Raw genomic sequence first — 144179 nt, 5'->3', positions numbered from 1 at the left:
CATTACATCATATTTTGAATTTTTTCACCGCTTATCATAGTAAAATTTCGCTATTAAAATTGGTTCAGGTGGTCCAGTAAGACAAAATCATCATACATATGCGTGATTTACAGAAATCAGTAATATTGTTTGTTAAAATCTAAGTGAACAGAAATACGTAGATATTTCCCTGAACTGAGGAGAATAATGGATGGGGAATGAATGGAAAAATCTTCAGAGTATAGGAGGACATGAGGACAAATATTGGAGTCAGATGAAGAAAGGTTCGGGGAGGAAGAGCTTCAAAGAGGTTGAAAAACTGGCAATTGAAGAGATAGGGAGAAATGATGACCTGCAGTGGGTATAACAAACTTAGGATTGAAATACTATGCAGGGAAATATGCATTCTTAATCATGAGAAGTCGCATTGAAAAAGTATGCATTCCATACATCACATCAACGTGAGAATATGTTTCAGAAAACGCCCCTAATTTTACCTTATTTCTCCGTGACATTTGCATCAATGCTATTCAATTACGCGGGTGGACACTTCTGTAAACCCACTTAAATGATCCCCAGGTAGCACATCCAGAGAAAATGCGGATAATCCCTTGTTGCATTATTGGTGCACTTTTTTCGAACGCGAATTACTGAATAAAGAATATCAACATAGAAAAACTAATTGAAAACTTGTTTGTTACAGTGAAGGTAACTTTTTAACGATTTCATGGTTGATACTTTCAAAACAAAATTATTTCAGTCTTCGGTATGTTTGTAACATGACTGACGCACTGATATGTGGTCTCTTTTGTTTATATTAGTGAACCTAACATTGGTAATATTTAAGACGCATACGGTCGATAGAAATTATTATTTGTTGAATTGAATTGAGTAGATGCAATTGCAATCAAAGAAAGTGTTTTTTTTAGGATAGAAGAATAATATTTATGCAAAGGAATTAAAGATATCAAAATTAATTAGTTGCCTCCATCACAGTTGTAGGCCTATAAATCGCTCTTTGAAAGAAAGATAAAGAAAACAACATTTATAATCCCTTTAGAGACTTTAGATGTTCAATAATTGGTGAAATTTTTGGCATGCATTGCATTGTTAATGCATTGAAATAAACTATGGAATGCACTCTGTATACATTTATTTTTAACGTCATCGGTAGGCTTCGTGAAGTTACGTCTCGCAATCATACTTATTTTCCTTGGACAAAATATATACAAATCACAGCGGTTACGTCTTACAAACATATCAGCTGAAAATAGAATTTTAAGAGAGAAAAATAGTTATTTCGCTGCGACTTTAATGGTATTTTATGTTATTCCAGCCGATGGCTAACTAACAATTACCGTGCAAACGTATACCTCCAAAGATTTCCCTACCATCAAATTGGCTAACAGGACACGAAGCTTATACATAAATACAAGTATCGCGGATACGTAAGGATGGGAAAACTGCGATGACAACCATCGGCTAAATATTAGTGATTATGGAAGCATTTTTCACTAAAAACTTCATAGCCCAGAGCTGCTTATGGGAGAATTTAAATTTCAAGATTTTTCATTCTGAAAAGATGAAAACTTTGCACTCAATCATAATTATCGAGGTAGATAAGTATTTCGTCAACAAAATATGCACCAAAATAATATGCAGTTTTGATATTTCCTAAATAGAGCTCAAATTTTATGCGTTTTTGATGTTGATTTGAACATTGGGTCATAATGGGGTAATGTAGTTAATTTTTCAGAGAAAAACTTAGCCACTTCAAAATATCTGTCGGAGACTGAGTCCCAAATTGTCATACTAATTTGGTGGAACTCTGACGACGTTAAAAACTAAGAAACAGCGTCTCCAGATACATAGAATCTCCTTGCTCATTGCAAACAGTGTCAATAGTTATGGAAGGTCGGCCATTTTGTGCAGTGCTATCAAGTCTGTTGGATCTCATTCCACCCCCGTATTGCGCGAATTTCCTCCAGGATAGCATAACCCCACAGTGGGTCACACTGTCAACATGCGTCTCATGCAATATAGGTCAGATTGAATAAGGGATGTATGTGGAAAATCAATTGGTAAATCCAGAATCACACGATCAATTCATAAGTCAAAAATGATGGATTGCTTAAGCGATAGATTTTCAGGGACGAAAAGAATGATCACTCATTGAGCCATCATTTTATAAATCACACAATTATTCCTACCGTTCTTCAATCAACCGATTACTCCGTCAATTTCGGTATTCACCACTTTCACTCAATTAAAACCCTGGAGTGACAATACAATCGCTCATAGAGGCCTAGGGTTCTCCCTGGATAAAATAGGATACAAGAGATCAGGGACGCAGCTAGGAATTAAGGCTGGGGGGGTGGTTTAAGTGCAACTAATACCGGGGTGTGTGAGGGGATATGGAATACCCACCAGGATAAGCGGTAGGTGCGAGATTAATAAACTTCGGAATTTTAAGGTAAATGGTTCAAAATGGTGAGCTTTACGGCTTTCTGAGGGATAATTTATTAAATCTTACACTATTCTATTAGCAATATCAATCCAGTTAAGTAAACTGGATTAAACTTAAACATTTCTCTAAGCTCTGGGGGGGAGGGGAAATTTATCCCTCAAAAACCACCCCTCGCTGCGCCACTGCAAGAGATGTTTGCAGCAAGAGAGATAAATGGACGGGGAGGAAGTATAACCTAGATTAAGGCTATCCTTATCGGAACTCATCTGCAGATTATATTAAAATGTTCAGCAGGAGAAAAAACTCAATGAATTTTCAGAGCCCATGTCCGATTCATACTCGAGATAAGCAGCCTTGAATGTCCGCTTTTAGCTTCGACCACGCCAAGCCCACGAAACGTATTGCCATTGGCCGACGCCGCGCGACTTGTGAACCTCGTGACAGTGAAATGCTAACAGAATCAGAACACGTATTCATCCCGTGGAATAAGTAGCCAAACGTTTCTCATAACGGCGGAAATGGGCATTAATTATTTGAGGGTTTATGCCCTAAATCTTCGACCTAATCAATTTAGATGCTCTATATATTTTTTACCTCGGAGCAAATTATATCGCTCCGCTGAAAGTCGAGGGAAATGTTTGCAAGGAAGTGTATAAGTATTAGCACTGTGAAAAGGTTGTTACTGTGGATGAATAATACGATTGATGAATAATAAATTTCCGCCAAAAAACGACTCGCTCCTCCGCGACCCGAGTTATCAGGGGAGCGTCTGGAGCAAGGCGGGAAACGGGTGAGTTAAGTTTTCCGTGACATCACACCTTTAACTGTAGCGCTCCATAGCGTATAACGAACCGCCTGGGAGCTCGTCTGTGGCGCTACGAAGCATTAGTAGCGCTCAACGGAGCGCAACCCAAGAATGCAAATGCAACAAAGCAAGAAAAGGTACCAGGTACTAATATGATGGATTTTTACTTACTTCAGCCCAATTTCTCCTCGCAAAATCTTTCAATCGTAATCCATACCAAAAACTTGATACAACGCAGAAAAAATCCTTCGTTAAATATTAATAAGGGAACTATTCTATTCTCATAATTAATAGCATATAAAGAAGTTCAATGTCAGGGGCATTAATGTATCGCAAAATTCGCTTAGTATCGAAATTATACTCACAGTGAAATTGGACCTCGAAAATAAAAAAGGCAGGCTTATTCAGAAGTGGTCTTCTTGCTTGCTGTCTGCAAGGAGCTTCTTAAAAGCGTCTTCTTCGGTCTGAAAGAAAGAGCAGGATTATATCAAACTCATTCTGAATACCTCGTATCATCTGCTATTTAACTTTAGGTACTCGAAGTGCGGGCGATCGCCGATAGCATAAGATTGACACGTTATCAGAATGGCACGAGACGAGAAATTCGCTGTTGGCGTCTTTTTGGGCGGTGGCTCAAATGTCCACAATTGCCTAACCGAAGGCATTTATCTTGGAAGAGGTGTTGCCTCAGAAAGCACAGAAAACACTGGACGGCAAAAAATTACTGTTTTTCGAGCCCTGATTCCATTACTGCTGATTATTATGTAAAATGACCTCCTGAATCCGAATATGACATCCGTTTTTCTCCATCGGCCACCATTTTCGGGAGGAAGCCCCCCTCTACTTTTCATCTCTTTCGCAATAATTTGGAGGAATGAAAAGGATTAGATTAGTATTTATACTTCTTATTTGGTTTTTGAGAGGTTAAATGTTCTAAAAATGATAATTAATGGAAAGAATGTATATTTGTGGGGGATAAGCTTCCGTTAATGATTTAAAAAAAAACATTGAAAATTATCAACCTTTCCTTTTTTCGCAATTTTTTCACTTATTTTCTTCGTATTTCAGCTGCCATTTCATCCTCAAAAACCCGAAATATCCCAGGTTGATGGAAAATTATATCAACAGCCGTCCAGTGTAATTGGCGAATGGAATCATATTTAGCACTGTCATTGGATTAAAAGCGTGTCCTGGCATTACGATCTCTCCTGGAGGCCGTGGGTTATCATAGGCAGAGAGTTGGTGCTACCCTTAGCGAAAAAACTGCTAAAATTTTTAACAGTCAATTGGCACCACTGTTGAATTAAACACTAAATTGGGGTCAGTGTTAAAATTAAACAGTAACTGTTAAAACTAACAATAACTTTTTACTCTAATAGTAACTGATAAATCCAACAGTTATTGATGAATTCAGCAGTTGCTGTTGGATTCAACAGTGGTCCCAACTAACTTTAGTAAATTTCAACACTTTTTTCGCTGAGGGTAGCCACGAATTCAGCGAGAGAAAAATAGAAAAGTCTTCGGGTTAATAAAAAGGGAATTTCTGTATATTTTAAAGCGGGACGAATTATATCGCTGCGATAAATGTCGAGGAAAAAATATGCAAGAAAGAGCATAGCCAATAGTGCTGTGAACAAGTTGTTATGGTGGATGATTGATGCGAATATTAAATGCTCAATTCGTCCACTTTCAGATAATACCGGGGAAGTTATGGGAAATGTTGGATAAGCTAAATCTCAAAAGAAAGGTTGTTGTTGGGTTGAGATGATCCCGGATTTTCATGAGCGGAAATCAGGATATACATGAGAGCATGCATGTATAACGTATTTGTACAATGCATATATAGGCTATCCTTAACTCTAAATTATCTGCAGAATAAATTGTAATACTCCATAGGAGAAAGTACTAAAAATTCTAAATTCGTTTTAAATAGTTCAAACATAAAAGGTATGAATGAAACCAGTTAGAGGTAAATATTAAGAGCTCATATCCGATTTTTACTCGAGATAAGCAGCCAGAAATGTGCGATATGAGCTTCGGCCACACGCAGACCACGAGCCGTATCTCTATTGGCTGACGCCGCGTGACGTGTGAACATATTAATTGCCTCGTGACTAAAGCTTAGAGATTCTGGGCACGCGTTCATCCCGTGGAATGAGTTGGCAAATGTTTCTCAAAATGGCGGAACCATGCAATCATTTTGTTACGGTTGATTCTAAAAGCCTTCGGGTTAATAAATAGGGAATTTCTATATATTTTTAACTCGGATTAAATAATATCGCTCCGCTAAAAATCGAGGAAAAATAAGCAAGAGCATAGTTATGAGTACTGTGAGCAAGTTGTTATGGTGGATGAATAATGCGAATAATAAATGCTCAATTCGTCCACTTGCATATAATGCAGGGAAAGTTATGGGAAATGTTGGATAAGCTACATCTCAAAGAAAGGAGAAAGATTGTTGCTTGGTTGAGATGATCCCGGATTTTCATGAGCGGAAATCGTGATATACATAACGTATGCATAAACGACAAAAGAAAATTTTTTTCCTACGATTGCATTGAATGCATAATACGTTTGGATCTTGCTAACTTTCTTGTGAACTGCTTTGTGGGAATATTTATGGTTGTCCCCATTTAAAAATTCATATTTAATCGATATAGTGATAAAATTGCATTTGAATCAACATATTTCATCCATTATGTCTAAAGGATGATGCAAAGGCATTCCTTCAAATTCCTTACTAAGCTTCGAAGATGATTCCTGGATCCTGCTTGGACATTCGCAGTGTTACTGGAAGATAGGTCGTCATTCCATGGTTGGAAGCACTACATTCGCGGGCAAGACTTAATTCACCAGGAAGGCAAATGCAACGAAGCAAGAAAATATTCAAGGGGACAAATGAGAGGGATTAATCGGTATCTTCTTTTCAAAATAGAAAGATATTGGGATCTAGGAGAAACAGATCACGACTCACTACAGCCCAATTCATCCTCTCCAATGTCATTCAATATTTGTACATAAAACTTTTAAAACTCAGAGGGTCTCCTTCTTTAAATTTTAATAAGGGAACTTTTCTATTCTCCTAATTAATGGCATATAGTAATCACAGAGGCAGGAATATTAGAGTATCACAGAGTTCACATAGTATCGGTATTATACTCACAGTTAAAATTGGATCTAGCAAATGAAAAGCAAGGCTTATTCAGAAGTTGTCTTCTAGCTCACTGTCCCCAAGATGCGTCTTCAAGGTACGTCTTAATGGCGTCGTCTTCGGTCAGAAAGTAAGCGCAGGATTATCTCACACGCGTTCCCAAAACTGCGTTTTATCTGCTGTTTATCTAAAGGTACTCGAAATAACGGCAATCGAAGATAGCATGATATTCACACGTTATCAGCATGGCGTCAGACGATAAATTCGTTTTCGGCGACTCTAGTGGCAGTGTGTCTAATGTCCACAATTTTCAAAGCGAAGGAATTTTCCTTGGAAGAGGTTTGGACGAAGCAAACACAGATAATTGACATGTTATCTCGGAAGGATTTATAGGAGCAAAAAATGGGAGCAGTGTTGAGAATGGATTCGATGAAATGCAAGCTTGAGGTGACTGCGAGACATATAGGGTGGTTTCCTTTTATTTTTTAATTGCCTAAATCGAATGATTATTACTCCGGGAGTAGGTACGCATTTCGCGCTTTTACATTTTTAAAATACGATATCTATTTTTCACGCTTAAATGAAAATTGAAAATTTTCAAGCGCGCGAAAACGCGACGGGTATGTATGAACGCCGGGAAAACTCCGTGTGACGTCGTTCTGGTTCCCGCTGCCCCAAAAAAGGTGACCTTGGGGCGATTCTCTGAGCGCTACTACGACGCAAGATGCTAGTAGGTAGCAGATTACTATGCTAGCTGTTAGCGCTTGGCTTAAATAAAGATTGTTAATACCTTATCAAGCGAAGAAAACTTTCCGACCATAGCCAGTTTTAATGGGTGATTATTAAGACATGTTTCCCTGAGCTCTGTGCCTCATGAATGAATTGGTAATCTCAGATGATGTAAAACTTCTATCTACTGGTATAGAATTTAGGTACCTGTGACATCACGTGGATTGACATCGCATGTGCGCCAATCTGACCTTTTTCAAATGAGGATAAAATTGACCCTTGCCATTCTTCTAAACCGGTATTTCTAAAACCAAATAATTTGTAAATTATGAATACACTACTGGTCGATAACAATTCGCAATCGATGCCTTTCGTTTTCTTTGATGAAGGAAACTACCCTATTGTCGGTTTGAGCCATAAAAAATGACTGCTATTAATGATAGTCCAGAACAATATTCTTGCGTATATCTTTTAATAAAGATCAATTTTTGGCACGAGGTGAACCTAAGGGTCTTAGATAGGGCACGATAGCTGCTAATTGACGGATGTGAATAAAGGAAGATATGTTTTTATCTTTTTTTCCAATTCAATGACGTTCTCTCTTCTTGCTTATCAAGAGGTGCAGATGGTCATACGAAGTACTTATTTATTTATCTATCATGTTTTATGTTCGCCCAACTAATATATAATTGTAGGGTGAACAATCCAAAAATGTAACTACAGAAAAAAATTGAAAATAATTTGGTCACAGCCGCAAAAATAGTAACAATCATAATAAAAAATGCTGAAAAATATTAACTAAACACTATCACACTCGTAAAACATATTTTTAACATCTTTAAAAAAGCAGTCTTTCTTTTGATACAAGTCTGGATTGTTGAAATTTTTGTAATATGCTACACAAATCCTACGTATTGGCGTATTGGAATAATAATTTGTTTTAACCTTTGATATGTAAAATGTTCTCTTCAACCGGCTATTAGCATTTGAAACTATAATTCTTATTTCCTCCAGTAACTAGTAACATAGGCCCTTATTGATGACATCATTGAAACAGCGGATCCTTTATGATTCTTCTATTTTGCAGGGTTTGGAGAGCAAACACTTTTAACACATCGCTATAACAAACTTTATTTTCGAAAAGCGGAAATACATGATATAATAAAAAATATCGAAATCTAAAAAATATCTTTGAACCTGCTCTAGCATTACAATATGTTTCTATTAGTATTAGTCTAAGTATTCATAGTTTGAAACTATCGCTAGCTCAGCGTCATACATTTCCATGGAATACAATTCTCTTTCTTTCTTGTAAGAAAGAGTATTTCTCATTAATTCTCAAAAAAGATCATATTTTTCAATAGGGAACAATTTATTATTAACTTCTAACCGCCATGCAACGCAGTAGCCTTAGATAGCTTCTTAGTTACATCTAGCGCCCGGCATCAAGTAGTGAAACTAAAAACAACGAAAGCGCAAGGAAGTTGGATGTCTTTACTCATGCGGCAATGATCACTGATCCTCTCATCAGATTTGGTTCTTCATACGGCCGCGGAGGGCGCATATGTACGCGGAGGTTTGTAAAGAAATGACGAGCGATGGCAGTATTTAGTGTGCTCCATGCTGCTTGAATGGCGTTGAACCATTCCTCTGTTTATTCAATGTTCTTTTTCAATATATTATACCTTATAGGAAAAAAGACAGTGTGTATTTTATGCCCGGAATAAGAGTTTTCATGTCGAGAATGTTTTCAATTTAATATAATGGGGGCCTAATAAATGAGTTCAACAGTTCCAGGCTTCAAATGGTGGAGGTTAGACATTTAAATAAATCAAAAAATGTAGCACTTTTCCATGAAATTATGTGGAAAGTGCTTCAATCTTTTATTAATTTAAATATACTAATGAATTTATATCTTCGTTAAGTTGCAAAATAAAACCATTAATTCTAACGTGGTAATAGGGAAATTACATAATTTGATAGACATTATGATGATATACTACAGTGAATACTCAGTACCGCAATATACTTTTTTCCGCTTAAAAATTTTAAATTTAGTTTATGCACTAGAAAATGACTCCCAAATTTCTCCCGAATTTCGCGGGCTAAAAAATACCGCCCCCACTAATCTTATGCCGTGACGTCATCATTTAGTAGGAGTCCAAGATCCAAGCCCAGATACATCGAGGCTGCAGGTTTGGAAGATCCACGTTGCGTTTAAAGGAGAACCCGACTGAAATAAGGAAATATTACAAGTGGTGCATTGTTTCTCTGTGCAATAACACCCCAGAAAATATTTTCGTCTGCATTCCCACGGAGGAAATTAGAAGAAAAGCCTCGATGCATGCCATCTGTAGGAATGTGCGGTACGGAAAAATATGAGTATAATAAACGGAATGATAAACTCGTGTGCCATGTGAGCGAAGATAACTTTAATAAAATAATATTTCCATATTTCATCTACTGAAAAACTTGAGGCTGAGATTTTTCTATAATGCGGCCGCCGTAGAACAAAAACTCAACTTTTCGCCAAACAACGAGGTACTTGTTTCTCGATGGGTACGATGGACTCGAATTATTTATGGCACTTGTTCAATTTCAGTTACGGAAGGACATAGAAAATCCCATTATGTTTCAAATCAAGGGAGGAAATATGAAAATACAGAGCAACGTTGATCCTCATGCATTCGAGTGCCAGCCAAGAAGACAGCGTTTTCTTCTACTGTCGGCGTCAAAATGATGTTCCGCTGTACTTTGCAAATTTATATCCCGGCTTCACTGAAAGCTATAATAATGAATTATGCGTCATTTAAAGGAAATTTTATTCTAAATTCTAATTTATTTAATTACAAAAAATTCAAAAATGAAGCCACACCAGTGGAATAAACGACTGCGCGCTCTTCCAATTTAGCCGTTTTGTCAACTTGATGAACTCAACCTAGGGAAAACTACTTCCTCTACAGCATTCATCTCCCACAATAATTTACACTCATCAGTGCCGATTAATAAAATGACTTTTGGGTATTTTTAGAACTTATCTTTTGTTATAAATTAATGAAAATATTTAAATATTATCTTGTCCTATAGTTTACCACGAAAGAAAAAATAAAACCGTTAGAAACACTTTCAATTATTTGTAAATTTTCTATGATCCACTATCTAAAAATGTTGATATTTGTAAATGTTAATCAACTCTTTAATGCTATGTTGCCAATCGTGGCCGCGCCGGGTAAACAAGCAGCTGCTGTGAGGATGTATAGGAGACGCATTAAAAAGGAAGTTGTAGATGGAAAAAGAATGGAATCCAGAGGTGGTCACAAAAAATGAATCGCAGCATTCTTAGATTTTATTCTACGCCGTTTCTTGCTTTTCAAAAAAAAAGTTGAGTAACAAGAGGAATGTTTCGCGGACCTTGACTTGGAAACTGTAGAGATAAGAAAAAGACATGTGTGGATCAGCAATTTCCATTTAGTTGGTTGTCAGGATAAACAGAGGATCCATTTAAAGGTTGTCAGGCCATCGTATAAAGATAGGACTGATGTGAGCCACAGGGAAAATGGGGTGTTTGAGGGAAAGTCAAACACAAAGTTGCCCAAAGAGTGAGCAGTTCTTACATATGTTGCTCTTTCCCCAGTTAAAACCAAATAGACTTTGGATTGGGATGATATTTTCACCACGGATTCCAATGATAGTGAGAGTGCATGTGATAACGGTCATCGTCGAAGGTCATCCCTCTAGGATTGTCGATACGAAATTTTTAAGTAACAACCAATTGCAATGACGATGAGCTCGTCTTTAGAGTAGGTTTCAGACATGGTATCATGAGAAAAGCTCCCAAAATGTATTAAAGACTCTGTTTGAAAAATATTAACATTTTAATGTTACCCTGGGAAGGCCTTAATTACAAAAGTAACTTATTAACACCGGAAGACGTTGTGTTTATTGCATTGATCGAAGTGCGATTGACTGATTCTTTCTGCAGAATAGGAAGTGGCTTCGGGGTTTCTGAGTCACAAGATGGTAGATTATGTTGAAAATTCGTGCATATTATCGCTACTAAATTGAAACAATTTATAGTCTGCCTTCCTCAGATTCCAGTCTTAAACAGCTTCCTGTCGCCTTCCAGGCAAGGTATTTTTGAGTTTAAAGTATCATTGACAGCTTCGAAGTGGAAAATAGTTCACCATAAGACTCTCTAACGGACTGCCAAAAGAATGCACATTTCACATGAGTGTACACTTTCGCCAATATTAGATGCAAGTCTCACATTGTTATGAACTATAAAACATTTAAGATGCACATCAGCTACCTTAGCATTTCTCGGCATCGACTTTCGGCGCCGACGAAGTCTACAGTTTCACTAAAATACCCTGGTATCATGATGGAATCAGTAACAGGAAGCTTGCCAGGATCAGCCTAAGAATAACCATACTCCTTCATCTTTACGCAATCTATCGCTTTCAATGAAGGAAAAATAGATCAAATAATAGCCCATAAGTCACAATGGACAACTGCGATACGCCTACACCTCAAGAAATGAATCATAACCACGCCGTCCCTTGTATTCAAGTATGCAATCTGTACTATGGCCGTGCCGCCGTGCCTCCTCGTACTGAAAAATGACGTCACTTTTCTATCAGCCAATCATCGTTTTCGATTCTCACTTCGATTTGAAAATTCTCGTGAACTTTGATGAATTAAACATCGCAAACCACGTTAATAAATAATTTTTAAAAAATTTTAACCGTGCTATGCAACATATATTTTTTATATAATTTTGGAGCTCTTGATTATATTTGAAATATATGCAAGTTCCCTATTGTTTTACTGATGGCGTAAGTTTGATAAAAAAATTAGCTTCTACGCGTTCTTTTTGTAATGTTTACGGAATTCTATGTAAAATCGCAATCACTAAGCAACAAAAGCCCTGGGCTTCTCCAAATACACTGTGACACATATTAAATTGCTCACGATGAATCGGCTGCTGATTTTCCAATACTATTCTCCCTACCACCACAGTGGGATTAGCTGGAGGTGATTAGCGAACGAAGAGGAGTAGTCAAAATCTCATGACGAATACATGGAAGTGGCTCCTTGATCACTTCTCTTGTGCTGCGCTATGTGCGATAAACGTACGATCATCGTTTGCTTTTAACTTTGTCCACTGTTTGCCTCCTTCGTGCTTCTCCCTGTCTGTCCACAATCCGCTTTATCGCCGTTTTTAACGATTCCCGGGTATTCTTCGTGTACTCTCTTATCAGGAGGAGTCGCTTATCGTTCGCGAAAAAAAGACATTTTCAATCAATCTATTCTGAAGTCTTCCTCTCTTACTCAGTTTTTAAGCTCTGATCTACAGCAAAACTTAAGGCATCCCTAAGATATGGTACATTTGGACGAAAAATAAACTGCTCATTAATTTACTAAATCTTTTTCTTCTAGTTTGCCATTTACCATCTACGAGTGATTCACATACTGGTTTTCTTAAGACATCAGTAACGCTAACAGAAGTATTAAAACTGGTTTTCACGTACCTGGTTTATCTTTTCTGTACAAGCCGTATTTAAATTCCTAACAATAAGCGAAGTTTTTAGTGACATTGTGGCGCAGAATACCGCTTGGAGAATGGAATGAGCGCTCACACCTAGCTGCTAAGTAGCGGTCGATTACAAGCGTTATATCACTAAGCAGCTTTTGGGATGTAGGGCTTAGAGTGCTTCTAATCATCATCACAATCATAAGTCAACAATCCTAAGATTGGTGTGACGCAGCTCTCCATATCTCTACCATCCGCTAACTTTTATAAGTGACGTATTTCTTCTCTTTTACCACCTTCATTACTTATACTATTCGGGGCCGTCCCTTGCCCTTTTTCCCTTCCACCTGTCCATCTACGATAGTCTTCATAAGGCCTTCGTGCATCAAAATGTGGCCAACTAAGTTGTCCCGTCTTCAGCTAAGGGCATTTTAGCAGGCTTCTCATTTCTCCCACTCTCCTTAGCACTTCCTCGTTGCTCACACGGTCAGTCCATTTTATCTTCATCATTCTTCGGTAATTATTTATTGAATTGAATTGTTTCCTTACCTCTATACTTGTATTCTCAGCTGTAAGTAAATTCTTCTTTTTGTAGAAAGCCCTCTTAGCCTGCGCTTCTATTCTACTGACCATTTCTTTCTTGCTTCGTCCATCGGTGGTAATTTGGCTTCCCAGATAAGAAAACTCTTTCACATTTTCAAGCTTATACTTTCCTAGGTTAATCTTCGTCTTAATCCTCCTCTCTTTTCCTGCAAACTAATATCTTAGTCTTCTTTTTGTTGATTTTCAGATGATTTCTAGTCGTTGTTCGTTCCATATTTACCAAAGTCTTCGTCAAGTCCTTTTCTGACTCGGCTATGACACTTCTTTGTCGTCAGAGTACTATTTTTTTCTCCGTGGATATTGACACCCTAAGCTTTCTCCTTGATTTCATCGGTGGCTCTCTCTATGCAAGCGTTGAAAATAAAAAAACATTTAGAACTTACTTCCCGTGAATGCAACTAATGTCCTTCACTCCATGACTATTTATCCAGCACCCTCTACTCATCTCTGACTTAATCTATTTACCACGCCACTATCTCTAGCCTCCTTTACACCCATCCATCATTGTAATACACATCCTAAATTTTACCCCTTATTGCGGTAATTACAAAATTGCCCCGTCTAAATAGGCATAAGAAGCAAACAGATAAACCCAACGTGAACACATGATTAACCAAATAAGTCCATACATTATGAAACCTTCTTTCAAGCAATACTCACTCAAATCTAATGTTTGGAATGAAGGAGACGAGATGAGTTAAAAGTAAGATCCAATATGGATTCGCCTGGTACCCTTGAGAACAGTATCAAAACACCAAAAAGTCTCTATATTCTATCAACCAACAGTGAAACTTCGATAAAAGAGAGTTCGATCGACTGACATTACATATGTTGGATGCAGTGATGAAACTAGTCGACTTCTGCTAATGCCTTAAAAAATCATTCTTTAACGCGGACTTCTACTAAATTGCAAAATTGAACTAAAATTTCATTCCTGATTACGTTTTCTTTTGTTTTATTATTTTGTGACTCTTTTACGTAAATAATAGCGAGCTCGAGTACAACACTTTGCTCCGACAAACGTCGCTCCATCTGCCTTAAATCACTGAAAACATTGTGGAGAACGAAGTGTCCCCCTCCGAGATTTATGGGCCCCCATTGTGTGTATTGGGTTGTGAGTACGTTTCTGGATATATCGGATAAAGAAAAAACTCAAGGGTGGGCGCAAAAGATAATGTGATCAATCTTCACTTTTATCGTATGGGAAAATAATGAAGTCGCGTGGAAAATTTAAGATACTTTTATTTAACCATCAAATGGATTCACAAATTTAGTTACGTCGTTTGATTTTGGTTGTGTTTTAAGATGAAGAAAAATTTTTAAGATAAAAAAAGATTTTTATTTTAAAAGGTTTTAAGATAAGGAAAATTAAATAACATGATCATAAATGGATAATAGCATTTCATACGAAACATAAATGCTTTGACATTAACATTGAGAGTGCAGTCCCCGACGAGGAAATACTGAGCCCGCCGTAAATCCAACGACGTAACTTTTTTCATTAGAGGCCAGTAAAACGTAAACTATCAGCACTATGCAAACAAAAATTTTTATGTAGACGAAGATAGCCGAAAAAATCGACAAATGAAAATATCTGAAGGATCCATTGGAATGTATAAATGTTTACACCACTTTTAAAACCACGAGGTGCTGACGCAGGGAATCCATATAAGGATTAAACTGATTACGTAGAAGACAATGCTATCTTATGACGTTGAGAGTTCACATTCGTGGTTCCGCAATGTTCTGCAATGCAGACAGCCACACAAGGGGGAGGGGTGCCTCCTGTGCCCCCCCCCCCCAAATGTATCCGCCACTGGTTATGGAGGTTACCGTCAAAACGGGCGCTCCAGGGAAATTTTGTAATGATTGGGCTGACCGGTGTCTGGGGCCAACAGTTAACTCATCCCTCTGTCTGGAATTTGAAGCCAGCAAAGCCCAGAGTCCTCTGGGTGGCAGTTATCTAAACTAATCCTTCATGCGGTCAACAATGTAGTGTACTTTCGACAATCCAGAGGACTCTGGCCAACTCTTCCCCTAAACTACCTTCCCCTTCCTTGCTGGTGTGATTTCCCCTCCATCCGACGCTGCAGGTTAGCCTATGTGCAAGGAGCCCGCTTCTCTTGAATTGCCTATATCATCAGAGTAACATCGTAATCTTCGGAGTTAAAGGAAACACGTGTTTTTAATGAAATTCAAGTATGCTCACCCATTTTGCGACTTCTACACGTAAGGTGACTATCTTTTTTTTCTATTTACATCGGAGTATTGGAATTAAATGATGAAGTAGCGGTGCTAAATGACCAAGATGTCGACGCAGCCTAAGTAGAATTGCTAAAATTACTACTGTAATCACTCGTGCTTTCATCAGGGGGGGATACAGAAAAAACTCAAGGGGGGGGCGCAAAGGATATCTTGAGCTACCTTTACTTTTATCGTAATAAAAAATTAATCAAGCCACGTGCGAAGTTGAATAAAGTTTTATTTAATCTCATTATACACGTACATAAGTCAATATCTTACGATACAAAAAAGTTACAACTGTGATTCTACAATGTTCGGCAATGTGAGGGGTCCCGCAAAGGGGGGGGGGGCACGCGCCCCCTGCGCCCCCCATCTGTATCCGCCTCTGGCTTTCATAGAAATATTTAGGACGCCTTTTAGTCCTACCACACGCCGTTCAACTTAGTTTCTTTTATGTTTCAGGTTCGTTTTGGGAAATAGTAGTTGCTATTTGTTAATACTAAAATACTTACGCTTTAAATACTAGTTTAATGAGTTTTCTATGTACATTTGATATGATATTTCTGTCGTTCGTTATGTTTATGTCTTTGTGGAGTTTTTCCCTTGCTAAATCCGCGGTTAATGAAAAGATTTACTTGTGTGAGAGCTAACGTAAAAGACTGGGAAATATTTTGACAACGTGGCGCCAACGTCTTTGAGATGGGCGTGGGATGAGTTTCAAACCGAATCAAAACTGGGGAGGGATGATGTTTAAATCAGTGATGCTGGCGGATGATCAGACGTTGATTAGCGAGACAGCGACGAGATGCTAAAGGGGATGCGTTGGACAATCGTTGCGAGGAATATTGAATAGAGGATCAAACAGAAGACGAACATGGTATTGCATAGCATCAAGAGCTATGAATATCTACGGTTAAGGTAATAGTATGTGGGGAAAATATGAACAGGTATTGCAAGTCAACTATTTGGGCAGCACGTTAGAGTAGCACGGATACAGTATTAAGGAATTCAAGAAGATAATTGCGTTACAAAATGAGGCGTACATGAACAGGAAGGAGTAGTGTGAGAGGATCGTTGTGTGAGAGTTTAAAGATAAGTATGGTGAAGATAAGAAGGAGAGGAGGAGGAACGACAATTAAGTGCTTGGCATGGTGGGTGAGGAGAAGCAGATTCTTGATGAGATTTGATAAAGACAGAAGGCATGAAAGGAAGGATTACTGATCGGGAAGGGAATGTTGAAAAAAGTGTTGAAGGGAATGATGTTTGGGAAATGAGGGAGATGAATGAATAGAAAAGGAAACAGTAGTAATTTAATAGTAATCGTACGCTGTTCCATTTGAAAAATTGATTGAAACCAAAAAAATTAACATATATGATAAAAAATTAACAATAAACTCCCATTTCATTATCAATAATACGAAAAAGTCAATTAAAAAAACGGGAATCAAATGATATATAGGAGTAAAAAATAATTTCTATTTCCAGCCACGTTTAAAAAAGTAGAAAATTATATCCAACGGCTGTTTACATTATTTACATAAATTGAAGTAGAAAAGAAAACATTGCAGTTTAAATAACTGTTAAAAGAACATTTAAAGTATCAAAAACGAAAAATGTGATAAATGTATGATTGTATTGCTTTTTCTAAAAGACAAGTCTGACACATGTTGATCTGCAAACATTAGTATTATTATGTTATAAAAATTGCATTATCCTTAAATATTATTTCGCCCTTTATTTGCTTTGATAGAGTGGAATTCCTCAAGTGAATATCTCAATTATTCCATCATCAGTACCGGACTTTTAATTTTCAGCGATAATCTTTATTGTAAACTCCAAGCATGATAAGAGTTTTCTTATCTATTTTAAACGAAATGCCAGAGCCTACTTGGTTAGCAAAAGAATCGTGTTTTAATATTAAAAACCCTTCAAATGAAGTAGAATAGTTGTTATTGTCTATTTATTTTCACGCACTTCATTTGTTTTATAAAGTGAAATAACATTATAGTTTCCAATTTACATGAAAATGAAGCGATTTCCATTCACTTTGATTCTCAAATTATCTGATGGCTAATTTTTAAAGTTTTTATATTACTTTAAATCGAAATGAGAAATGAAGATCTAATGCAACAGTAACATTGAAAGCCGTCGTGAGTTACTTAAAAGATTTTCTGGAAAATGCCATCACGCACATTCTTTCTTATGTTCAAAGTAATTGGAACTTATTGATCCCGAATAATAAAATATGTCACTACCCAGACAGCACAGAATCCTCCGTATCTAATTCGTATGCAGATAGTATCCATTGACGAAAAGCGACGGAGCGGTAGTCAATGGATACAATCTGCATACGAATTAGATACGGAGGATTCTGTGCCGTCTGGGTATACATTCTATTCATAGTATTCATCTCGCCAACCTACCTTCTCTTGATGTCCTCAAATTGATGTCTTAACACAATGAAGTCTTATGCAGTTCGTCTCATTCCATCTTCACTCTCCTTCATTTCACATTCTTCGCATGCCTTCCATTTCTTTATTTTATTTCTTTCTTCACTCTAAAATTAAAAGCATCTTTCTAAATTTTCATTATTTTAAATAGGTTTGAGATCTCAGTAACTAAATCAATAATTTCATTTAGAGCCGTGAAGAAGACAAATATTTTTCAGAAGATTTACCCGAGTGCAATATTCTGATAAAATATCCAAATAAAAGTGTTCACCCTGTCAACCTACCTCGCCCCGATCCGATGTCCCGAAATCGGAAAAAGCCGGACAAAAGTCCAAAATGGCCTTTTTTGAGATAGGGACCTGAAACTTGGCACAAATACTCACAAATGATGGTTAATTATGGATTTGTATGCCATTTTTAATAATTTTGATCCGTTGTAGAGATACAGCAGCTCAAACATGACCAATTTTCAAAAACTCGCGTGAACTCGCTTTTCTCCGAAAATCTTTGAACTTAAGCAGGTGGTGTTGCAGTTGTATGATTTTTATGGAATAAAAAACACAATATTCCTTTGAGAAGATGCTTTGGCCATATTGTTCATGATTTTTGAAGATTTTGGTTCACATTTACATAGTTTTACAACACAAAATGGCGTACCCATGTTTCGCGTGAAATTTCAAATAAAGTAGACATTATCTTTCGTTTACGAAATATGGTAATCGGGAAACTTACATCACGGTGTGGAGTAGACATTTATAAAGAATACTGCGAAGAAATCTTGGAAAAAGGTTTGCGACCACGGAAATGAGAGCGATTTTTCGATCGCGCATCAAGTCTGAGCTACGCCACGCGGGACTCGGAGGCTTGGTAATGTCGGGTCGTGGTAATCAAGTTTTTTTTCAGAATTGCTTTTTAAAAATCGCCATTTGATGCATGGCACATAGTCGGTATTGACCTTAAACACTATTACTAAGATAATGGATCGAGAATGGATTTTTTATGAGATTTTACATTGTCTTTTTTTATTAACGGTAATTCAACTTTCAATCCCCGAATAAACTGTCGTCACTGATGTCTGAGTCCTCTTCTTCAACATCATCCAAAATCTAGCAGATCTCTTAAATCTTTAGCTAGGTCAGCCACTTTAGCTTGAGATACGGTATCTTCTAAGCTCAATGCCTTCTCTCCGTCTCCTCCTTGTTTGTCGTCACCTTGAGCTCCAAGTAAATATCTGTGTGAGGGGTTAATTTTATGTTTTAAACGCATGATATTTGTTTACGGGTAAGTGAAATGCAGTGAAATAGTGTGGAATTGGATTTCCGGGAGAGGCGACGTTGTGGTTCTCTCCCGGAAGGTATTTGCAAACCCGCCTCCAAATGGCGTAAAAGAGGGCGTTATTGTGTGAATCGGAGGTGTTTAAGCCCGTATGACACTTGCCAATTTATTGGCCAATAAATTGCCCCAATATTGGTTAAAATATTGGGCTTTACGCATCGTATGACACGTACCAATATTTACACCAATATTGGCCGTTATAGTGTTCTAATATCCCGCTAGAGAACGCCACATAACACAAAATGACAAAAGAGCATCTCAAAACGCAGATTAATTGCTATGTTAGTTGCCAATGAGCTACAGAATGGGAGGTGGCATAATAATTGTAAATTTAATAACTAATTCGAGGGGCTGCAAAGATATTCTCGAATTGCTTGAAATATCATTCGGGTGAGTTCCTTGAATGATGAGAGATAGGCAATATTGTGATCTCATAGGTGAGCCAAGATAACGTAGCGGCTCGTTTTGGCTGGAATATGTTCATCGAATAAACAGAGATTGTGTCATCAATTGGGACTTTCAACCGAAACTTTAGCGCTCAAATCATGAAAAATAGTTTAATAATTGTAAAATAAACAAAATATAGACGCTATCGAGGAGAAACACGACGTTTTTATTCATTAAATATCCGAAATGTTATTTCCGAATTACCCACTTTAGACAGTTGATGTTTGTGAATTTATATTCTCTCAAAGTACATATTAATTATTTGAGCTATTTCATGGGTTGCTATGCTTCTAAAGTTTTTATATATGATATTAAAATTCCGAGGTGAAATGTTTTGCAAAGAGCTTCTAGATTTGGCCACTAGGAGTCGACAAGACTGAGTTCTGATTGGAGATTGGCCTCGAGAAAATAGAACCCGTTCTAAAATCTAGATTGGCCAAGAAATTGTGCCCAATATTGTGAAACGGAGATTGGGCTAGAAATTGGTGTGTGTCAGTGGGTCCACAATCCAATATCCAATGGATTGGCCAATAAATTGGCAAGTGTCATACGGGCTTTATGGGTAAAGGGAGAGGGGATAAAAGGCAGAGACGCGAGGTCCCTCTCTCTCCTACGCTCTGTCACGGAGCAAGTCGAATCGCGAGTGCAGTGACAAGCAGTGGTAGCACGATTTCGGCAGTTGGATCGAGTTGCACGCACGGGGACAGGTGGCGAGGGGTGGCGTGGACATCAAACAAGGACGTAGGCTTGGAATTCCCAACGCCCTAAAAGTCCTTTGCAATGTACTCCCTTATCACGAGGAGTCGCTTGTCGTTCGCGAAAAAAAGACGTTTTCAATCAATATATTCTGAAGTCTTCCTCTCTTACTCAATTATTATAATCTTATCTACAGCAACACTTAAGGCATCCCTAAGATATGGTACATTTCGTCGAAAATAAACTGATCATTAATTTACTAAATGTTTTTCCTCTTATTTGCAATTTACCCTCTAAGAGTGATTCACATCCTTGTTTTCTTAAGACATCAGTAACGCCAACAGAAGTATTAAAACTGGTTTTCACGTGCCTCGCTCCTCTTTTCTGTGCAAGCCGTATTTAAATTCCTAACAATAAGCGAAGAGTGTTTAGTGAAATTGTGACGCAGAATACCGCTTGGAGAATGGAAGGAGCGCTCACACTTAGCTGCTAAGTAGCTGTCGATTTCAAGCGTTATATCACTTAGCAGCTTTTGGGATGTAGCGCTTAGAGTGCTTCTAATCATCATCACAATCATAAGTCAACAATCCTAAGATTGGTTTGACGCAGCTCTCCATATCTCTACCATCCGCTAACTTTTTCGAAGTGACGTATTTCTAAAAGCCCTTAGCAATCCAGATTGTTCACCCCTCAGAAAGTCCCTAGTTATCTCTCCATTAAAGGCCCTAGTGAATTCGCTGTTGACTGGTCTTTAGTAACGGCCCTGCAAGACTTGAGTGCTCGCGTTGAGAAGATTGAGCGATAATTATGAATCTAAGTAGTTACTTGGCGCATCATTGAGCCCTGATTTGAGACGGGTGGCCATTTGAACTGACTTATTTATGTTTTCATAATTGCCTTGAACGTCACTTTTGTGAGTTTTACTTCACACTATTCACATTGTTCATGGACCAAGGCGCGTTAATGTATTTGCTATTGGAAGAGATCATTGTCTTTGGATAATATTCATTGGTGAAGTGATATTGGTATTTGAAGGAGAAGACGTGTGGTTAAATTTCATGTTGGAGGTGACGCCGTTGTATTATAGAAGAAGACTTATCATTTGTGATTGGGGTATATTTTGGTTTATATGTGAATCTTTGGATCAATGTCATTTAATTTATTAAAATCAGTTGTGAAAAGGATTTTATGGAATTTGCTATTATTTGCCATTGCCACAAGTGCCTTCAATCTTTTTGTAAGTGAGTGTGCGTGTGGGCGCGTTCAATTGGGGGACTTGATTTGGGGCCCTGCAGGGTTATTCCACTAATCGTATGGCCAAGTCGAAATCGGCCATAACTACGGCCTCGAGACGTACGCATGGCTTCGAGCGATTCTACTCCGAGCAAGAGGCCATAAGTCGGGCGGTAATAATATGGCCTAAAGCAATAGATCTTTCATATAGGAAGCCATAGATCTGTATAAAGGATCTATGGCCTAAAGGCCGTAATACTATGGCCTGCCTAGGAGGCGGTCATAACTCGGGCCATACGAAATAACATTGCTCGCCTACGGAGTTATAGAAGAAATTTAGGGAGTGTCGTCGATTATATAGCGATTGTTTCAAGATATATATGAATATTGCGGGGGAGCACATATACGAATTCAACGGGCATTGGCTAGATATATAAAATAAAGACGCCGAATTCATCTGGAAAGGAGTATACGGGATACGTGCAATCCGTTCGCATACGATGATGGATATTTTCATTAAACTTTTCCGCGCGTCAAAAGAAGGTGTTACTTAATTCGTAATTAGATATAGTGGATGAACTAAAAGTTCGCTTGTAGTTAAAAAGTAAGAAATAATTTTTTAATGGATGCTCTGTTAAAGTGAACGGAGGAACGGGCTTTTATGTGCTTTCTATGCTACATTTGCTAGCAGATTTCTGACTTGTTTCGAAAAGCTGTAGGTAGCTTGAAGTATCCGCTATTAAATGTTTTATATTTTAAGATTCTCGTAGCATTACGGTTCATGAGGGAGGATATCCAAGAAACATAGGGCAACGCATTTTTTTGGTAGTAAGGCAATCTTCAGTAAGTCGATGCGTAAAGGACAAATGTCGCCCATAAATCAAGGAAAGAATGATAGTCTCATATTGATGTTTTAATTTTATACAGCTACCTAAACATAAGCCTCTGATAATAAAATTAATGAAACTTAAAGTTTCAATTTCATCCTTACATTTCGTGCATTGGCTGGATTTCTACGCCTTTTGAGGGCAAATTATAGCGGCCATGAGACAGTAGTTACACCATTGGAAGGAGAGAAAGAGGGTTAGAACTACAATAGGATGTCATGTTCTAACTCTATCCATTACATATACAATTCACGAATATTTTAATACTGTCGGGCACAAATCGTCTACAAATTTCTTCTGCTTCTTCTCGTCCGTGATTTGCGTTCTTTACCTTTTTTTAAAGATCTCCAGCGTCTGCCGCCAGAAAGGAGTTTAAAGAAAATCCAAATTTATCCTTTAATAAGAGTCCATTTCAGTTAAGGAACATTGAATTAATTTTGTATCTACGTTGGAACAAACTTTCTTCTCAAAAAATGACTGGTGTTAAAAAACAGTGAAACCAACTTATAGTACCAATTATAATTCTCATACTCGCCTAAAGGAAGTCTTTTGGCCCGGCCATACGATATGGCCCCTCGGGAGTGAAATCGGTATAGGCCGTAATTTCGGGTCAGGCCATAAAAAACTTACGGCCGGCCATACGTATGGCCCCGTTTAGTGGAATAGCCCTGCTGAAAAGGTAAGTCTGAGTAGGGGCAATTTTATATTTTGGGGAAGTGGAGAATTTATTATCACATGATCGAACGGGCGGCTCTCGCGGTTCGAACCGTTAAGCCTGAATCACACGATCATTTTTTTCGCCGCGAAAGTGATTGCTATCGCGATCGCTGCGCAAAATGAGAGTCGGCGGCAATTGCTTTTCGCGATCGCGATGAGGATTCCCATCGCTATTTTTCATCACTCGTTCGGTCGCTTTTTCCGTCGCTAAAACCGTCCCTAAAACCCCATATCAGCCAATCGGAATGCATGACCGTATGGTGTGATTGCAGCGCAGCGTTTGTCAATTGTGGGAACGACATAAATAAACAAACACGCTATATATTTTCGTTATGTGGGTCCTATGGCAACGAGCTGTGATATTGGAAATGATGCGAAAAGCGACGGCGGGAGTGAACGTGTGATTCAGAAAAATGATCACGGCGGGTTTAGCGATCGCTTTTCGCGACGGAAAAAAATGATCGTGTGATTCAGGCTTTACAATACATGGTACGAAATTTTCAGCAATAAATGTTTCACTCTTATTTTTTTTCTTACACACCTTTAAGATGCTGTAATTTTTACGTCAATAATTAGTTGTGGACATGTTGTGAATCCATATGAGAGCATACGTGAGAGTAAAGAAGAAAAAATGTAATCAAACTATCCGAATCTTTTTAAGTGACTGTTGAATCAAAAGAGATCACTTCTCTAGAATCATAGTACAAATATTGCAATAGCGTTCGCTTTCTGTAATTATTGTAAAGGTAATAAATATATGCTCACAAATGCATGCATATTTTTTTATTCACATGCATATAATGGCTTAAAAGACAGTAAAGCCTTTCATATCCAAAAGACATGAAAAAATGGTACCCATCACTAAAACCTCTCTATAGTGAACCTCCATATATCAAATAGGGAAATTGCATACTTTTTATAAACAGTATGCTGATATACTACAGTAAACACTTAGCACCGCAATATACTTTTTTCCGCTTAAAATTCAGTAGTTACCCTAGAAAATGACTCCCAAAAGTCTCCCGAGTTTCGCGGGCTAAAAAATACCGCCCCCACTAATCTTTGGCCGTGACGTCATAGTTCAGTAGGAGTCCAATATCCAAGCCCAGTAACTGCAGGGCTGCAGGTTTGGAAGAGCCACGTTGCGTTTAAAGGAGAACATGGCTGAAATAAGGAAAAATTACAAGTGGTGCATTGTTCCTCTGTGCAATAACACCCAGAAAAAATTTTCGTCTGCATTCCCACGGAGGAAATTAGAAGAAAAGCCTCGATGTATGCCGTCTGTCAGGACGAGCGTTACGGAAAAATAAGAGTATAATAAACGGAATGATAAACCCGTGTGCTATGTGAGCGAAGATAACTTTAATATAAATAATATATCCATATTTCATTGACTGAATAACTTGAAACTGAGATTTTTCGATAATTCGGCCGCCGTAGAATAAAAACTCAACTTCACAACAAAAATCGAGATAGGTGTTTCTCGATGGTTATGATGGACTCAAATTATTTATGGCACTTGTTCAATTTCATTTACGGAAGGACATAGAAAATTCCATGATGTTTAAAATCAAGGGAGGAAATATGAAAGTACAGAGCAACGTTGATCCTCATGCATTCGAGTGCCAGCCAAGAAGACAGCGTTTTCTTCTACTGTCGGCGTCAAAATGATATGCCGCAGTACTTTGCAAATTTATATCCTGGCTTCACTGCATGCTATAATAATGAACTATATGTCATTTTAAAGGAAATTTTATCCTAAATTCTGATTTATTTTATTAGAAAAAAATTGAAAAATGTAGACACGGCCAGTGCAATATAAATGACTCCGCGCACCGAAAAATTAGCCGTTTTGTCAACTTCATGAACTTTGCAACTCAACCTAAGGAAAACTACTACGTCTACAGCATTCATCTTCCACATTAATTTACACTCGTAAGTGCGGATTAATAAAATGGCTTTTGGGTATTTTTAGAACTTATATTTTGTTATAAATTAATGAAAATATTTAAACATTATCTTGTCCCAAAGATAAAGGAAATTGTAGATGGAAAAAGAATGGATAGTTGGTTGTCAGGATAAACCAAGGATCCATTTAAAGGTTGTCAGGCCATCGTATAAAGATAGGACTGATGTGCACCACAGGGGAAATGGGATGTTCGAAGGGAAAGTCAAACCCAAGGTTGCCCAAAGAATGTGCAGTTCTGTTGCTTTTTCCCAGTTAAAACCAAATAGAAATTGGATTGGGATGATATTTTCACCACGGGTTCCAGTGATAGTGAGAGTGCAGGTGATCATGGTCATCGTCGAAGGTCATCCCTCTAGGATTTCCGATACGGAATTTTTAAGTGACAACCGATCGCAATGACGATGAGCTCGCCTTTAAAGTAGGTTTCAGATATATCGTGAGAAAAGCTCCCAAAATGTATTAAAGACTCTGTTTGGAAAATATTCAAATTTTAATGTTACTTTAGGAAGGCCTTCTAATTACAAAAGTAACTTATTAACACCTGAAGACGTTGTATTTATTATATTAATTGAAATGCATCGTCATAAAATCATCATAAAATCATAGAAACGTCATAAAATAATAAAAAACTTTCACCGAGGTAATCAAACATATATTTTTATATAATTTTGGGGCTATTGATTATATCTGAAATGTTTGCAAGTTCCCTATTGCCCAAATTTTGGTCCCTTTCATTACAATAGGGTAGTTTCCTTCATCAAAGAAAACGAAATGCATTGCTTGCAAATCGTTACCCACCATTAGTGTATTCAAAATAAACTAATTATTTGGTTTTAGAAATACCGGTTTAGACGAATGGCAATGGTCAATTTTATCCTCATTTGAAAAACACCATATTGGCGCCCATGCGATGCCACTCCACGTGACGTCACAGGGACCTAGTTTCTATACGAGAATATAGGAGTTATGCATCTTCTGAGGTTACCAATGCATGCATGAGGAACAGAGCTCAGGGAAACATGTCTTAATAATCACCTATTAAAACTGGCTAATGTCACAAAGTTTCCTTCGTTTAATAAGGTATTAATACTTCTTATATAAGCCAAGATCTACCAGCAAGCATGGTACTCTGCTACCTGCTAGCATCCTTCGTCGTATCAGCACTCAGAGCCTCGCCCCAAGGTCACCTCACTTGCGGCAGCGGGAACCAGAATGACGTCACATGTGAGTTTTACCGGCATTCATACTTACCCGTCGAGTTTTCACACGCTTAAAAATTTCACTTTCCATCTAATCGCGAAAAATAGATATAGTGAAAGATCTTCACAGGCAAGAACAATTCTTTAGAGGAGAAATAGCTATAAAAGGTCAGCAAATGAGCCAAAGAGGAAAATTCGTATACCCTTCCATAACACCGTTACCCTGAAACCTTGTTTGAAGGATTACATTACGTCACTAGGGAAGGATATTGAGCCTCTTGATTATTATTGACAGATTTTTGATGAGCGACTTTTACAATTGAATACGATAAAAAAATAAAAGGGCCAAATGATTTTGCGTCAACCTAAGGACGCATTTTACGGATGTCGGCGAACATAAGACTGTAATATCCAATGTCCCAGAAGTATGTAAGTGTATAAGGCTGTTTGCTTACTTACCTTTACGCACTACAGGATGAGTGAATCCGGGAATACAGTGGTAATTGCATTTTACAACGCAACTAAATGTGGCGGAGATACTTGTATACTTGTTGATAATTGTGAGGCGGAGACAAAGTGTACTGCAGATACACATCCGGGAGGTTGCAAATGGATGCATTTTTCAGAATATTAAATATTTCCTTTGTCATCTCTTTTGTGCTTCAGCAGTGAGAGAAAGATAAGAGAGATATGACAAGATTTAATTGTATTTAATCAATGGTGGAGATCTCCTTAGACTCCATATGGGAAGGAGAATGCGTCAAATATGTAAGACTCCCGAGATGGGTGGAATAAATTATTGCGTAAATTCTCCCTCTATCGCAGGAAGAGGCCGAAGAAGTGGAGAGGTTGGAGATGCGGACAATATATGTGGACTTTTCACGCCGTACAAAAACACAGAAAACCTCTTTCTTACTTTTCCAATGCAAAAATACTGTGTGTGATTTGTGAATAATTGTCATTTCAATCGCCTGCATAATGCATCAAGAAAAGGAATAGGCGGGATGAATTTCACGGCTACTTACTACTTAGCCTTCCAACTTAAAAATTTAAGGCCAATTATTTTCAAATATGGCAAAATATGAATGATACAGAAACCAACTCAATAATAATAATAATAGAATAAAAACTTAAGCGTTTTTGGTATCAGTTTTTTGATCATGCTTCAAATAACAATTTTTACTGAAAAATTGGTCCGTATTAGGAATGTATAAATATTTAATACAAGTTTTAAAATAGTTAAGCGCTTTAAAAAATGAAACTAAGCAATAAAAATGGCATTGCAACTTCTTATGAATTTTTGTTTCAGAGTGTTTTTTTTCCAGACCGCACGTCACTGGTAGTGTAACAAGAATTGCACGTCACTGGTCAAGGGTTAATCAAGCCATCACTTCCCTTACCATCCCTTCCTTCCGAAATTTTTCCATTTCCTCACAGTCTTTTCCAACAGGACCCCTGTGCTCTCTTACTTTAACGCCGCAGTTTATTATTTATTAGTTGATTTGATTATTGCGGTCTCCCAGACCGCACGTAACTGGTAGTGTAGCAAGAATTGCACGTCACAGGTCATGGGTTAAAGACACCAAATTATTCGTTTTGCTTCTTGTGTAGTCTCACGCAAAATAAGGTACGTTCAAGTATTTAGTATCACAAAATTTGTATTTTAAGGATCTAGAGGCAAAGCAAATCTCTTGGTGTCCTCGTAAGAACTATATAGGTATAGTTCTGGTAAATACATGTTTTTGTCATGATGTCCAAATTTACAATAATAAAGGCAATCCTGAATTCATGCCAAAACTAAAATTTATTTTCACCAACAAGAAAGACACAGTTCATCATGTTACGGCTACTGATACAATTATGTTTTTTTTAACAACTCTGTCATCACTTCTAGTAACCAACCAAACGCAAAAAATATATATTACACATATAAAAGAGTCCATAAAGTAATATAACAGCCCATCCGTGTGTAGGGATGATTTGATAATAGTATATCTTTCCAACCGATTACATAATATATCACCATTTTTCCCATCCACCAACTTAATTATAACAATTATTATGAGGCAGTGAACTCAAATAAATATACATGTATTACCCCCGGGACTATTCCATTTCAACAAGTGCTCACTTTATACTTACCAAGGGGAGACCACGAAACTTGCTCCGCCTTTTTCAATGCCGTATTTTTTATGGCCTTCCGAATGGTGAACACATCCCTGAACTAGTAGTGGTTCCGTTGAATGAGCCTTAGTTTGGCTGTATTTAATTAATTTTCATGCGGTACTTTTCACAAGCCGCCTATAGTCCCATGATATCGCAGTACTCAACAATCGGATAGGGTGGGGTAGTGGTTAGCGCTTATGGCTACCACCCAGAGGGACCAGGGTTCAAGACTTCATGATGGTTGATTATTTTGTTGTCTTCATTGTGATCATACAGCGTCAATTTTTTCATTAGTTTTAATTGCGACAAGCATAGACATGAGACTATTTTTTTATCATCATAACGTCATTAAAGTATTTAAGAAGCGTCATTTCCAACCCGGAGAAGTGAAGGCTCCACTTTCTACTCTCCTCAAAAACATACCGAAAGATTAGCGGAGGGGGGGCTAAAACAGTGGCCTTTTTTTTTAAGAAATGACATTTTTTGGTGCATATCTTATTATTATATTGGAAGGTCTACGGAATATTTTGGGAAGCGGTGAGCACAAGACTTATTTGGTGTAATTGTTGCTTTTAACCCTCTAGCAGGCATGACTGTTATTTCTTCACAACCGGGCGAATGGCGTACTGTGCCCATGTTATGGGCATATATGATAATACTCGATTTTTGTTAAAATTAATCATTATGTTTAGAAATAAGTAAAATCTTGTACATTTATAGGTGATACAGATATAAAGGTACACAGGTGGTACACGGCCAGTCGCGCGGCGTAATTTATATGCCACGTGTGACGGATTTCTCTTGCTGTTCTAAAAAAATTAGCTACAATACCTCGAACTTTGAAAACTCGCAACATAGGCAGTCAAAGTACATTGTAGGAATACACGAGACCATTCTAGCCCAGAATGTACGTACGATGTTGAAATCCTTGGTTTTCGAAGATAGACGTACTTTATACGCCAGCGTGCCCGATCCATGGTCATCAACTTTTATTTCATCCTATTTGTTGGTGGAAATTATATTTCGGAATGGTTCTTTTAGCACATAGGTACTGTGTAAGTAAACTCCCTTTGGAGTAATGTGAATTGCAAGTGTTCGAGAAATATGGCATTTTATAATCGTTTTATGTTCTTATTAATTATGTCTGTACGCATGTTGTTGGTCGCCGCGAGCCTTTAATGGTATCTGCTCTTGCAAGAGTGGTTTTCATTTTTAATGTGGAAGTTGATCAGTATAAGCAATGAAAAATTAACATTTTGGCACACACCAACCCTTGCCAGTGCAGTCGTCGTATCTCCGAGTTTGAAATGACACTGCTTAAATACCTAAACGCCATTTTGATGATAAAAAAAATAGTCTCATGTATATGCTTGTCGCAATTAAAACTAATGAAACAGCTGATGCCGTATAATCACAATGAAGACCGCAAAATATACAGCAATCACGAAGTCTTGAACCCTGGTCCCCCGGGTGGTAGCCGTAAACGCTAACCACTACCCCACCCGATCCACCTGCTGAGTGCTGCGACATCATGAAACTATACGCGGCTTGTGAAAAGTGCCGCATGAAAATTAATTAATTCAGCCAAACTAAGGCCCATTCAACGGAACCGCCACTAGTTCAGGGATGTGTTCACCGTTTCAAAGGCCATAAAAAATACGGTGTTGAAAAAGGCAGAGCAAGTTTCGTGGTCTCCCCTTGTCAGTAACAAATCTGATGGGTCAAATCCTAGTGAAAACTTACAAGAAAGCATAGTTTCTAAATAGTTTTGGAGTTGTAATCATTCCATCAAAACTTTGAACACCGTCTAAATATTCACTCACTGTTACAATCGCCATTTAAAAATGTATGAATACAACTCTAATGACAACAAATTAGTCCTTTGAGCAAAATTTGAGTTAGCAAAATATTTCTCAGAGCGATCTTTAATTATGGACACTTATGCATATCTTTTGAATAAAAAAGAATCGGCAAATACACCAAAATCAACCTCTAAGAAAGAGTGAATAATCCACAAATGAAAGAATTCATAAAGTTATGTCACAGGCAATCCTTTATGGTGATGTATTTGAATAATAATAACTATTTTAGCCAATAATATTAATTAGCACCATTTCAAGTACCACATCTAGGGTGCACAAATGCTTACCACACGGTCTAAAAAAAAACGTTACAAATGGTAGTGATAGGGTGATTCATCAGACAATTTAAATATATATCACCAAGGATATTCGCAGCACTTATGTTATGTCACAGGCCATCCGTGCGTTGTGATGATTTGATAATAATATATCGCTCTAACCTATTACAGTAAACTCTAGATTTTACGAAGTCAGTGGGACCGGAAAATTGGCACTTCATAAAATCGAGTTTCGTAATTTCAAACCTTTTTCATAAGTCACGAAAAGATGTTCGCTTTTGTTTTTTGCCTTTAGTGGTCTCATTTAAATTCTTTCGGTGGTTATTCTCGGTATTATCCACAGAAAAGGCTATTTGTTATCGATTTATGCTGTGAAAGATCGTTAAATAATTATACCACCATAAAATTCCCATTTCTCGTTCATACTTCAACATAAATGATCGCTTAAGAAATTCCCGACCAGTTTAGAAAACGTAATCAAATAATGAATTGCAAAGTTTATTATAATATATTTAATATAATATAATTTAATGTAATAAATTTGTGGTAAGGAGCGAATAACAACTATTAAGTACGCGTTAGATAGATATTTGATTCCAGCACCCACGGAATTTTAGCGGCAGCCGGCCTAACCGCCATTTATGTCGCCCTCTATCGCTCAGTGACGAGAAAAAAAAAACGAGGGCCTCCACCCGTTTCCAAAATAACCTTCGTAAGTTAATATTTCGAGTTACTCTGTATATTCAGTTGAATGTGCTATCTTTTCCATTGGTTATTTTTGTTGAGATTCAGTTACGAATATAAATTACCTAGGATATATATCTTCTGGCAAATATTTGAAGTAAATTCTGTTTGAGTTCTCCGTCCGGATACTGTGCTCCATCATCTTTGCAGATGTTGCTACGAAAGACTTTATTCTTCATCCGGAACATATTCCTCATACCATATAGTATTTCTCTCTTCTTTTATGCCGACAGGAGCAAGGTTCCAACCGGAAAACGACAGGAGAAACGTCTTCCATTATTGGAGAAATAAAGAGAGAAACGTTATTATCCTCATTGATTGTTTTTCTACAAGAGATGTTTCATCATTTCTCAACGTGTGTGAAGTATTGGTTCACTGCGTGAATTCCCAAAAAATGACACGCAAAAACCTGTACATTCACCTCATTTACTTTTCGTGCCCCTTTCTCCTCTGTATTGAAAGTTATGCAAAGAATCATTGACGAAGAGAAAAGATTTTCTTAGCTTTAGCACTAAAAATAGTCGCGCAATAATCGTAAATAAATATAGTGAGGAAAGAGCAAAGAAAATAATTTCAATTGAAAAATCAGCAGAGAAGAAGAGACAATTATAAGCGCGGCACCATTTTCCCGATAGTGGAAGATACTTCTTCCGCCTCTCTCCGGTTAATAACTTCCCCCCGTTGCAGGTAAAGATGAACCATGCCATTCTCCACAATCGGGGAACGTTCCCAGTGGGTGGGGTGAATAAGAGTGGGATGGGGATTGCCTGAGGGAAGACGTGTGGTCAGCACAAGGACTGGTGAAGGGGGCAGGACAAAGAAGGGTGGGGAAAGGGCCTTCAGCTCTGCCTCAGTCTACGTTTGGGGGGCGTATTTTTTTACGACGCACTCAAGCTCAGTCACCTTAGGGAGCGAGTGAATGGGAAATGCTGGGGAGGGAGGGGTTTGGGATGCGTAAGGTGGGTGTCAGCAAGATCGGCAGAAGGCGGCAAGAGGAAGGAACCATAGCCGTGATTTTATAGCAGCAGATTTACTAGTAGACTAGTTGTATCAATTAAAAACCTTGAGAACATCCTCATGATGCACTATCAAAGGGAATCCGGCCGATTTCCAGTAATTTGCGATTGTAGTGGAGGAAATAAAGTACGTCTTTGAACCGTGTTTCCGCGATGAAAAATGACAATTCTATTTACTTGGCCATTTTAGCAAAGCTAACAAAATCGTTATTTCTCATCGCAGAAACACAGCTCAGAGACGTACTTGATTGCCTGATTGGCAGGAGTGCGATGCAAACAATTATTATTTGATGATGGCATTGATTGATAGATTTTCAAAATGCAGTCAGAGCGGTCACTTTTGGGGAGAAAGGCTCGGAGGGTCGAAGTGAGGGGCCAGCGAGGGTGAGCTCGTCGAGGAAAGGGCCCCGGATTAGGGACCCTTCAAAGTGCTTCGGCGAAAAGTAGTCGAGTGGTCTTCGAAGTACGTTCACAGCAGCCTACCTTACGAACGTACCAGGTACGTTCACAGCAGTGCAAAGGGTTCATTAGGAGCGAACAAAATACCCCGCGCGACCTTCCTGACATGTTAAACTACCAAGTATTGTCGATGCGATGTTTACGAATAGGCACGTAAAAAGGGGCATTATGTCAGTCCCGATATTCTGCTTAACTCATACTTCCCCTTAATTCCCACCGTGAGGTTTTAGACGAACCCTTTCTCTCCAAAGTTGCACTATCATTTACGATTTCACACTTTTGATGAACCACAGTTGGAAGCGCTGATTTTTTTAGCTACTTATGCCGGCGTACCTAGTTTTGTTAACAAATATATTGCCATAGTTCGCATAAACGAATGCCTTTCGCTCCTGGGGACCGATCCGAGGTTCGTAAATTCAAAACATTTCGTACAATCAAAACTTCATACAATAGAATAGCAACATTTATTTACCATAGGCTTTTCGCCGGGACTGCACTATCACTTCGTATAATCGAAAACTTCGTAAAATCCTGCTTCGTATAATCGAGAGTTTACTGTATATAATATATCACCACATTTCCCATCCACCAACTTAATCACAATAAATATGAGGCAGTCAATTCAAGTAAATATATTACCCACGGGACACTTCCATTTCAACAAATGCTCACTTTATACATGAGTTACAAATCTGATGGTCAAATCCTAGAGAAAACTTAAATGAACGCATCGTTTTCAAATAGTTTTGGAGTTGTACTAATTCCATGAAAACTTTGAGCACCTTCTTAGAGTCACGCATTGCTACAATCACCATTTAAAAATGTATGAATAAACCCGAATGACAAAAATTAGTCGTTATAGCAAAATTTGCGTTGACAAAATATTTTTCAGAGCGTTCTTAAATTATGGATACTTAAACATATCTTTTGAATAAAAAAATTAAGATCAATCACCAATTATGTATATCTATATTAAGATGTGGATGTACACGTACTTCTTCCAAATAAACGTCCCACCCTGGTTTTTCCCGCTTAAATGAATAAATGATGGTGGCTAAAGTTTGCCAAAGTGCATGACTTCCTAAATGCGTGGCTCATTTATCGAAAAATAACTGAACAGAAAAAAGTCACTTTTGAAACATCGAAGATCACTTGCCTTGATTATGCTAAAAATGTTTGAAAATCATCAATCCAAGGAAATCAAAATTTATGTTCCCATTAATTCTGTTAGATTTCATAGCCTAAAACTATGGCCACAATTTAATGTTATCCAAAGACGAAGAGTAGACTGAAAAGGAAAGCAAAATCATTTTGTAATAAATGCAACATTGGCCTTCATCCAAAAATTTTCTACGAATATCATGTAAAAAGGTCAAAATGTATAACGTTTCTAGTTTACATGCTCTTTCTGTATCGTCTTTTAACATCTAATCACCGTCATGATTATTGTACTCATTTATTAAATAAATTTAGCAAAACTTCTATAGGAATGCACAACTGCCCCCTGTGCATGGTGTCCGATACATTGGACGGGCTGTATTATTTTAACACGTTCCCTGCCACGCACCGCCATAGGGCGTCTCACATAACTTCAAATCCGAGTTAGTGAGCCGCCATATGGCGTCTCGCATTGCTGCTGGACGCAACTAGTGAGACGCCAATGGGCGTCAAAGTAGCGTTTTCGTTGAATCATCAAGCGATGTATAGAACTTGAAATTTAAGCTACATTTCCTTATGCACTGACGAGACAATGTTATCTTCTGTGAAGGGAGGGTATTGGTAACACATTTCAGCTCGAATTTCATTTTTTTTTCGCCTTCGGTTTCTCATGTTTTTTTCGAGAGTGCCATTTTTCAATGGCTATATCATTCTATGTTTCAAGCGGAAGCTTGAGGTATTATATCTCCACACAATGTTTCAAATTACATTTGAAGAGCTTTTTTTCGTTTCTTTCCTTCCCTTAGATGCCGCTTATGCCTAACCGAGTGAGGAGCGCATCAGTATACCAAATTTATTCTCTGTGTCTGTGCCTTCGATACGGAAGTGATAATCAGTTTAGTGAATATATCATGTGTACTCTGTCACACATTATTGGGGGAAAGAAACGTTTTAACGAAGAAGAAATCGAGCATATGTTTTATTCTGACAATTCGGCTTCCACCAACGACCTTGAAGGATTTTCTGATGGAGACACCGCTAATTCACGGTGTCTGAGGAGTCGTATGAATCCTCAGAGACAGGTAATCTTTCTTCTTCTAATACAGGTATGATTCCTTATTCCATTTTTTTATTCACATTCTAATAACTCCCTCTCAGTGGCACCGACTCCACTGGGCCTGAGGGGGCCCGAGCCCCCCCAAAAATTCTTTACAATTGTGAGAAAAAATGTGTCATACTTGTCAATTTTCCCCGGAGTGTCCAGATATCTAGATTCCAGTGATCAGGGTTCTAACGTCGATCATATGACTCTTCTAAAATGCTTAAAAAACCTAAAATTCACTACTTATAAAATGTACAGAGACAAGGTCCCCGGTTTGGGCCCCCCCAATATTTTTTGTGAATCGGCACCCCTGCTCCTGCTGTAATATTTAGATACTTCTAGTGAGGTGATTCATCCCACGCTCATGGAAAGAAATCTTGGGAGATAAGTCTCATTTTGTGGGAACCATTAGGAAAAATAGGAAAGGGCTGTTAAGAGAAATAACGATTGCTAAATTAAAGAAAGGGATTTCAGTGCTATGAAAAACTTGCGAAGCAACGGTAAAGAAATGGAAAGATCAGCGCGACGTATTCATGATCTCCACCACCATCAGATAGGAGATAATCCCAATGGGGAAAGAAATCGAAGAGGGGAAGTGGTTACTAAGCCGAAGATGGTGATTGAGTAAAATAAAATAAAGGGAGTAATTGACATTGCCGACATCCTTTCGTTGTATCACTGCACTCATCGAAAAACAGGAAGGTGGTACCACAAGGTGGCCGATGATGCTCTTTTTGGGACTTGCATTGTTAATGCTTTTACACTGTGGAATGAAACACGGAATCCAGGTGCCCACATGATCTCTCTCCTGCAGTTAAGACGATAAATTATAGAAGAATGGATGCATATTCTACGGGATTCCGTTGATAGGGTCTAAAAAAATCGACACACTGCCTGGTAAATTGAAATAACACTGAAGGAAGTCTTCGAAGTCTGGTAATTTAGAGGATAAAATTATCATAACATAAAATCAAGAATTAGTATTTTTCGCACTATTAGATATAAGCGCTGTTTCTTCATTTTAGAAAAGCCCGTGTTGGCTGTCGCGGATGTTACAAAGAATTCTTGCAGACAATGAGCCGCAAAGTTGCCCTCACTAAAGCCAAACGTGTTTCTACAAAATTTATGATCTGTCCGGATCAGCCGTACCTAAGTCTCCCAAATTTAAATCATTGCACTAATCATCTCCGGATACGGTAGCAAATATTATTAAAAGCATAATCAAGAATTAAAATTTGTTTTAATATTATTTTCAATCATAGCTTTTCAGTGTGCGCTAAAAATTTGGAACGCAGATCCAACTGCCTGAGCCGCCAAATGGCGTCTTATCAAATTTTAGGCATTGTCAAAAGTGGGGAGACGCCCTATGGCGTCGCACGTCATTATAGTTACAAGCGATAGCGCATCACGTAATGAGTGTAAATATACCGAGAAATATTAGTAAAACCCGGAGATAGGCTCAATATCGTTATTGCCGTTTCGTAATAGGTTCGAAAATATTCGCCTGGCACACGCGGAATGACAGTAGAATTCGGGCCCGGCAGCGAACGTGTTAACTACTGATTGCAAAAATTTAAAATTGCATAAATTAGTTAAAATGAACCTTAATAGCCAGAATAATAACATTTTAAATAAATATTTGACAAAAATAACTTTATGCACTAAGGGGTTAAGTAAAACTCCTTTGTAACTAAATACAAAAGCATAAATAAAGCAATGCTCCTCTGGCTCTTAATGTAACACAGTTTTTTACATAGTGCCAACAACGGGGGGGATGCCAACAATAGGGCATTCTATCCTATATGTTTATGAAGATGTGGATGTGCACGTACTTCTTCCAAATAAACGTCCCACCGCTGTTTTTCCCGCTTTCAGATCCTTCCAGAGTTCCGATCTGATCGGGAAGGGGTCATGGTCTATACATCGCGATGCCTCTTCGAACACTCTCTCATTGAGCTTGAGAAGAAGTGGCAAGATGATAAAGTTGAGGATCAATATGGTCGCCGTGATGATCCATCGGCAGTCTGCCAACGGATGATCGCCGTCCAAGAGAAATGGCCAACACAGGGCCAAAACAAAGGTTTCAAAGTTGTAGAGGATGTCGTCATATACACTCACTCTCCAAATTCTCATCGGGTACGGCGTGATGAAGACACGGTACACCATCCACAGTGTGCTGGTAGTTTTTGTCATTACCCGCCTATTGGGAGAAAAGAGACATGAATTCATATGAAAAACACATGACTTGTGCAACAATGCATACAAGGCTCAGCTGAAAATAGACAAGTACTCATTTGCGCCCTGCAAAACACCCATGAAAAAAACTGAAGTCATTATTAAGAATGCTGAGGGGAAATAGTAAATATTACCCTCACCGGAAAATCACAAGTATCCAATGTGTGTAGTCCATGAGCCAAGATTCAGAGGTCTTGAGGCCTGGTTACATGGTACATTAGAATGTACAAGATTCTGTACGTTTTTTCTGAATGGTTTTCTGAACAGATTCTTGTACATTCTCATGGACAAGATCCACGAATAGGTGATTACACGGTACATTTTTTCGGACATTTTTCCGTACATTTTTAAATGTGCAACAAATTATTTCAACGTCAAATACAAACCAATGGGGAACATGCAAACTTATTTAAAGTACTAGAATAATAGGATAGTTACCTCAAATGTACTTGCCGAAAATTTCACGGATGAATAATGTTTTAAAGCAGAGATATGAGTCATTAAAAAAAATCTTCATCGACTGTTTGAAAACACGTGACGGAGCGTGGGCGTGTTACATCACGGCACGGTATCCACTGATGACAGGCCTAGGAAGTGGATAGAAAAACTGTCTATGTGGGGACTCAAATGCATATTTGGCGAATATAATTGCTGCTTTAACTTCAAACTTGGGATTGGGAATATTTTGGGTTGCCAAGGTGTTGCTGAAATAAATAAAGACGATTGTTTGGGGAGCTTTGGGAAGATTAAATTTAAATAAGTTGATTGCAGATTGTGGTCTATGTTACACACCTACATCATTTGCTTAATGCAGTAAGTGTATGGCAGCATGGACCTTCAATAGAAAAACGTGTGAAAAACATATAAATCGTGTATCCCATAAAATCGTATAAAGTGCCCCGTCGTCTAGTACCTCTATTTACTTGCCGGAGAAGGTTTTTGCTTGTATTCGAAAGGACGACAATAAGAGGAATAAGTGGTTAATGATCCACAGAATGGAGTCAAATACATTATCTATATTGCCAACGGGATATCCTCAACATAAGTATATGTACTCTTAAATCATAGTTACCGAAGGTTTTATCAAGTTACTTATTTCACTTTGTAAACAACTCTATAAATGTATCTATCATTCTACCCATTGTAGGATCAAATTATAAGGAAAGTGGCTGTTTACGAGAGTAAATACAGATTACGATTAAACCACGGAGAAAAATAAGGAATGTAAAGGGCAGCCGGACTAGCAAGGAGTCTATCAAAATAATTATCGGAGCCATGCGTAAACAAAGAAGTCGCCAATACAAGCCAGATAAACTAAATAATTTGTCACCTATTTCTTCCGTATCTGTAAAAGTAATTGAAAATTTTACCTTCCATCACATAATATAAGTTATTTCTCCTTAGGTAAATATACTTCATGGTCTAGTTATCATTAGTCATAATAATAACATATATTAAAGATGGACACATGCACGTCTCACATTTCAGAATATTTAAATCGATATTTTAAATTAAGATAACAGTAGTACGCACAAGTAATAGTTTTCAAAATAAAAGTATAATAACCATAACAACAGTTACATTAGCGCCTTTTTAAGCGCCTATTTCACTCTTCACTTGTGTTCTTCTTAGATTCCTATTGGTCGCAACGATCTACGTCACCAACATCAGTGACATCTATGGCTAGGCCATTAGGGAGACGGATTCACGGACTTTCACCTAACCGCCCGGTCACCAGAATACGATGGCAAAGTGACTGACGTTAGCTGTAAACCCTTCGCGCTTTAAGTAGCTCACGTCTACCCGAGTTCTGGAATAAGTGTGCTGGCCTAGGTGCATCAGCAGCTCAGTTACTAATGAGTCGAAGGCTAATGTCCAAATTGCCTTTTAGTACCAAATTGTTTAAGCCACTGATTCAGAAAGATGTATGCAATAAACTGAGGTCAAATGCAAGCAATATTATGACAGAGGTGCTGTCACCACGCAAGACATTTACCCAGGTGATAAAGTTGTAATAAAAATAAGTGTCTGGTTACTTGGTGTAGTAGTGGTCAAAGATAGAACACCAAGGTTATACATAGTAAAAATCTTGAGGGTTGGATGTTGCGAAGGAATTCATTCCATTTGAGACATTCTATAACCCTTATAAATGATAATAATGTAATTGATAGTGATTACAAAACTAGATCAGGCAGGATTGTGAGAAAACAAAAGAGGTACTGTGATTGATTGTATTTTGAATATTATTTCAATTTTTATTTTGTATTTGATTATTAACAATAATGTAAATTAGGTGATGTTAAAGTACATTAATTTCTTTAAATTTAAACATTTGTAAATTGTAATGGTAAGGTCTGACAAGTTTGCTACAATTAAATGATTATTATTATTTTATAAAGTATGATGCTAACGTTGGAATGGTTATTTTCGTTTGGGTTGAATTTTTTAAATTGAAAGGAATATGTCATGATATTTTCTCTTTTGTTTTTCAATTGTTTTAAGTGCTGTCTACTTCCCTTTATACCTCTTCTCGCATTTTGGTTATAAAATATAATTTCTTACGTAATTTAAAAGAACTTAAAAATATGGCTTGCCTTAATGAGAGTTTTCATAGCATCTTACGATCAATATTAGCTCATTTCCAGTTTCAGGACCACACAACGTGATGAAAGAAGCGATAATTGTTTCATGGTCTAAGAGACAAGAGGCTTTATTTCATTCGTTGGTTTAATCCATTTTGATGGAAATGTAGTACCTGCTCAATCCTGTTGAGCCACATCGACTTTGATACCAATGTGTGGACACAAAATAGTTTGCCTAGATTATTGAAGGTACAAAAATCACAGTGGGAAAGGATAGGTGTTCATTCTATCAAGATTTGATTCAAAAAGTTGAATTAAATTTTTTACATCTAATACTAATCTTAAATTTACTATTCATGCCAGTAAAGGAAGGATTGACCGTAGAACAAGAAATACAAACTATAATGTGTCTGACTTATACATATTATGATTTGAATTTGCAAAACATTACTGTACCTGTAATCATCTCGGTCGGATCTGTATTTGTAGAGACAAAGAGAGAGGAATACCATGTAGAAAACAGCAGCCACAGAGAACGACGCTGGATAGAGGGCCATGACCATCGAGAGTGCGATGAACCTGCAACCTATGGATACGGAGGAAAACCACAGGTAAATGCAGGAAGAGAAAGTGAAAATTCTGAATAATTGATATTATGACACATTTATTGCTCAACAATATAATTACTCTTGTTTGCCATAAGAAAAAAGTGAAGGGTGAATGTTTATCCTAGCACAAGGTCCGACCGACGACAACACATGCGGATTGCTACGAAATAACCCAGCCAGAGCACATTGCGAGGTAACCTTGTTCCCGGGCGGAAACGCGCGACGATTAAAAACATAATGCCGTTTCCGCATGTCGCTCAATAAAGAAATGCGTAATTGATATTTGATGCAACACAACCAACCACTTCCAACACATGTTTGATCTTTATATGTTGCTACCGTACTACACTTGCGCAACGACTCAAACGCAATTCGACCCCTTTTTGGGGAAATTGGCAATTTTATTGGTGATTAGATGACCCAGTGAACTTACCTTCTTATCTTTCTATCTGCAATTATTTAAGATAAGTTAAAGTATTTCTGATACGAACACAGAAGTCGATTTTAAGAGATACCAATATGGTGTAATACCTAGTGAGTGGACATGGAATGCTGCTCCCTTCTTAGATTAACCCATTAACGGCCAAGGCCAATACTCGGTAGAAATATTTGAATTTATCATCATATTTAGTCTTAATAGATAATAGAAAAGAAATTTTGAAAAATTTGAGGCTCTAAAAAATGTATTTATACGAAAAAAATAATGGTGCGTTTTCGAACCTTTGGCGGAATGTGGGTACTTCGGTTAACATACCGTGAAAAACTAAAATCTTTTTCTCTTCCACCTTTTTAATTTATAAACACATAGAAACGCATAAATTAGTATTTAAAATCATTAAGTAACCGTTAATACTATAAAAATCCTTTTTATTAATTAAAATTATTTGAATATAAGGGCTCATTACATTTTACCCAAAAGTATACATTGTGCCTATTACATTACCGACACATTTCCTTGTTACCTTTTTCTCGATAATATGACCTGCATAATCTTCTTTGGTGTCTGCTAGTAAAGAATTACGAGAAGGTTTGTTTTTTTTCGGATTTGATGGTCCTTCTGCATGTATTTCTTAGTGATTTCCATAAATGAAATGGTCACCTTTGATTGACGTTAACGCGTCATATGATCTTTGAGAAATCAATTGGAGACATTTTGAGCCAACTGGCCCTCCTATAGATTTTCAATGAATTAGTTAACACACTTTCCAGTAAATTGGTAAACAATGTCCACCACCGCCTAACGAATGCGTATAGACCTATGAGACTATCTTCTTGATGCTTTCTTCTAGAATTGGAAGGTGAGATCCATTAATGCGTACATAGCAGTGATCCATTTCTGAACGACCAGCGCTGTTTGAGAAACTTACACACGGTTAAAAATCGATAGGTCTCGAGGCGTGGAATCGAGATGCTCATTAGTACGCAATGACTAAATGAAGCCACATTTTAGAAAACGACAGCTGTGGGACCAATAAGATAAAAAAATATATTTTATGGTTTTTTAAAACCCAACAATAATATAATTGATTCACCGAATAATTACAGGGTGGCATACAATATTAGTGACTGAGGTTTGCTAGATTTGTCTCTCGGTACGGTACCCCAGTCCTAATCTGCCATACCCCCAAACGCCAAAGGTGCGAAAACGCACCATTATATACAAGTGTCAAAATTATACATCTCTAAATATATTATTTGATTAAAAAAATCAGAGTAATTAAGAAATAATAGTACATTTATAATACTAGTATTAGAATTCATAAATATTCTTAGTACACTCGTAAAAAAATATTAAGTTGATAGACCTCGAAGAGCATGAAATGTAGTAAACTTGAAACTTTATAATTAAATAATCGCGTCAAAATTTTTAAAGAAAACGGTTTAAAAAATAAGGTTCTCATCTAATGAATAATTTACCAAGGGAAAACTATTGAATAACCGAGTAGATATTTTTTTACGAACTAATTAAAAAATGGTGCGTTTTCGCACCTTTGGCCGTAAATGGGTTAAAGACCGCTACTCTCTTCATGCTCATAATTTTTCCCACATTCCCAGCGGCAGTGACATTCTTATGGAAACAATTGCTGCTGTGTCCCCTTACACGTCCATCCCCCACGAGGAAGGCATTCGACTTACTCGCGTCATGAGATCTAGGTTCCCATTATCACCAATAACCATACCAGTTAGAACCAGAAATACAAATAGATGTGAATGGGAAATGGTGCAAGAGACAAAGTTAGATGCAGGGATTGTGTAATAAGAAACCTCATAGGAAAGAAAAGGAATACGACTTCGGTAATGTAACGGCATGGGGTACTTGTTTAGTACACTTGACAGTTCTCTCTCATGATTTTAGAAATCTTTGTTTCAACTCCACCCCATTTGTTTAGATTAATTACTTCGAATTTTATATTATATAATTTTCATATTACATAGTTTATGGATTTTAAATGGAACTTAGAATTATGCCTGACCACGAGAACTTCAGGACGTTTTTAATTACAAAGTAAAGAAATTTTGTATTGTGCAAATAAAAACTACTATGAATGAAAAAAGGGCATGGCTCACTCGAGAGAGATTATTAAAATCCACGGAGATTTATGCATAAGAAAAATTATATGACGAAATATAATGGCGATTTCATCATCACTGATCAAACTAGGTGCTCATATAGAGTAGACATGAAGAGAGCGCTAGTCTCAAAAGGGCAAAATTCTGTGCAGATGGTAGTTTGGAGTATTAAAAAACTCACCCAATCCTACACGATGCAGTATGCGATAACTGCGTCCAGGAAAATACTGCCAAAAGTGTTTTTGTGCATTAGAGAGCCTGCAAGTAAATTTCGTCTGGTGATATGCTCTAAATCTGGAAAACTCACACCTCAATTGAGTTTGCTTAAGGCCGCTGTACAAGGAAAGATATGAGTGCACATAGGTGGATCTAGGGGGCCATGGGGGCACGTGCCCCCCTCCAGACTTTAAAAATATGCAAGATTTTTTATACTTTCCCAATATCATTGCGTTCGATTTGTATTACAAGGTATCCTCATGCCCCCAGAACAAAATCCTGGATACGACCTTGCTTGTGCCCCCCCCCCCCCCTGAAAGAAATCCTGGTTCCGTCCCTGTGAATGCAACTGTTTTGAAAAAATTCTCCCCACATATACTTAAGGGTTCTTAGGGGAGTTTTAATCACTCAATCAAAATACGAGAGTTAAATAAAACACTGAATTCAATGCAATTTGCACTCAGAGCTCAGGGAAACATGTCTTAATAATCACCCTTTAAAATTGCGCAAGGTGGGAAAGTTTCCTTCGTTTGATAGGGTATTGATAATCCTTACTTAAGCCAAGCGCTACCTGCTAGCTGGGTGCTCTGCTACCTGCTAGCAGCCTGCATCGTATCGGCACTCATAGTCTCATGGCCAGTGCCGGTTACCGGGACGCAAAGTTTTGTGCGTAAGTCGTGGCAACGCATCATTAGTTTGCTCCGGCGTGAGTTTTTAATGCCCATGTATATTTTATACTGCGTATAAATCATGTATTTTCGTATCATAGGAAAATAACGATTTGGTTAACTTTGCTAAAATGGCCATTTTTCCGGTTGTCCGTCCGCAGCCACGTTTCTAGAAAAGTTAACAAAATCGTTATTTTTCATTGTAGAAACACGGTTCAAAGACGTGCTTGATTGGCAGGAGTGCGTTGAAAACAATCATTTTTCGATGATCGGATTGAGTGATTGATTTTCAACTTGCAGTCGGAGCGGTCACTTTTCGGGAGGTAGGCCCTAGGAACTAGGCATCGTATCGGCACTCATAGTTTCATGGCCAGTGCCGGTTACCGGGAAGCAAAGTTTAGTGCGCAAGTCGTGGCAACGGAGCACTAGTTTGCTCCGGCGTGAGTTTTTAATACCCATATATATTCTATACTGCGTATAAATCATGTATTTTCGTATCATAGGAAAATAACGACCCGCAGATTGGGTCGAGGAGATGGTCCTGCGTGGATGAGCTCGTCGAGGATAGGGCCGCGGATTAGCGACCCTTCGTAATGTGTGTACCACACCCATCCTGAAAGCACCTGCTCCATGGGCCCGCGAAATGCATTTTAACATTTTTTCTGTATGTGAGGAGAAGGTTTTCGGAAATTGAACAACAGCGAAAGGGTTAAGTATTACCTTTATTTTTTCCGTGAACTAATAAGCAAGCAAACGGGAAAAATGTTGGATAAATACGTATTCCATGAACACTGGTATTTAGGGCGGTACGTATCATTTTGACGTCGACGGTAGGGTGACAGCTATGACAATAAGGGTTGTTAGATCGAGTCCCGTCACGGCAAACTCAAAAGATAACATTTTTTCAGCACGATCCCTCGTTTTGTATTTATTTAAGGTTTATGATAATTTTAAATGAAGCCAATGAAAACAAAATTAAGTGAGGAAAACTAAATTTCCTCGATAATTACAAAGTGGCAACGAAAAACTTTGCCCTAAAACCTTCGTAACAGTGCAAAAAGTTTTCACTCGTACAGAGTATCCTTATGGGTATGCATCACGCAATGAGCACGTGTCTTTGCTGGTTGCATCTGCCCCTTACGCAAGGACATTGTTAATGAGATCCGTGGTTCCCAAAGTGGGCGCTGCTGTAGTCTATGGGGGCGAAAAGTGCCAAGGGGTCGGCAGGGGGGGGGGGGGGGGGGGGGGGTCCTGACAATGTAAAGGCCGCTATACACGGCGAATCATCTCGCGAATGATCATGCGAATGAAATCATTCGCCGTGACGTAAATTTATGGGGTTATACACGGAGCATGATGACGTGCACGAGATTCGCGAATGATCTGCACCCAGAGGATGCGCAATGGTACGCCTTAGTAACGATAGAGCTGTTTTGTTTACCTTTGCGGCTTGTGTGGTGGTGTAAACATGAATAACAGGCAAAGAAGAATAGCAGTTGCTTCGGCCGTAGCCGTTATTGCTGCCGCGGCCGTGCTATTAATGCAGCGAAACCGAAGAAGAAGAAGGAGGAGGAGGAGCATGTGGACGAGGCCGTGGATAGAGAGGAGAGATAGTGACTGAGGGACGCTGAACATTAGTCCTTTATTAGTTTTTTCCTTTTTTAATTCCTCACCGAGAGATTGTTTTTTGCACAAATTCGTCAAATTCCCGGTCCATTAATAAGCAAACAATAAGAAAATCACTGGCGGTATATGAACAGAAAATTAACGTATGCGACAAACAGCCGTGAATGTTAATGCCGCCATGAAAAGTAATATCTGTTACGATGTGATCCATCGTTTGCAAAATTCAGGGCCGACTAAAGGACCAGCCCAACCGCGCTCTTGCCCGGACGCCGAATACCCTTCGGACCTTCTTCCGTCCGGACAACGGAAGTCCTTTTTTAATTCCTCGCCGAGAGATTGTTTTTTGCACACATTGTTATTACTGCACAGTAACCAAATTTACCTTACCCAAGCTAAAGTCTTCGTAATATGATCCCTGCGCGAGCTAAAACCTTTTTTTTTATTTCGGAGAAGAGGAAAGCTTCAGGGGGAGGCTAGTTCTGAGTGGAGGGGGATAGAGAATCTTGGGAAATACTCTAATGTAACTATCCCACGGCACTCCGCTTCTCCCTATAGTAATTCAATCTCCTAGGGGTGTCTGTCGTTATTAGCCACAAACAACACCCTGTGAACAGTTTGTCTCATTTTCGTCAAACGATGGATGCGGGAAAATTATACGACGAGACCACGATCCTCAAACGATTAATGCGGGAAAACGATACTTCGGAGAACGACAGATGCGGGAAAAAATTACACTGCCTTTATGGAACTTCATTTGGGACCAGGAACGGAGAACGATGAATGCGTGAACGATAGATCAGGGTTCCACCGTATAATGCACTTGGTTTTAAATATATATAGACAAAATAAATAGCTGCAGAAACACATCATTTTCACTTTTACCATATTATTCACATAAATTAAAACGAGGTGAGCTTAGTCTATTGAGAGCTATTGCCATAAATTGAAAGCCTATTTGCCGTAGAAATGTTTCCTTCAGTAAAATTCCAATGGCAAACTCATATTTTGAAGCATATGCCATGTGCCCTAATTTTGTGTGGGAACCAAACTTTGAGTTACAAATCAGATAATTTTCGTAAATGGTTCATCGTGGGTCCATTAGAAATGCAAATTATTTCATTCGTCCTTTTTCGAATACAAGTCCATCCCAAGCTATCACTGAAATAGGATAGTTTCCTTCATCAAAGAAAACGAAAGGCATTGATTGCGATTCGTTAACCACCATTAGTGTATTCATATTATACAAATTATTTGTTTTTAGAAATAGCGGTTTAGACGAATGGCATTGGTCAATTTTTATCCTCATTTGAAAAACGCCAGATTGGTGCCCATGTGATGCCACTCCACGTGAGGTCACAAGGACCTAGTTGCTATACGAGTAGATAGGAGTTTTACATCGTCTGAGGTTACCAATTCATGCATGAGGCACAGAGCTCAGGGAAACGTCTCTTAATAATCACCTATTAAAACTGGCTAAGGTTGGAAAGTTTTCCTTGTTTAATACAGGTATTAATAATACGTATTTAAGCCAAGCGCTACCAGCTAGCATGGTACTCTGCTACCTGCTAGCATCTTGCGTCGTATCAGCGCTCAGAGCCTCGTCCCAAGGTCACCTCACTTGCGGCAGTGGGAACCAGAACGACATCACACGGGAGTTTTTCCGGCATTCATACTTACCCATCGCGTTTTCGCGTGCTTGAAAATTTTCACTTTTCATTTAATCGCGAAAAATAGATATCGTCACATAAAAATCTAAAAGCATGAAATACGTACTCCAGGAGTAATAATCTTTCGATTAAGGCAATAAAAAAATAGTAGGAAACCACCCTATGGAAACTGGGTCCATTAGAAATTCAAGTTATTTCATTCGTCCTTTTTCGAATACAAGTCAATCCCAAGCCATCACTATAAATTGAAACGTTTAGACAAAATAACAGACTTCCGTCATTAAAATGGAAAATATCTGTCAATGTGTTGTCATATAGTACGGACCAATTACTACACTTCGAATATTCGTGTGTAGAGAAATGCATAGACTAAGATTCTGCACGAGCCTCACCATGAAACATGATTAACACATAGAATTTGATCAGTCAGTCGTAGTGTTATTATCAAGATTGAGATATTTTTAAGGTTTCATGGTGAAATTCACGCCTTTTTCCAGGTTTTTTCACGGTAGACAAAATTCACGGCTAATTCACGGTTGAGTGGGAACCTTGAGTGTTTTTCCCGTAAGGATAAGTTGGATCGTTGCATTAATTGAAAACCATAGAATGCATTTAGCATGAAACTCTAGTGAAGTAATATGTGATGATAATGAAGGCTATTACGCTATTTTACTCAAATAAGACATCGCATAATGACGCACAAAAAGGGAGGTTAACCAATAGTGATGATCGCAAAATGCGCAAATTCCACAAAGGTGAAAATAAGTTTTCAAATCTGATAGCACAATCGAAACAACCGAGGATAGTGCGAAGTAAATGAATTATGGCAAATAATTAAGATCAACATTAATTGTAAAATAATAATGTATTGCTACTAATGAAACCAAATATGTGACTCCTTGATCCAATCTTTGGACTATTCAATAAAGCTAACACCGGGTTTTAATCCGCTCTTTACCACCGGCTGACACTCTTTTTCGAATACCTTCCTTTTAAATGTAGCCATTCTTAAAAAGGATAAGGTCACACTAGCCCTTATCTTAACTAATATATGACGCCTTATGGTAAAGAAAAGTATGTGATCCTGTTTCAGGAAATTTAAAATGGTTTTAAATTTATAAAGAAACACAAAACGAGTGGAGGACCTGAAAAAAATGGCCATTAAATTCTACATTGGGGATTCAATCCGGCACACATCACAATCTCAGGCGCTCATTTACTCCACTAGGCCACCGTAACTCATTGCAGTGAAGGCTTTATAACACGTAAAAAAGAAACCAACTGAAAACCGGGGCAAGTACGTAGTACATGCACATGAAATAATCATTAAATCCGGCATTAAAGGAAACAGAATGATCAATTTTCATGTAAATATCCCTCTAAGAGCATGTTTCTTCACGCGAAAATGAAATATTTTTGTTGAGTTACCACGGAAAACAAAAAGAGTAAGGGAAACTAAATGTTCTTGAGAAGAAAAATTGTCTTTTTTGGAAGGAAATTTTCAGCTGTTTAGTTAATCAAGAATTGGTCCAAGTTTGAGTTTCAATGGTATTTCCCGTAAGGACAAACAAGAAAGTGAGTATAATATAATGTGGTAAAATTGGGAGCTCATAAAGAAAATAATAAGTAAAATATAATGTAAAATGTGTAAAATATAGTGCTTACCCACGATTAAGAAGTGAGCCAGAAAGTCAGTGGCTCTGTGTAACAGCTTGAAGTTGTTCTCGAGGCCGTCGTAGTGATCTGAGTAGTGGAACAAATGGAGGGTCCAAGAAAAAGATACAAGCGATACCACGATTCCTGTGATGGTCACGGGCCCTGAAACGACAAAAAAGTCACAAATTAAGAACATTGTTTAACAGCGTAAAAGTCATCTTCACCCTAGGCATTTATGCCCGATAGATTTAAAAATGTTACTAATACGATCGTATCACCCACACTAATGTTGCAAGTCACATACCCTGCCAATATGGAAAGCACATATGCCGGGAAACAGCGCCTAATCGGCAACAAATTAATCACGTTGAGAAACAGGTTATGAAAACATAAATCGCATTGTTCAAAGCTTAATAAAACCCATTATGTGACCCAGAATTAAAAACAAAATGTACGCACATATTTTAAGTCCTTTTATTTACAGTTTTAAAGATAAAATCAGGTTGAAGACATCCCCCATTCCCCACAGATTGAATGAACTGATACAAGTCGTTTGCAAAGACTCTTGCTAGCGTAGCATGGGTATTTCTGTGGGTATCTGCAAGGATTTTGGTCTTCAAAGCTCATCACGTCCCTGAATTGTTCTCATGGGATTAAAATACCCCATTGGGAGCCAATAATTATGGAGGGTTGACTTAGAAACGCACGTAGGGACTTCTGGTCAAGAAGGGACCGATAGCTAGGTTCGTCTGAGGATACAGCCCTACATGTTCGAGAGCTGGGGGACGCTGATGCATTTCATTCCATTCATATATGGTGCTGCTTTTAGTGCTGAGTATTGGGCAATGTGTATTACATTTGCTTTGAAAATGCCTGTTTATTTTGTACTTTCTTTTTGAGTACTGAGACAGGCTTTTTTTATAACTATCTGTAGACAACACAAAGTTTACCATGCAATGTAGTAAGTTAATTATCCAAAACGGTGTAATGATAAGTTACGGTATGACACCTGCTATAAAAGAAAGAGGATACAATTGCAAAATTATTTGTATAATATTGAATATACTATTCCTATAAAATAATTTACTCTTAAACAGCAAAATATAGGTTCTATTCAACAACCGGATCACCAGGGTAGAAAAACGGCACAACTACACACAATTAAAATAACGTTCAACTAGCCATGCAATAAATAACACAAAAGGGAACAGCATAAGTTGATATATGTCGTTGAGTAGGTAAGGTTTACACTAGTCACAACAAGCAAGCCGGCAAGGGATCAAGGGAAATCAGGAGATTCACTCACTCGCACACGCAAAACTAAGGAATAATGTGGCACCCCTATGTTAAAATGAGCACCAATTCAACTATCCTACGCTAATAAAAACAAAATTACCGTATTTGCGCGAATCTAAGACGAGGTTTTTTTCCTTCCAAACTCCGGGAGGTTCGTCTTACAATCGGATGCAAAATTCTCAACGTCAATCGGGTTGCATAATTTACTTAAGAAAAAAATTATGGTTACCAGAGTTTGCCACCTGATAGCTATACAACGAAAAATCAACGTCAAAAATAGCTTAACAGCAATTTAGCACATTTAATTTTGTGTTCAAGTAAAAGAAATTCCATTTTTGGGCAGCAGGGAAAGATTCGGCGCGTGCCGATCAGTCGCCGGGTGCACTTCTGCCATGTCCGTGAGATCACCTTCTTTACCCTGGGTTCGGCTCCATTCAAGTTAAAGCTTGATCAACTCACAAAATGTTCGTGTGATTGGTTACAATTTACCTAAATTGTAACGTTAAAGCCTCAACGCCGTCGCGGAATAAACTGCTATGAAGTTGTTTAATTTTTCTCAGAGCAAGGATAAGAAGGCAACATGATTTGCCTCTGTGTAGATCGATTCAGTTGTGATTCAGTGCCTCTCAGAGTATTACGATGGCAGAGAAAAGAAGTCATTTTACAGCCGCTTTCAAAGGAAAAGTTATTCAGTGGAACCCCGATCTATCATTCCCTCAATGATCATTTTCCCGCATTCATCGTTCGCCGTTTCTGGTCCCAAATAAAATTCCACATAGACAGTGTAATTTTTTTACCGCATCTATCGTTCTCCGAAGTATCGTTTTCCTGCATTGATCGTTTGAAGATCAAGGTCCCGACGAAAAATTATTCCCACATCCATCATTTGATGAAAATGAGACGAAATGACTTTGTGTCATTTATGGCTGATAACAAAAGGCACGCATTTTGAATCTTCCCCAGGAGAGGGAACTACCATAGGGAGAAGCTCAGTGCCATGTGGGAAAGTAGCATTAGCGCATTTCCCAAGATTTGTTATCCCCCTCCATTCAGCACTCCCCTCCCCCTCCGAAGCATACATCAAGTTATAAATCTATATTGTCACAGTCACAGACGAAGGGATATTTTCTCAGGATATTTGGTTTCTCCGCGCTAGCAATTCGAATTCATTTACCCTTCTGGCACTACGCTAATTAGAAAAGAACGGGTATCTTTACAACAAAATATTTCATGGCACTGTCATATGGTCATGCTTCGCCCTCTGCAGTATGCTCTGCATAAGCCATACGCGATAGCATCAGTTCCGAACATCACCTCGTACGAGTGGTTCCCTACTTTCCAGGGTTAACTAGGGAATAAAAACACTCCAATGGCCGTAACAAGGGACCTCGTCACAGGTATAAAACAAAACTGTGTGGTATGCTGTAATGGGAATATTCACAGCAGTGAACAATCCCAGCCTCTCATCCGGTAACCCTTCACTAACACACGATCAACAGTGTAGAAACCTTCGCGAGGGAATTTGAGGGACCTCGCTAAGGCTGCCTACGTTGAATCCAATCACTCGCTTAACTACGAAGGAACCTTCACGAGGGTTTTTTGGGGCCTCGCTAAGACTGCTTAAGTTAAGAAACACACACTCACACAATCAATCACACACACAACACTTACCCCGTGGGTTGTACTCCAGGAGAATTAGCTCGAAAATGAGCGATGGAACTGCCACCTGGACGGGATAAGCATACCGGTTTCGGAATCCAAGATTCCCTTCTCAACGCAACCAAGGATAAAAGCTTCACTTCAGTTAATCAGCTTTAGAAAAAGTTGTTAAAATGATAGTGTGTGCTTCCTATGAACTCCCTTGATAGACATTTCGTCTTCAAGTAAAAAAATTGTCTTCCAGAAAAGGTTAATAGTTTTAACCAGCAAACAGCCCACTTTTAAAACGGAGAAGAGTTTGTTATTGGAATCACTAACGTTATATTTCCTGAAAATTTGCTTTCAATGTGACAAGGCAATTAATGAATGATCGATGTCAAGCTGAAAATTGCAAATATTGTCTGGCATACTTTATTTATGCACCTCAGAATGGGTATACCAACAATACACTGATCGTGTTCCGATTCTGTGAATGAACAGTATCTGCGATTGTCATTGTGACCTCAGTGCTTTGTCGACTGACTTGCTTTTACCAAGGGTGACCAATTCGACCCTACTAACTTCAATCTCTTTGCCCACACCTCCGTCAGAGGCGTGTAATGAGAAATGACTCAATTGCAGCCGACCAATTATGCCCGCATACTCATACAGTTTTGCATTTCTCATTTACAGTTGGCAGAGTTTGAAGAAGCAGAAAGAGTAAGTATTACGTAGCCATTCCATTTCCATATCTAACTTTCCATTCTCCGTTCTCCACGTGTTAAGGCTTTCAGGAGAGTTTCTTTCTATTCCATCGACCAGAGCGAACCCTGATCATACATGCACATACACTCACCGACCGTCTTGCCGTTGCCTAATTGGACGATGGCGATGACCAATTGGAGGAGAAGCTGCGGCGCCGACTCATTCAGCCCCTCGTGCATCTTCCACTTGAGCTGCCACAGTTCGTTGTATACCATCGCAGCGAAGGAATGCACGTTAATCAACGATATTTTACTCCAACTGAAAAAGAGAGTCAAGAAAAACTGTTATTCCGTAAAAAATTTATATTCAGGTCTCATGCCCACCCTCAGTAATTTTTTTTACTCCAAGTCAAGTCCCTTACTACCAGTCGAACCCAGCACTTCCACAAAATGTAGATAAATAATACCATTATATCGGCCTTTTATTCAATTTTGTATCTAAAGAAATCCCTAAATAGAAATAAAACGCTTCTTTGTAGAATAAAAACACCTTGGGAAGATTGTTAAATAATGCAAAAGATGTGATTGAACCCAAGTTAAAATCAGGTACAGTAGAACCTCACTTATGAAACTTTCAGTGGAAAACCAAAAAAAGTTTCATAAGTGAGGAAGTTTCATGTGTGAGGTTTTTCGGTATTTAGCATGAAATCCTTTCCTATAGGGGCTGGTTTGTTTCCAGGATGCAATCACTTATTTGGAGGCAAGAAATTGAAGCCTAATGATCCTATTTTCTCAAAAGTAACACCCCAGATGATGTGTTACTTTAAGAGAAACATAATTTTACATTCCTGAACAACATTACCCACGGTTGAACGCCTAGTATTTCTGGTACTAAGCTGCAAGGCTATCATACTGGAGAGATTTCGGAATGATGGCACTAAATGTTCACAGAGAACCTAATTTTTTAAAAAAGTTGACTCATTAAAAGCAGTTTTCAGGAAATTCATTTTACCACCTATAGGCAAACCCCAGATTGGAGATTGAAGAAATGAAATACCTGAGGAAAGTCATCCAAATTAACCCCGTAATTAGGGAGCAAAATTTCACTAATGCATGACAAAGGCTTCACACCCTATGGACCCGGGTTAATGGCAGAGGCAGAAAGTTTTCAGAGATGGCTCTATCCCTGCTTGAGAGTAGTGTGGACGGAACTTCCAGTGCAACACACTGTCCGGCAGATGGGACATTAAGCCCTGGTTAAGCCAATCGTTACAATTTGGCTAATTCCAACACAGGGTTTCTATACTCTCTCTCTTACCTCATGGCGAAAATGATCCCAGCTGTTGGTTTTCTCCCTCCAAATACCATGCAATAGATAATATGGAGCACCTGGCAGTGGCGTGATTATGGTTGGGGGATGAGGGGATAGATCCCTCTCCAAAGCCTCAGAGAAATTTAAAAATAATTAAAACACAAGTCTAGCTTTGATAAACAGCAACTGCATCTACTTTAAGTTAAATTTTATGTGCAAAAATTATGTAGAACATATTTACAGGCATGCCATTTTTTTTATTGCATGGGAATCCCCGTTGCCTTGTATGGGAGGGGGGGGTGAAACCGCCCCCCAGGTACTACCTTCACCCCCAAAGCATATTCCTAGTTACGCCACTGGTACCCGGGATATTCTGTGACTAAGTTCACTTTTCCGGTGCTTAGAAAACTTTTAAGTGAGCATTTGAAATAATCGCGCAACTGCTGTCAGTGATGAATGGACAAAAATAGATTAAGACCCCGGAAAAATCTCCCATCTCAATAATGTTTATGCACTAAAAAAGAATTTTTCCATGACATTTTAGCAATAATAGATTGAATCTACCGGGTATGGCTTCTCTGCCGGCATTCTTCCGCTAATTCAGCGCCGGGAACTTCGACTCGCAAGCCGTGTGATTCATCTCCACGTAATATTTTGCTTCCCCATATCTGGAAACAACACCAAGACTGTTTTTGTACTTCGATATAATGGTTTGTAACATATAAATTTAAGTTGTTTGTTGTGGATTTTGGTGTGACGTGAACCGGGGAAGGTAATAATGAGCAGCAGAGGTGGAGGGAGGTGATTGTTGTGGTTGTGGACGGCGCGGGAGGAGAGGTATGGAAAGAGGAGTTGCATTGTAAGAGTGATGGCCGACGGGTGTCTCTTCCGAGATTGATTTATTTAAAGTGTATTTGAAAGTGGAGTTAACCAAGAGAAAATAAAAAACGTTACATTTTGGCGCCCAACGTGAGAGGCCTGACTACTCGAGAGGTGAGACCACGAGAACCGGAGAGAAAGAGGACCATCCCGAAGAAGTGAAGAAAGAAAATGGCGGGCAAAACGAAGAAATTTCCGGAGCTGAAGTCGGCAGAGCTACGGCAAGTATTGCGAGAGAGGAACTTGTTAGTAGGGGGAACCAAGCCAGAATTGCAGCAGCGATTATTACACACGCTAGAAGAAGAGGGAATAGATATAAGTACGTATGAGTTTAGCGTCGATAGTGAGGAACCGGTGGAAACTGAGATGCAAGCGCTATTTAGGAAATTTAGGGATGAGCAAGCTAGAAGAGATGCAGAAATGTGGGGGCAATTTAGGGAAGAGCAAGAGAGGAGAGATAGGGAGAGAGGAGAAAAAGAAGGGAGAAAGGAAAAAGAAGCAGAGGAAAGAAACAGAAAGCTTTTGGAAGAAATAGCAGGAGAGCTGAGACGGACGCAGGAACGTTTTGCAACATTTGAGTATGGCTATGATGAAAGGCTTGCCAAAATAGAATAGAGTAGTAAGTAGAGATATGCGAAGGTGTCGCGAATAAAATTAACGGAATAGGAGCGAGGCTGGAGGTGAGCGAGGTCAAGGTCCAAAAGTTAGAAGCGAGTTACGTGAATTTGCATGAGAACGTGGAGGAAAGACTCAAGAAGATAGAGGACGAGCTAGGACAACATTCCACCACAAAAGCAGCTGTGCTGGATAAAGAAGCAGCCCAACGCATCGTGCGTGAGGAAAGCACAAGACCCAACGTCACAACGGCATCCGCGGGAATGTTGCAGTTAAAGGTCCCGACGTTCGACGGGAGGCATGCATCAAGGCCCATGAAATACCTACAGGAGCTGTGCGAATACCAGGAGGTATACCGGTTGCCTAACCAGATGATGCTCCAGGTCATCAGACAAGGAATGGTTGGGAGAGCGGAAGAGTGGTTCGCCGCCACGCGACACCTGTATGAGGATTTGAACGCTTTCAAAGCCAGTTTTACGGAGCAGTTTTGGGGAGAGGAACGACAACTGCTAATAAAACGGAGTTTCGACACAGGAAGATATAAGGAGAACGGAGGGCTAACGCGAGTAGAATACGCGACGGCCAAAATTAGCATGGCGAGGGAGTTGACGCCGCCAATGGAGGACGAAATGATCCTTCTGATTCTCAAAAAACACTTTGGCGTGGAAGTAGGCGTCGGCATGATCTCGCATAACATAAATACAATACCGCAATTCTTGACGTTATTGGCCCGCTATGATAACATACCGAAAGAAGACAGATACTCCGAGGCGACCGGACACCGAAGGTGGGAAGGTCAATACCAAAGGCCCCATGAGGAACGTACGAGGAGGACATCGGAAAGCACATCCCAACACAACCAGCACCACGGATGGGACTGGAAGAGATCACAACCACGGGAGTGTCAAGCGTCGAGACAGCAGAGAGAGGGACGGCGAGACGATTACTTTCGTGGCGAGGGATACTTTCACCGGCCGGGCGAGAGATCAGCTGATCAACGACGAGAACAAAATAATATGGCGGAGGCACAATTTCTCAATTTCATGGCCTATCAATTTCATGATGGCGGAAGGAAGCAACGCCGCAGGGAAGCCAGAGCAGGGAAACTATTAGCGGCAAGGCATGAAGAAGGTCCCATCATGCCGAAGCCGGAAGACGAAAATGGATTCTGGGACATACCCAAGGAGCAAAGGGCGAAAAGCGGGCGGAGAGAAGAAGGAAAAAAGACAAGAGGAAGGGAGCAAAATTTAAGGTAGGAGATAAGGTTTTAGTACGTACCAATCCGGTATCCGATAAGCAGAGGGGAATTTATCACGGCTTTTTGGCATTATACGAAGGTCCATATGAGATTTCAGCATTCCGAGGGCCAGCTACGTGTGTAGTATCTAATCCAAAAACGAAGGAAATACGAGGCACATTCCACTTCAACAATATAAAAATATATACTTAAGGAATAATAGCACGGCACTGGGCAACTTTCACAAGACACATACACACGAGAAGAAGACCAGAGGCAAACTGACTTGAATCAAGAAGACCGCTGCAGCAACTTAATAAATTGATCCGTTTTAGCATGAGAGGACTATTAGCCAATGTTATACATTGTATCAGGACCCGACATAAGAGCGGAGCTTACGAACGAGAGAGAGGGGGTTATAGGAGGTCGATTGATTTGTATGGTTCGTTCCATTATTTTTTCAGTTGTGTGTATATTCAGTGTCATGTTGCCATTAGTTGATTCGTGTTTGTTTATGTGTGAATGGGCTGGTGGACGTAAATTGAGCCGGAAGGAGGGAGATTAGATAGCATGAAGGATCTTTAAGTGTTGTGGAGTGAAAATGTGTATGGCCTGTTGATTATCCAGTGATTTAAAGGGTTAAAAGTGAGAATGAATGTTGAGAAGAGGACGGAGCGTTTCGTTATTTGCATTTTATATTCACGTTCAATGTATCACTTAATTACATCGTTTATATAATGTGTTCTTGTTTTTAAAATACGTGAATAAGATTTTCATTGGTTATGTGTTAATTTGCCTATCTAAACAAGGAAGAAATGGGAGAGACTCTTTTATGTGGTGTATCACTTATCATGAGTGAATGGAGGAGATGCTATATTTATGTATGTTGGTTAATATTGATGAATTCATGTTTAATTTCTGCTGTAACGCCATATATATTCTTGTATAGAATTTACTTAGAGGAAGGCTAAAGTTTGAAGGCGTTGGGGCCGCGACAGTACTCATTTTGAAGGCTTTAAAATAATTCCTTCCATGTAATTCCAACTCATTATTTTAATGGGGCAAATGTAACATATAAATTTAAGTTGTTTGTTGTGGATTTTGGTGTGACGTGAACCGGGGAAGGTAATAATGAGCAGCAGAGGTGGAGGGAGGTGATTGTTGTGGTTGTGGACGGCGCGGGAGGAGAGGTATGGAAAGAGGAGTTGCATTGTAAGAGTGATGGCCGACGGGTGTCTCTTCCGAGATTGATTTATTTAAAGTGTATTTGAAAGTGGAGTAAACCAAGAGAAAATAAAAAACGTTACAGGTTATAAGTCATTCCTGAGTTGAAAGGAACTGCCTCATCTCTCGCGTTTTGAATTTGACGTTAATGATTACGTTACTACTAACGACGCGAGTTATTCTCCGAGGGCATTCGTACTAACTCTCGTTCAGTTAAAAAATAAACGCTTGCCACCAGGCAGTCAAGGTCAAACTATATTTCATTCAAATCCACAGATACAAGTTGGGTCAGTTTTGATCTGCACGCCGTGTAAGCAACTTTCCTCCGGCTCAATTCATCCCGCGGATGAGGGATTAGCCCGCGGTATGAGACCACGCATGCTGTTTTTGCCATCGTGTTGAATCACCATCGACATACTACAAATACGATAATCTTTTTTGGATGACCTTGGAAGCCAAAATTTTGGTACGCGAGGATTTTTAACGGCTCATTTAGGTGTTATTTCGCTGGGGCGACGGGAAGCATAACCTTGGAAATTTCTAGACAATCTTCCGTTAGAGATAGATATTCCTGATTAACGATCATCCACTGCAGTTAAAATTAGCATCTAATGAACAGCATCGCTCATTATTAAAATTAATTATTCTTCATTGACATATCTATGTAATGAGTGCATCCTACCCCCGCTCCTATGACTAAAATTTGCGCGCATACCGCTAACTTCTCGTAGAGCAGTTCTCTGACAAGTCGTATAAGTGAGGTATTTTATCTCATTGGACTGGAAAAATACGTTTCATTACCGAGGTCGTCGTATAAGTGAAGAGTTTCATAACTGAGGCTGGAAATATATGGGTTCACATGGGGTTATTCACCGGACCAAAAAAAATCGGCGTATAAGTGAGGTCATCGTATAACTGAGGGTCATATAACCGAGGTTCTACTGTATCTCTAAATTAAAGCGTAACAAATGTGATTCATGTTATATCGGCCAAATGGGACAAAACTTCAAGACAAGGATGAAGGAACACGAAGCATGCTGGAAGAACAAGAATGATACGTCAGCTTTCGCCCGGCACCTTTTGGAAATGTACCAAAGCAGTTTTGAACCAGAAATAATCCATTTTACTGGGAAAGGAAGGACGTTTGGTTGCCTTAGAATTTCGAAAGATAGCTACAAACCAAAAACCTTGTTAACCATGTAATCTTCCTTGTGGCGTCATGTACCAGCTTTGGCATGCACTTTTGGAGACTTACGTGTTGAATTCATAAAAAATAATCAGTGATTCTTTGTCTAACGTTGAAGGATGAACATTTTTTGCAGTAACTGTGAAAATGCTAACTCTACAAATAAGATACCCTTGTACCCTTACTATGGACGCTGAATAGGTGGTTGTATTCGAAGGATTATAAAATGCTAACATCTATGCCGTTTATTTGAAAAATGTATCTATTCAAATGTGGAAGATATTTAAGGTACGTGATGCTGTGACGTCATGTGCCAATAGTGGCCGTTAAGGTACTACTCTTGACAAACTTTCTTTCAACCCCCTTCCTCTGCAGGAATTACCAATCCCAGCTCGGTACCAACTCCACTCCATCAACAAACGTAGTGTACATTAACCTGTCCCCAACATATGTTTTATATTCTCTGTATTTGATAATAATGGTGTAGTAGCTGAAACCGGTCATAAAATAGAAATTTTCTATTTTTTGGAAGTAAAGAAGTGTCTTTTATTGAGAGTATGGAGTCCTTGCACCACGTATGACCATAAAGTTTCGATTTAAGTCGGCAATGAGTAGAAAAAATTTATTTTCAAGTCAAAAGCTAAGCAAATGTTTCAATCGACCAGTACTCCTTTTGTCACTGGTGGACAATAGTATCCTGTCAGCAATACTGCAACACCTTCAACCTACTTGTCAGCCTAAAGGCCAGTTTTTAGAACATGATAGCAATAGGCTCTCGGTAGGGAACTTTTTCCCGGAGATAGTAGCAGCTCTACGTCAATGGTGGTGCTCAAAGAAAGCATCAGTACTGGTGGAACATGGTGAAACAAATAGGAAACTTTCCGTGAAGGGGTTTTATCGATTTTGAACAAACTAGAAATTTAAGGCGAAACATAGTGACACGCAAGCAATCCAATTATTAGCTAAGATCGTTTTTCGAACACATTGTTAAGTAAGTATCTACGGAATTTTGAAATAGCAAAGGTATGAGAGAGAATTAACGTGAATTTTTTTGTCAATCCACTGTATACAGAGAAACAATCTATCAGGTCCCTTTAGCCTCTTAATTATTCGAACATCACTTCATCTCTACTAGGGGCCAACCCATAGTTAGTTATTTATATCAATGAGCAAATTGGTTCCATTACCAAAATTAACATAAGCTCAAATGCAACATTTTTATAGGCTTAACTTGACGTGACATAAATAATGACACACCAACTTCTAATACTAATTTTAAAATTTTGTACCGAATCTAAGACGAACACGATTCTAAGACTCCTTTAGACCCTTTTAGAAACTCCAATAGGGAAAAAATTTTTTCCTAATAACGATGCCAATGAACGGTGAACGCGGGAATCTTTGGCTAGGTTGCAAATGTCCCAGGAAACGCAGGATTTTTTTTTGCGCGTGATTATGATAGTCAGTATAGGATTCAAACAAGATTTTGGCTAATTACGCGAGTACTAGTACTATATCAAGACACTTAGGTTCAATAATTGTTTATTTGACTAAGTTTCTTTGGCAGGACCATGGTCCGAAGACGAATATAATTAAACTGGTGAAAATGAAACCTGACTTTATGAAACACACGGAAAACGCTCGGTGGTTTGAAGTCAAGCCACCCGGGAAAGTAGGGAACCACTCGTACGAAGTGAAGTTCGGAACTGATACTATCACGTACGGCATGCACAGAGCATACTGCCAAGGGTGAAGCATGACCATATGACTGCGACATGAATTTTTTTTCCTGAAGGTACCCATTCTTTTCTAATTAGTTTTCTAATCTTTGATCTTCGTCAGTAACTATTCTGTTTTAGGAAAAAAATTCCGCATTAACTGCCGAGAAGCTCAGCTACGAGGATATCATATTTCGCTATCATATTTTTCCATCTAGTGCATTGCTAAAAAATGCTCAAATAACGTTAGAAATATGTCGTGTTTTGTCTTCCTTTTTTGAATTACGTGCACATAACAAATATTTCAATCTAATAAATGTGTTATACCATAGAGTAAGTCTATACTTACTCTGTGGTTATACCAATTGCTGAAATTCATTGTTAGACACCTCTGGGGCTAATAGGTGATTCATGCAGCAGTTAACCACCAGAAACTGGGAACTTCGAAGCAGGTAGGCAGTAAAAGGTCAGTGGGTGAGAAAAGGGGGAGGGCGTGAAATATGTACGTTTCTATATTACTCGTGTAACTTGATATTTTTTTCGAAGCTACTTAAGGTCTTTGTAATACAATCCCTGTGCGAGCTGGGACCTTTTGTTTGATTTTGGGGAAGAGGAGAGTGTCAGAAGGGGAAGGCGAGTGCTGAATGAAGGGGGATAACGGATCTTGGGAAATGCACTAATGCTACTCTCCCACGGCACCGATCTTATCTCTATGGTAGTTCCATCTCCTGGGGAAGATTCAAACTATGAGCCTGTTTTTATTAGCCACAAATGACACATTGCATTTATTTCGTCTCATTTTCGCAAAACGATGGATGCGGGAAAATTATACGTCGGGACCGCGATCTTCAAACGATCAGTCTACATGGAACTTTATTTGGTACCAGAAACAACATGAAAGGGGCAGTGTAATGACTTCTTTTCTCTGCAATCGTAATGCTCGGAAAGGCACGGGAACACAAGTGAAACAATCTCTCTAATCAGAATAAAATCATGTAGCCTTCTTTCCGTTGCTCTGAGAAAAATGCAACGACTTTGTAGCAGTTTATCCCGCAACGGCATTGAGGCTTTAACGTTACAATTTAGGTAAACTGTAACCAATCACACGAACATTTTGTGAGTTGATCAAGGTTGGACTTGAATGGAGTCGAACCCAGGCTAATGCAGGCGATCTCGCGGATACGGCAGAAGTGCACACGGCGACTTATCGGCACGCACCGAATCTTTGCCTGCTGCCTTAAAATGGAAAATGTTTTTTTTACTTGAACGAATAATTAATTAAGCTAAATTACTTCACAGCTATTTTTGACGTTGGTTTTTTGCTGTATAGCTATCAGAAGGCAAACTCAGGTACCCATAAATTTTTTGACGCAAATTATGCAACCCGATTGACATCGAGAATTTGCTTCCGATTGTAAGACAAACCCTCTTTTCTGCAGCAGTCAGGAGGGAAAAAAACCTCGTCTTAGATTCGTGCCAATACGGTATTTTATCAATGCGTCTGACATTCTCTGCCAATAAGTTCCAATGTGGACTCATGAGAATGGAGCATTTAAATAGTTATTATTGTAACAGTCGAACCCCTGGATGTCCATTCAATTCCTTAAACCATTGGCTACAAAATTACTCATTACTTCAAATTTACTCATCTGATTAAATTTTGCAATACCATTAAGTTATAGAAGATAAAGCTTTCCTAAATTAATTACCGTATTTGCAAAACTCTCGACGTCAATCGGGTTGCATAATTTACGTCGGAAAAATTATGGGCACCTGAGTTGGCCACCTGATAGCTATACAATGAAAAATCAACGTCGAAAAAAGCTTAACAGTAATTTAGCATATTTAATTTTGCGTTCAAGTAAAAAAAAAACATTTTCCATTTTTGGGCAGCAGGGAAAAATTCGGTGTGTGCCGATCAGCCGCCGGGTGCACTTCTGCCGTGTCCGCGAGATTGCCTACTTTACCCTGGGTTCGGCTCCATTCAAGTTAAAGCTCGATCAACTCACAAAATGTTCGTGTGATTGGTTACAATTTACCTTAATTGTAACGTTAAAGCCTCAATGCCGTCGCGGAATAAACTGCTACAAAGTCGTTGCATTTTTCTCAGAGCAACGGTAAGAAGGCAACATGATTTGCCTCTGATTAGAGAGATCGATTCAGTTGCCTTTCAGAGTATTACGATGACAGAGAAAAGAAGTCATTACACTCCCGCTTTCAAAAGAAAAGTTATTCAGTGGAATCCCGATCTATCGTACCCATATTGATCATTTTCCCACATTCATCGTTCGCCGTTTCTGGTCCCAAATAAAGTTCCATATAGGCAATGTAATTTTTTCTCGCATCTCCGAAGTATCGCTTTCCCGCAATGATCGTTTGAAGATCGTGGTCCCGACATACAATTTTCCCGCATCCATCTTTTGACGAAAATGAGACGAAATAAATACAATGTGTCATTTATGGCTAATAACGACAGGCACATAGATTAAATCTTCCCCACGAAATGAAACCACCATTGGGAGAAGCTCAAAGCCGTGGGATAGTAACATAAGCGCATTTCCCAAGATCCGCTATCCTCCTCCATTCAGCACTCGCCTCCCCCCTCTGACGCTTTCCTCTTCTCCAAAATCAAACAAATGGTCCCAGCTGGTGCAGGGATCGTATTACGAAGACATTAGCTTTGAAAAAAATATCAAGTTACACGAGAACAATAGAAACGCGTTTCACGCCCCCCCTTTTCGTACCCACTGACCTTTTTCAGCCTACCTGCTTCAAAGTTCCCAGTTTCTGGAGGCCAACCGCTGCATGAATCACCTATTAGCTCAAAAGGTGTCTAACAATGAATTTCGGCAATTGGTATTATACTTTTATTAGGCTGATATATTTGCAATGTGCTCATAATTCAAAAAAGAACGAGACCAAGCACGACGTATTTCTAACGTTATTTAAGTATTTGCAAGGAACTAATTGGAAAAATACGATAATGATTTTTGGGGAAACTCCATATCCTCGTAGCTGAGCTTCTCGGCAGTTAATGCCGCATTTTTTTTTTCCGAAAACAGGATATCAGGTTATTATCAGTTGTCAATTTACGAGTTATACCATAAGTCTCACTTGTCAGAGTTACTGACGAAGGGATATCTTCTCAGGATATTTTGTTCCTCCCTAATAGCAATCCGAATTCATCCGCCCATCTGGCGCTATGCTAATTAGATAAACATGGGTATCTTTGGGACAAAAAATTTCATGGCGCAGTCATATGGCCATGCTTCACCCTCAGCAGTATACTCTGCGTACGCCGAACGCGATAGCATAGGTCGTACGATTGGTTCCCTACTTTCCAGGGTGGCTTGCCTTCATACCACCGAGTGTTTTCCGTGAGGGTTTAATGAAGTCAGGTTTCATTTTCACTAGTTTAATTTTATTGGTCTTCGGACCATGGCCCCTCCAAAGAAACTTTTAGTCGAATCAATAATAAGACCTAAGTGTCTCGATAAAGTACTACTATTCCTGTCATTGTGCGCCAAAAATCCTGCGTTTCCTGGGACATAGGCAACCTAGCCAAACTTCCCCGCACTGAACGTTTTCCCCTAGAAAAATTTTTTTCCCATAGTGGAGTTCCAAAAAAGGGGGGGTCGTCTTAGATTCGTGTTCGTCTTAGATTCGTGCAAATACGGTAATTCAAATAATTATTCAATAGCCTATTGAATAACCACATTAAATCGCGATGCATATTTCCACCATTAAAATTTAACATGAAGTATGCCAACGACTATAGTATTTACCTTAGCTTCTCCGCCAATTCCTTGTAATGACCTCCACGTGCTCTATTCAGCTCTTCGTAGAACACGTGAAGGTCATGGTCAAATTTTCTCCTCGAATTGATGGCAAACATCACGCTCCTCAATGCTCTGAATTCAAAAGAAAGATAAATATTAGTACACTTACAGCAAATTTATCATAACATCAGTTAGTCTGAGTGCTTGTCACTAGCTTTTACTCAAATCAATTCCATTCTAAACAGGACCAAAATATCTTCTATAAATAGGCAAAAGAAGATGCTACACTATTTAAAATATACGATTAAATGGTTTAAGGTGGCCGACGTATTCCATCTTCCATTCCTCTCCCATTAAACCGCAGCGCTCAGAACTTTCACTCTCCCATCCCCCATTGTTCCCCCTCTCCACCCTCCTCTTTCCTCTAATCTGTCTTTTCCTCTACTCGCTTCCACGACGGCGTTTTGTGCAATGGGAAATTTTCCAGATAGAAATACCTGACGATGATTCAAATTGTTTAAGCAGATAAAAAATCCCTCTATATTACTCGCTTATTTAATTATAACGATTTACAATCGTATTTTGAAAACTACACCAAAATGACCGGCAGCCATCCCATTTACCTTGTGACCTACAGTTATAGGTTATAGTTACTTATACTCAATAAAAATTTTAATAGACCCTCATCTGAGCCCATAAACTGAACCATAATTTTTTCAAAAACTATTTGCTTAGGGGTTGTGATTGTATGGAAGTCCGCATGGTGAGTATTGCATAATGTTGTTCATGGATATTGCATTAATCTTCTGTGGAGGATATATATGTTGGGAAACTGAATTAATATTAGGACTTTTCCTTTGTTCTCAAGCAAGCATACAATAAGGCCAATACTCGCGTTAAATTTTAATAAATTACAGTTTTGTAGAGAAAGAATTTTGCAGAAAAGAATTTCGGCTCAAAGTTTGCATATTATTTACAGTCCACCTGAACAACTGATGAAATATTTGGTATTTTCAGTTTTCATTTATAGTTACAATTTTTTTGCGAGAAGCTGTGTCGGTGAGTAAACGAAGATTGGAATAATTCATGAACGGACTTGAAAGGCTACACTGAGGCTCTTTTCGTCAAAATTAAAATATAACAATAAAATTATAGGTAGTAAGTATAAGGGATGTGTGAGTACCACTTTTTGATCACCAGTCGAGTTGAAAACTACTCCCGAGTATCGAGTCAAGCATGGTAATTTCTGGACCAGGCAATGCAACCATGCATGGTCTAATTCATTCTTATTTTTCCGATCCTATAAAGAGTTTTTTATTCTAAATGCTTAACTTTATGTAAAACGGAAAGGATAATGAGGAATTTAGAGGGTAATAGTGCAAGAATCAGGAGATAAATGAAAATTAATTCATCTTAAAGAGTTCCATAGGCACAACTGAAATAATTTTAACCGTTAGAAATGAATCACGTAATATTTAATCCTTTCAATTCTCATGCGGGAAAAACAATTTCCCTACTTTTTTCCGCAGGTTTTGACGTCTCCACGTTACTACCTGCTGAAAATTGCCTTTCATGGCAAATTTCTGCCGGCAGTAAAGGCAAGTAAAATTCAAGGCAAGGCAATAGGGTAGTTTCCTTCATCAAAGAAAACGATAGGCATTGATTGCGATTCGTTACCCACCATTAGTGTATTCATAATACACAAATTATTTGGTTTTTGAAATACTGGTTTAGACGAATGGCAAGGGTCGAATTTTATCCTCATTTGAAAAAGGCCAGATTGGCACCCATGCGATTCCACTCCGCATGACGTCACAGGGACCTAGTTTCTACACGAGAGGATAGGAGTTATACATAGTCTGAGGTTACCAATGGATGCATGAGGCGCAGAGCTCAGGGAAACATGTCTTAATAATCACCTATTAAAACTGGCTAAGGTCGGAAAGTTTTCTTCGTTTGATAAGGTATTAATAAACCTTTTATAAGCCAAGCGCTACCATCCAGCAGGGCATTCAGCTACCCGCTAGCAGCCTGCGTCGTACCAGCGCTAAGCCTCGCCTCAAGGTCACCTCATAGGGCGGCAGCGGGGACCAGAAATACGTCGCACCGAGAGATTTCCCGACATTCATACTTAAGCGTCGCGTTTTCGCGCGCTTGAAAATTTTCACTTTTCATTTTATAGCGAAAAATGGTTATCGTCATTTAAAAATCTAAAAGCGTGAACTACGTACTCCAGGAGTAATAATCTTTCCATTAAGGCAATAAAAAAATAAAAGGAAACCACCCTATTGCAGCACAAGTGCATACTTTCTGTCCGCAAGAGCAAGATTCGGGAGCATTGGGAATACGTGTCAAAAATTATATCAACGATTGATATGGGTTTTCAGTCTTCATGGAGTTTAAGTGGACGAGGTGAACGATCTGTAGAGCTTAGTTTTAGCTTTTGTAAAGTAAAACAATATACATTTCTCATGTCGTTAAATCAAGCTTAGTAACTCAACAACAAGTACAGTGCAACCTCGATATAACGACACCCCACGGTGCACCAATAAACACTCGCTATAGCGAATTGTCGCTTTACCGGAGGTGGAGCAAATATTGGCCAATATACCTCTTTCGAACATTTATACAGGAACAGTAGTGGCGCGGCGACAGATAAATTCTCTCATATTACAGTAAACTCTTGATTTTACGAAGTCAGTGGGACCGGAAAATTGGCACTTCGTAAAATCGAGTTTCGTAAATTCAAACCTTTTTCATATGTCACGAAAAAAATGTTCGTTTTTGTTTATTCCGCCGTTTTTTGTCTTTAGTGGTCTTATTTAAATGTTTTCGGTGGTTATTCTCGGTATAATTCATAGAAAAGGCTTTTTGCTATCGATTTATGATGTGAAAAATCGTTAAATAATTATACCACCATAAAATTCCCATTTCTTGTTCATACTTCAACATCAACGATCGCTAAAGAAATTCCCGACCAGTTTAGAAAACGTGATCAAATAATGAATTGCAATATTTATTATAAGAATTTACAGCAATAAATTTGTGGTTAGGAACCAATAGCTACTATTAAGTATGCAAAAGATAGATATTTGTTTCTGACACCCACGGAATTTTAGCGGCAGCCGGCCTAACCGCCATTTATGTCGCCCTCTATCGTTCAGTGACGAGAAAAAAAAAAGAAAAACAAGGGTCTTAGCCCGTTTCCAAAATAACCTTCGTAAGTTAATATTTCGAGTTACTTCGTATTTTCAGCAGAATGTGCTCTATTTTCACTGAGATTCAATTACGATCATAAATAACGTAGGATGTGATTATCTTCTGGCGAATATTTGAAGTAAATTCTGTTTGAGTTCTCCGTCCGACTACTGTGTTCCATCATCTTCGCAGACGTTGCCATAAAAGACTTAATTCTTCATCAGGACTGTATTCTTCATACCGGGTGTGAGGTGACCTGTTCATATAGTATGTTTCTCTCCTTTTATGCCAACAGGAGCAAGGTTCCAACCGGAAAACGACAGGAGAAACATCTTACAGTATCGGAGAAAGATAGATAGAAACGTTATTATCCACATTGATTGTTTTCCTACAAGAGACGTTTTATCATTTCTCAACGTGGTTAAGTATTGGTTCACTAGCGTGAATTCCCAAAAAATGGCACGCAAAAACCTGTACCGTCACCTCATTTAGTTTTCGTGTTCCTTTCTCCGCCGTATTGAAAGTTAGGCAAAGGATCATTGACATAGAGAAAAGATTTTCTTAGTTTTAGCACTAAAAAATAGTCGCGCCATAATCGTAAATAAACATAGTGTGGAAAGATCAAAGAAAATAATTTCAATTGAAAAGTCAGCTGAGAAGAAGAGAGACAATTATAAGCGCGGCACCATTTTCCCGATAGTGGAAGATACTTCTTCCGCCTCTCTCCGGTTAATAACTTCCCCCCGTTGCAGGTAAAGATGAACCATGCCCTTCTCCACAATCGGGGAACATTCCCAGTGGGTGGGGTGAATAAGAGTGGGATGGGGATTGCCTGAGGGAAGAAGTGTGGTCATCACAAGGACTGGTGAAGGGGGCAGGACAAAGAAGGGTGGGGAAATGGCCTTCAGCTCTGCCTCAGTCTACTTTTGGGGGCCGTATTTTTTTGCGACGCACACAAGCTCAGTCACCTTAGGGAGGGAGTGAATGGGAAATGCTGGGAAAGGAGGGGTTTGGGATGCGTAAGGTGGGTGTCAGCAAGATCAGCCAAAGGCGGCAGGAGGGAAGGGACAAAGGCTTTTGAAAGACAGAACCCCAGCATGGGAGAACGGGGAAGCGCGTGAGAAGAAAGTTCATGGTTAGACTTGGAAGTGCGTCTTCATTACGAGAAGCCTGAAATATAAATTGGCGGTAAATAGAGCCCAATACTTAAGATATTTAAGTTGTTCATTCACAAAGGCCAATATATACACGAAAAGATATTATGGCGCGGATTGCATGTATCAACGTCCATTTCGGGATGTTATTAATTTCTGTTCCCATTTATAAAAGTAGCAATTAGATTTAAAAGAATGGTAATCATGAATAAAAATATCTAAATCGATATCCAAACGCACATGAGCAAAATAGATGAATGTATACATACCGATCCATCGCAAGTAATGCCGCTCAAGCTTCTTCCGGTACAGGACTTTAAAATCTTGGATAATGCCTTGGTCCAAGGGCTGGGACTTGCTAGTCGAGTTCGGGGGTAAAAAGAGGACTCGAACATTAGCCAATTTTAGATCTTCCACGTATTTATGAACGGTGGCATTATCCATTATTAAAACAATTTTGCTGTTCTCTCCAGCAATTTTTCTCTGTAGACGTATAACCGCTTGCTGGAAAATTTCTCGGGTCATCTAGCTGTTTTCATTTGCATGGTAAAAAACGGGGAGGGCTTCCAATTTTACATGTTTTAAGCACCGTGGCCTTTAAAATTTCCCAATGACAACGGGCTTATTTTTGTCCGTGCCCGTTTGGTTGACGCACAGCCCCACAGTAACACGCACTTTACTCTTTCCCCCCCCACGGCACCTTTGCCCTTTGAAACCCAGGGTTGCGTCAGGTAATGCATTAAAAAATAGCCCAGTTTCAGGGGCAAGCGAGGGTAAGCTCGTCGAGGAAAGGGTCCCGGATTAGGGACCCTTCGAAGTGCTTCGGCGAAAAGTAGTCTTCGAAGTACGTTCACAGCAGTGCAAAGGGTTAATTAGGGGTGTACGAAATACTCCGCGCGACCTTCCTGACATGTTAAACTACGAATTATTGTCGATGCTATGTTTACGAACAGGCACGTAAATAGGGGCATAATGTCAGCCGCGATATTTTAACTGAACTCCTACTCCCCCTAAATTCCCACAGTGAGTTTTTTGGCGACCCATTTCTCTCCAAAGTTGCATTATCATTTAAGATTTCGCACTTTTGATGGACCACAGTTGGAAGCGCTGATTTTTTAGCTACTTACGCCGGCGTAACTAGTTTTGTTGACAAATTTTTCGCCGTAGTTCGTATAAACGAATGCCATTTGTTCCTAGGGACCGAGCCGAGGTTCGTAAATTCAAAACATTTCGTATAATCGAAACTTCGTATAATCGAATAGCGCCATGTATTTAGCATAGGCTTTTCACCGGGACCGCAATATCACTTCGTATAATCGAAAACTTCGTAAAATCCTGCTTCGTAAAATCAAGAGTTTACTGTACTCCTTTATTTTTATTTTCTCGCTTAGAGGCATTTTTTTTGTCACGGTGTCTGCCATCAAATGCTTTCTACTCATGCAACTCGTGGATGTGCGGATTTGCTGACGACAACTTTCTGCCGCCCGAGGAATAAAAGAGGATCGCGAATGCTAACACCACAATATTTTCAAAAAAAATTAACTATTAATTTATCGAACGACAGTTTACCACATAAATTTGAGACTGAGCACTCAATTAAAACCTTCATTTCTAACAGATCGCTAGCAATTACTGAGATTTAGGAGCCTTGATGTAAGTTTTTCAGGGTGTGAAACCGTCGCTATAGCGAGAGCCAACACTAAAAGGGCCTCGTAAAAACGAAATTTTTAACATGCTTAGCATGGGGTCAATTGACAGTGCATCGGCTATCTCTCGTAGTGGCGGGGGTGTCGCTATAGCCCGTACTCGCTTTAACGAGGTTCCACTATAGTTTTTTTTTATTTCTAGATAAAACCTCGCAGGAAATGAATGAAAAGAAAATTAGTATCGAACGTACGCAGTACTCAAAAAGGCTAAAAGATTGTGACTTTAAAAAATTGGAGAAAATTGAGTTTGAAATTGTGTTAAATTAGAGTGTTATACTAATTTGTTATTTACTTTTTTTTATACTGTTTGTCTGACACTATTGTCATAGTAAATTGTCGCCTTAATTTCTTGTAGTAGTTAGTCACGGCCGTTTGCAACGAGTGAATATTTTGTATTTCTTTTCATTTTTTGTTTTTCTTTATGAATGTAATGTCACGCTGAACTTATATAAGCTGTACAATAATCTTCTCAAACATATTCTTGGCTCAAACATTTTGTTGCAGAAAATTGAGTTTAAAATTGTGTTAAATTTGAGTGTTATAACAATCTGTCATTCATCTTATTTGAAAATATTGTTTGTGTGACTTTATTGTCATAATAAATTGTTCGCCTTAATTTCTTATAATAATTAGTCTGTTATATCGCAGCATGATATTTTTCCTTTCGTTAATTTTGTTTTGCCGAATTAACTGTAAGTTAACGGCTGTCCGCAATGAGTGAATCTCTTTTATTTCTTTTCATTTTTTCTTTTCTTTTATGAATGTAAAGTCATGAATGCTGATGAATGCAAAAGTTGTGTAATAATTTTCTCATGGGTCACAAGGCCCACGAAATAAACGAATTTATTATTATTATAATTATATTAAACACCGGGAAAAACAGGCATTGTCCACTACTTCATACAAGTTACATATTTCTCTTTATTTCAGAAATCTTAACAATTTGTTAGGTATACTCTCGGCTTTTCAGCAAAGAAAAATGGGTTAGGGTACAAAGTTATTGCAAAAGGAAGTATGAGCGATGCAGTGGTTCACTCCGATTACTCCGAACACGCTGCCAGGAAGGAAGACGATCCCGGGCCAAGGCGTTAGAATGACTTATCGACTTGAAAATTACATTGTTACTCGAGAATCATGATAGCGCTTCCTGTCGGCAGATTTCTGGTCGTACTGGCCTCGACAGCTCTGCAACCAAAACTACTCAACTCAACATTCGTAATGCTACTCGAAACACTCGTGTCGAATACCAACTCCTCGACTCGACTCATTTTCGAATAATCATACGTCCCTAGCACACATTTATGAATTGCGGAAACCTTTTGTCGACTGCAGTCATTACAGGCATCCCCCGAGTTACGTATGTCTCGACTTACGTAAATCCGTACTTACGTAAGCGATAACCGTATTTCAAATGATTACGTTAATTTTCGAATGCGAGCGCGAAGAAGTATATATTCGCTTGTACAACCTATGGTAGAAAAAATATCAAATAGTTATAGAGTTTTTTACGTGCTAAAAAAAACAAAGTGACCCATTTTTGTCATTCCTCGAAGGAAATTTCATTAATTTCTGTAGAAAAATCGCTTATAAATCCCAAGTCAATAATCAACGTGAAAATTTGCAGTTCTAGCGATGGATGTGGTGGCATATGTGGTTGCGCTCATTCCTGTACGATACAACTTGTTATACAGCAATCTCTGAAGCGCCAACGCAAAGGTTCGACTTACGTAAATTTCGACTTACGCATAGTCTGCCGGAACGCATCTCTTACGTAACTTGGGGGATGCCTGTATATGCATTAATTATTGTTGCTTATGCACTGCTGATGAGCTTCAAGTTTTAACTCTACATTTTAAGCTGGAAAGATTACCTCTGCACAATTTCTTTAACTAGTTCAAAATCACCACGTCTGCTACGATTAATTCACTATGATTAGTCGTTGCAACTTCATTTTTAGCAATCACTTCATAGCTAGCAGTTATTTAATTTTTCAAGTTCATTATGTGGTTAATATAACCTTTATAAAATTAATTACCGTCGCAATTCACTTGTTGCTGCGGGTCATGATACGGATATCGCAGTCTTGGAAACCCTTGGAATTCCAACCGGGTGCAATTCTCTGCCGAGAATACTGAAATGCACCCGTGCTATAGATCATTTTAGGAATTACGACTTCCGGAGGATTTCCATCATTAATACACCGTTCAAAATACTGTATTGTAACTGGGTCGGAATACTCATGAAAATTTAGCCAGTGTCCCACGCTCCATGCTGTATATTTATTTCTGTACCTTATTTTGATACAACTTACGCGCACCATCTCTCACATCGGTCATTGGATCCTGCCTCTTACATCACATACGCATTACACACTTTCAAAGTCGCCCAAATCCATGACACTTATTCAAATGGTGTAAATGACTAAATTGACACACATTAAAAGAACCATTATGTAAAAAAGGCTTGTATTCTTACCTAGGTAGCAGTTTCCAAGAGTCTATCCTAGAGAATACTCCCGTCCAGGTTGTGATATAACCACGTAACTTACTGAAAAGAGAAGGAGGTTTTGTGAGCCACAATTAAGACAAATTGGTCCCATACTAATTCACCAAGAATAGAAATCAACTAGGAACAGGAGTAACTTAAGCAAGAACAAAGACTCCATTAATAAAATGGTAAAAAAAAACAAGAAAATGCAAATTACGTTGTATTTCAATCGATTGCTATTCATGGTAGTAGAAAAAATACATCCCGAATTAGTTAAACAACTAATTAAATATTCACCACTAATGCTAAGGTTATTTAATTAAAATAAAGTAGATATCATTTTATTTTTGGCTATTATTCCATTTTTCAATTCTTGATTAGGTTACTTTAACCTCATAAAAACAATTCAACATCGCAATGCGCACGTTTTCTGGGTTGTAATACAGAATTGCTCGGCCTGAGAGACCATGAAATATTATTGCAACCCTACAGGTTGCGATTCGCCGTTCAGGATAGCAAATTGCAACGGTGCTTTAGCTATTTTGAGAATTATGTCTTCCGGTGCAGTAAAAACACGAATTGCAACCGTTCTGAATACCGTGCTGCATCTGGGTTGCAATATGCTATATTATAGCAACTTCAGTTGCGATATCGGCTGATAGCATGACGCTATTCCATTCAGAATAGCAGCTTAAAATAAGTATAAAACGCTAAATTTAGCAAATAATATTATATGCTAACTATAATAAGAATGAAAGGTTTAATAATATAGTGAACCATATTTTTATCGATTACTTAAATTTTCATTTTTCAAACCGCTCAAAACTGGATAGTGATTATATTTACCGAAAAACGTTCGTGATAATCTCAGCCAGCACTGGCCCGAAGATAAACAGGAGTGTTAGGGCAAAGTAAAGGTAGTTGGCTCGGCTGCAGTGTTGATAGGCCACATTACAATCTGTCGCTATGTCCAGCAGGTAGAGAACTGGGAACAGCATCAAAAGGACAACCTTTTGGAATAAAAACATCGAAACAATTGAAAGAGCTTTCATACTCCGCACATGCAAGCATATCCATGTCACACATCTATTTCGTGCACGTGAGTACCTGGTTCAATATATGCATGTGGTAGGGTCACAAACATTAAAAGATTAACGGAGTTTTCAACTACATTTTTTAAAAATTGAGTTAAATTGTAATGTTTAAAAGAAACCATCCTAGCCATTAACAAGGAGTTTAAACTTCTTGGAATACTTCAATTGTATATAGAATTTGAAATGTTCCTCGGCAAGGTAAATAACATAAAAAACCAAAGGATGGGTAATAAGACACATAAGAACACACAAAGATAAAAAACTCACAAAACTAGCTGAATTTTCAGTGGCATTACCACCTTCCTCGGAGTTAGGTAAAAGAATGTAGGTAAAGGATAGCAGAGGGAAGGGGAAATAGAGGGGAGGTAGGGTCCAAAGAGGGGGGGGGGAAGAGTGAGCTGAGGCAATTAAGGGATTAGCGGTTGATATTTAGGCCTGGAGGAAGAAATGCTTTGAATTATGTAAGTTAATTCAAGGGAATTAAGTTTGAGTGGGTGGTCTGTGGGGGGAAGGGAGGCTAAAACTGATACATTGTAGCAATCATTGAATTGACGCTGATGAGTGGCCGCATGTTTCGCCACCGGGAAGGACGCAAAGTCAGAGGAAGTGCATGATGCCCTGTGGTTATTGATTCTAAGGTTAAGGGGAGTTGAGGATTTGCCTATGTAAAAGGAGGGACAGTGTTTGCATTGAATTAGGTAAACTACATTCCTAAAGTACAGTGCATTGTCTAATACTAATCTCTGCTCGCGATCTCTGAAATGTTCTCTTATCCAGGAAATGGCATCATCATCTAGGATTGCAGGTACCTATGGCGTGCTGGTGATAGGTCACCCCCTCCAAAACACCCAGAAAATGGCTCACAGAATATAATGTTGAAGCATAAACTCTTGTGAATTTCTTAAAATGAGAAAAAGGCCAAAAAATAAAATTTTTGGTATCAAAATTCAATCATGCTCTCACATTTCTTAACATTTGTCCTTTTATCAATGGAAAACAAACAATGACTATTCCTTTTCCATCCAACGGACGTGGAGAAAGGCTTTGAACTGAGCTACGAGCATGTGTGAGAGAACTTATTGGATTGAAATGGAAGGTCCTCTTCTGACGTTACAGAAATGAAAGTGATGAATCCAAGACCGGAAAAAACAGAAAGATATGCTAGGAGCAAACGTTAACGAAGCTAGCAATGACACAGAAGAAACGTACGAAGGGAAGGAGGCGTAAACAAATTCATTCAATCGTTCAATCAAATTCATGTTCCGATCTGGTCCAAAAAAGTCATCCCTGCAAAGGGACATCAACTCGACGGCAAATCTGTGGTCTGGCTATCCCTAGAACCCTTGAGGCACCAACTCACTTACACCTCTACAGGGTACCGTATTTGCACGAATCTCAGACGAACACGATTCTAAGAGGACCCCCCATTCTCGTAAATCGATTTCTCTAATCATCGAGGCAAATCATGTTGCCTTCTTACTGTTGCTCTGAGAAAAATGCAGCGACTTTGTAGCAGTTTATTCTGCGATGGCATCGAGGCTTTAACGTTACAATTTAGGTAAATTGTAACCAGTCACACGAACATTTTGTGTGTTGATTGAGCTTTAACTTGAATGGAGCCGAACCGAGGGTATAGGAGGCAATCTCGCGGACACGGCAGAAGTGCACCCAGCGACTGATCGGCACACGCCGAATCCTTGCCTGCTGCCCAAAAATGGATTTTTTTTTACCTGAACGCAAAATTAAATATGCTAAATTACTGTTAAGCTATTTTTGACGTTGATTTTTCGTCGCATTGCTATCAGGTGGCAACCTCAGGTGTCCATAATTTCTCCGATGCAAATAATGCAACCCGCTTGACGTAAAAAATTTTGCATCCAATTCTAAAGCGAACCCTCTTTTCCGCAGGAGTTGCGAGGGAAAAAAACCTTGTCTTAGATTTGTGCAAATACGGTATTTTAGTCAACCCAACCACTTCCTCCGTATTGCGTAGAATATTTTCTTCCACCTTCGATTCCTTCCGCATACACCTGCTTATCCTATCCTCACTCCTTCCTCAGTCACTCTTTCGGGAACTTCTCTCCACCGTTTCTATTGGCATGCGGCCTCTCTTTCCACCTTCCCTTTCAATCCCCCTCCACCCTTTGTCCTTACCATCTCGGTGGTTTCTTCTCCAACGTCATTCCTCTAGATTTAATAATAAAATCCTTCTTATATCCCTGGATTTTCCCGGGATCTATTTTATCATTTTAGTTGCGTGTTTTCTCACCGTCTCCAAACTGTACGTCGGTGTATAAATTCTTCCCCAAACTTGGCAAATCCTCTCTCCCCCCCCTTTCTTAAACATAAGTAGGTAATTTTCTCATGCATTACAGTTTCTTACACCAGATGACGCCTTTGTGAGCCGAAACTCGTTAAATATTTGCTATCTGCTAACTTTCATTTCAACCACTCCGAGACCTAGGCATAGTAGTATATCCGGCTTTCCTCTCTTCTTTTCCCCTCTTGAAATGGCTGATTGTTTTCGTCTGTGGGCCTGTCTCTTCTCCACTCCACTCTTGAGCACTTTCAAATTATTTTCGAGAGAGCTCTTTTCTCGGTTCACTTGCGGTTTTTATTTTTGTGCCAAGGCGAAAGAGTCGTTATTACTGTTGAAATGAGGGGAAGGGGAAATAATGGGACCACTCATAACACAAATGGGTACTTTGCTGTCAAACAAGTAGGAATTGGATAAGGCCATCGGAGGCTCAATTCACTATTACAACTAGAGGTGGGTTAACCTGTTCATTTTTATGAACCGTTCACTTTGACCCTGTTCAGTAAAAAGAACAGTTCAAAGTATCGGTTCATAATGAACAGGTAGGGTCATTCGGTAGAAAATATTGTTTATCATGCGTTTAGTGTGCATGAAAGCTTGGTGTGGTATCATAAGGTTTGTGGAGAGTGTTGTGGTAATTTCGAGCAAGTTCTGCCCCGAGCCTTTACTGGGTTATCCACGCGCAAGAAAATATCTGCTGTCCACTTTAGAATAAGCCAGAATTAATATTCACATATCAAGTCAGTGCCAGATGTTATTCGCATATCTAGCACGGGAAAAGTTTTAAAATGCTCCTTTTATAAGAAACTTTGACTTTTGAGACTTTTTGAAAAAACCAAGTCCAAAGACTTTAATTGTTTCTTAAGTTCATGAATCGCGTTTTAAACAACATTTTTGGAGATGCATCCACAAATGTTCAAAATACGAAATCAAAATGAACGCGATATCCCAACTGAACGCCCCGAGGAAACTAATATTTGATCTAATATTTCGAACGGTTCGAAAGAACTGATATTTTAAATATCAGTTAAAATATTAGTTAGAACGAACTGTTCAGTCCCGTTCGTTTTCGTCGACGGAGGGGAATGGTAGGGAAAGAAGGGGAGGGGCTCGATCGTAAACGACGCACTTCGGCGGCCTTGGATGGCCTCCCTCGTAACCGCCATCTGTTGTACCCACAACGCACTTGCTCGAGTAAGCTGCAGTTCAAAATGCCTCTTGATGATCATACCTACTATACCGAGTACGCCGCAATTGTGCAGTGCCGACATGAACAGTGAACAGGGTGTTTTAGAGAACGGTTCATTTTCGAACCGGTTCATTTCAGTGAACAGTTCGTTTTGGCAGTTCGGTTCTTTTTGACCCATCTCTAATTACAACCCATTTACACTCTCTCACTCCACAGAGTAAACAGAGAGAGAGAGAGAGAGGAGAAAATGAGGATGGGCGGTGTTACATAAATTGGAATGCACCGGGACCGTAACAATGTCTGACAATAAATATACTAGAAGAAATACCATCCACTTAATCACAAGTGATAAAAATTCTTATGATCCTCAGTGTAAAAGTTAAACTAAAAGTATTATCAACAAACTTTATTACATGGATATATCGGCACCTTGAGCATGTAAGGGTTAAAATACGATTAGTCACACAAATATGAAGGAGCATTCATGATGTATCCAAATAGAAAATTCATTGGTAAACTTCACTCTAAAAATTGTAACGAATGGCTAAAATTAGCCATAAAATGTAGGAAAACGCAGATGTAGGCATGGTGACAGCAGTAAGCATTTACTTACATCTTTTCTCTGAGCACGAGGTTTCGGTATTTTGCTTTTGCTGAAACTGGTGATAGCATCTTCCAATACATCATCCTCAAGATTCCACATCACGTATTCCTCATTGGGCACAGCCACCCGGTCCATATTCTCGAGTACATTGCTTTCTGGAGAGGAAATTATTTTCGTCAACGCTTCCCTTTCGATCCTGAAGAGGAGAGCGTCCGTGGGCATCAGGAGTCTCCTTCTCCAACTGCAGGCCCCGGGGCTGTCAGCACCGTAAGCAGCAATGAGTCTACTCTTCAATGCAGGTAAGTTCTCTCTTTTAATATCAGCTAAGGATTTCATCCTTTCCTGTTCCATCCAGAGCGCACGATCTCCAAGCTTTTGCAGCATAATCCCTGCGTCGCCATGCTGGAGTAAGCTATTGTCATTGGTAGAGCGGATCTGCCGCAGAAACTTATTCAGGAAAATCTCCATGGCAGCATTGCACTCCCTGGAAGCAAGTAGTATTTTTTGGTAAACAATTCTTAACAATTTTACATGTGTAATAAGTTCTTTGGATGTATCATCTAAAGCATTATATTGAATACCTTTGACTTGGAACTTATTTGATTGTGACTGGACTCATTTTCTAAGCTTAATTAATTAGTATTAATTAGTGATGGGTCGGTTCGATTCCTCGATTCTTTGATTCCTCAATTCTCGACCAAGAACCGGAATCGAAAACGAGTACTTGCCAAGGTGAAAAATCGATTCCGATTCCAGTAGTACTTCAAACAACAAAATATACGACCGCGTTTCTAACAGTCATATGAATTTTCACGCCACATAATCGTAATGACAAAATACATATCTTCTAGGGATGTACGAGTACTCGAAAATTCAAGTCGATCGAGTAGTTGGTACTCGACTCGAGCGTTTCGAGTAGCATTACGAATGTCGAGTCGAGTAATTAAGGTTACAGAGCTATCGAGGCTAGTAGGTCCAGCAATCTGCCGACAGGAAGCGCTATCATGAAACTCATGTAATAATGCAGTTTTTAAAGCCGACAAGTCATTTTAATGCCTTGACCTGGTAGTTTCGGCTTGCTGAATACACTATAGTTGCCGACGTGGGCGCCGAATACCTTTATGCCAGCCCCGGCGGCCGATCGTCTTTCTACCCGGTGCACACTGGTCCGAAATCGGAAAAAGCTGGAATAAAGTCCAAAATGACATTTTTGGGGATAGAGGCTAGAAACCTGGTGTAAATAATCATAAATCATTACCAGATATAGATTTATATGCCATTTACATACATACGAACCTTTAGTGAGATACAGAGGCCCAAACATGACCAATTTTTCAATGCCACGCGAGATATCATTTTTCCTCAAAAAATCTTTGAATTTATCCAAGTGGTTTTGTGTTGGCATGAGTTTTATGGAATAAACGCAATATTCCTTTGATCTGGTGCTGTGCCTATACTTTAAATGACTTTTGAAGATTTTTGCTCTCATCTGTCTGGTTTTACGACGCAAAATGGCCGACCCGTTTTTCACGTGAAATTTGACATAAAGTAGACATTATCTTTCGTTTATGAAAAATATAACTCGGAATATTTTAACCACAATATAAAGTAGGTATTTCTAAAGAGTACTAATTAGAAATCTTGGAAAAAAAAAGTCAGCGACGAAGGAAATAAGAGCGATTTTTCAATCGCGCATCAAAGCTCAGCTACACGCCGTGGAACTCTAGGCTTGGCAACTGAGGCTGATTTTTCAAGTTTTTTAAAACATTAGTCTTTAAAATCGTCATTTAAAGCATGGATAATCGTCTTCATTGACTTAAAACACTAAACTGAGGATGTTAAAAAGGATTATGTTTAGATCGACTTGAACATTTGGCGCATTACTTGAGTAAAAATACTAAAGATAGGATATTTTTCGGAACTATCCCTCGCATAAGAAATATGCCCTGGGTATTGAAGTAAAGTGAAGAGATTACGTCAGCATGCTTAAGGAGGAACCATCATTTCAAGCATGCTTGAAAACCTCCCCTTATTTTCACATATTTTGTTGCTCATAATTTTTTCTATCGAATGGTGAAAAAATATTAATATGTCATCGGCCATTTAAAAAAGATTAATGGATTTGAAAGTGACGGATTTTCACCTAGAAATACATTGTCTTTATGGGAGAATGATGACCTTCCCTTATAAAACATTTTTTATCTCAAATTTGGCCCGAAATATATCGTTGAAAAACTAGCACAGCACAGAATAGACATCGATGCCCAATATATATTTTTTTTAGAAGGGGTTACCGATATGTTAGCGCCGGTATTTAAGTTTAAAGAAGATACTTCCGGTTTTCTGCAGAGTGAGCTGCCATTATGCTGCGGAGGTAGTGGCAACATTGCAAAGTATACGGAGGTAAAATATGAAGAGCGATATCGCACCTGTCGGCTGCTGCGTAATTCCAGTTCGTTGGATTTTTCTGAGCAATATTTTTTACGAATTCATTAAACGAATATTCAGTTCATCTCGAAACGTTCTTTCAACCCTTTTTGTGCCAGCCTTTTTTACCTTGTATATGCGAAGAATGCCAGGGCTTATTTGATGAATTTGCACGATTTTACTTAAAAATTTATAAAAATTCTAATATGAATATTGAATGTGTTGGAGCTATTTTATAAATTTAAACTTCTAATACTTACGTCATTGATTAAAAAGTTCACCTTTGTTGTTATCTCTTCTGTGCAACTTGGGAAAAACATTTAATTTTTAAATTAATTTTAATACACCCGGCCGATAGATCGGCCGGCTGGCACTATAAGGGTTAATGATGCACTGAAGCCAAAGACATTAATTATTCCGTAATTGTAAAATTTTTGATGATATGGAATGGCAAATCATACAATAGCTTAAATATGTTATCTGGCTCATGAAAATAGTTTTTTTGGAATGCGAAAACAATGAAACGTACGCAAGCCTAGTAGAAAAAAGCTATGACATCCCTATTTCAGTAGATACGGTGTAGTATTCAATGAATGGACTACTAACCACCTTAAGTTAAGAACTATATGGTAACAATGTATTGCAATTATTTTAACGTACTGGAAATCAATTCTACGGACGATTATCAAGGGCGAACTTCCATTTTGTTATAATTCTCATTCACTAGACGAGATTTACCTACAATTTGCTTCTTATCTCTGTCAGTAAACGCCCTCCTAAGTTCACGTTATGTCGCACACCCATGAATATCTAGGCCAATATTAAGAAATGCATATCCCAACAAGACCTTAGTGATACGTGTAAAACACTATTAAACTGACATATACATATTATTCAACAATTGATCCTTTACTATATCTTAGTTATCTTTGAGGCTAAACATTAAAACTGAGCTATAATTGCGCATTACACCACCAATCACCCAAGAAATGTGGAGTACCAAATGTATATGAAAAATTATCAAGTACACTATGGCGTGGGGCTATCTTAAAGGAAAAGTTATAGAAATTGCAACCTAATGAATATTTAATTTATACCCTCTTACAATATATGTACTAATTACCTGAATTTGCTCCAAGGTCAAGACAGCAATATTGTACATTCAAATGTTGAAATACAGGATACAACTAACCATTTGGTGTTGTGACAGCAGGTTGAGCAACACGAACATTTTCAAAGGAATTTTCTCCAAAGGAATAAACCATAAAATATTCTCTTAAATTTTTATTCAGAACATTTTTTCATAATAGCTTGCCATTTATTTACAATCATGACACTTTTTGTGACTTTTTTTTTAAGAATTAAATCTTTGACACCTTCCTCACCACTTGCCCTATAAACTTCTCTTAAGCACCCAAAGTTGAGTCCTACATCTGCAATCCTTCCAATCATATATTGGGATATCCCCATATCCTGGAGCACAGACAAACTGACCAATAAAGACTTTCTTTTTCCCAAAAACTCACGCCTTCGAATAAATGAGTCCAGAGAAAAGCTCTCTTTGATAATGCGCTCATTATTTATGTCCATATGCGACATCAGCTTTTTCAGTGCTAATGAATCACTGAGAGCATTATGAGGATCCAAAGACACTGACTCCCCTATAATGTCTTTCACAAGACATTCCTGTCTATAGGACTGTCTACCAGGGAGAAGCTTTTTAAATATGGGGCAGCTATCTGCAAACCCCACCACAACCGACATAAAGTCCTCCAGCAAGTTGGCCTTCTGGATGGCCGCCACAATCATCCTTGCATCAAAATTTACATTATGGCCCACCAACAAGGCACCTCTCTCTGACTTTGACACAAATTGAATGAAGCCCCTCAACAGCACTGTGGTGCCTAAGCTCCTTTCCTCCATGCCTCATTTCCCCATCCCTCACACTTCCCAGCCCACTCAATTCACTCACTTGCTCAGTAATACGCCCTGAAGGTATACAGAGAATTCTGATTCTCCCACAGCACCAACCTGAATAATTTCTGATGAATTACTCGGGTCTGCGGTTTCCACATCAAATGTTATAAGAGAATATTCGCTGGTGACCAGAACAAGCACTTGAGGTGAAATGAGAGTGGCATCACCATCCAATCCCATCCCACTCCGATATGTCTCCCCTTCCCGACTCTTCACCATTGCTCCCTCCTTTAGACTTTTAAAAAGTCTCCTCCTCTTGAAGCCCAAACTCTTCCTCTTCTCCATGACACCCATTCGCTTTCTAGCCAGCCACTGCCTGTGCTTATTTGTGTTGGACCCTGGAGATAACATCAGGGACTTCTTCACATCTGCCACATACCCGACACAAACATTCTTATGGCAAACTGCTGCTGCGACTCTGTAATCATTAGATTCGGAAGAGCCATAATGCCTGGATTTAGGGGCTTTGCTGGCTACAATAGCATTGAAGCTTTCATTGCCTTGTGTAGAGCCACAAGGAGCCAAACTATTGGCAATTTTTCCAAATTTCTCAAAAACTTTGTTGAGGCTTGCACGCAAAGTTTCACCCTCCAAACCTAATCCCCTGGGAAGTCCTCGATGGTAATATGCTACTGGGTCTTTAACAAAGCCACACCACATCCCCCATGAGAGTCAAAGGAGTGAGGGATAACATTCAAAGTAGCTTTCCTGAGGCTTTCTGGATTTCCCTTATTTTGTTGTAGTGCATAACCAAAGCACCTCTGCAAACACTTTATAACAGTTGGAGTCAACTGCTTGTGTGACATCCTCAAACCATACAATGCATTCCCCAAATTCTTTTTCGCATGGTTGATATCGGACACCTTTTCCACATTTCCTACATCCCTCCTAATTTTGGCTGTGGTGGAAGAATCTTCATCGCAGGCAATGGTTCCCACCTTTACTTGAGCTGCCTTCAGAGGAGTGCTGGTGGTCAAAAGCTCTACTGCCAAATCCGCCTCCACTGCCTTGGCACTGCCAGACCAATTCCTGCGACAGTCGTGGTCGACATTAGAGTATGAGCAAGCCTTGTAAGCTGCACTCCAAAAGAGAGAACATTTTTTGAATGGATGCCAATGAGACATCCATGTCCAGGGAGGCTGGAATTACTTCTCCCACTCCCTCTCCTTTGCCATCCCATATCATAGGACGCAGCTATCGAGGTTTCAAGGACAGGGGATACCACATTACTTGCTCCTCTGTAAAAAAAAAAAGAAAGGCTTAATAGTAATGAATGCAATAATAATGATAATACTTGCCAGGCAATTTGCGCCAACAAATATAGGACAAGTCAAGGTATTGAACATGCTACGTACATCTTTTAAATAACTGATAGCATTCAATAGTTGTAATGGCAGTCGGTAATTTAATATACAATCCAATGCCAAGGCCAAAGGGCTATTAAGAGTCAATGCCGTTAGGTCATGGTTCATGTGCATATAATATGTAAAATGCCACATTTAAGATGTATGCATGGAGTATTGTGAGGATTTTTGGTAATGTAAACTGATGTCTACAAGGATTGCAAAAATAAAGAAAATTCCGACCAGAGCAACTTAGAAGTTGGCTTGGATACACGAATATCCTATTTTCTATTGTAGTGCTGCATATCCCCATGCTGTAACCCAAAAACTTCATAAAAGTTGCTTTCATAAGGCTGTCCTCTAATATTATATTTAGGTCTCCATCAAAGGCGTTTCCAGGTTTTATTTTCAATTTAATGTCAGAGAGTTGATTGATGACAACTAAGAAATGTTATAAATCAACACTTGTGCCTCAGTAATTAATAATTTAGCATTTGGTGATGAAATAAAAAAATTGGTGTCATCAGCGTAAGTGACATTGTAAATATTACTGTTCCCAATCCACAATAAACTATACATGAAACTCATTAACAGCCTGGCCACACATCCTTATGTCACTTCAGATAAGATTGGTAAGGAATCTGATTCCCCAATTAACACAAGGTTATAACAACAATTCTAACCAAATGCAATGTCTTCAAAATGAAATATTCAATGGCAGTTATTTTTTTACTCCAAAAAATAGTCATTGTGAGAAGTACTTTACTTAATTTCTTATAATATTAAGTGCTTCTAATGAAGTTAGAAGTTTCACACCTATACCTCACCTTATCATAGACCTATTTATGCTATTCATATTCAAGGTTTAGATGGAAGAGGGGACTAGCCTCAACCTCACCTGAATAAATGCATCTATTATTATTATTATTATGGTTACATCTTATTGGTACAATGCGCAGTGAAAGAAGTTTGTGTGTAGTGTGCAAAATGTTTATCCACTGCTTAACTCTCAGCAAATTTACCACACTTTCGGCAATGTTTTACGATATAGAACAAGAATGGAGACCAATACTAGTAAAAATGATTTTTCGTTTATACTTACTCTCCCTCGATTGATGTTTCGTCACCAACAAGAGGTAACGCCAGTTCGTTTGATTCCAGAGATTCTAGAACAATAAGAAAAGCTTATTAAAACATTGAATGAAATAAATACCCAAAGAAATGGGCATTCAAATAATCATATCAAAGAATACCTTGAGTTATAGATGCCTCCAATGTTTTTTCAAGTGTAGATGATAGTATGCAGCTCTTGTTCGCAACATCTTCAATAGCAGGCCCAACTATCCTTTCACTTCTTTTTAACAGCGACTCGGTTACGGCAGGCACATTAAGGCAGGTAAGGAAGGCGTTGGCATGAGTAGGGCCAATGCAAGCGTCCAGCATACCTGATTATTAACAGCATATTAAAACAAAAGGATTAGTTAAAATCATAGAAATTGTCTATTTTATACAGCTTAAGGAAACAATAAAGCACCTTCATAGTCAAAATATTTCATTATCTTACCTAAAGCAGCCTTTATATTGATGCTATAGGACATGTGATTAGTCTCTGGATTGGTAGTACTTTTTGAGGTACAAACAGATTTATCAATATCACATTGCCTGCAACTGATTGGCCATTTGCTGGCAAGACCAATTACACTCTCCAACAATATATCCAGGAGTGATAAAACATTATCACAGCCCCAGCAAATCAGTTGCTGCGCGAGGAACATCACATCAACAATTCTGCTTCCTAACTATGATGTTGTTGACACCGGAAACTTCTGACTTCTCCCGCGCCGAGCAAATCTTCAGGTTTTCAAATCGTTTGGCTTTCTTTGCTTTAGCAAATCTGCCCTTGTAACGAGCTTGGAGATTATCCATTGCGTAGAATGGATTCTATCGTTGACAAAATGATGATGGCAAAGATGAGCGATAGTGAAAAATGTGACGGGATGTAGATGAATGAGATCACGAACAAATGGTTGAAATGAAGGGTGAAAAAATAAAAATGATGGACGCAATAACTTATGCATAAAGAAACGCTCTTGAAAACCTCAACACACGAAGATGATATACACCACGTTTAATCAAGCTTAGCAAGATACCACAGCTATGTCACAGTCAACTGTTTACCAATTTCAATGTTGCCAAACATTTATGCCTTAAATTTTCATCGCATTATATCGCTAAATTAAACCTTATATTCACATTTTGAGATATTTTTCACCAGAAAATATTTTTTCTTTATCATCAATTCATTAATTATTCTTGAATTAAAATGCTAAAGTAATAACTGCTGCTGCTGAGGTCAATATAACCTTTAGTTTACATTATGAGTGTTTAAGTTTCTTTTTGCAAGTTTACAACGATATCTTACCATAATTTCTTTTTAATAGTACTAAATAATTATAAAAAAGCATTTTAAACCAGAATCAACTCATTAAAACATAAAATTTTTATCATATGAAAAGAGTACTTCGAAGCGCAGGTTCCTCCTTAAGAGGGAGAAAAATGAACTGTTTCCGTGAAAGGCAACAACCGATACCCTTTTTCCCTTTCCAACTTCGCCGAGGTGAGTCGCACAGTAGGGGGAGTTTTCACACCACAAGGCTCTTTTAGCCTTTTTTATTACTGCGTCCGTCTGATGTGATATTCATTTGTAGCGTTTAGTTTCTTTCTTGAACTTAAAAAAAGGAAGAGATTTTAAGGTTGATTAAATGAAGTGAGAAGTATAGAGTTTTTTTAGATCTACAAAACTTAAGTTTAGTTCTTTAGTCAGTTCGCTTTGTCTACTTGAATTCCAAGAAGAATCAAGATCCAAAAAAATCGTTGATATAATTTATAATAAAAATTCCAAAGTCTCCATAATCTGGCAATTTTGGTAGGAAAGTACTTGCCCAATCATTCAAGTGTGTAGCAAAAGGCAATTTTCTGCAGGCAGTAATACTGAAACATGAAGACGTCAAAACCTGCTGGCTGAGCATGAAGAATAATTGGTTTTTCTGCTTGAGAATTTGAAAGGGCCAAATATTAGGTAGATGATTCATATATGTAGTATGTAATCTTTATAACAGCTATGAAAATTTATGTACTCAGGGCTCTCCCTTGTAATTTGGATACATATATATGGTCGACATAATAAAAATAATAATAAATCTTTATTCATCTGTAGCACAATCATGATTGTGGTACATGTCGTCATATTATGAGTGCCAATATTCTAAAGTAATACCTATCATGTAACACCACTTTTCAGGTATTTTCTGTTTTGAAATTCAGCTATTGTATTTTAATTACATAGTGATGATATGAAAGATGCTTTTGTCAACTGACTCTTTTACAGAGTGATATCTTTAAAAGTGGTTTTCTTGTTGCCTGGAATTAAGTCATATTTTTCTTGGAGCCTATGGCATCAGAATACATGGAATAGGTATTGGTAGAATCGGAATAGAAATGTCAGAATCGGAATCGGGATCGGAATCGATAAAATTTTGGAATCGACCCATCACTAGTATTAATATATGTATTCTATTAATTAGTGGATACTTACGTGACTCCTTTTGCACCGTCAGCATATGGGATATCATCCAATTCGGTGAGACTGGTTCCAAAAGCCTTCGCATCCTCTTCTTCGAAGACATTGCGATCTTCGTAAACAAAGTACCAGGCACAGATATCTTGGTCATGTTCCGCACTCACTTCTTCCCTCTTGCTCGCCCGAACGTAGTCTTCAATGAACTTGTCCAGCGACCACCTCAGATGGAGCAATAAGCGATTTATGTAAACAAGATCATTTATATCACAAATGGATTTCAAGTCATTCGTATCTGTAAGCTTCTCTTCTCCCAAATATTCAATGCGAAACATGGAACACTTCTCGTCACCATCATCTTGGTAAATGTTTCTTGGGTCAGTTTCAGGCCCAAGAAGGCACGAAGTTGTCTTCAGAGCTTCCTCTAGAATGCTGCCAATGTATTCAGTACCCATATCGATAGAATCACCTAGGAAGAATGAAATAAAACTTACTTTTGCATCATGACAATTCATGTTAACGTTTGGCATGAATTTTCTTTACAAAATAACAAATTTGTGCAATAAAAATTTACATAGAAGGATCAAATTTCAAAAAATAGACTATATAATCATTATTTCACGACTAAATATGAGAGACAAATCCGATGAAGTTCATATTATCAACAAAATCCAATGAAGTTCATATTATCAACAAAGTTACAGCAAAACACTAGTGGCAAAACTGCATATCAAAGTCCCTTTTAATATACAATGATAAAAGCATGAAATGTTAATTGGAAAAGCACCCTAAAATCACATTGTGTTCGTACCTTAAATTAATATTATATGCGCATCTGTAAATTTCTATTGTGCATTTAATGCGTGTTTAATGAGCGATAATACTGTACTTATTGCGCATAATATAAGCATTAACAATTCCAGACATCATATTCCCACTACAAATGTTTGTTTTTGGAAACATTGTTTTGTTTTGTGCAAAAAACGTTTATGATTTCAGAAACCAAGACTAAACAAGTTTGTCAGGGGTTGTCCTTCATCCGAGAAACAACGGTTTCCTGAAAAACGTATTATGGTGGTTTATCACGTTTCAAAATGCGTGGCTATAATTGCCTTGCTCTGAATAAACCATTTACATAACATTATTCAGACTTCCAGCCACGATGAGCTGTAAGTGTTGATATCACTGTTGCTTCGCCATGCGACCCTGTGAATTATGTTTCCCTTCTCATCTTGTAGCCCAGCGCTTTGACCCACATACCTCTTCCTCTAATAGGGTGGTTTCCTATCACCGTATTTGCACGAATCTAAGACGAGGTTTTTTTCCCTCGTAACTCTTGCAGAAAAGATGGTTCGTCTTATAATCGCATGCAAAATTATCGACGTCAATCGGGTTGCATAATTTACGTCGGAAAAATTGTGGACACCTGAGTTTGCCACCTGATAGCAATACAACGAAAAATCAACTTAAAAAATGGCTTAACAGTAATTTAGCACATTTAATTTTGCGTTCAAGTAAAAAAATTCCAATTTGGGCAGCAGGCAAAGATTCGGCGCGTGCCGATCAGTCACCGGGTGCACTTCTGCCGTGTCCGCGAGATTGCCTCCTATACCCTCGGTTCGGCTCCATTCAAGTTAAAGCTCTATCAACTCACAAAATGTTCGTGTGATTGGTTACAATTTACCTAAATTGAAACGTTAAAGCCTTGATGCCGTCGCGGAATAAACTGCTACAAAGTTGCTGCATTTTTCTCAGAGCAACAGTAAGAAGGCAACATGATTTGCCTCGATGATTAAAGAGATCGATTCAGTTGTGATTCCGTGCCTTTCAGAGTATTACGATGGCGGAGATAATCTTTCCAGGGTGGCTTGCCTCCATACCACCACCACTATTCCTGTCAATCCGCGCCAAAAATCCTGTGTTTCCTGGCACATAGGCAACATAGCCAAACATTCCCGCATTGATCGTTTTCCCCTAGAAAATTTTTTTCCCATAGTGGAGTTCCAAAAAATGGGGGATCGTCTTAGAATCGTGTTCGTCTTAGATTCGTGCAAATACAGTATTTTTTTATTGCCTAAATCGAAAGTTTATTACTCCAGGAGTACGTATTTCACGCTTTTAGATTTTTAAATGACGATATCTATTTTTCGCCATTAAATGAAAAGTGAAAATTTTCAAGCGCGCGAAAACACGACACGTAAGTAGGAATTATGGGAAAAAGTCCGTGCGAGGCATTTCTGGTTCCCCCTCCCGCCTTGTGAGGTGACCTTGGGCGAGGCTCTTGAGCGTTGATAGGACGCAGGATGCTAGCAGGTGGCAGAGTACCTTGCTGGCTGGTAGCGCTTGGCTTAAAAAAGGTTTATTAATACATTATCAAACGAAGAAAACTTTCCGACCTTAGCCAGTTTTAATAAGTGATTATTAAGTCATGTTTCTCTGAGCTCTGTGCCTCATGCATCCATTGGTAACCTCAGACGATGTATATGTAACTCCTATCCTCTCGTGTAGAAACTAGGTCCCTGTGACGTCACGTGGAGTGGAATCGCATGGGCGCCAATCTGGCCTTTTTCAAATGAGGATAAAATTTGACCCTTGCCATTCATCTAAATCGGTACGTCAAAAACCAAATAATTTGTGTATTATGAATGCACTAATGGTGGGTAATGAATCGCAATCAATGCCATTCGTTTTCTTTGATGAAGGAACCCACCCTATTTTCTGAAATAAATTTTGTTATACCAGAGTAAGTATCGGGTTGAGAAACATAAATTGGTTATTGAAAAAAGTGTACTGTATACCCAGTGAAAGCATTTTCAAGAGATTTTAAATTTGCTGTTACTACAATGTCGGTTTGTTGAGACTAAGCCGACAGCTTCGCTTGCACTGCTGCTAGGGTCTCCAGGTCCAAGATTTGCTGCGGCATAATTTATTCTTTGACCTGAAGAGGCTGGAAGTAGTGCCGGCGAAAGTGTCGTCTTCGCCACAACAAACCTACGCAGTGAAATCCGAAAAAGACGTACTACATCGCACAGGGCAGAAATCTCGGTTCTCACATTTTCATGAGGTCTACATCTTTAATTTTGATTAAACGTACCTCTTCCTTTCGCTAACATTTGCATTTCTTTATGTGCAGTAAATGCGGCATGTGAAAACAGTATTAGAACATAATGACGTTTTCTGGAGCATAAACAACTGTTTTTGGGACCGAAGAAAACATTTTTGAGACTGCATGAAAACGTTACAGATGCCGGCTGAAGACTACTTGTTCAGTGTTTATTCAAAACATTTTTATATAATTTTTTCAGCACTTTTTTTGCCGTTTTTGAAAAGATTTCAAGAAACAGGATATAATATTTTCACAGAGTTATTCTTGTGTCTAGGGTAATGTACTCACAAGTTTATGGGTAAATGTCACCATCATTTTAAGTCAACAGTCAAGCAATTGATTTGATGCCACTCTGAAATCCTATCTGCCAGCCATTTCATAGAGACATGGTTCTTTTCTTTTAAATGATAAAAAAATTAACCCTTCTCATAAGTGCCTGTTATCTGCTCTGTTCTGTACCATTGTAATATCTTGTCCATTACACCTTAAAGCCCGTACGACACTTTCCAATTTATTGGCCAACAAATCGTCGTGCATTATTGATTAAAATATTGGGCGTTACATGCAGTATCACACGTATCAATGTTTACCACAATATTGGCCGAAATATTGTCCTAATTTCCCGCTAGAGAATGCCATTTTATTTCGATGATTTTACATTTCATAAGCATCCGTGTAATTTTAATGCTTTAATCAGCAATGAAACTTCTTCTTTTGTACATATTTTAGAAACTTATAGCAAATTTTCAGAACGAAATCAATGTTTTACAGCCAGACCTGATATTTTGCGAGGAGCTATTTGTTTTGACAACTAGGATTCACATTACTGACTTTTGATTGGAGATTGGCTGCGATAAAATAGAACCTGTTCTACATTCTAAAGTAGGTAAGAAATTTTACCCAATATGGTGAAAAGGATATTGGACTAGAAATTTGTGTGCATTAGTTGAACCACAATTCAATGACCAATGGATTGGTCAATAGTTTGGGAAGTGTCAATATAACGGGCTTAAGCATCAAAGCAATTAATTACTAGATTTAAGATGGAAATCATCGCAAAGAAAACGAAATTATGTGTTTGCAGTAGAAGAGAAAAAAGGGGGCAAAGACCAAACTTAACTTGGAATTCACAAATTAATGAAGGTAAAGGAGTTCTATTGGCTACTTGGGTATCCGAGTGACCAACAATAAGCAAAGTGCGGAATATATAGTTGTTCTGCATAATTTTGGTATCTTCTCTGTTGCACTTTAAGCACAAAAACAGGGGTGGGATAAGGAGAAGGGTAGCCAGCCTTTGGAACGCGTTATCTCCGTAGGAGTCGTTGACGTCTCAAGCTTCCAAGGCTTTGATTGCGAATTTGTCACCCACCATTAGTGCATTCATAATATACAAATTATTTGGTTCTAGAAATACCGGTTTAGACGAATGGCAAGGGTCAAATTTAATCTCATTTGAAAAAGGCCAGATTGGCGCCCATGCGGCGCCACTCCACGTGACGTCACAGGGACATAGTTTCTACACGAGAGGATAAGAGTTATACATCGTCTGAGGTTACCAATGGATGCATGAGGCACAGAGCTCAGTGAAACATGTCTTAATAATCACATATTAAAACTGGCTAAGTTCGGAAAGTTTTCTTCATTTGATAAGGTATCAATAAACCTTTTTTCAGCCAAGCGCTACCACCCAGCAAGGCACTCAGCTAACCTCTAGCATCCTGCATCCTATCAGCGCTCAGAGCCTCAATCAAGGTCACCTCACAAGACGGGAGGGGGACCAGAAATACGTCGCACGGAGAGATTTCCCGACATTCATACTTAGCCGTCGCGTTTTCGCGCGCTTGAAATTTTTCACTTTTCATTTAATCGCGAAAAATAGATATCGTCATTTAAAAATCTAAAAGCGTGAAATACGTACTCCAGGAAAAACGTAATCTTTCCATTTAATCAACAAAAAAACAAAAGGAAACCACCCTATTGCGATAAAATTGAAAATGGAAGGTTGGCATGAGACCTGAATGTTACTTTAAAAGAACACCCAAGGAAGTTTCTCCATCTTTCTCAGCCATGACTGCTATATGATTGGAACATTGCAGCATGATGTTTGTATGATACGTTTAAAGAAATGAGCATCAAATTTCCATAAGTACCCATAGTACTTATGTCACTGATGCGGCGATGACCATTAGATGCCTCTTTAGTTAGTGACAGCCAGAAAATTGTTACACAGAATTGCTGTCCTAGAGCGTCATGTAACCTTGTTCATAAATCAACTTGATTACTGCCACTTTTGAGCTCGGCCAGAGTTTAGGTTGGTCCGATAAGGGGCCGTATTCTGTAACTCCAAACCGATCGGTGCGGCACCGATTTGTCGGGTTGGACGTCACACCAACTCCCGGCAAGAAGTGGTGCGATTCCGTAAGAACCCGATCGGTGCGGACCGACGTGAGGACGAGAGATCGTCGGTAGCTGTACCGACAGCAAAAAGGAGTTGGTACAACCACCGACTAGTGGGTTTCATGAACTCCCGGTGAGCATTGTACGTTTTATTTTGTTTTTACCTCATCACCGAGTAAATAATGAGGTTTGCTGCAATGTTATCTTTTTTTGCCCCTTCGAATACGCCTCTATAATTCACTGTGTCATCATCTATATTGAATACCTTGACAGAAATATAAGATATTGGTTAATAAACATGAAGTTTGCTAACATATAATGACTTTCTCTCGTTTATGTTACCACTTTCACTCGATTGTAATAGGCTTTTATTTCCTCTATCATCATTTATTTGCTCCTTTGACATAAAAAATTTATTTTTGATTAAATATGAGTTTTGCCGCAATGTTATCACTTTATCTCACTCTGAATAGGCAACTATTATTTCACTCAATCATCATTTGGCATTTATCTCCTCATAGAAATAAGACCTTTTTATTTAAGTATGAAGTTTTCCACTACGGTATCAGTTGCTTTCATTTGTAGCAGGTAACTAAATTTCATTTTATCGTCAGCCATTGATTACCTTGACGATGAAAGATATTTGTTAATAAGTATGAGGTTTGCCGCAATATTATCATATTCTCTCACTTGGAATGCGCAACTTAAACACATGTATTTCACCCAATCACTATATCTTTACTTCCTCATCTTTACACTTCTTTTAATTACACCCAGCTCCATATTTTTATAACAATTTCATAACTTGCTCCTCTAATATGGCATTTACATTTGCTTTTGAACAATATGTTCACTTTCCATGGTATGCTATTTTCGTCTGCCACAGTGCCACAGTACCTTCCGTTGATAACATTTAGACCGAACTTACTAAATGACAACTATATCACCAAATCATGAATAAATAGCAATATACGGAACAAATATTTAAAAGAAAGTACGATCTCAAGGATAGTTTCCATTCATTCATTCCAGCAACAACAATCTCCATCACATACAAACTTTATTGTTATGTTGTAATATTGTTTCCTTCGATTCTGTAGGTACAGCATTACCAACACACATTATATAAGCATTGTTAACAACTTATCCAATATCAATTTTCTTAATCTAACAATAAGTCGTAATTTCCACAAATAAAAAGATTGAGAATGACGACAACAAACTGTGCCAATCAGTCTTCACTTGTTTTTACCCTTCTTTCATTGGTGGAGACACGTTAGATGACTCCAAACTAGGATATATTTGGATTTTCCCTGTTTGGGAAAAAGGGGGAACTGTACCGACTGGTTTGAAACCGACAACCTTACAGAATCGCTGAAAGTGCCGTCGTCGGTACGGAAGTCGTAGTCGGTACGGAATGATGTGCTGTCGGTGGGCTTGAAAGGGAAACTGATCGGTGCGGTACCAACGAAATACAGAATACGGCCCAAGATTGATGAGCTGTAAAGAAAGCGGAATGAGTTATATTTTTCAAGTATTCACCTCCATTACGGGATCTCAGTCGTCTGCTGATAATGTCAGCCCATTCCTGCTGCTCAGACAGCATCTCGCTGAGTGCCAAATGTAGCCACTGAAGGGACAAGAAAACAATTTCATCTGAGGTAAACTGAGGGTATAGTGAAGCAGTAATACTCTTTTAAAAATTAGTTGATTTCAAGAAGTTTCAGAAAGTTGCTGAATGAACTTTAGACACACTTTTGTTTTTTTGAATTTCAATAAAAAGGTCGTTTTGACAGAAATGGTTGGTATCTCAAAAGGGTTTTCTGAAGGATCCCCTAGAATCTGAAAAGGATTTGAAAAACGACTGCACGTCACAAGTGATTTTGCATGCGGTGACATGCACGGGTGGAAATTCGCCAACTTTGCATTCTGCCACATAAAAAGTTAATTTGCCTCTTACAATGATTGAGCCTCCGCCTCCACAGAAGATTTCATAATCTGCTTGAAGCCAATGCTTTTTTGCTGTTTATTTGAATTTCAATCCATTGGAAGGAACATGTATATATTTCTCAAAAGAAACGAAAAATTCCCCAGTGAGTAGTCACAGACAGCCAATGAACTTTCTTGAAAAATACGTGGCGTAAGCTTCTTTACTCAACCCTTCGATGCACCTTTGTATATTTTACACAATCAGAAACAAATTTTCAATGCACTTACATGACTTCCATGACTGGTTAAGAATTCTTTCAACTTTTATCTCATACCTCGAGATCTCTAAGTTTCCACATGGCACAACGTGGGGATTTACAGATGTTGGTCAATGTCTGGATTCCAAAGTCGCTGTTCCCTCCACTCAGGAGGACTGGGTTTGAGCCCCTTCCCTGAGCGTAGTACTCCAGACTGGGCCACAGGACGACCATCTGCTCGATCAAGGATGACAGGAGGACAATGTTCAGCTCCACCAGCTCAATGAGGAGGTAATAAAATCTGAAAGTACATAGAAAAGTACTCTAACTTTACTGCAATTAGAATTATCGTTTGCCTCCGGGAAATATTCCCAAAGCAGCTTACCAAAGCACATAACTCTCTTGATGAATCGTTAACTCACCACAAGTGCTCGAACACACAAAAGTATACCCATTTACCCAAATTAACATTATTGTTTAATTTGTACAAAAATTAATTTTATCACAGTTTTTTCTGCTACGAAGAACGTTCACCCCAGATGGAAAATCCACACGCCAGAAGATTTTGAATACTTTTATTTTTACGCCTAAACCTGTAGCAACAACTAGTATGAGCAAATTAAAACTATCCCTCAGAATATTGACAGATTTTGCATCTTTTGCGGTCAGTCCTATCAACAAAAATGCAAGTGAAGAATTTACTTTACCTTCATTAAGATATTTAACTGCATTTTGGGACCAACTCCCATAAGTGGCTGAGCGTTTTATTCTAACACACATAAATGCCGTTAGCGTTTATATTTAGATGCATAACAATTAGGGAATCTCAATTACACTGCGATCTGATGTATTCTATATTTTTCCCAGATTTTGATTCTCAACTGCACTCGACTTTGCCGTAAACTGCACAGTGTGAACATTAGCCACTCGGAATCCGATCGTACGAAGTGCACAGCCGGCCACGAACTACCGGAAACCGGACTCGAGGGGAGTAAAGTGGAGTACTGAGTGGGGAAATGGGATAGGGGGACATCAAATTATAGTGAGGTCGGAATCAGAGGTCAGTCACGGATCCAGGCTGTCATAATTGAAAAGTTCAACAAACTTGGTTGAAAATTTGATTCGACTACAAAATATACTGAAAAAACACAGCGAGTATACAGTAAGGGTAAAAAAAAAACAGAAGCGTTATTGAATGTTTACTCCTGCACTTTTTTTACGAAAACAAGTTATCATTGAATCTATACACAAAATCCACTAGTTCATGATAATAGTACCTCTACAATAACCGTATTTTTGATTGGAATACCACCAACAGATGGTAGTAGCGTGCCATTTTATCACCCATAGAATATTGTACTTCTGGAAAGAAAATTAATAATTCTTGTGTACGGAACAGGACAGGTTCAAATCATCACATTCGTAAAACTGCAGCAGGTAATATTCCACTGCTTTACCACTATGTCAACTCCCTCACTGAGAACCAAGAAGTCTTATCACGTCCTTTCTTAATTCATGCACGGAAACGCACCCGTCTTCTAGTGTCAAAACATCAAACATAATTTGAAATTCACAGCGGCAAAGTGTATGGTAACCACGGTAACACGCGTTTACGCTGCAATTCTATAGGGCATTCAAACCCAAATGCACAGACGCCTCTCGATCCTCGCGCTGAAGATTATAAGTTGAGTTATAGTTGGGACTAACAATAAGTTAGGACACCGTCCTTATTACAGTGAACTTGAATCTTATAAACCACTGAGGGAACAAGTGACTTTGTACGCAGTCACGCCCACGGGTGCAAAGTTAGAATACACCAACAGATGAAGTTCGATATGAAAAAATATTTGACTTAGCCGGGATTTGAACCCGGATCTCCCGATTGCAGGCCAGGTGTATTAGTATTTCCAGCATCAGCATCATTACAGCACCATGGCTCTCTTTTCCAAATCATATACAGTGCAACCTCGATATAACGACACCCCACAGTGCACTAATAAACACTCGCTATAGCGAATTGTCGCTTTACCGGAGGTGGAGCAAATAATAGCCAATATACCTGTTGCGAACAGATATACAGGAACAAGAGTGGTGCGGCGGCAGATAAACATCTATCCGATAAACGTAAGCATAAATCCAGACGAAAGGCGATGTTTTTTTGCATCACTAAATTTCCTTACTCAAATAACGACTAACTATTCAAACAATTTATAAGCACCGCACTGAATAAAAATCATGCAAAGCATTGTTTCGTCAATCATTATATTTATCGAACGACAGTTTACCACATAAATTTGAGACTGAGCACTCCATTAACATCATTTCTAACAGATCGCTAGCAATTACAGAGGTTAAGGAGTCTTGATGAAAGTCTTCCGGTGGTGAAACCCTCGCTATGGCGAGAGCCAACACCGAAAGAGTCTCGTAAAAACGAATTTTTTAACATGCTTATTATAGGGTCAATTGACGGTGCATCGGCTATCTCTCGTTATAGCGGGGGTGTCGCTATAGCCCGTACTCGCTTTAACGAGGTTCCACTGTAATATCTTAAAGCACTGAAGGAACAAGTGACTTTGTACGCAGTCACGCCCACGGGTGCAAAGTTACATATGTACTCCAACAGATGAAGTTCAACGTGAAAAAATATTTGGTTGACAGTCAGTTGTGTTAACCAGTTACACCACCAAGCCATTTTCTAAGAGCGAACATCGGGATGGGTTTTACGGAACAAGATGTTGACGTGACAAGCCCACACTGTAGCAAGGGTCGTTCTTACTAATCCACTGTCGGGGTGCAAAACCCATATTTTGTTGCTGTTCTGCGGCAACGAATTTCAAACTTACGGCTGTAAAAGACATCTCAAATGTAATCCATGAAAGGCTTTACTTAAACACTAAACATAGCTTAAAAACGCAGTGGTATAGTGTACGGTAACCAAAGTAATACCTGTTTATGATACAATAGGGTGGTTTCCTATTATTTTTTTATTGCCTAAATCGAAATATTATTACTCCTGGAGTACGTATTTCACACTTTTAGATTTTTAATTGAAGATATTTATTTTTCGCGATTAAATGAAAAGTGAAAAATTTCAAGCCCGCGAAAACGCGACGCATCAGTATGAATGCCGGGAAAGAGTTGTCCGTCTGGCTCCCGCTGCCACCCTGTGAAGTGACCTTGAAGCGAGGCTTAGCGCTGATACGACGCAGGCTGCTAGCGGGTAGCTGAGTACCCTGCTGGCTGGTAGCGCTTGACTTAAATAAGGATTATTAATACCTTATCAAACGAGGAAAACTTTCCGACCTTAGCCAGTTTTAATGGGTGATTAGTAAGACATGTTTCCCTGAGCTCTGCACCTCATGCATGCATTGGTAACCTCAGACGATGTATAACTCCTATCTTCTCGTATAGAAACTAGGTCCCTGTGACGTCACGTGGAGTGGCATCGCATGGGCGCCAATCTGGCCCTTTTCAAATGAGGATAAAAATGGACCATTGCCATTCGTCAAAACCGGTATTTCTAAAACGAAATAATTTGTATATTATGAATACACTAATGGTGGGTAACGAATCGCAATCAATGCCTTTCGTTTTCTTTGATGGGGGAAACTACCCTATTCTGAATGGAATTCAAACCCAAGTGCACCGACACCTATCGATCCACTCGCTGAGGATTATTAATTAAGTTATAGTTGCGACTAACAATAAATTAGGACACTGTCCTTACCAAAGTGAACTTGAATCTTATGGCTGTAAAAGACATCTCAATTGTAATCCAAGAAAGCCTTTACTTTTAGTAATTTTTACTTGTCCACGGACATGACTGGTGATCTTGGCTCTTGAAAAAAGCTTGAACTAAAATTTTTCTTCCATTGTTAGAACATTCACTAAACCAAGTATAATTTCAAATAACCTAACATAGCTGGCAATCTCCTTCTCTACATAATGGTTATGTCAGGGCTGCCACAATCTCCTATGGATAATTCCCCTTTTTCCTGCGTGTCCAAGGACATTGCCTCTTTGAAGAGGGCAAATGTTTTTTTTTATTTCATAATAAATATTATGAAATGACAGCAGCCCAAAAATACTATTTTGGATTGTTCATATTGTTTTAATTTGTTCAAAGATAGATTTCATAATACATTTTTTAGTTTAGGACATTGCCTCTTTGAAGAGGGCAAATGTTTTTTTTATTTCATAATAAATATTATGAAATGACAGCAGCCCAAAAAGACTATTTTGGATTGTTCATATTGTTTTAATTTGTTCAAAGATAGATTTCATTATAAATTTTTTAGTTTAGGACATTGCCTCTTTGAAGAGGGCAAATGTTTTTTTATTTCATAATAAATATTATGAAATGACAGCAGCCCAAAAAGACTATTTTGGAATGTTCATATTGTTTTAATTTGTTCAAAGATAGATTTCATAATACATTTTTTAGTTTAGGTATTCAACCCTTTTGCGCCGGGCTCCTCCACAGGAAGTTGTGTTTGGCTGTACGAGGGCTTTTAAAATCTCTTTTTCGCCCTGCACGGAGTTGTTTCTCGGCTAGGAATCGTCCAGGAAATCACTTCCTCCACTCAATGACCTTTCCTAGCAGGGTGCCGGACCCTTTCCTCGGCAACTGGGCAAATATAATCCTCATCCCTTTTCCCGAAGGCAGCCCATCACGGCGTAGTTTTGCGGTCAGTTTATTGTTAGTGTGATTTTTATTTTTTTTAATTGTTACTATTGCAGTAAATGTCAGTTCATCAATGTATATTTTCATTTTGCAATGCCTATAGAACTTTTGAACGAAGTGCTACGGTTATTTTTAGGGTTTTCAGAAAAGGGCATTATATAATACTTTAAACAAATACTTTAAAGGGAATGAAATCTATCAATTTTCGTAGCATACTTCTAGGTATTTACGATTTATGATATTGACATATTTTAGATCCATGATGCCCAAATCCACACACTCCTCATTCGCGTCTGCTCTCCAGTTCTCTGAAAACATGAGACTGATACGTTTAGAATTTTTTAGAAGAATATTTTACCAAAACAATTCTCATAAAACTACTTGAATCTTACAAATTTGTTGTTTGAAATGGCTAAATTACATTTATAAAGCAATTAAACTTACATGAATACAAATTCATATTCCAAGAAAACATTAATGCACTAATGTGTCCTGAAGTAAGCCCGTGAGGTGCACAGAGCAGACCAGAGAACCAAGATATGAGAGTAATTACCTGGGTACAGCAGTTCTCTTTCATTCATGGTATGGGCTGCATCGCACAGCAGTTTCTACAGAAACCACTCCTTGTATAGGTAACGGAATGCGTAGAGAGAGTTAACGGCTACATATATTTTTTAATTCACGCCAAGAAAATTTTGAAAAGAAAATGAGTTATTCCGAGAAGAGTGATGTCATTTTCTTCCACATATTTCAATAGGAGGCTACTTGCACCAATCTACTCTTGGATGGGCCAGTTGGAGGGTTAATAAGTATTTTCCAAGAAAACATTAATGCACTAATGTGTCACAAAGTAAGCCTGTGAGGTGCACAGGACAGACTACCTTAATGTAACCTGACCATAGAACCAAGGTATGAGAGTAATTACCTGGGTAGAGCAGTTCTCTTTCCTGCAATGGTATGGAATGCTTCTCACAATACGTGTTCACGTAAAACATTCCTTATTTGTACATTAAATATACGAATTTTTAGGATATGCATTAATTAGTCTTAATAACGAAATTCATTTATAATATGTTTGTATTCAAAGGCTGATAAGAGGTTATTAAAACTAGTAGCTGTAATTTTGGCTCACTACAAAGAACTGAGAGAACCATATTTCATTACATTACGAGGGCTTTTTATCATAAGAGTTAAATCGGATATTTTATCGAATTTCACCGCAAATATACACTTCGAATGTGGCTAACAGAGTACAGTGGAACCTCGTTAAAGCGAGTACGGGCTATAGCGACACCCCCGCTATTACGAGAGATAGCCGATGCGCCGTCAATTGACCCTATAATAAGCGTGTTAAAAATTCGTTTTTACGAGACCCTTTCGGTGTTGGCTCTCGCCATAGCGAGGGTTTCACCGCCGGAAGACTTTCATCAAGACTCCTTAACCTCTGTAATTGCTAGCGATCTGTTAGAAATGAAGTTAATGGAGTGCTCAGTCTCAAATTTATGTGGTAAACTGTCGTTCGATAAATATAATGATTGACGAAACAATGCTTTGCATGATTTTTATTCAGTACGGCGCTTATAAATTGTTTGAATAGTTAGTCGTTATTTGAGTAAGGAAATTTAGTGATGCAAAAAAACATCGCCTTTCGTCTGGATTTATGCTTACGTTTATCGGATAGATGTTTATCTGTCACCGCACCACTCCTGTTCCTGTATATCTGTTCGCAACAGGTATATTGGCTATTATTTGCTCCACCTCCGGTAAAGCGACAATTCGCTATAGCGAGTGTTTATTAGTGCACCGTGGGGTGTCGTTATATCGAGGTTGCACTGTATACCTTTAGATGTAAATCATTACAATATCACTCCTATAAATTTGCTAGTAAGTTTTAAAAATAACAATTACACATCCAATCTCCAAAATTTGTTCTAGGTGATGATGAACTCCGTAAATTTGAATGCTAGATTTCCCTTTAAAATTTGGAACCGATCAGCAGAATCTATAGAATGTAATTCATGGCATTGATTTTCAATAAATGCAGCATTTACGTTTTTAGTTATTCTAACCTATAAAGAAATAATTGACCACGAGCACCTTCCTTGAGAGGGGCACTAAGAGCCGGAATGGGCCGAGGTAATCCCCACGCGGACAATAGGAAAGGGTCGGACCTCTCGCGCCGAGGGGCCCTAATGACGGTTGGGACCCAAATGGCGTGCTTGACCACAAAACCGTGAAAACACGCTCTTCAGCCTTTTGCTTTGAAAAATTCAAGCCGCAAAAACACGGCCTTCATCCTTTAGCATTGGAAAATTCAAGCCTTGAAAACACGCCCTCCGTGGGGAAGAGGTTAATACAATAAAAAAACCTCTTCGAAAATCTGTGGGACTGTCCGCTGATATGATGAATCATAGTATATTTGCATCAAGCTTGGGGAATATATTTTTTCCTGCGATAATTTTTCACTAAAACTAGTAAAATGATATATATAATAACAGTTAAGCTTGAATTTAACAATTAAGTTCTTTTTATGGCAGTCCATGGACATAACTTTTTAGGAATATGGGTGAGTGACCCAGTTATTTGGAATCTCAATGGAATAGGAATGACTGCCTTTCACAGTCACGGACAACAAAATTTAATTCTATTTCTATACACCCATGTCTCGTATAGCGCAATTTCGATATAGCGCAAATTCTTTCCTCTGGGAAACATTGCAACGCAGTGTAGCCTAATCACAAACGCTCTCGTGATAAAACGTGAACTTGCGCTAAGTACACACGAAATTTCTATCATTTTATGCATATTAATATTATTGCTTCCCTTATATCTTCTTTTTTATATATAAACGGAAATCATTTGCTGTGCAATGGCCAAAAGTATTACTCGTCATTGGATCCAGATAGGCCGGCCTACCAAAGTAATTTATCTTGTCTCCTTAACAGAATGATAATAAATAATTTAGATCGTTTATTAAGCGTGGGTTTAGTGGAAATGAGTTTTTTTCAGCAATAAGGCTTGAAACGTATTTTTGCCGTCATAGGTTATCGGGCGATTGACTTCCAGGTCTACGCTAAAGCCTTCAAGGTCATCGGTATTCACGGGGGAGAAATGGAGCGGTGGCCGAGTTGCGCATGAATAGCATCAACACATAAAAGGGTCCGCCATAGAGTCTCAAACACAATGGCTTCGTTCCTACCCGCAGACGTAGGCCTTCTGCGTCTCAGGAATACAGTTCAGCAGTGGAAGGTGATATAGGCAGAGCCATGCAGAGTAAAAACCAAGAGAATATGCCAAAAATAGGAATGGGTATAGAAAAATCAAGAAAAACTATAAACCTAGAAGAGGAATTGAAAGAGGTCACTTGCTTTGAAAATGGAGAACGTCAAAGCGATATTGCGCGGAAGTTTAAACGCACGATACCTTATTCTGACTAAAGACGAAGTTAAAACATCAGTGACCTCAGCCGCACCATCTTCAACCAAGCGGTCTACACATAAGGAAAGTTCATAGTGAATCAGTACAAAAAGACGAGAGTGGTAATCGCTCCGAGACATTTAGTGAAAGCTCCGGTTGGTTCCAGAATTTAAACGGCAAGCAGGTATTTTCAGAGCGGCGATATCAGGTGAATCTGCAAGTGTTGATAGGGTAGTCACCGCAACATTTTCTGATGAACTCCAAGCTGTGATTGAAATTGGCTCCTTTCCCCCTCAACCAGTTTTTAGTGTTGACTAGACGATATTGTTTTGGAAAAGAATGCATTCTCGTTCATTCATTTTCAGGGAAGGAAAACCTGGGACAGGTTTCAAGGCATTTAAAGGCTGTTTCACGTAGCTGCTAATGACTCGGAGGACTTCGAATTAAAATGATTTATCATTCATAAACTCCGCTAGCTATGAAATGGCATTCAAAGTAGTATTTTCCAGTCATTTCGATGAGCGACAAAAGGGCCTGAGTGACACAATAGTTGTTTTTAGACTAGTTTGAAAAATCGTCAACTGTCGGCAACGCATTACGATCCCCTGAGATAGCAGATATTAGCCTACCCACACGACAGGAGGGAATTTCAAAAGCTCGTAAGAATTTTCTTTAAAGTGAATAAAAGTCTTTGAATGCAAGCATACTATCTTTAAAGATGTTTTAAACAATAAAAATTTATATAAATAATGTTTTCTAAGGCTTTTTAAGGGAATATAGATGTTTTAGAGGAAATTCAATGCCCAAGACTTATGCTACCAGGAACACATCCCTATCTTCCCAATGTTAAAACGCTCTCGTACAACGCAAATTCGTATAGCGCAAAGACCCCAAGGAACGCATCCCTTGCGGTATACGAGACATGGGTGTATTCTTTTTTATGATGATTTGTATAAAAACTTAACATCAGTACATAAGAATGGGTAATTTGGATGATTGTTTCCATTTTCACTGCATTGGTGAAGGGCATATCCATGAAAATGTCAAATTTTTCTCTTAAATTCAAATTTAGGGTGGAAATACTTTATCTTGATAAATAAACTGCTAAATGAAATCAGTGTTTGAAAAATTATTCAGAGGCTTGTTTTAAGTTTTCAAACTATACCCAATTTCACAAAGTTTTAAAAATGCTTGAAATCATTCCGCGTAGCAAGTTGATCTGGCATTAGTTCCGTCACATTCCGTCACTTTGACATTTTTAGAAGGTATTTCGTTAATTAATTTTGTTTTTGTTCATGAATATCACCATAAAAAATGTTTTTGATCATGTACAGTCAGAAGTTTAGCAAATCTTCCTGTATTCTACAATTTTATCGAAACATTCTATTGCATAGTCTACTCCAAAGGTAATTCCATCACAAATGGAATTGCCCAGAAATCAACATGTCATAGACCTACTGTCACAAGGAATTGTAGCCTCCAAGGGAGTTAGGCAAATGACATTACTGTCCGCACTACATTATTTCATTGCTAAAACTGACTTCAATAATTTATCAATTACTGTAGAAAATCTCACCTTTTACTGCATTTATCAAGATGATTGAATCTCCACATGACATTGGCTACATCCCTTTGCATGTGCAAAATAGATCCATGGTCACTCCTGTAAAATGTAAAGAAATCAAATCAATGCTGTAACCACTTTGCTAGCTACATCTTTTATGTTTAATATTACATATTACTAGAGGTCCGTGAAAGTGGTTTTATTTATTGCTAAAATTCGTTTTAAAACCATATGATTTCGGTGTTATAGAAAATCTTGGCGGTGTTATTTTAATGCAACAATTTTCCCATCTTAATGGGCGTATTATTTTTTTATGCTACATGTTTCATGTATACTTATACTTTTATTAAGCATTTTACATAACTTTTAACACAATTTTAACTGTACAAAATTTCTGACAAAATTAAATGAAAGAAATGGTTCAACTTATACACGCGGACTGCGTGCGGTTCAAAACATCGATTTTTATTTTGCTTGATGCTAATGGTCGTAGTTAATTTTTTTGGATGAACTTTCTAAAACGTTTTATTTAATTCAACATAAATATCTCGAGGTAACTCGGTGATCTTTTTTTTATAATCCTACAAGAACGCAAAATTTTGACGAAAAACAGGGTCCGCCATTTTGTATCGTATCCACCACAAATAATACAACTGAGTCATGAAAGTTGCCACGAATTAACAATAATAAACCACATAATAATATTGTAAATTTTTGTTTCTATTGAATAACTACAGAAGGTGTGGCATTAATTTCAACATGCTGAATTTTGATAAAAATTCAATGAGGGCAATTTTTGCAAAATTTGTTCCACTTTGAGGCCAAGTAATTTGTTTAAAAAAATTTCCAAAGAAAAACGGCTTTCGTCAAAAACTGCACTTATGTATTGACAACATTTTTGCAAAGTTTCAATTTCCGCACTCAAAAAAATCGATTTTGAGGTTTTGTCCAGCATTTTTCGATTTCAGCCCACTGTGCGGCGGTACGCCGCCTAAGGCGTGAAATACAGTCAGTGCTACATTGCGGCCGCTTTCTGACGAGACGACTTTTCGCCGCCCGGCGTTAACGTTATGACGCCCTGAAATTCAGGCCGCTTTCAGACGAGACGACTCTCTGCCACGCTGTGGGCCGTGCCGTGAACGGCGGCCCGGTCCCAGCCAGCGGCCGTGTTTAAGTCAACGAAATTGTTACATTAGACCCACACTCAAGGTTTTCCTGCAACATGTTATCCAATAACGCTGTCTAATGCGGTCTAATGCGTCGCGGTGAGTCACCGGAATTACTGCTCAGCATTGAAGCGTAACGGGCGCGTGAGCTTGTATTTCCGCTCTTCCGCGGCCGCGTTAAATTTCTTTCCGCACATTTTTAATTCACAATATCTAATTCTTCAGGTGAGAAAGCGCCTCATTCTAAATATTTCAGGATTGATACATGGGAATCAAAGAGAGAGGCTGCGATAAATTGAACGGAACATTCTGGCGGAGAAATCACTACAGTGCGCGATATTACGCGGATGCGTTACGCGCGAGACTAAACGAGCCAATTGACCTTGGAATCGTAATGAGATAGAGCAAATGAACGTCGGCAGCGTTAAACAATGGATTATGACTCATTAGATGTGATTTTTTCGCTAATCCACCTTAAATTGCAAATAACGGGAAATTTCGTTTTAATTGACCGATTTCGCGTTATTTCGTGTTATTTCGCGTTATTTCGCGATATCGCGTCTCGCGAAATTCACGGACCTCTACATATTACACACACACTCTGTGGCGTTCGGACGCTTTCCACTGGATGAATGACGAATTTTCTGAGTTTTTAATGTGATATTTTCGTGCACTTACTCGATCGATATATATCCACGTGAGCGTGAATACTTATCATTAGAAACAACAACCAACTATTCGAGCCTCATAGTTTGCTAAAAATCATTGTTTTTGTGTTGATGGACTTCGAAAGTGCAAAAATCATCACTAGAGAAAAACATTACTTTCCCCCGACTCATACGAGAGGCTATAGAAATCGCAAAAACATCCACTTTCAACAGGGAGGACAGCTATTTGCTCTCAAACACCTGGAAGAGACTCTAACCCACGGACCAATCAGAATGCACCTAGCCCAAACCAAGGCCTATATAAGACGGGCAAAAACCTGCATCAGATACTTCCTACCTGAAGATGTTAGCTGCAACGTCGGTGAAACTGTCGTCTTGAAGATGAATCGAAGCGGAGGTCAACCCAAAAACCTTGCTACGCACTTTGTTTTTGTGTTCGCCGTCAAGTCGGTTTGTTTTCTCGCGGCGATGAGGCCGCCAGCCGGGCGTGCTCTCTGCTGGTCGGCGGTGAAGCGGAAGGCGATTTAGGTGACGGCGAAATTCTTACACCTACTTTCAACTCATCCACTACCATTGCTGCTGTACCTACAACCCCAACCATGTCAACATCAACCTGTACTTCACCAAAGAAGACCAGCAACGGATCACAGATTCGCAAAATTGGACAACTCAACTTTCCAGACCACACCGAGGAGACTTCAACACACAGCACTAGCCTGCGACGAGATCACGGCATATTAGTATCCACAGTACGTACTCTGCTGACCCCAGTTCATTCCCAAAATATAATTACCGGTGCTTCAATTAGTGAGAATGAGACGAGAGTCACTGTGAGTGATATTGTCTCGGGTTCCACATTATGCATGCCACCGTTCGCCTAGAACCGGTCGACAACCCCTCCCACCCACAAAGTTACATCAGATGTACCACAAGGAAGCGTAATCGGCCCCCTGTTGTTCATTATATACATTTATGATCTCTGCTCCCGCATTAGCAGTAAAATAGGTTTATTTGCTGACGACCCTGTCATCATTCGCAAAATTATTGATCACTCTGACCGTGAAATTCTATCATCTGACTAAAAAAACGTTCATTTGTGGAGCCAAGAGTGGGGACTCAAACTTAATCTGAGTAAATGCATGGCGGTACATTTCTTGCAAAATTTGTCCAACTCTAATCATGTTTATGCAGTGGATGAAATTAACTTAAAGGCAACAGACGAAGTAAAGTACCTGGGAGTTACGATAACCTCGAACCTCACATGGGGAACACATATAAAGAATATTTGCGGTATAACCCTGAAGAAATTAGGATTCGTCAAGCGTATTATGGGCGAATTTTCGGATGAGAAAGTTAAAGAAAGGTGCTATTTCGCTCTCGTCCAACCACACCTTGAATATGCTGCGAGCGTATGGGATCCGGTGCAGAAAGACTTAATCCGCAAACTGAATGAAATACAAAGGAAGGCTGCAAGTTTTGTCAAAAACTGTTACGGGCTTACAGACAGCGTTACCCAGATGTTAAGCAAATTAGGTTGGGAGCCATTGGAGGCTGCGCGCTAGGCTTAGATTGCTTGAACAATTGAGAATAGATATCTTTAAGAACGACACAGAGAACATAATATTAGAGCCACACCATATTTCTAGGTCCGATAGAAGCGATAAATTAAGAGAGATGTTTTGCCGAACGGATAGATATGGGAATTCGTTTTTACCCCGAACAATAAAGGACTTTAATAAACGCTTGTCCCAACCTCGTCAGAGCACTTCATTTATTTATTTATTTATTTTAAGCTGTAAACGGCTGGTGTCCTAACACCCCCTGCCACACGCCTTTTAGGCGGCTTGCGGGGTATTACGTAGATGTAGATGAACCCATAGCTCAGCTGTTGACCTTGAAAGCCTCGCATGTGGCTTGCAGTAGTAGCGGCGTTCCATCGGACAAAATCAACCTCACACCACAGCCCAGCAACTCCACCGCCGCCTTGGCCGCCGCGACGGTAGGGGTACCACCCCTCCACCCCCTCTCCACCTCTTCCCCTCACCCCGCTGCCGCAGCCGTGGGAGGGGCATCAATCCTCCCCATTCTTAAGAGGGAAGAGAGATAGGAAGAGGATGACAAACTTAAAAGCAAGAGAGACGTGGGATAACGGGGCAGAAGGATAGAGGCAAAGGAGAGGTCCCAGTAGACATGAGGTGGACGATAATATCATGAGGATCGTTTTATGGGAAAGGGGAGTGCGGAAGAATGAAAGAGGAAAGAAAGAAAGAAGGGGTCAGGGATCGTGAGTTTGGGAGGGCAACAGGAGGGGGCAGGAGGAGTATGGAGGCGAATTTTCATTGCTCCAGGCCAGCACCGTCGCCCTAATCCAACTCGCGTCCGTTTAACATTTCAAAAACACTTTTGAACATTATTTTTGGTTGCCCTCCCGTGCTGGTTACACAGTACATTAACATGCACGATCTCAAGTGCAAGTTGATGTCTGTTTTGTGGACCAGAACGATGCATTGCATGAACCAAATTAGAACAGGATCTTTTTTCTATACAAGGGCGTATCCAGGGACATTACTGGGGGGAAGGGGGGGGGGGGTTAAGAATCCTCAACAGGAGGGGCATCAACCCCCCAACCCCTCATTGCTTCTTCTCCTCTCACCCCATCCAGTTTTCCTCCCCTTGACGCTCGCTCTACGACACGCCCACGAACCTATGCTTGCGCGACGCGGGACAAGGCTGGCGCTCCTACTGATTGGCGTGGGCCAATCGGGTGAACCTCCTTCAGCGGAGAGCAAGACAGTGTTTGCTTTCAAAACAAAAAAGATTACGCCGGTCACTGCAGGCCATAATAAAGAATTTGGAATCATTCCACCGGCGATGCCTGATATGCCTATACATATAGCTTATATTCATATGGTTTACTGTAGTTCATTGCAATAGTCCCTCAGAAAATCGTTCCTCTTAATTAATATTTTATTTTCATATGGTAACCCACGTACCATACGCTCGTTTTACTTGAAAGTGGAAATATTACTTACATCTAATCTAGTCAATTGAAAAGTAAAAGATCCGTGTGTAACAACAAGCTGCAGACAAAAAGTATAAGGCCTTCCATAGCGACCAAAACAAGGACGAAGGCCTTTTTCGGGGGGACAGAGCCCCCCCAACGAGCAAAGCGAGTGTTGCCTGTACAGCTAGATGCTCCATACATGTTCTCCAGTCGAGGTACTTTCCTAAGCCAAGGCCCAAGAAGTTGAATGTAAGGGATTGATGAATTGTCTTAGTGAAGAGTTCTCGGGATTGCCACCACGTCAGGAACTCCATATCTGCCGATGTTTCGATGTCTGACCCGGTCATCGTCCTCAGGGCTGTGAATGTCGAGTGAGAATTCTGGCCAGCATATATACAGTCACTCTGGTGGTCAGGTGACTGCTGATTGGCTGTCGTCAGTGGCACGCTCTGATTGGCTGGCGTGATGGTTTTGCCTAGCCTTTTGTATAGTCTTGAGCACACGTTTCCAAGTGCTGCTCAAAGCATATCCGGAATCTTTATTGATGGTATTCTTGGCCAGTCTAATTTCAATAGACTCTTTTATGAGTCGATCTCAAAAGCCATTGGATCGGCAGAGCATCTTGGTGTCGTCAAACTTCACAGTATTTTTGCATTCCGTCCAATGCTCTGCGATGGCTGACTTTTCGGGCTGTCCTAGGCGGAGGTGGGATGTAACCCTCATGGCACTTGGTTAACACCAGGTGTCTTCAATCCTACTGGATCTTTTGCTTTGACAAACATGCCCTGGATCTTTTTTGGTGGTTTGTGGATGGCCTGTATGTTGAATCTCTTCAGAATTCTCGCTACTTTCCCCGACACTGAAGAGATGTATGGTAGGGCGGATCGCAAAAATCGATTTTTTTCAAATCCATCTGGCCCAATGAAAAAAAGTTGTGGGACCGATCAAAAATAAGGCCTGAAAAATTTGAGACCTGTACGTGAACCCCTGACCCTCGCTCAAATGCAATTTAGGGGGGGAGGGTCAAAATTCGAAAAATATAGTATTTTATGGTCATTTCTTATAGATTTTGCCGAGTTACTGCCCTTTTAGGGCAAAAATTTCGTGCATTTTGACGTATCTGCCACCGTTTAGCCACAAAATGCCTAATTTGAGTCCGCGTCCGCGAAGAAAATATTCCAACGCCCACGCAGCGTCGCGGATACAAGAGCCGCAGGCCGATCCCTTCCCCTCCACGCTCGCTTCTCCCCCTCCCACGCCTCTAACACAGCAAAATTCATCCCGCGCATGCTGCTAGGAGGTCGTTTATCTTTGATAATATAAATCAGAAGATGGTAGAAGGTAAAGAGCGATGCGTAGTGAGACGACTTGTCCCTTATTTGGCGCCTCGTCGGCGTTAAACAAATCGATGTTACCAACTTTCAGAGAAGTGATGAAATATTTTTAGAACTGCGCACGCAGGAAAGGAGACTACGGTCGATGAAGACGCCTCTCGAGTGGCTATGAAGGTTTGGGAACTTAGGTTATGCACTTCTATTCCGGTATTGTCCGACAGCTGTGACTAAATGGATGAATAAGGGTGAAGGCCGCCGGCGTACCCTCCCCGCTCCCCTCTCGAACGCCACAGATGCAACAAAATTCACACCAAGTGCGTCTTTCTTCGTTAGTCTTACTAACATTTGGTGTATCAGCATCGTCCAGTGAGGAACAATCACGAAGGAATTACTCAATTACCTGCTTTCCAGTCTGTATTTCTTATGTTAGTGTCATTCCTCGTCTTTTGCTGCTGTCAACAAAGTTTTGGTAAATTATTTCGCGAATCTCTCGTCCCTATGTATAACAAAATGATTATTGAAATTTAAATTTGAACTTTCATCAATAGATTTTTAAATTCCACAGCGCTAAGCTCAGATATAGCCGAAGGAACCGGAGTCTCTCTCCAATATATCATCAGCCTTTATGTCGATATTAAAATCCAGAAATTAAAAAAATCTCGGATTGGTCGCCAAACGCATCCTTGCAGAGACGCAAATTGGGTCCCTAGGTTACCCTCACAACGTTTATGTCGCAAATCCAACTCAACATAGTGCAATTAGCAAATAGACCACTGTAAGGGATGAAATACGATTTGATGCTTTCCCGGCGAATAATGTGGGTAAACTCTTTTCGGGGTTCAACAAAATTTATCCCTTAGGATGAGCCCCCAGTCGGAGCTTGAAATGTTGCCCATTATGGAAAAATTAACCCGGTGGGAATCCCGAGAAGAGTCTACCAACACTGCAAGGGATGTTGGAATTATGCTTAAAGCAAAGGGATGATGCCTCCTTTTTGGGCGGTATTCGCTTGGTACCATCATAATCAAATCCTTTTTAATTCTATGTATCTAATTTTCACTCGGAAAGGAATCGATAATCGCAGATTTTATAACTTTTGCTAATCCTCCGACGAGGGAGGCAAACCTCCAAAAGTGGGACCCTGTTTCTTCAACTAACACCACACATTCCCCTCTAAACTTGTATTGATAAGTCCTCTTCCCTTATTTCATCAGACAAGAGTATAGTCTTTCATTCCAATAAAAAAAGGCCCTTTAATGACACCTCTCTTTTCTTATTCACGGTAATTAGCATCTTTTTCTGTCTACGTAAGCAATTCTGGTACACTAGCTTTGATATATCTTACGAAGTTATGACTTTTGCGTTAGCTAAAGTTGCGGGAACGATCATTGCTGTTGCTTTTTTCTTGCATATACCTCTATCACAGGTGGCAGACGCATTTTCCCCGAAGAAGTTCCAATTTGAGGTTATAGTCCTTAATGTTTATTTCATGAGGAAAGTGGAGATATAAATCGGCTAATTTCTCGCCAGTTTAATTTTCTTCGGATGAATTGATGAAGAAAATTTTTGATACTATTTTCCCGTACAAGAATTGACGGTGATGACTCAACGCTCTCCTACGATTCCCTTTTTTCCTCAGTTGTCGAGTTTCTTTAGGGTTCAATCCAGCAGCCATCATCTTTCTTTTCGTCAGATTGTCTCTCAAAATACTTCTCATTGGGGGAACCTTATGCTCCTCCATGCACTTACACGCAAAAATATCGCATAATTTAAAATGTTCCTTTAAAATTGTTTGAGTCTTATACTTCATCAAAACCCTACTTTTGGCCTATTACGATTTTCCGTAAGTTTTAGTACTTCCTGTGGTACCGCTAAATCCATTTAGTCACATTCATAATGGAAGAGAAGCGCGTCACCATAGTTCGCACACCTTCATAGCCACACGAGAGGCGTCTTCATAGACCGTAGTCTCCTTTCCTGCGTGCGCAGTTCTAAAAATATTTCATCACTTCTCTGAAAGTTGGTAACATCGATTTGTTTAACGCCGACGAGGCGCCAAATAAGGGACAAGTCGTCTCACTACGCATCGCTCTTTACCTTCTACCATCTTCTGATTTATATTATCAAAGATAAACGACCTCCTAGCAGCATGCGCGGGATGAATTTTGCTGTGTTAGAGGCGTGGGAGGGGGAGAAGCGAGCGTGGAGGGGAAGGGATCGGCCTGCGGCTCTTGTATCCGCGACGCTGCGTGGGCGTTGGAATATTTTCTTCGCGGACGCGGACTCAAATTAGGCATTTTGTGGCTAAACGGTGGCAGATACGTCAAAATGCACGAAATTTTTGCCCTAAAAGGGCAGTAACTCGGCAAAATCTATAAGAAATGACCATAAAATACTATATTTTTCGAATTTTGACCCTCCCCCCCTAAATTGCATTTGAGCGAGGGTCAGGGGTTCACGTACAGGTCTCAAATTTTTCAGGCCTTATTTTTGATCGGTCCCACAACTTTTTTTCATTGGGCCAGATGGATTTGAAAAAAATCGATTTTTGCGATCCGCCCTAATGTATGGTAAACACGCCTTCGCAGCTCGATTGTCTTTTTCTCCATCTTCCCTCCTTGAGTTGGTCTTCGATATGGACCTTTTTAGGGCCTCGGAAATTTGTCTCTCATCGTATCCATTCTGTTGGAAGGTGCCAGGCTATCTTTGTCCAAGAGAGATACGGCTCGATTAATCAGGCTTTACTGCCATTCTCTGCGAAGGATGGTGGTGACTACGTCCATGTAAGTAAAGGTCTGTGTGGGTGGGTTTTCGGTAAACGCTGTGACCAAGAGTTCCGTCCATTCTTCTGAAAAATAAAACGTCGAGAAACTGAAGTCTAATGTTTTCTTCTATTTCCATGGCGAACTTGATGCTGCTGTGTTGACAGTCCATGTGATCAAAGACTTCAGCCAGGCTGCGTCTCCCGTGGGGCCATACCACAAAAGTATCGTCCACGTATCGAAGAAAGAGCAAAAGTTTCAAAGGAGCCGAACTCGGGGCCTTTTCCTCGAAGTCCTCCATAAAAAAGTTGGCAACGGTAGGGGAAAGAGGCCTCATCAGATTGCTCGTAGAACTCTCCATGGTATTGAAAGTACCTGGAAGTCAGCACATGGCGGAACAGCTGCACCGTACCTCCATCAAACTTCTCAGCAAGTGGTCGCAGGGTATCGTCTAGAGGTACGCGTGTAAAAAGAGACACCACGTCTAGGCTCACCAGCAAATCCGTTTCTTTAAGATTGATGCCAGCGAGTATTTTCACGAACTCAGTCGAGTTTTTGATGTGGTGCTCACAGTGATGGTGATAAATCTCTGGTGAGCTATTTTGCCAGGTTGTAACTTGGTGAGCCGATGGCGCTCATGACTGGTCATAGAAGAATTCCGTCCTTGTGAATTTCTGGTAAGCCATAGAGTCTTGGTGGAGCTGGCGCTGGTTGTCGAAGATTCCTCATCGTCTCCTCTGGTAAGCCCATCTTTCTGATGAAGGCGTTGGTCTTCCTCGTCGCGGCATCCGTAAGATCTCGTTTCAGCTTGACGTAGGCCTGGTCATGTGGAATGTCCTGTATTTAAGTGTTGTAATCCTCGGTTTGTAAGAGGACAGTGGAATTCCCCTCATCAGCAGGCAAAATGGTGATACTTCTGTTTGCACGTAGGTCTCAGATGGCGTCACGTTCTTCCTTGATGGATTGTCTGTTTCTTTAAAGTTAGCTGTGACTAGTTACGGGTGGGTGTATTTGGCAATGTAATTGAACAAAGGTTTTTGAATTGTAACTCAATGATAGATTGTTTTCAATGAACCACATGTAGATAAACAATGATTTCAGTCTTTTCAGACCAACCTCATAGGTTGATGATGTCTTCCCGCGAAATCAGCCGGGTCCATCCTGATGGGGCTGATTTCCCAAGAAGACTTCATCCACAAGATTCGCCGGGAAAGCACCCAATCCTTCAGCCTCATAGATAAGAACTAACTCCGGCAACACCCAAGACGAGGAAATTTATTTAATTAACATGCGGAGGCAATTAATTATTTTTGTTTTGCAAATAAAGTTCTTACCTCGTTGTCCTCACGAAAACCAACAACTTCTGAACGATTTCGCGAACGTGTGCCAAGGGTTTTAGGTTTTCCTCTGGTCCCCTGGGGAAATGAGAAAATTAAATTACTTTGTTTGCGTATCATAGCATAGAAGAGAGGCAAAAAAATGAAAGAAAGAGATTAATTATGATCCATTTACGATCATCAGCCTAGATGCTCACCAATCCAAAAGACAAACCTCCTGACTAGTCGACAATTCATTTATCATGTAACATTTTTTTAAAAATTAATAGTCGATAAATACAACATCCCTATTACATATTTCAATTCTTTACAGAAGGTATTTTTTTGATGAATCCATAGAAAACAATAACCAGTTAACTCAATTTCAGAGGTCAAAAAGTCATAATATGGTCTTATTTCAAAAGACTCATCACCCAAAAGGTCGTTACATTGAGGACAGGAAAAATAATAGCTTAATTTTAATTAAAGCAGAAACTTGCAAACTCCAAATTTTTCATGAAAAATTACAACCATACTTCAAACACGCAGGCCCAAAGCCAATCAACAGCAGCAAATGGCATTCACCGAGTTCATTGTTAGTCACTGCACTTATCCCTTCCTGGGAATAAGAATTAATATTGTGATGCAGATGATCCAGTTCATTGTCAGTACCCAGATAGCACCAAGTAAGAGAATTATCCGTTTGTTATGGTTTTCTTACGGAAAAAATTAATAAGCAGTTTATCCTAAGCTAAGGGACTTATATAAGGTAAGGGTAAGATTCGAGGGAAGAACAGGTAAGAAATACCGTCAAATATCCTCAGGCAATGTAAGTCGCTTCTGTTGAAGCGCCAAAGGTGACTGAACAACGTACTACACATGCTACACGGCTCATCCCGACATGAATTTAAAGCCTACCGGTGAAATTTGGCGAGTCTTTACGAGAGTTTAACAACAAATGACACATTTTCCTGTGAATAGAAAAAATTAACAACTGCAAGCGACCGTCTGGTGAAGACATAAAGCATGATACAAGTACTTCATCCTTCCGGCGGAAAGAAAAAAAATAACATTCAAGAGATCCGAACGTATAACCTAAGTAACCGCAGCTCTGTACAGTAACTAATTCACCAGGGCTACTGATGAGTGCCAGGGTCATAGTTACCAGTTTAAAATCCAATCAGGTAGAAACACTTTGCTGGTATGTGCATGAAAAACTGAAATTATTCAAGGTCCACACAATGTAACATTTATGAATTTTAATTTATGGCCTGATAACGAGATGAATACAATATATATATTATAAATTCCTTCCGGCATTTTTATATTATTCTACCTCGCTATTCTTGTGAAATTACGTATTTTTCTTACGACCATCGTTTTGCAATCAGCTCATAAATGTGAATGATTTTCAAATTATGGCTGTATGATGTCATTTCTACTCATATTAAAGAAGTGCCAAGAATGGCAAAATTATTCTTATACATAAAACCCTTAATTAATGCTCGAAATCGATGGAATAAAAACAACATTTATGGAAGTGCTGAAAGTTTGGCATCCATTTTGTCATTACTCTGGATGTTTGTCGGCCTAGCCATAAGAAATCCATAACAAGCTTACTTAATAGGCACCTTCGGTATTTCTTCTTTTCACCTTATCTCAACGGCTTATAATGTGCTAGGTGGGTAATTATACTTTCAATGCAAACGTGGATAACTTCACTTTATTGTCTCATAATTTGTGGAACGTCTCTGCAGTTTCACCAATTCGAGAAGATTAATGAAAAAGAATTGTAATTCATAATCAACTAAGCTTTGACATGCTTCGGGAACAACAACTTTTTTCATGAAAAGTATAAAGTCCAAATGTTAAAATTCAAAATAATGGAACGCTGTACTTCTCTATAAGTATTCAGACTTCTGGTTTAGCATCACGTGATTCATGCTCAAACAAAGCCACACGAGTTCATTTAGTGTGCATGACACACAAAGATGGACAATATATCGAGGAGAAGTGAACACTCACCAATTGGTCATTGTTGCTCTCTGGATTTGAGAGAGAACCACAAACAAGATGGTACGCGCAAACATTCTGAAAACATAAAAGGAGCACGAAACAAAATTAGTGTGACATAACGATGTTTCCATGACACATTTGCATGGCAGGTTTTTGCCATAGTGCATATGGTCATGTGATGTCGATGACCATAACTTCACATTGCATGAGGGTAACATTCTGTTTACTTAAACAAATATCACTAGAAGCTTAAAAAAACTGTAATAATAGAAGAATAAAGAAGAAAATTTTAAAATAATTAAAGGGTTACCTTTTATTGTTTCGATTTTAAAAGGAATATATTTTTATTTTTTAAGGTTGGATGGTTAATAATAGTATGTACCGAGATTTAATGAAATTTATAGCAATTATGGTTCATATAATTTTGATAATTCATCACAAACTCGTTCTCTACTATATGGTATTCCATGATATGTTTTCTTGGAATATCAACTTATACTTACACCACTACTTTGTTTAGATAACGCGACCCGGGTTTCGATGAGTAATCATCACCTTCAGACCCAAATTATGATGTCCTTTTCTTATTAGTGTCAACTAGCTAACGGAGGAAGAGAATGATTTTAAAAACAGACGTAAGAATAAGGAAAAAGAGGGGTAGAGATATTCATTTGTCGGATGGCTGCCCTCACTTTCAATAATTTTAAAAATTTCCAAATGCTCTCTAGATTCTTATTCACGACGGTCTTTGCAAAATTTAAAATTATCATTTAAAAATCGCTTCAATGGAAGGTGCTTAGTAAGTGTTAACCAAAATCAAATTTATCATCTCTGTTATATTTTAGGCACTTAAATGTTCTTTCTTCCTGACATCGAAGCTTCTTCCTGTCTGCCCCACATAGACACCATTGCAATCGGTGCATTTCAATTTATAAACTCAAAATCTGTCTCTTTGGTCTATCGAATCCTTGCATTTTACAAGCAGTCCTCTCAGAATGGCACTCTGAAATTTTTCAAATGACTTAAGTTACTAAAATTGTTACTTTATCTACGTTAACACATTCCTAAACAGATTCATTTGCGGGTAAGAAATAATCAGGGGAGACGAGAGTAATTGTATCATCGCGCACTTTCAGTTGTAATTCCTGCACATAGTAATTAAAATTCTCTCATAATAATCAAATACACTCGTATTTGAAATAAATTTGATGACCATAGAGAAATAAAAGTAATTTTGATTCGATACATAATCATAGTTTTTGACTTTCTAGTTATTCGTCCCACAAAATGTGGGAAATGACGTAATTAAAAGCACCGACGCTTTCGTTTCAGCGAGAGTGGAACCACTACTAGTACAAAGACCGGTTGGGAAGTTACCGCTAGACTGGAACATTGCAAGCGTTACACCCACATTTAAAAAGGGAAACAGATGTGACCAAGGCAACTCAAATGTCAAATTTCATTAACATCGACCATAGGCAAGATACTTGAGCAATATCATGACTTTCTTGGACAGACGTAACTTCCTACATGACTATCGCCATGAGCTGCTGATGCACCTCGGCCAGAGATAGGAGTGTTTCTATGTTCCAATAGTGAGAGATGAACATCATCTCGATTCTCATTACATTTTATTTGCATCATTTTACAGATTTGAACTCCTCTTTCAGCTAGTCCATTTAATTTAGGGTAAAGAGGCGAACTAATTGTTTTTAACCGTATTCCCCAATCATTTGCAAAATGTCCGAAGCAAAGAGGGTGAACACGTTCCGTGCTGATGACGTAGTGTCTACGTAATGACAGCCACTACCGAGTGGCTGATGACGTAGACGCTACGTCATGATTCCCTTTTGCGTTATATTCCGCCCTGAGCGCCAGCAACCGCTGTTAGGGTATGGGAGAGGCTTAGTCACCACTCTTCGCCTGTTTGCCGTGCGGAAATCTCTGAAAAATCTTTTTTTCGATTTTTTCTGAGTTTTTCTATTTTACCCGCTTTTGCTCTGCAAGGACGTCTTTGGGGGTGGGTTTTTACAATCTCTTTCATTATTACTTTAATTTTATAATGCAGAAAAAAGAGAAATATATTCTCACAATTGTTCATATAGCTTAAAAAAAACTTTTACAAATATTCAAAGCGAAATAAAAAAAGATCCTTTTGCAGTTGACGAGAATAGGTAAGATACTTTATTACAAGGTATTTTATCTTTCTCTATGACTGTTTACGCAATGATTTAATTGTGTTCATTTAATTGGTTTTTACATGAAAGAATACAAATACTTTTACCCTGTTGTTATTTTTATTTTTAGCGTCAACTTGTTTTTTTCCATGATAGTCGAAATACTTACAAGCATTTTATTTGGCATCCTCCCCAACAAAAAAATGCCTAAAAGAACAATTTCCACTAACCCAGTCACATGCCGCCGAACTCGAAGAAACTGATCCGGCCCGAGGATATAAAATGGGGCAATGCGTGTCCTGAGGGAAATTTACTCGATGGAAATTTTTAACCATAGAAGAATTTCCCCACTTTTTTTCCTTATTTTTCATACAAGAATTATCAAAATTTCCCGTATCACCAATAATTGAAAAGCTCTATCTTTATAAGCATTGCTTCAGAAGTCCCTTGATCAATTCATGTCAATTCTCCAAGCCCTTCAAATCAACGAGAACCTATCTACGTTCTCTGACACTAACACTCCTCTGACCGACTGATTATTCAAAATTAGCCCCATATAGACGCATTCAAGGAAACAATGGACAAAGTAGTGACTGGCTCATGTGACCTATGTTTGGAAGAGTCTATGGTTCCATGGAGAGCTAGGCTGGGATATATAATGAATATATGAGGGGAGAGCGCTACAGGTACGCAATAAAGTTGTATATGTTGACGGAAGCAAAGGGTTTGGCGCTGCAGGTCCTCCAACTTAGAAGTGTCTGGAAAAGGGCATTGGGAGAAGATGGTAAACAAATGACGGAGGATCATTTAGACTGAGGCTAATCCTTTTATATGGATAACTTTTATAACAGTGCAGCCATTCTAGATTTCATCCAAATGGGAAACCTAACTTGACGGGGACACTGAGGAGAGGCAAAAAAAGTTATTCCTCTTTTGGTGCTCTGCTACGAATTAAAGAAAGGTGTGGTGGTGGAGGCCTTTCATGAGGATAAAATCCATATCATAAGGTGGAAGGATAAGAGGGAAGTGCGGATGATCAGCGCTGAATTCAGTGCAAATAAATGAACGAATCTACGAAAAGACAAGGGTGCACGCGAAGAAAGCCTCAGGTGGTGGTTGAATATAGCAATAACAATTGTGGCATCGACCATTGGAATCGAATGATGTCCGAATTTCCCACTGAAAGGAAATCCATCAAATGGTACTAAAAATTGGGAATCCACCTATTGAAATTACTGTTGCTGAACCGTTATTTTTGATTCAAAGAAAAGTTTTGGAAAATTCCTCTCATGGACTTTCTAATTCCAATTATAGAATCTCTTATGACAATATCTGTACCTTCGATCCCTTTGAGGAGATAGTAATCCTAGCCCGCCTCAACCAAAACCAAGGGCTTATTAGGACATTTCCCTGATTATATGAAAAACACGAAAGACAGAAGAGACGAAAACAGAAGAGATGTAGGCAGTGCTTCAAGAATGTCCACCAGGATAAATCATATTATAGCCTCCCCTGCCTATCTGAGCCTCGATTGTGTCTTCACTCTTTCCAGAAGTATCACAAGAATTTGTGATGCAGAAAATTATTTACCCAGTGGGAAAAAATGATTTTTTTAATGCATACCTTTTGTATTTTATACTTCAATGTTTCTTTTTAAAAAATGTTATTATTTTACGCATAGTATTTAGTAACTGAAAAATTATTCTAATTATCCTGGTCAATTTCTGATTTGCAAGAATTCTTCGTTTATACAAATTTTCCTTTTCATTTATAAACCAATGTATATCATTAAAAAATCTTATCCAGAGGATATCATATCGTTCAGTATAATTTTTCCATCATAGGGAGCAACACTTTAGCTGGAAATATTGGTAATACTCGCAATATTTTCTTTTGAGCAATAAAACATTTAAAATCGTATTTAAATGTATCATTTCCAGATTAAAAAAATAATGTTAGCTGCATTACTATTTCCATTAGTTTTTTCCATAAAGTGATAAAGTCTGAACGGGTTTTCGCTACAGCACTGACAAAGAGCAAAGAAATATGGGAAACATGTAGGTGTGTTGCGGGAAGGTACCATAAGTTTGAGAGGATACTTGGAAAATTTTAATTTAAAATTTTTTACAAATGAAGGGTTATTTTTGGAAAAAAAAGTGTGAAAACATGTACCAGGTATCAATAAATCATAAGATAATGTCCTTAAAATAATAATAAAAAAATACAAATTTTTGCCAAAAAGTCAGCCACAGGGCATTTTCTTCAACAAACGGTCAGCACGGAATGTGTTAAAAGGCATATTGTCAAAGGTAATTACTCTTGGAATACGATGGGTTGTAAAGACTGGTTTCAGATTTTTTACAATTGTATCTGCCGTACATGATCCTAGCTACAATAATTCGATCCGGTTTAAAGAATAATCGATTACAACTAGACAAGTTTTTTCAGCAAAATTCCTTAATTCCATACCGATATTTTCGAAAGGAAATTCTGGTATTTACTGACCAATCATTGACTCTTTTACATTTGCAGGTATAAACTTTTCAAAGACACTACTCTGTCCCACATATTGTGCTATGTCTCTGTTAATTTTAGGCCAGTATAACCCTTGTCTAGGCCTGGCGTTGGTTTTTCAATTCCCATATAACCCTGATGAAGTAATTCAAGCATGTATTGTCTCAATTTTGTCTCCTGTCAAATTTCACTAACATCGATCATAGGCAAGATACTTGAGCATATCGTCGTCAGCAATATCATGACTTTCTTGGACAGACGTAACTTCCTCCATGACTGTCCGCACGGATTCCGAAAAAATAGATCATGCGAAACACAGCTCGCGCTCTTTCATAACGATGTTCTAAAATCTGGTGAATCGCAAAGACAAGTTGACGATTTATTCCTGAATTCGAACCTAGATGACGAATAATTACATCTAGTATTTCAATTATAATGTAAATAGCCTAACTTACTTATCATTAGGACTCAGTTTATCCCAATGCGTTGCCAGAAATTTCACTTTCTCCTCATGAATCCAATCCTTATCCACAGCAGTGCTGTAATAAACAAAGACAGTACATTGTATTCAACGGCAATACTTTTCTAGTGGAAGAACACTGAATTGCACCAGAATTTTCATAAAATCCCAAAGGCATTGTAATATCGCTAACAGCACAGTTTATTCTTATTTCAAGAAAATATCAGCAAGCAAATACCAATTACAAAACATTCTTATGTTTAGTAAAAGGTATGTATTGACATGCATAAAACCCTTCCAAAAATAACAAAAAAATTAAAATGAATATTATAATACCATTGAAAATACATGAAAATCAATGTCTAGTTACAACAAAAAAAACTAATAGAGGAAGGTACATTTAAAAATTCAAGTGTGCCTACTTATTTGAATAGTGTGCCTAGCCACTCAAAATATAAGGTTCAGATTTTTTATTGAAATCTGTTTCAAATCCCTCTTTAGTTTCACATTCACCGTAAAACTTACCAACTCTTGTTATCTGGTCTGTATGCCTTTTCCAAAAAAATATGTTATTGCACAAGTTGAAGCAAATATTTTCTGAAACCCACAACCTTTATAATGGCCGCTTTTACCCAATTTGGCGCATTTAACATGTGGAAATCCTTTAAAACACTACCTCACCCAAATTAATATTTATATTCCTCTCGCCATGGTTACTTATTTCTATCTGTTTATTTGTATACCCATCAACAACAGATGTTGACAATAAAGATAACCTTCCCCTAGGCTCACGTTTAAAAATCTATTTTGCAAGAGTCCCATTAGTGGCACAGTGAGGAGTTTTATGGTATTAAAACAAACACTTGCTCACAAGGGAACACAAACCTAACCCTGCTTGTCTCGCGTTCATAACAGCCTATATAAAGCCCCACCTTAAGGTTAAAACACCATTACTAGAAGCTTCGTTCGAATGTGGGTGGTACATAGGCAAAAGACATTCCGTGTACATTTCCATTGGTCTCACATATTTCCTCAAAAGAGGAGAAAATACATATATTGTTGATGTTGCTTGGAAGAAACATTGGGTTGTCATGGGTTAAATTATATATTTGTTTTATGAATGTAAAAATTTAATTGAAAACGCTACTGTTTTTGTATTCATAATTCCTACACTATAAGTAATATTTATCTTAAACATAGTTTAAGTGACTGCACTTTTTTTAGATGTTCAATATATCTCCAGTATTTTATTATTTATTTGGTGTAACATGGAAAATGAAGAATTTATATTAAGCTGTGTTAATAATAATTATTTTAAATTATGCATTGACAATTTAACCAACACCTAATTAAACACTTATGCATATTAATTATGAAATGATCTTCTTTGTAATATTTCAACTTGATTATGATATTATTATGAGGAGCGAAATAGCCATGGAGTTTGAATACTTGGTTGAACAGTGATCCCTGATAAAGTGGCACTTACTCAAGCAAAGCTTTACATTACATCACCAAGAGTGTAGTTACCACATGCATATTTCTCATTCCAATGATGTAAATTTTGCGTCCATGAGCTTACCTTGGGTTTTCGTAATCTTGTTTCAGTTCCTCCAGGATTTTAACCATGAACTCAAATACTTCATATCTGTGACAAGAGAAGACCATGCAATATTATAATAACGTTGATCATTAATGCTTAAGTAAATTAGTAATCTAAATGTAGGATTGCCTGTCAGCTATTGTCTTGTTTATTATTTTTCATTATAATAGCGTTTAAAAATTAAAGCGGACAATATTTTTTCTATTTTATGCATTTCCCGACTGTCGCCATATTTAATATCTGATGGGGGATAAAGACAGCATAAATAACGGGTTACATTGCATAATAAACTGAGTCACCTTATCTCTTTCATCTCCTGGGAAACCTTTGTGCCCAATGCACTCGTTTATTTCCTCCTCAAATGTAGCCTCCCCTTCCGCGATCGTACCGCTCACCGTGTCGCCCTCACACTTACCAAATTCCCGAACAACAACATGTTCGTCTGAAAATTTAAAAATCATGGCTTCCTTTTCTTAATGTTAATAACATCCTGCAGTTTTCCTAACAAATCTATCCCTGAAATTACTGGGCGAATTAATTCCTTAACAACCAAGCATACTAAGTCAATAATTTTGTTGCCAATCGCATGAGTAATCAACACCTGTTGGGTTATTGGAGCTGATTTCCACTAGTCGGCCCCAATCATAAACGTTTTTCCAAGGGGTAAAGTGGGCAATTCAACTTCCAAACCTTTTAATTCTTTAACCTCATCCTCAGAAATCACCGAGACCTGGCTTCCCGTGTCTACAAGAGCATACATCGAATGGTTCCATTGGAGCACTTCTATCTCTGGGCACAAATGAGGCCTCCCCTCCTCCTCATACTCAAGACTGGAGTCCTTCATAAAAGGTCAAATGGGGATTTCCACTTTTATACGCGGCGAGTTTGGGTGGGGGAAGTCGTTTGACCAAAAATCTGAGAGTTTCCCAGCTGTGGAGTTGGAAATGAAAAATCCATTTAAGGTTGGAGCACATTACCCTCGTCACGGCTCCCCGCATTCGGACCTCTCTCAACTCCCCCCGTTCTCCCGGTCTGCTTCTATCCTCAGCCTCTATCTTCTCTGCGATTCCACCAATTAAACCTTAAACCCACGGCGTGTCTGATTTCATATCGTGTTGACATTCAGGTGTGTCTCACCTGGCCTTCTTATAGGCATTTGGGATAGGCCAATACGTCCAAGCATTATTAAAAGTCTTTCAGATATAGCAACCTCAGCACTTCGGAGCAAATTCTGGGCGTAGGGTGGGAAATGTCGTATTAATAACGCCACTATCTCCTCCTCATTCTATGGCAGCTTGCAAAGTCTTATTGCGGTGATTTTTCGGGTCGCGTATTCCTGCATACTACTTCCCAGCGTCCTCCAATATATCCCAGTAATGATTTTTACAGCATTTTACCACCTGGCAACTTGGTTACAGCAGAATGGCCATAGACTAGGAAATAGTGCGGTGATGTCTCGTGCTACCTGCATCCAAGATAGCGGCGGGGTAGTGGGTGTGGTTATTGCGTATTTGGCAGAGCGAGCTAGGTATAATGCGAAGTCACATGATGCAACATAAATCCCATTCCTTGTCTGCTAAAGTGAAACTATATTTTAGCGTTATACATATAGTAGTTTACATTTTTTTACAATAATTGCAACATTTAAGCCTCACTGCCTACTGAAGTTCAATGGGTAACTTTTTCTAGCAATAAATTTGTACATGCAATTGATATAGAAGAAATAATACTACACTGCCGTTATATTCACCTTGGGAAACTCCATTTTAAATTCTCTATCAACTCCTTCAGCATGTTCAGTGTTGAGATAAAACGGTCCTTCCTGCAACAGAAAGTCAAATTAGTCATTAATTAGTATGACACCTGCACTGAATGAAATATCCTTTTATCAAGTGTTTTTGTTTCGGATATTTAACTCCATAAGCAGAGAGCAGCAGCTAACACTTCATCAAAGACTATTGTCAAGGGTATATATTGAATTCCTTCACAGGAACGAGAGATCGAGACGATATAATCCCTTTAGCCATCCAATCCCTCCTCATTGCATTAATTGTTATTTTTAAATTTACGTGATTTGAAATAATATAGTTCATATACAGAATGAATAACAACTTACAGAGTACGTGTAACAATAATAATGAAAGATGGATGATGGTTACATTACATGTCAAACAGTAGCTTAACAAAACAACAAACTAATGCGATGGCCACCATCTCAGTATTTAGCTAGTTATTCAGTTGTTTTTCACTTGATGGGAGGAAGTCAGGTCAGTAAAATGTTTACTTGTCGAAGAAAAGGGATCAATATAATTATTAATAGTTTGGATACTGGTTTGTAGGCGAATCATGGAGATCGAAACATTGTGGCGGAAAGGCCTTTAGAAAGTTATCTTTTGACTTGAATAACCTCAATATTAAAGATAATTAAGATTCCAGCTCTTTATCTGTAGTGGAAACATGGTTTTTCGACGGTGTCACCCGTTAAAATTAAATATTCTGCGTTCTTCTGGTAGCGGCATGCAGGGACACGTGAAAGACGTCACTCACGTGAATTTGGTGTCCCTACCTCGAAGGAAAGTGGCAAAAAAAAATTCCAAAAAATCTGAAAATTGTGTATTGGTGGGATGCTAACTTTACGGCGTATGTGTTATAAGTTACCCGGTATCCCGGTTAAAATTGTTCTCCTCTTTTCTACCATGGTAAGGTCTTGTAATGCCAAAAGGCATGAAGGCTTGCATATCGATGGGGAATTCAGTCAAACGCGAAAGGATAAATGCCTTCTGGGGTGTGCGGCAAAAAGTTAGCTGGACGATGCAGAAGATGACTTCAATACAAATTGGTGTACGGAAACGGCAACATCTTGTTTTGAATTAGACAGAGGCAAAAAGTGGCAGCTATATATAAAATTTCAGGACTCTAATTTAACACATAAAAACAGCCACCAAAAATATGAAATCCATATCCCTGAGTGAAGATGAATATGCCGGAGATAGTGGCAAGATGAATGCCCGGTTAAGCAAGGATCACGAAGACAAAGGAGTAAAGACGTTGAGGATCCAGCACCCAAACATACAATGCTGATAAGCTAATCCTCACCGCCATGACCGACTACAGAGCCCCTAGCTGACAAAGTAGACCAATAAGAAGTAGATATTCAATGCGGCCGCTTCAACTAATCACTTAAAATAGGGATTACCCCATTTGCCAATCAGAGAGGGATCTGAAGAAATTACTATTAGATATGGAAAAGACAATCGGCAAGTTTAGCCTCAAATTCGATGCAAAGAAAACCAAGCTATACAGTGGAACCTAGTTAAAGCGAGTACGGGCTATAGCGACACCCCCGCTATTACGAGAGATAGCCGATGCACCGTCAATTGACCCTATAATAAGCGTGTTAAAAACTTAGTTTTTACGAGGCCCTTTCGGTGTTGGCTCTCGCCATAGCGAGGGTTTCACCGCCGGAAGACTTTCATCAATACTCCTTAACCTCTGTAATTGCTAGCGATCTGTTAGAAATGAAGTTAATGGAGTGCTCAGTCTCAAATTTATGTGGTAAACTGTCGTTCGATAAATATAATGATTGGCGAAACAATGCTTTGCATGATTTTTATTCAGTGCGGCGCTTATAAATTGCTTGAATAGTTAGTCGTTATTTGAGTAAGGAAATTTAGTGATGCAAAAAAACATCGCCTTTCGTCTGGATTTATGCTTACGTTTATCGGATAGATGTTTATCTGTCGCCGCACCACTCCTGTTCCTGTATATCTGTTCGCAACAGGTATATTGGCTATTATTTGCTCCACCTCCGGTAAAGCGACAATTCGCTATAGCGAGTGTTTATAAGTGCACCGTGGGGTGTCGTAATATCGAGGTTGCACTGTATATTGGTATTTTACATATCAGATTCCGACTCGTGAGCCATTTCCAGCGAATGTTGCTGAAAGGCAGCATTTAAAGGTATACACGAAAGGTCTTGTTCCTTGATCAACTAAAATATTTACCATGGTTAATGATCGTTATGTACCGACCAGTGGATACAATTTTAAATGCTAAGGTTTCAAAGTAAAACGTAGAAAGTACGCTGAGGGAAACATGCACACAAATATGTGAAAATAACAAAGAAAGTTGGATACATTTTCCTCGGTTACGGCCGCGTTGGCTCGTTTTAGCGGACTTAACCCGCTAAGCAGTTATCCATGTCATCACCTTGGAAGCCTCCGTACCAATAGAAGTATTTTATGGAATGGAAGTCTGTCTTGTACTACAATTTAGAATATATACTTCTTCTCTCATATTTTTCCAGAAGCTTTTTTTTAATTATAGAGTAGAATTATAAACATCCAGACTCACCCATTGTTTGTTGAAGGGTGAATACTTTCCTGTCGTTCAGCCTCTGCCCCTTGGTCTCTTGTCAGGTTATTATCATCCACTACCTCCAAAGGGTGCTGATCGCTGTAAATATAAAATCATTTTCCACATTAGATGATTTCTCCTTGATTGTTTGAGTTTGCAGCTTAAAAATTATCAAAATATTTTATAATTGGACATTCAAAATAAACATACAGCTGGATAGGTCGAAAAATGACTCATTTGGAATAAAATTCACGCTGTAAGAGAAATGTTTCATTTTAATTAGTGTCCCAGGTTCTGATCTTTTACAAAATTTATCATGTTAACCACTCCCGCCAGAGACTTAAAGTTAAACATACTGCAAAAATGCAAGTGGAGAAAAATACCAGTGGTGGGGACATCACAAATAGATCGAAGAATCCCATTTTAAGAACAAACAATGAAGAGTACCACATTCAACTTTACATTAAAACAAAGTTAAAACTATCTTGCTTCATAATCTATAACACTTCTTACGTAATCTATAGCAGGCGAGTTTTTTTATGAAGAATGACAGAAACCAATCAGGTTCTCCCAAAGATGGCTGAAGGCTTAAAACTAGGGCTGTGCGAGACTCTCGACTACCCGAGAGTATCGACGGTTGAGATGAGACTTAAATTTCCCGGCATTGTCAGAGCAAGAGTCTTCACTAGTCTCGAGAAGTATTGACCCTTCGAGAAACCCGACGAGATTCTCGGGTGCTCTCAGAAGATAAAATATTATATATTTTAATTATCTCTTTTCTATACTGAGAATAATTTAGTAAAAAGATCATTCAAAGAAATGGTATATATATTGTCGTGTCCTCCCGTGGAGAGCTCGACAAGGGGCGACTCAGAATATGGATCTTGGACTAACGCTGAGGGATTCCGGACAGCGAAGGTGGTCCTCTAGGAGAGATGGTATCGGGTAGGAAATGAAAGATCTCGGGTTTGCCGCAAGAAGTGTATTTCCTTCCGTTGACTCTTGTGCCAGAGTGATCTCCTCCCTCGGCTTTTCCGGGTCAATCGTTGAAATTCCCCTTCACGGGCCTTCGGGTGCCCGACTCGCGCACTACAACTCTCGACGAAACGAATGACGAGTGACGAATCACGAATGACCTCGAGTTAATGATGCGTGCAGTTTTTAAGGCTTCCCAAATCCAACCACCCCCTCCCCCCGTGAGTTCTAGAACCTTCCACCGGTATGCCATTCTTTACTGAGAAGTGCAAACACATCGGCAATCACAAATGCGATTCCCCCTCTCAGCAAAGTCAGCACCGTACGGACATCGTGGCTCTCACTCATGAAAGTGCACAAGGACCGTCTATCCAAAAATGCATTCCTTGCCAGCAGCACAATCCGCACAGCGCCGGCATAAAGGAAAGTTCAAGAGACCCACGCAAGAAAGGTGAATAGACGAATGAACAGGACGCATAGACCGACCAAAAGAATATGTACGCATCAACAAAAAGAAAATGAAGTCAGGATTTAACAATATTCAAAACCAATTCTTGTCTAAAAAAATAATTGACACAGTTAATTTAAGAAAAATTATTTATTACTAGCCTAGCCAAAATTTACTGGTGATCATAATTTTAATTACCTTAGTTTTCATCCATAAACACTGGTAAAAGATGTGTAGTAATTCAGTGCTCCTTTTTTGTTAATTTAATACTGAATGCTTCTATTTTATTACATTACTTACAAAATAAACATTGGTGTAACCCTTTAGGATAAAGGGCTAAGACTTCTCTAGACTAGAGTAGACATCATACCATTGGAGACTATCCCCACGTGAAGAGTCATGTCCGGACAATGCTGAGAAATTCAAGTGTCATCGGGACCACCGAGACGAGACTCTCACGATCATCATTAAAAACCCTAGGTAGGATTCGATTCTCTTTCCATATGAAGTATCCTAATCCATCAAAATAACTTGTTTTAAATGTGCTGAGAAATAGCCAATAATCAAAATACACCCATTTCTCGTATACCCAAAGTACACCCATGTCTCGTATAGCGCAAATTCGATGTAGCGCAAATTCGTTCCTCGGGGAAACATTGCAAAGCAGTGTAGCCTAGTCAAAAACTTAACACTCTCATGATAAAACGTGAAATGGTGCTAAGTACACACCAAATTGCTATCATTTTACGCATATTACTATTATTGTTTGTCTCAAATCTTCTTTTTTGTTTATATATTAATCGAAATCCATTGTTGTGCAATGGCCATAAGTATTACTCGTCATTGGGTTGAAATAGCCGGCCTACCAAAGTAATTTGTCTCGTCTCCTTAACAGAATGATAATAGTTAATTTAAATCATTAATTAAGCGTGGGGCTAGTGCAAATGAGTTTTTTTTTCAGTAATACGGTTTGAGACATATTTTTGCCGTCGTAGGTTACCGGGCGATTGACTTTCAGGTAGAGGGTCTACGCTAAAGCCTTCAAGGTCATCGGTATTCACGTGGGGAGAAATGGAGCGGTGGCCGAGTTGCGCATGAATAGCATCAACACATAAAAGGGTCCGCTATAGAGTCTCAAACACAATGGCTTCGTTCCGTCCCCGCAGTCATAGGCCTTCTGCGTCTCAGGAATACAGTTCAGCAGAAGAAGGTAATTTAGATAGAGCCATACAGAGTAAAAACCAAGAGAATATGGCAAAAAATAGGAATGCGTGTAGAAAAATCAAGAATTTATCCAGAAAAACCATAAACCTAGAATAGGACTTGAGAGAGGTCAATTGCTTTGAAAATGGAGAGCGTCGAAGCGATATTGCGCGGAAGTTTAAACTCACGATGCTTTATTCTGAATAAAGACGAAGCTAAAATATCAGTGACCTCAGCCGCACCAACTTCAACCAAGCGGTCTACACATACGGAAAGTTCATGGTGAATCAGTACAAAAAGACGAAAGTGGAAATCGCTCTGAGACATTTAGTGAAAGCTCCGGTTGGTTCCAGAATTTAAACGGCAAGCAGGTATTTTCAGTGCGGCGATATCAGGTGAATCTGCAAATGCTGATAGCGCAGTCACCACAACATTTTCTGATGAACTCCAAGCTGTAATTGAAAGTGGCTCCTTTCCCCCTCAACTAGTTTTTAGTGTTGACGAGACAATATTATTTTGGAAAAAAATGCATTATCGTTCATTCATTTTCAGGGAAGGAAAACCTGGGTCAGGTTTAAAGGCATTTAAAGACTGTTTCACGTAGCTGCTAATACCTAGAAAGACATTAATTTAAAATGATTTATCTTTCATAAACTCCGCTAGCTATGAAATAGCAATTCAAAGTAGCATTTGCCTGTCATTTCGATGAGCAACAAAAGGGCCTGGGTGACAAAATAGTTGTTTTTAGACTGATTTGAAAAATCGTCAACTGCCGGCAATGCATTACGAACCCCTGAGATAGCAGATGTTAGCCTACCCGCACGACAGGAGGGAATTTCCAAAGCACGTATGATTTTTTTTAACGTGAATCAAAGTCTTTGAATGCGTGCCCACAATCTTTAAAGATACTTTCAACTATATAATTTATATAAATAAGGTATTTTAAGGCTATTTATGGGAATATAGATGTTTTAGAGGAAATTCAATACCCAAGACCTATGCTACCAGGAACGCATCCCTATCTTCCTTATGTTAAAACACTCTCGTATAACGCAAATTCGTATAGCTCAGAGACCCCAAGGAACGCATCCCTTGCCCTATAGGAGACATGGGTGTACTGGATTGAAACGTTTTCTCCATTTCGACCACCATTCATTCCTAACATGAATCACTAACTGCAGGAAGTCATCATTTCCAAGATGGATGATTTTTCTCTTTTTATCTTAGTTGCTGCTAGATGCAACACTCAAAAAATTGAGTTACTTTAGTGATGGTTGTACAGGATGGTACGAGAACTGCAAAAAATTTCTCAATCTTTGCAAGCATTACCAGGATTCCTCCTTAATGGCATCATGGACATTCTTTGCTACAAACCATAGAAAATCCCCATGTGATGGAATTGGTGGTACTGTAAAGCTTTTAGTTGCCCGAGAGAGCATCCAGAGATGTTCAGGTGATGCCTTAAATGCATCGAAGTGTATTATTTAAATAATTTTATTTAAATTAGTACTTCCATTTATCCTCTAATGCACAGTAAGAGTCTAATGTATGTTGATACCATTTTTTCCATAAACTAAACACTTAAAAAATGGGTAAATTCCATGAAAAAAGCATCATTTCACATTTATGAGCCATTTGGACTCTTTTTCCCTTCAACTGCCACAAGCCAAGTATTGTTATTAAAAAAATTGTATGAACAAGAGCCACATTCGCTAGACTACATGTTTGGTCTTAGATTTACTGACTAATATTTCAAATATATCCTCATGAAGGTATGGATACACTTATACTTATTATGTTACAGTAGTTGTCAAAAAATCCCTCTCACGGAGGCAGAAAAAAAGTAAAACCTGAAATACTCATAGCAGCAGTCAAAACACCACCATTTTCATTTCACAGTATATTGGAGCACATATTAACCTTCAATTTAAAAAATAATTGGATGAGTTAACTACTCTGCCTTTAGGTGATAATAGGGTTGTTCACCATATTTTTTTTATTTTAGAAATCGAAAGATCGTGCTTCAGAAGGAGCAATGACAATAATATTATGCTATTTTCTTCATTGTACATGTTTAGAGAAGGCTTTAAACAGTGACAAATTTTACGTTACGCCAAAAAGCCCTACTTCCATCTTGAATTGATGTGTGACGTCACAAGCCTGTAGATGCCCTACTGCAGTGTTGTTTAAGTGGCTCAGCAGGGTTATTCCACTTTTTTTCAAGATCTCCAGCGTCTGCCGCCAGATCAGTGTTCAAAGAAAATCCAAATTTATCCTTTAATATGAGTAATAATAAGCAAAATTACCCTTACTTGTACATATTTATTGCTCATCATATCATAAATAGCACTACAACGTACACATTTCACGAGTTGTCTTTTTGATACATATAATCAGTATATTCCGAATCAACTGATTCAATGAAAAACTTGACTCACAATAAATATAAAACACTAATAAAACATGATAATCGGTTTTCCAAGCACTCTGCACACGCTAAAAGAATTTGCACTCCTTGAAGTTCGAAAGATTCTCCACACCTCACTTCTCACTCATCACTAACGACTTAGAATCAGTTTACGTTATATCACATTGACATTTCGAGGACAATGAAATGAATAGGCTGTAACAAATTGCTAAACCAGTTATTGTAACATCAAAAAACTTCGAATTTCACTATTACTCTTACCCGTACTCTTACCGTAACCAAAATATGACCAAAACAAAAACAAACAACAGCGCAATGAAATTCGTGAAATGTAAACACTCGTGAATGCTCAAAATGAATAGGTAATAAAATCAAACGGAACTTAGAAGCGAACAAACGATTGAAAATTAATATGCGTTCGATGTATCCCTAAAGCACAACTAGCTCAAATATGAAACATATCCCCTTGGCAATAGTTAGATACCTTAGATCGAAATGTATAGGGTTGATTGAACTAGCATGGAAGAAATAAATAATTTCGTCGAAGCAGTTACATTCACAACTCACTTCACTCTTTACTTCATCGTCTATATGCAATCATTCACTTAGGGGTACATTAAGGGCACAAATTGGTATATTAAGGGCACAAATTGTGTTCACTTGCACTAGAGGCACAATGAAAGTTCACTGCACGTAGTATCCTAGCAAATGCAGCTATACAAAACTTTCAATTCCTGTCAACGCTACATACGTTGCCTGCCTAACTTGAAGAATGGATTTCATGTCGCCTTGATCCATCCGGAAGCTTCATGCACAACAAAGGCCATTTCAAAATAAGGAATAACCTTGGCAAATGTCCAGTCGGCATGCAGAGTACTCAGCTTGGCATCGAGCGATCGAGGGTACAGGCCAGCCGTACAGGCATGATTAATACATTACATATAATGTATTCTCCATGCGTACAGGCTTGTGTCGTCATCACCTCTATTTCAAGATGGCCGACCGTTTTTGGCGGCGTTTAAAATTGTTCGAATTTTGATTGCTAATAATTCCATCATTACTTTTTCAACGCATCTGTCATTCATCCCAATCGAAATTAAATTACATCAGAAGTGATATACATTCGTTTTTTTAGACCGTTCTGATAGGCTTGAACAACTCTATTCTGAAATTATGAAGTAATGTTTTTGAGCTCAAAAAATCGGTTAATTAACAACTGTTGACATAATTTTGGCTAACATAACAATGCAAGGGGAATAAAAGACATTGCTATGGAAGCTATGTACTTGGATAGACAAGGGGTCAAAATTTCATTCAAATATATTGTGTGGTTTCTGAGTTATGAATTTTTACCCTGTGCCCTGCACTCTGGAATTTGACTCCCACTAGCGTCACTTCTGAGCAAACATCTCAAACTTCGACTCCTCATATATTGCAAACTATGAGAGTGAGAGAGTAAATATTTTACATGGGTCATTAGATAGGTGATAGTAGCTAGTGACCAAAATTTCATTAAATTCCGAGTCGGTGGGTGCCATGCCTCGGTGAACGGACGTGGAATGACCCAGTTCTGAGTCAGCAATTCCCTCGTGCCCAAAGTGTGGGGTCTCGGTTTAACGAAAAAAGGAAGGGTAAGCTGTGACCTCATACGTACCAATCATCCTGTAAGTCTGTCTCCGAGTCCGATGCATCAGCACTCGAGGAGCAGCAACAGTGTTGCATCAATGACTCCTGCTCTTCTGTACTTGGGTCTGGATGCATTGAAATCACCTCCTCCAGGTCTTTCTGCGACGCCCGGAGAGCAAGATCTACTTTAAGCATGGTGGCAGAACTCCTGAATCAAGAGAAAAGTATTCATGTTAGCTAACAGAAGCTGAGAGCACTGTAGAATCACAAAAGGTAGTACAGTAAAACCTCTTTACATCATAATGGAGGGGACCAAAATTTGGGCAATTTGATGTATGGAGGTTCACTATAGAGAGGTTTTAGTGGAAGGCACCATTTTTTCATATCCTAGGGAAATGAAAGGTGCTACTGTCTTTTTAATCATTAAATAACTATATTTAAACATATATGCATGCATAAGTGAACATATATTTACAGTTATACATTAGGAAAAGGATTACACAAAGGTAAAGTAACTAGTTAAAGAGGCCTTTTTAGAAAATAAATTAGTTATTCGTTTTGCTTAAAATTTTTTTCAAACTCTTTCGAAATAATGTTTTCAATTGCATGAGCACTTTTTAATGTCATTTTCACTATAAATAAATCACTAGCTGTTTTCGTTAATGCCTTTTGACCTAAGAAATTATTCAATTTACTAAAAGTGTTCGGAGGAAAGTACAATAGTTTTATATTTCTCAACATAATTTCTTCATCCTCGTATTTCACTGCCTGAGTGTTTTAATTGTGCAGCCTAGATAGACAGTTTCTTATGTTTTTCCTTGGTTGTTTAAAATAGATGTCAGGGTGAATGATGGCTTTCCAAAGGTCACTGCTACATCTTCCTTCTGCCAGCCCTCGTTGATGGCTAGAGAAATAGCTAATTATGTGGTAATGTCAAGTAGTCGCCTTCTTTTATTTCTCGAATCCATCATCAGCCTATGATTAATTAAGTAATTTTTATATTTTAAGGGCAATAATTGAAAATACTCCTGATAATATCTTTTAGAGAACTGATTTATCATTCTTAAAACATGTGACTTGTTAAAAATTATAAAAATATAAATAAACATGTGACTACTGCAAAAAATAGACAAGAAATTGAGCACAATTTTGAAAATTTCATTGAATTCTCTCTCTCCAAAATATAATGCAAGTAGTGTTCCGAAGAAAAAATCTGTCAGGGGCACACAAAAATGCTAGGTCTGCGAAAGGACGTGATTTCCCGGCGAGAATGCTGGGCGAACCACTTTAGAATGCGGCGGCGACGGTAAGAAATTTCATTGCCCTACCGCATATCAGCTAATTAGCTGTCTCCTTCACCTAACATTGTCGCGCATGGATTGATGTTCGTCAGTATTGCTAGAAATTGACATCCCGGACTCCCGATGGAAGAGTCAGATTTTGCGGCATAAATATGCAGGCAAGACATATGTCGCTAAGCGCAATAAATTATAAACTACGATCGTTCACGAAAGCATCGAAAAAATTACCAAGGCGGTAGTAAGAAAGTGCTACACTGGGAAATGTGGGAATGAAATAATTGCAAAATTGTATTTGATTTATTTCGAGTCGCAGTATATTCATGAAATATTTTCATTTTAGAAGCAGAAATAGCAATGCGGTCGAGTAATTCTGTCTCCATGGATGGGAGTGAAGTTGGATGAAATATTTTCGCCAGCAAGTGATTATAAGCTGCACTGGTCGCCTCTTTTATTAACTGAACATTGTATGTAGGCACTTACAAGAAAATAAAGCCATAAGTAAATGAAAGCGATTGCTATCGCAAGATTTTGACCATGATTTGAGAGAAAACAATGTCTTCTGTCATCATCATCATTAACTACCACTTAATATGATTAGGAGAGTTGGATGCCTTTTTCTTATTTACTGTTAGGTATGCTCTCATATGGAACAAAATGGCCCAAACTAATGGTTAACGTGAAAATTATTAAAGGTGTATAAGAAAAAAATAAGCATGAAACATTTATCGCTGATAATGTCATTCCATGTTCGTTATCGCGGCTGCATTGATGGTCTCTAATTGTCTCGGTACGAAATGCGGAGGTAGTTAGGCCGTCTCGGGGGTGTCTCGTTGCTATGATATATAGAGGTTTTACGTTTTACGATATAAAGAGGTTCACTATAGAGAGGTTTGCCTATAAATTTACATGTAAAACTGACGGGACCAGAGGGTTGGTATGATGTATAGAGGTTTTCGATGTAGAGAGGTTCACTACATAGAGGTTTTACTGTAATCACTGTGCATTCTACCACGCCTGACCACTTCATTCCGACTATTGCATACTAAATCAAAATGTGTATCAAGCATTAATGACAGTTCTGCAATAAATGCATGCATTAAAAAGCTTGAATTGCACCTAACATAATAGGGTGCCAATACAAGGGAAAAATGAAGCACGACTGACGTCATGGGTCGAATAATCCAAGCTAAGGTGGTCTTCGTGGCCACTATGCTCGAGGACCCCAAGGAGGCTCGAGATCACGAAAGAGTGAGTGAAAATATGTGTGTGGCCCTTCATGGTTGAGAAGACTGGACCATTTGAAAAAGTACTTAATCGGATAAGAACAGAGGCCTTGGAGAATCGGTGCTGAAGGAATTCGCTCAAGATGAATTGGACGAAAGGGGTGAGGAATGAGGGGAAAGGAGATAATGTAGAAGAAAGAACACCAGGGATTGCTGTATGCCGAAGAAGAACAAGGTGGATTGGCAACGGAGTCAGAAACTGCAGGTAATGTGTGAGAAACATATTGGAATGAGAAACTGATGGAAAAGTGTCCAGAGTAGAAGCAGGTTGAAAGCTTGGTGTAGCCATATGCTGGTCTTAACAGGGCCCACTTATCTTTATAGCCCTCTCCACTTTCCCATCCCCCGCCCTCTCCCTACCACTTTCTTATCCTCATCTCCTCATCCTCTGTCCTCCTCCTCAGTCTCTACTTGTCTCCTTCCAGACAAAGACCCAAACGGGTCGAACATTTGAAACCTTACGTGTGAGTTCTTTTTTGTGTCTTAGTTTTTCGTGGCCTATCATGGCATTTATTTATTTAACATAAATAACATTAATAACATAAAAAACAGCAGGTTGGGCAGAACACAGTATGTATACAAAAAAATTATAAAAAATGTTTTTTTTTCCTTAGTAAAAAAGAAAATTAAATGAATGTATTTTATAATGCTGTAGCAAAAATATTTTTAAAAATGAGTTCTGGGTTGTTTTAATGTAATAAAATTATGCGTAAACAAGCAAAGAGCTGAACAATCTTGGTATTTTATTCATATCATATTGAAATTTAGACTCAAGTATTACCTTAAGTACCTTTAAACAATTTGCCTATATAAAAGGAGGAACAGTGTTGACATTGGATGAGGTAAACTACATTCTTGGAAGTACAGGAGGCCGCAGGGGGTGGTGGTAGACAGGAGACGAGATGACTAGGGATAGAAGGAGGGGTAAAAATTGAGCAGGTCTTGCATCTAGGACGACCGCAGGGCAAAGGTGTACTATTGGGAGTAGTGGGTGACTTATGTAAGGGGTTCGTTGAGCAGAATAAATCTGAAAGGTTTGCAGGTCGTCTGAATGTGAAATTAGGGGGTTTGGCAAAAAGATTGGATAAGTATATTCAAGAAGTAATACATATTCAATAAGCAAAAAGTATATTCAAACACAATTTCAGATGCACACTCCTCTGTAACACAAGGCAAAACATCTAATTTTGCGGAACACACCAATACAAAACATTTCACAATCTGGGGATGATGCTGTGTTAGTATATCATTACTCGCGGTTGCTCTATATGTTGTGCCTTAACCTTCCACTATTTTTTATTTAGCTGTGACTCATAAATGATGTTAAATGAGGAATAATTTAACAGAAAATATAATAACCTAATTTGACACTCGATTATTTTAAATATCATAGCAATTTCCCTAAGCATTAGTTCACCGACTTCAGATATATCCAATGCACCATTATAAACCACCTTGTCTCATCATTAAAAAACAAGAGATACAATTATCTGCAATTCACGACTTGAAAGAATGTTTCATGCAAATTTTTCTTATCCTCCATAATTCTGTTCTTTCTTAATATGTGCTGTAAAACTTTCTCTCGCCAGCGTAATCGTAAAGTCTCAACTTCGTAATAACGAGAGTCTACTGTATAAGATAAAAATAGTGAAACATTTATTGCTGAAAATTTCATTCCATGTACGTAATCACAGCTGCATTAATGGTCTCTTGTTGTCTCGGTACATTTTGCAGAGGTAGTTAGGCCGTCTCGGGGGGTATGTCCTTGGTATGATAAGTGGAGGTTTTACGATATAAAGAGGTCCACTACATAGAGGTTTGCTTATAAATTTACATGTAAATCCGACGGGACCGTAGGGGTGGTATGATGTATGGAGGTTTATGATGTAAAATGGTTCACTAATTTGAGGTTTTACTGTATATATATTATTTCAGGGCATATTACGTTAATCACAGCCAGAAGTACTTATTAATAATGATTTGAGTGATTGATAATGAACATTAATGATAATTGATTGTATTCATTTCACCCTGGTATCAGCATTTCAAACTCACAAATGCTGCCATAGCTACAATTAAAGCAGACATTGGTGTGGGAATATCCGCATGGTTTTAGGCTAGTTTTTATATCACCACTAACAACTAAAATAATAAAAAAAAAACTTTTTCCTTCAAAAATTCATTCAAAATTAACAGAATCCGTGCATATGATTCAATAAAAATACCCAAAATGTATCATTAGTTTATAGTAGTACTTTCAGAATCCACTAGAGATAACGACTGTGTTAAATACACAAAATAAGAAAAAGGCCATAGGAATTTAAAACAAACTCATATGAATTCGCGGATAGACTTGCCGCCTTACAAAAAATATTGGGAGGGCCCAAACCGATGGTCTTCCCCGGGGAAATTTTATAAGTAGATGGTTTTAAGTTTTTTAAGCATTTTAAAAGAATCGTTTGATTAACAATAGAGCCCTGTCAACCTGAATCTCGACATCTGGACACTCCGGAAAAATCGACAAGCCTGGCACAATTCTTCATCACACCCATAACGAATTGTTGAGGGGGCTCGGGCCCCCCCAGGCCCCATGGAGTCGGCGCCACTGATCGCGGACAACTTTCCGTCTTCGCGTTCCCTTGAATATTTTTTTAAATGATCGACGTACTTATAAGCTGGTTGTATCCCTGATACGGACTTTGGAAATAGTCTTGAGATATCGTTTTCATGCATTTATTTATAAGTTTGACATTGCTAATCACCGCCTAAAATAATTCAAAATCAATCTGATTTGATATAAGGTAATGTAAGCAAAAAAATTACTTAGAATTGACGGAAACTTTTCAGAGGCAAGAGAGTTAAAGTATAGAAAAGGTGGACGCCTAACGTAAGTCATTGATTGAAGGTTAGCGCAGGTCTTTCTTTGACTGACTCAAAACGTTTTAAATTTTGAAAAAATATTCGCCTTCCGTATATTACCCTCTCAAGTAAAAATTTCTCCCTTGAAACAGAGCTGATTCTGGGCTGAAAATCCACTGAATGTGAGAAAACTGCCTTAAAACAACCTTGTAACTGCACTGCCTTGTCCTCAACAAGAAAAAGAGCACTCAACTGAAACTCTGATGCCATTCTCCCTTTAAAGTCCATTGCATTTGAACTGCTTCTCCCTTGCTGCATGTGTGCCCCACTGATACTGAACTGGACAATAGCCTCAGGCCAGGCCGAATTTATGACACCACTGCATCTCTCTTGCCGCATGTCTTTACTGCCCTGCCACAGAGCTGCTGCAGCATTTGGGTATCCCCTCTCCCTCAGAATCTGAACTGCTTCTCCCTTGCAGCACATGAGCTCTACAGACACTGAACTGGACGGTAGGCTCATAGGCCAGGCCAACTTAATAACTCCACTGAATCTCTCTTGCCGAATGTCTTTACTGCCCTGCCACAGAGCTGCTGCAGCATTTGGGTATCCCCTCCCCCTCATGAATTTGAACTGCTTCTCCCTTGCTGCGCGTGTGCTAACCATCGTAAGTTTTGCCAACATACAGAACCCAACTACAGGACATATACGCAAACCCCTGTTTTCAGCGGCAATGTATTTTTTTAAATTTAGCTTTTGGCAACACGTATATCTTTTCCCGCGCGTCAAGCTTTCGGTTGTCGTTATTTCTCTCAAGTTGCTAGGAGCGAAAGACGAGTGGTGGGCGTGGGTTGTGGCATGAAAAGATTGATGGCATAAATATTTTCCCGGTACTTCGATGGTTGTTAACGGCAAGAATTTATCGAAATTAAGGTGAAGGGGAGAACGAGGTCGGTGGTGGTGACTGCATTCATAATTGGAGGTAAGCATTTAAACTTCCCTGATGGCATGTTTATTCCTTCCATGTTTAGCCATGAGAACGTTGACATTGAATTTGTGTTTTAATCCAGGCACGTTTAAGGATTTCAAGCTCCTTTTTCGGGGGTCATGCAGCCAATAACGAATTCTTTTTTCAACGCCCTGGCAACTGCTGTCCACTTTTCTTGCCTCATGAATACCCCGGACGAGGAGGAGAATTCACCGACTGGTCATCAATGCCATGGATGCCGAGCCGTCCATTAGTCATCCTGTGGAGTCCCTAATGGACTCGGTGAGTTCGAGTGGGCTTTCGAAGAAATAAGGAATGCAGGAGGGTATTGCTACAGTGCAATGTATATTTACTGCTTATACTTATTAGTTACAGCTGATAGTTTTGGAAGCTTGCGTCGTTTTTGTTTGGAGTTCACACATAGCCTAAGTAACGAGTCATCGCTTCGTTTTTCATTGAACTATGATGCAGAGCGCATGCTTCCTCAGTGATAATTTAAGTTTTGCTTTCTATAATTTGAATGCTTCACATTAATGCATCATATAACTAATAAGCCAAGTAAAATAGGGTTTTTAAGAGCAATTTTGCTAATTTGATTTTGAGTTAAGTCGTTTGTGACTCTCATCAGTCATGTTTCTTCTCTTTTTCAGGAGCATCTAACTTCCATGACTTCTTTCATTTGGAATATTTTTGTATGTGCTTTTAACAGTTATTAATTTATTGATGTATTTTCATGTTCTAATAAATTGTGTCTTGAAAAATGTTGAGGTCGTTCCTGTTATTACTATTGTTGATCGCAATCACCTGTCCACCCTTTATCTCTTATCATGCATGCAAAATTGTGGGAGAAATCTGTTATGTGATCATCCATTGTTGGCTGGGTTGCGCAAGTTGTTAATTTACTGTGTTTCCTATGATTTGACGAGGGAATTTTAATGGATTGGGTAGGGGAAATGTATTCAGCAAAACAAGGGATTTTCAGCCTGGCACACAAGGGAGTTTCAGGCTAGCTATCCAATGGAGTTTCAGTCTAGCTGGTAGCCAAGGGAGTTTCAGTCCAGTTAGTAGCCAATAAAGTTTCAGCGTAGCTAGCCAAAGGAGTTTCAGTTTAGTCAGCCAAGGGAGTTTCATTGGAGTAGCTGGAGATCTTTATTGCATTGCTACTGCACTGCCATCTCTCTTCCAAACCCCACTGGTTTCGTTTCAATTTCAATGCAGTTTCAGCATTTAAGCAAGGCAGTGACTTTCAAGGTAGTTTCAGCCCAGTTTCAGTCAAGTTTCAAGGGAGAAATTTTTACTTGAGTCACTATTCTAAAAGGAGCTGGTCTCAATGATCAACTCCACCCATGCACTTATTATAAGCAACCACGGCCCCTGCTTTCTCCCTGCTTTGTCTGGTGGTTGCCACTAGGTCACTTCCAAATTCCAAACAGATCATTGATACGTCCCGCTTGTATTTTGAGTGGAAAAAACACATTCCCTCCTCACTCCACCGAGAACAAACCTCTCCTTTCGCTAATTTGTGACCAAATATCTCTTTTGGATTGTCCCTCCCATTTGGTCTCAATGTACCTGTACAATTATTTTTTGACAAAGACAGTCCTTATCAATGCAACGTTGTTGTAATAATAGGGTAGTTTCCTTCATCAAAGAAAACGAAAGGCATTGATTGCGATTCGTTACCCACAACTAGTGCATTCATAATATACAAATTATTTCGTTTTAGAAATACCGGTTTAGACGAATGGCAAGGGTCAATTTTATCCTCATTTGAAAAGGGCCAGATTGGCGCCCACGCGATTCCACTCCACGTGACGTCACAGGGACCTAGTTTCTATACGAGAAGATAGGAGTTATACATCGTCTGAGGTTACCAATGCATGCATGAGGCACAGAGCTCAGGGAAACATGTCTTAATAATCACCTATTAAAACTGGCTAAGGTCGGAAAGTTTTCTTCGTTTGATAAGGTATTAAAAATCCTCATTCAAGCCAAGCGCCAGCCAGGAGGGTACTCAGCTACCTGCTAGCAGCCTGCGTCGTATCAGTGCTCAAGCCTCCCTCAAGGTCACCTCACAGGGCGGCAGCGGAAACCAGAAATACGTCACACGGAGAGATTTCCCGGCATTCATAATTACGCGTCGCGATTTCACGCCCTGTAAAATTTTCACTTTTCATTTAATCGCGAAAAATAGATATCGTCATTTAAAAATCTAAAAGCGTGAAATACGTACTCCAGGAGTAATAGGGTAGGGATGGAAAAGAAATAGGAGAATTTGGATTAGGAATTCGAAACGACAGGGGAGAGAAAGCAGCAGAATTTTGCAAGAGAAACAAGTTATTCATTACAAACACGTGGTTCAAGCATCATAAAGGGCGAAGGTACACGTAGAAAAGTCCAGGGGATGTAGGCAGATATCAAATAGACTACATTATGGTAAGACAGAGGTTTAGGGACAGTGTGAAAAACTCGTGCAGCTTCCCTGCAGCGGATGCGGATTCGGACCACAATCTAGTGCTCATGAAATGCAACGTAAAATTCAAAAGACTTATGAAAGTTAGGAAGGCGAAGAAATGGAACGTAGAAGCCCTGAAAGGGAGTATGAGGAGAAAATATCAG

The 144179-nt window shown here is 38.8% G+C and overlaps 3 protein-coding genes across 3 annotated transcripts in view; all 3 read right to left on the bottom strand.

Moving 5' to 3' along the window:
* LOC124170026 overlaps positions 1-6517 on the bottom strand; it is a 10738-nt gene extending 4221 nt beyond the window's left edge. Inside the window, exons 1-2 of the mRNA XM_046548710.1 lie at positions 6415-6517; positions 3617-3715 (exon numbers count right to left, since the gene is read on the bottom strand). The gene's annotated coding sequence lies outside the window, so the exon portion shown is untranslated. The remainder of the gene's footprint in view (positions 1-3616; positions 3716-6414) is intronic.
* Positions 6518-36847: 30330 nt separating this feature from the next.
* On the bottom strand, positions 36848-135225 carry LOC124170024. Its single transcript, XM_046548709.1, has 19 exons — positions 135158-135225; positions 128447-128548; positions 125844-125915; positions 124073-124138; positions 122486-122569; positions 117349-117414; positions 115342-115422; positions 105086-105172; positions 95487-95709; positions 94765-94852; positions 87738-88188; positions 78405-78879; positions 74038-74201; positions 73180-73251; positions 64653-64778; positions 52849-53015; positions 49068-49220; positions 40503-40632; positions 36848-37429 (listed from the first exon to the last, which is right to left on the bottom strand). Exons 1-19 carry the CDS (start codon positions 135223-135225, stop codon positions 37036-37038), a joined length of 3069 nt encoding a protein of 1022 aa, XP_046404665.1. The 3' UTR covers positions 36848-37035.
* Positions 82131-85579, bottom strand: LOC124170088. Its single transcript, XM_046548781.1, has 3 exons — positions 85396-85579; positions 85245-85308; positions 82131-84037 (listed from the first exon to the last, which is right to left on the bottom strand). Exon 3 carries the CDS (start codon positions 83457-83459, stop codon positions 82791-82793), a length of 669 nt encoding a protein of 222 aa, XP_046404737.1. The 5' UTR covers positions 83460-84037; positions 85245-85308; positions 85396-85579; the 3' UTR covers positions 82131-82790.
* Positions 135226-144179: the final 8954 nt, after the last annotated feature.

This window comes from Ischnura elegans, chromosome 13 (genome assembly GCF_921293095.1).
Source record: "Ischnura elegans chromosome 13, ioIscEleg1.1, whole genome shotgun sequence".
In the NCBI taxonomy this organism is placed as follows: domain Eukaryota; kingdom Metazoa; phylum Arthropoda; class Insecta; order Odonata; family Coenagrionidae; genus Ischnura; species Ischnura elegans.
This window is presented reverse-complemented; position numbering and strand designations above follow the sequence as displayed.

What these genes read in the sequence shown, in the direction of transcription:
- LOC124170088 (XM_046548781.1), bottom strand. Translation starts at nt 83,459, where the DNA reads ATGTGGTGTGGCTTTGTTAAAGACCCAGTAGCATATTACCATCGAGGA.
- LOC124170024 (XM_046548709.1), bottom strand. Translation starts at nt 135,225, where the DNA reads ATGCAACACTGTTGCTGCTCCTCGAGTGCTGATGCATCGGACTCGGAG. An exon ending in GGAAACTTAGAGATCTCGAG is followed by an intron (nt 94,853 to 95,486) that starts GTATGAGATAAA and finishes TTGTCCCTTCAG; the next exon opens with TGGCTACATTTGGCACTCAG. An exon ending in GAATTGGCGGAGAAGCTAAG is followed by an intron (nt 53,016 to 64,652) that starts GTAAATACTATA and finishes TCTCTTTTTCAG; the next exon opens with TTGGAGTAAAATATCGTTGA.